The sequence below is a fragment of the Equus caballus genome, chromosome 1, assembly GCF_041296265.1.
Source record: "Equus caballus isolate H_3958 breed thoroughbred chromosome 1, TB-T2T, whole genome shotgun sequence".
NCBI lineage: Eukaryota > Metazoa > Chordata > Mammalia > Perissodactyla > Equidae > Equus > Equus caballus.
This window is the reverse complement of record NC_091684.1, coordinates 42,359,453-42,503,631: the sequence shown is the minus strand read 5'-3', so window position 1 is coordinate 42,503,631 and position 144,179 is coordinate 42,359,453. Positions and strand designations below refer to the sequence as shown.

General features: G+C 38.3%; 1 protein-coding gene across 4 annotated transcripts; it reads left to right on the top strand.

The window, feature by feature from the left end:
- Window positions 1-42,289: 42,289 nt before the first annotated feature.
- A1CF (APOBEC1 complementation factor) lies at window positions 42,290-123,868 on the top strand. Of its 4 annotated transcripts, none has more exons than XM_070225045.1 (12): window positions 42,293-42,391; window positions 68,382-68,525; window positions 82,999-83,133; window positions 85,175-85,305; window positions 89,996-90,234; window positions 96,002-96,166; window positions 102,088-102,185; window positions 106,649-106,922; window positions 108,913-109,094; window positions 112,771-112,907; window positions 113,619-113,776; window positions 116,711-123,868. In XM_070225045.1, exons 2-12 carry the CDS (start codon window positions 68,427-68,429, stop codon window positions 116,860-116,862), a joined length of 1,770 nt encoding a protein of 589 aa, XP_070081146.1. In that variant the 5' UTR covers window positions 42,293-42,391; window positions 68,382-68,426; the 3' UTR covers window positions 116,863-123,868. The 4 variants fall into 4 exon arrangements, with proteins under 4 accessions (XP_070081159.1, XP_070081151.1, XP_070081146.1 ...); XM_014733382.3 differs by having other exon boundaries at window positions 108,889-109,094; XM_070225058.1 differs by lacking the exon at window positions 68,382-68,525 and having other exon boundaries at window positions 42,290-42,391.
- The last annotated feature ends 20,311 nt before the right edge of the window (window positions 123,869-144,179 follow it).

Below are 144,179 nucleotides of genomic sequence, written 5' to 3'. Positions count from 1 at the left end.
TGAGCTAACATCTGTGCCCATCTTCCTCTACTTTATATGTGGGACGCCTGCCACAGCATGGCTTGCCAAGCAGTGCCATGTCTACACCCAGGATCCCAACTCTCAAACCCGGGCCACCGAAGCGGAACGTTCACGATTAACCGCTGTGCCACTGGGCCGGCCCCCATTATATTATTTTATTTGTCAATTATACCTTAATAAAGCTGAAAATAACTAAAAGAAAAAAAGTTTAAATATTAAGCCTATTCAAATTCTCTGTGGAGAGCCATTTTAAATTTCAGTTTTAAAACCTTATTTAACCTTAAAATGTATATTGCTAATTAATTCATAATGATTTGTTTTGGAAGAAATAACAGTACATTTTTAAAAGTTTCTAGCAGAAGTTGTGATTTTTTGTAATATCTACTGGAGGTAGGTTAAGAAATCACAGAGAAAAAAAATGACTAAAAGCACATTTTTGGTGGAGTTTCTTGAGAAAACATCCAGAAACATTTTATTTTATTTTTATTTATTTATTTTTATTTTTTAAAGATTGGCACCTGGGCTAACAACTGTTGCCAATCTTTTTTTTTTTTTTCTGCTTTATCTCCCCAAACCCCCCCTGTACACAGTTGTATATCTTAGTTGCAGGTCCTTCTAGTTGTGGGATGTGGGACGCCGCCTCAACGTGGCCTGATGAGCAGTGCCATGTCCGCACCCAGGATCTGAACCCTGGGCCGCTGCAGAGGAGCGCGCGAACTTAACCACTGGGCCACGGAGCCGGCCCCCAGAAACATTTTAAAAGTTTCATTATAAGTCATATCTCAGTAAAAAATACTTTCCCCAGATCACTAATAATCTTTTATGGAAGACTTGAAGTTATCCTTTAAGAGAATTCAAGTTACAGATAACGATCTCCGAAAACTTTCCAAAGAACTTGGCAACTTAAACATAAGTAGGTGGCTTCACTATTTACTATAATGATAATGGCAATGTTGTCATGCTTTGAAACACAATTTTACAAAAAACTGTGAAAGAACAGAGGTGCTGCCCCGCAACAGTTAATCATGGTGCTACCAATACGCTAGTTAAAAGGCGGCCCTTGGGCACGATGCTTCACATGCTCTATTATTGCTCACTATTAAGATTAAGTATTTACCTAGGTTCATGACTCAGCCTATCAAAATATCTTTTGATTTTTAACTTAAAAAATCACTTTTAGCAAACTTTAAAGAACTTAATGGAGGTTTCTAGGAAAGGAAAGGAATATGAAACATATGGTATTTTCCGTTGCTGTTGCTACCATTTAAAAATAGAGGGTTTTTTTTAAAGGATCTATCCCTTTGTGTTTTTTAGAAGGATTAATAAATTCAAAAATCATTAGCTATATCTATTAAAAAGATACAGTAAAATAGGAAAATAAAGAATGAAAAATATGTTCAACATCACTAATTATTAGGGAAATGCAAATCAAAACTACAATGAGATATCACCTTACACCAGTCAGAATGGCTATAATCACCAAGACAACAAACAACAAATGTTGGAGAGGATGTGGAGAAAAGGGAACCCTCATGCACTGCTGGTGGGAATGCAAACTGGTGCAGCCACTCTGGAAAACAGTATGGAGGTTTCTCAAAAAATTAAAAATAGAAATATCATATGATCCAGCTATCCCACTACTGGGTATTTATCCAAAGAACCTGAAATCAATGATCCAAAAAGATTTATGCACCCCTATGTTCATTGCAGCATTATTCACAATAGCCACGATGTGGAAGCAACCCAAGTGCCCTTCTACAAATGAATGGATACAGAAGATGTGGTGTATATATATACAATGGAATACTACTCAGCCGTAAAAAGACAAAATTGTCCCATTTGCAACAACATGGATGGACCTTGAGGGTATGATGTTGAGCGAAATAAGCCAGACAGAGGAAGACAAATACTGCATGGTTTCACTCATATATGGAAGATAAAGAAATACACAGATAAAGAGAACAGATTAGTGGTTACCAGAAGGGAAGGTGATTGGGGGGTGGATGAAAGAGATGAAGGGGCACATATGTATGGTAATGGATTGGGCAATTTTTTCCTGTAAAGGGCCAGATAAAAATTTCAGGTTTTGCAGACCATAAAATTTCTGTTGCAACTATTCAACACTACAGTTGTAGCATGAAAGCAGCCACAGACAAGACATAAATGAATGAATGTGGCTGTAATCTAACAAAACTTTATTTGTAAGGGCCAGCCCAGTGGCATAGTGGTTGGGTTATGTGCTCTGCTTCAGTGGCCCTGGGTTAGTGGGTTTGGAACCTAGGCATGGACCTACACACTGCTCATCAAGCAATGCTGTGGTGGCATCCCTCATACAAAATAGAGGAAGATTGGCACAGATGTTAGCCCAGGGCCAATCTTCCTCACCAAAAAAACAAAACAAAATACTTTATTTACAGACAGCATAGTGGCTGGATTTTGTTTGTGCACCACTATTTGCTGACCCTTGCTGTAGATCAATGTTTCCCAATCCTTCCATCAAAAAAAACAGAAACCACAAAAAGGTTAATATACAACATCACTATAACGTCCATAAAGGAATAATTTTCAGTATTCATTGATGGAGAAAATACATAACACGTAATTCATACATGTACCCTCACTATTCAAGAAACTTACACAGACATTTGAAAAATAGTAGGACTTAACATATGTATATGTATGAGACTTATCATTTATTCAGCCTAAAGATAATGACTGGAGTGTGAATTGAAGAGTTTTTGCAATGACGTGCAGCTTGCCATGGCTGTGATCTAACAGAAGAAGGCGTGGAAAGCTCAGTCTGTGCACTTAGGATATTCTGTGACTTCAGGAAATCATAAATCTAGGGAACTAGAGACCAAGAGCCATGTAGTCCTATCTTCCACTTTCAGAGAGGGTAGCAATCACCTTCCCCATTTGACAATAAGGTAACTGAGGCTGCTATTAGTTAGGTTAACTGGTCTAAGGTTACAACGGTAAAAAAAGGATGAGGAATTTCTAATCACAGTGCGGGGTTTACTCTTTCTTTTACATCTGAATAGAAGGACACTGAGGCAAAAGCAAATAGTGCTGGGGGTAGATTTGCCATTGCTAAAATGAAACAAAAACAAAAACAGCCATAACTGTTTAATTGTCTTGGTTCGAAATGAACTCTCTCTTGTTTGGTGAGTCGCTGTATCTGTTGCAGTGGAGGTGACGGTAATGGTGAAAATATATCCAGAGTAGCTGCTTCCTGGAAGGGGTAATTCATGTCTACATACGTCTAACATCCCTGGCTAAATTATCTTCTAAAATCTAAGAGATAGTTGAATGCAAACTAGACAAGCCTGAGAGACCAGCTGTGAAGTTTTTATATAGACTCAATTTGGGTCTTTCCCAACATCCATGTCCATCCTCCTTCCAAGTACATTACTGCAGCATGTACACACAGAGACCAACATTCCCAGTTACCTGGCACACAGGACTTTCAGTATTAAAACCAGCATAATCCCAGGCAAACCAGGACAGTTGTTCACACTAACTGTTTATTGCTCACGGAAGGAAAGGCTGGTAGTGGGGCCACAGACAAAGGTCGGCCCCCGGGAGGCCTCATCTACTTGGTTTGATCACCAGGAACTGAGAACTAGGCAGACATGCAGTGAAAAGCTTGGAAGAGAAAAGGAAAAAGAAAACTGCCTGGGTTCCTGATAGTTTTCTGATTTCTGGTTTCAGTGCTACACAAGGACCAGATGCAATTCTACCCTTTTAGTGACATAAAATATACTTGTACAACAAATTGCCTGGGTTTTATTTATTTAATTTTTTGGTTTAAATTAGTGCAGGTTGGTTTCTGTTACCTAGAACTAAAATAACTCTGATTAATATAATATCCATCACCAGCACTGTCCAAACAATTAAAAAAAATTTTTTTTAAATCTCATGCTCTACTGAAGGTGGGTCAGTAGTATCGTATTTAGGCACCAAAGGGAGAAATATTAATAGTTTCTGGAGCAGTAGCAAGGTCTATCCATTAATGCTTCAGAAAGCAAAGCACTAATGGGAAAGTGCCACCTAGTTTCCAATTTCTTTGTTAATGAGCACATTTCATTCTCAGGGCAACAATGACTGGTTCAGATCCCCTGGTGCCGAGAAAGTTCTCATCTAAGTGCCATCTTGGTCTGTTTTGAAATCACGGTGCAGATAACATCTCAGACGTCCAGGGTTGAAAACAGATTTCAAAACTAAAGCTGTATGAAAAACAAAATCTTTTCAAAAGTGTTATCCCCTAAAGTATCAAGTCAAGGGTGCAGTGATATCCAACGCAGGATAGAAAGATGACAATTTGTGAACACATCAGGCCTGAGCCCTGAGTTGCCTCATTCTCACAAGGGATGCGGAAAGTCCTCATCCTTGTCCCCATTTCTTGCCATGGACTGGTGGGTCACCTGCTTTGGTCTCTCCCATGAGGTCTGAGGACAGAGGAGCATGAGTCACCAAAAAACAAAGAGAAAACCCAAAATGTCTGAGAGAGCATTCCCCTTCCTGCAAGAGTGGAACAAGGAAAGCAGCACAGTTTTGAGGAAATAATCACTCATGAATCTCACCACTTTCCCAATACCAACCTAGTTCACACCACTATTATCTCCCAATTTTGTAGCAGTTACCTCCTAACTAGTTCCCTTTCTTCCTCTTTTGTCTCCCTAAAGTCAGCTCCTCACAAAACAGCCAGAAGATGATCTTTGAAACCAGAAACCAGACTGTCTCACCCTATGTCTAAAACACTCTTGATTTCCCATCATACTCCGAATGAAATCCAAATTCCTTATGGTAGTTTATAAAGCCCTGTGTACTCTGGCTCCTGCCTCTCTTTCCCCAACCTCAACTCCTAGCCCTTTCCCCCTCGCTCACTCTCTTTACCACTCTAGCTTTGACAGTACTGGAACACACTAAGCTCGTTACTCTTTTGGGGCCTTTGCACAAGTTGTTCTTTCTTCCTGGAATTCTCTCATCCCGAATCTTTGCATAGATCTTCAGAGAGGTCTCAACTCAACTGTCATTTCCTCAGAGAGAACTTTCCTGTCACTCTATCTAAAATAGCATCTCTGTCCCAACCCAGTTACTTTCTTTCCCCTTACCCTGCTTATATTTTATATATAGCATGTATTTCCTGACTACTTATACAAATATATGTGTGTATCATCTATGACACATACACACATGTTCCCCAGGTCTGACAAAAGAAGCCACTATTCTAGGTAGTGCAGAAAAAGCAGAATGTCAGAAAGATTTCAGTTTGAATTTAAGTTGTTGTTGACATTGTCTGATTTCCTCACTAGAATATAAAGCCTATGAGGGCAAAACCTCATCTTATTAAACACTGCTGTATCCCCAGTTCCTGGCACACAGTAAGTCAGTGAGTGAGTGAATGAATGAATGGATGGATGGATGAATGAACAAAAAAGCAAAACAGACCTAGGTTCAATTCCCAGCTCCTCCACTTCCAGGCTGTTGCCATTAGCAACTTATCTAACTTCCCTGGGCCCTAATTTTCTTCATCTCTAAAGTGAGTGCAATTATCACCTCCTCCAAGAGTTGTCATGGGGAATAATTCAGGTGGTTTATATAAATCCCCTAGATGGCCAGCTAGAACTTAGTGGGTATTCAACAAGGTTTCTTTCCCCTCAGTCATTCCTCCACCTTTCCAGGGATACCAAAAGCAGTGTAAAGTGAGGCTTCACAAGTCACGGGAGTAGCTACTGGGTTATGTGTCATTAATTCATGAACCCACCCAAGCATTGAAATCCTACTATTTATTCAGTTAGATTTCTCTCCATAGCCCTCAAAAATGCAAATATTCCTGGAAGAATATTTCATAAAGACGTCTTCATCTTAATAAAAATCATTTTTCAAATGATTTTTCTCTATGACTAAAATTCCTATGGAAGAAACAGAAAGCAGAAACCCAGGATGCCAAAGAGTAGCTTCATAGATGTCTAGAGTTTGTCTAAAATCTAAAATCACAGCCTGAAATCAGAGTCACAGCTAAATCATCAGAGATAAAACAACAAATCCTTGAAGAGGGATGACTAAGATTTGTCTAAGCATGGACATCACTCAAGCTTGGAATGTTTGTCAATACCTGACCAACGGGTACTCATGGTAGAAAATTCCCCAGTGGCTGAGGCAGAAACAAGCTGTGAATTGTTTTATTGGCTAGAGGAATGATTGTATTAAATCAAGCTAGTGATCGGATCATTCCAAAAGACCTTAAGATTTCCTCAAAGTCTAGCTAAGATAGCCCCAGTCCTGCTATGATTCAGCCTAATACCTATGCCTTCCATTCTTCTCTTACTCCTAAAGGTAGAAAGGAGAGGAATTGGCTACAGTCAGCTACTCTCTTTTTCTTTCCACCATCCTTTGACAAAGAATGCATGGAAGGAAGCTCATCCAAGCTGCTCACAACACCACACAGCCTTTTGAAGTAGTCTGAGCCTCTGATGTTAAGACCCTCTCATCTCATATCTTTTTATTGGCCTTGAAATATCTCATCAACACTGTCTCTTTTGGCCCCATAGAGTCTGTAGCCTAAAAATGTCTGCTCTCCCTGGATCACAGAGAATTTAGTATCAGGAAAAAGTCCCCAGCAGCCTATTAGCTTGTGGGTCTGTAATATTGGAGGATCTCAAAGACTTTCTTTTTATTCATTTAATTTTCTTTAATGACGTGTTTCCCTTCCCCACCTCCATCTGCCACCCCTAACCCAGATAAGCTTTTGAAGTTGAAAGCCCTTTTGAAAATAAATAAAATTCTATCATTTTATAAAGTATATCCTCTTTTGGTTGCCAAGATATATTTTTAATAGTCTATTACATCCAAGTGTGTGCAATCATGGGTAGACTGTTACTAATCAACCTGGTTTGGCTGAGATCTTGCAGCTTTCTTTTATTTCCTTACACATCCCATTGTGTAGTTTTGAGCCCACATTCCTAAACTGAATGGCTCTTGATTCAATAAACTGACATAAATAAGACTGATCTTTGGATAAACATAAACTGTATTTTTATAGAAAGTAGTGCTTGTTTTTTACGCACCCATACCTGAAGTCCAGCCAAAACTGTCTTCTCTCTTACAGAAATCTGTGCTGCTAATATTTCTTAGAGAAAGAGTTCTAAATCAGGGAGGGAAGAATGACCTAAAATCTCATCAGTGTCCTAAATTCTGTTCTAGTAATTTTAGAACCATAATTTTAGAACATGAGATTGCGCTGAGGAGCTAATAATACTGCTAAAACTTGTTGCTATCTTTTCTAAGCCTAGATCAAAGTTTTTATAAGCAAAGAACATCAAAGATCTAAAAAAAATCATTACTATGCCATTTGCAAGACAATCCAGATTAATCTTTTGTTTCAAAGGCCGCCTTTATACTAAAAGTAGAAGAAGTGAGAAGGAACAGCAAAGTCTTGTTTAATATCAGCTTACTTCAACAGTTAACGGAAGGTTTTTCAAGCAGAAAATCCCTGACCTGTGGTCTAACATTTTATAAAGATCTACCTTGCTATTTAAACATTGCTGATGATGAAGAGGAAGAGAAAACATGAGACATCTCCTGGGGGTCATCATTTGTTTAAGGGTCTTCCAGGGAACTCTTATGATGCATCGATGACAGTTATGCCCCATCCATTGCTTTCTCTATTTTCAATTAATTTTTTACTCTATTGAGTGTTTGCTAGAGGCCAATCACTTTGCTAGGATCTGAGGGTAAAAAGTTGACCCCACCCTTACTTTCAAGACAATAGCTCAGTCTTAGAGCTCACTTGTCTTGATCAGTCCCACTACTTAGAATGATGAAATCATCATTTGCTTCTGGAACCCCTTGACCTTCCTTTCAGTGCTTTGTTCTCTCCAAAAGCTCTGCTTTAAAATGTCATCTGAAAAACAATTCACATTTATATGAGTCAATCCATGACTAACCCCTCCTTTCCCTCTTTACCTTTACCCATAATTCACCTTCCCCAATAGATTAAGAATCCACCATTATAGAAGATATACAATTATATATGATATTGCCTTTCAAGGGGTAACACTTTTTAAAGAAGACCCCTGGAGAGGATAGAGTTAGCTCAAGATATGAAGCGTCTAGCAATGAACTTTCTAGTTATGGGGCATCCAGATACCTAGTGTCTTTCATTTCTTTTGGTTACAAGAAGCAGAAACATACTAACATAAATACAAAGTAGAATTGAGACACAAAGCAGAATTGAAATACAAAATAGAATCTACTTTCTATTAATTAAAGGCATTTCATAGACCAAGGAGACAAAGTGAAGAATCGATGTGTATTCGGTGGCATTTGAACTGGAAACTAGAATGATCAAAGGCAGTTATTGTTCTCTATCCTTCTCTTTCTCTCTCAGGGACTATGTAATTTCTAATGTCTGTTCCTGAGTTTGGTCCATTTTCCTTTCCCCACCAGCGTCTTCTCCTAATTCACCTTGCACATAGCTCAATGTGACCAGCAGTCTCAATTCTGTATCATAAAGTTTCAGCCCTACTACCCATCACCAGTTAGTATCAGTCTTAGTTCCTCGATTCAAATATGAAGGAGGGAAACAGGGAGAGAATATGTGAATCAGATTGTTCCAGTTCATCTCTTCAAGACAAGCTATAAAACTTACCAACTAACCAGTGCAAGTGAAGACACTGCATAAGCCATTCACTCCTGACCCAATGATCTTGGCCCAGAAACTATCAAGGTATCAGAGTATGCAAGCCTGTCGATGTGGGATCTGGATAGGGCAGAACATTCAAAAAGTCTGTGGATAGGGACAGGCAAGGAAACATTTTTAGTGGACTCAACCTCTTTACTTCTATCATGAAATATCTGTAGATTGTTATATAATATAATCAGCTCTTCCTCTCTTCCCCCTCTCCAATTATTACAGATTTTCCTTGTTCAAATCCATTTCACATTTGTTTGCTTGCCTCCCACATCTCTTCTGTTCTCCTTCACTTTAGGCCCTCAACCTTCAGCATTTACTTAGTATTGAAACAAAGCAAAATCCACATGGATCATCTAGTAACCATGATTGCCCACTTCTATAGTAATCATGATGAGGGTGCTCAGCTAATCTCCATCTACCATGGCACACTGTGACTGTAACATCGAGTACCATAGAGACAAGTGGGCAAAGAGAATGGGATGTTCATAAACACCCTTCACAATGGATCCAGAGAGGAGCCAAGAGCCCTCCACATTGCCCTCTTTTCAACTCACAAGATTGGACTGGCCCTGCCTCGTAACAATATAATTTGGTTTCTTTTTATACCAACCTGGTCTCTTTAAATCTCTATCTCCCTTTGTCTTTTTCTCCCTCTCTCTCTTCCCAGTGTGTTAGCCCTGATCTCAGCTATTGAGGGAAAACAAAAAATTTGCTACAGATGGCAAATTGTTCACTTGCACACAATATACACTGGTTCAAGAAACTATGCCACGGAAGATAGAAAATAAAATCTTCCCTCATATAAAACTCCCTTATGAAATGCCCCACTTTTCCACAAATTCAACTACCCTATGGTTACATCACAAACTTCATATAAAAGTGATGTATTTGATGCCATGGAAAACTTGGAAAGTAAATATTATTTTCATCTTTCAGATATAACTTTTTTTTTTTTAAGAGCTAACTGCTGCCAATCCTCCTCTTTTTTCCTGAGGAAGACTGGCCCTGAGCTAACATCCATGCTATCTTCCTCTACTTTATATGTGGAACACCTACCACAGCATGGCTTGCCAAGCGGTGCCATGGCCACACCTGGGATCCGAACTGGCGAACCCTGGGCCGATGAAGTGGAACATGTCAACTTAACTGATGCACCACCGGGCCGGGCCCCCAGATATAACTTTTTGATGAATAGGATTTTATTGAATATTAGAGGAATAGTGCACAGAGTAGGAGTACTCTACCAAGTTCCCTGGCTCTGTTATCAGATCTGTCATTGACCAATCTTGTGGCTTTGGACAAATTGTCTAACTTCCGCTGGGGCTCAGATTCTTCAAAAGTCAAGTGCTGAGTTAGATGCTAAAGCAAACACCGTTAGCTGCCAGGAGTCATTCCTTGCTGGTTGAGCTCATCTCCTGCTATAGAAACTAAAAATTACCATCTTACTGCTCCAGCCTCCTATGCACGTAAGACATGGGCACATAAGCAGTCTTGGCCAATGGAAGCTCATCATTCTGCCTGGAGTCTTCCAGGAGAGGTTTACCTCACTACTGAAAATAAATGTTCCCCCTACCTGCCTTTGGAAAGTTTCATATCGGGAGCTGTGGTAGCCATCTGACCCACAGGCCTGCTACTTTTGAGCTGCTGAATTACCAACCCTAGAAGTCCTTAAACAATTTCTCATTCTATAAGCCATTTTTATTTGAGTATTCCATTACTTGTAGCCAAAAACATCCTTATTGGATAGATGCCATTATCTCTAGGACCCCTTCCAGCTTTAAGAATATATGATCTGATAATAAAAAAAAGAGAGAAAGTGCCTCTTTGATAAATAAATTAATTGCAAATCTTGGTATTAAGCACCAATGGTGAAGAGACTTCAAAAAGGGGATACTCTAACAGGCTTGACTTGTAAATTGTGAGAACAGAGAGTGGCTGATACAGTGTGCTTTGAAAAGCACAGACACAAACTTACCCGAAACATCTCCCACTGCCCTTGTGCCTTGGTTGGGGGAAGGAGCATCTGTAGTGCACATCTGTAATATTTTGACTGCCTATCATTTGAACACCTTTCCTATTTTAGGAAACTGCCTCCCACTGTGGAAATCAAGGGGAGATTTGCCCTCTTTCTATCCCTGGTGGCTGGCGTAAGAGAAGATGGCTAAGGCTTGGTTAGTTGAATGCTCCTATACAGGATTTTAAATCTTGGGGAGTGGAGAGAAGGAGTGTCAAGGCAGTATTAACGCTACTGAAGACAGCATCCTTGGCTTTAACAGGGCAGTGAAGGTATCACCAATGGCGACTCCCCAACCAGATTGTCTCTCTGGTGTCAACTTGTATACTGATTTATTTTTTTAACTCTTCCTTCTTCTCCCCAAAGCGCCTGAGTACATAGTTGTATGTTTTAGTTGTGGGTCCTTCTAGTTGTGGCGTGTGGGACCCCCCCTCAGCATGGCTTAACGAGCAGTGCTAGGTCTGCTCCCAGGATCCAAACTGGTGAAACTCTGGGCTGCTGGAGCAGAGCACACGAACATAACCACTCGGCCACAGGGCCTGTCCCTGTGGTGTCAACTTGGATAAGAATTCCCAAAGCCCAGTCTTCCTTGGGCCTGCCTGTGTTTTGAACCTTGTTCTCCAAACTTCCAAAACCTTCTGGGACCTATTCTCATATATTTCACGTGAATTGTTTTCTGGTTTTGGTTAACCAAACCCTGTTTTTGTTTATCACAACCAAGACACCTGACTGATAACAGGATCAAAATCTTGAATGTGAAGAAATGTGTCTTCAAAAGTCTAGATTTCATACAAACTTGTGAAAATAAAATTTAGAAGAGCTGGAGCTTTGAAGAACATCTGGAACTTTACAGTACCTTCTGGCCCTACCAAGAGATGAATATCAGCCTTGAGAGGCACCAAGGAAAGTGAGTCAGACCTCCCTGAAGCAGCCCTGAGCATCTCTGTTGCTCCCCTCCCTGCGAACTCCTCCAAAGACTCTTTTAGAAAAAGTGGTCATTTGTGAGATCAGCAGACACTCTCATTTCTCATCGCCATCTTTCAAGGAGAGCCATGATTGTCCTTCAAAAATGTTTCTGAGATACACTTAGTGAGGTGTGTGTTTGGGAACCAACATTGAGTAGAATATGACTTTTATTAACAGTAACACCTGCAGAATTGGCTGGAAAGAAAGAGGCCTACAAATTTTCCATTTATGGTGGAGTTTTTCTGCCATCCCCCAAAGACCAGACTTCCTGCTACAATTATAAAAACAAGTTACAAAATTAAAACAAATAAAATTAAAGGAAAACATAAATGAGAGTTATATCAAAACAAAGATAGTAAGTTCATTGTAGGCTAATGGGAAAAAAACACGAGGAATAAAATAAGAGGAAAAAATATTATCATTAAAAATAAACAGGAATCAGGTCAGTTAAATTATAACATAGTGAAAGAAAAACAAAAGATTCAAACAGAAAAAGATAAAGATAAATCAAAAGTTCAGATGAAAACGAAGAGTGAAAAGGAAAATACAGTCATAAATAGACATCAAAAAGATAATATAAATCCAAAAGGAAGCACTATTTTTAAAAACTCAAATTCAAAATAAGAAAGTACCAAACTGATGCAAAGCTCTAAACGTTGTGTGTATATTTTAAACAAAATTAACTCCATCCTCAGTAAAAATAAGGAAAACATAAATAAGTGAAGCAGACAGCAAAAATCAAACCGCTTCCTTTATAGGAAGGTTAGTCTGTTGAGTGTCTTCATAAACAGAGGACAAGGGAACAGAGAGCAAAGCAAGGACCATCTATAACCTCCTGAGACAATTATCTTTTTCAATCTTACCCAATTAAGATGACATTGTCTCAGAAACCACAGCCCAGCAATTAGGCAAGCATATAGCCCTCTTAAAGTTTGCTTTTGTTGTCTTTGGTAACCAAAATACCCGTTAGTGAGCCCCTACTGTGTTTATGTCAAAATGGAGCCAGTCACTCTAGTATTGGCTATCTCATTTAATTCCCTCAACAACTCTGGGGAGGTTCAGTGATTCTCGAACACTATCCATATATTGTGTATTACTTTCCTGTTGCTGCTTTAATAAATTACCACAAACTCAGTGGCACAAAATGATAAAATCTCTTTTTTTTTAATTTTTATTTTTTTCGGATGTACATCATATTTCAAATTCTGGATACATTACATCATGTTCACCCCCAGAACACTAATTATAGTGCATCCTCTCACATGTGACCCTAATCATCCCTTTTGCCCTCCCCCCTCCCCCCTTCCCCAATGGTAACCACCAGTCCAATCTCCAAAGCTATGTGTTTGTGTTTTTTTGTCATTTTTATCTTCTACTTATGAGTGAGATCATATGGTATTTGACTTTCTCCCTCTGACTTATTTCACTCAGCATAATACCCTCAAGGTCCATCTATGTTGTCACAAATGGCTGGATTTCGTCATTTCTTATGGCTGAGTAGTAGTCCATCGTGTATAAATACCACATCTTCTTTATCCATTCGTCACTTGATGGGCACCTAGGTTGCTTCCAAGTCTTGGCTATTGTGTATAATGCTGCAATGAACATAGGGGTGCAAGTATCTTTATGCCTTTGTGTTTTCAAGTTCTTTGGATAAACATCCAGCAGTGGAATAGCTGGATCATATGGTAGATCTATCCTTAATTTTCTGAGGATACTCCAAACTGCTTTCCATAGTGGCTGCACCAGTTTGCACTGCCACCAGCAGTGAACAAGGGGTCCCTTCTCTCCACACCCTCTCCAACATTTGCTGTTTCCTGTCTTGTTAATTATAGCCATTCTGACCAGAGTGAGGTGATACCTCATTGTAGTTTTGATTTGCATTTCCCTGATAGCTAATCATGTTGAGCATCTTTTCATATGCCTGTTGGCCATCCGTATTTCTTCTTTGGAGAAATCTCTGTTCAGATCTTTTGCCCATTTTCTAATTGGATTGTTGGTTTTTTTGTTGTTGAGCTGTATTAGTTCTTTGCATATTTTGGATATTAACCCCTTATCTGATATGTGGTTTGCAAATATCTTCTCCCAATTGTTAGGTTGTCTTTTCGTTTTGTTGATGGTTCCCTTTGCTGTGCAGAAACTTTTTAGTTTGATGTAGTCCCATTTGCTCATTTTTTCTTTTGTTTCCCTTGCCCGGTCAGACATGGGACTTGAAAATATGCTGCTCAGACCAATGTCATAGAGCGTACTGCCTATGTTTTCTTCTAGAAGTCTCATGGTTTCGGGTCTTACATTCAAGCCTTTAATCCATTTTGAGGTGATTTTTGTGCGTGGTGTAAGGGAATGGTCTACTTTCATTCTCTTGCATGTGGCTGTCCAGTTTTCCCAACACCGTTTATTGAAGAGACTCTCCTTTCTTCATCGTATGCTCTTGGCTCCCTTGTCAAATATTAGCTGTCCATAAACATGTGGGTTTACTTCTGGGCTCTCAATTTTGTTCCATTGATCTGTGTGTCTGTTTTTGTGCCAGTACCATGCTGTTTTGGTTACTATGGCTTTGTAGTATAATTTGAAATCGGAGAGTGTGATACCTCCAGCTTTGTTCTTTTTTCTCAGGAATCCTTTGGCTATTCGGGGTCTTTTATTGTTCCATATAAATTTTAGGATTCTTTGTTCTATTTCTGTAAAAAATGTTGGAACTTTGATAGGGATTGCGTTGAATCTATAGATTGCTTTAGGAAGTATGGACATTTTAACAATGTTAATTCTTCCAATCCAAGAGCACAGAATATCTTTCCATTTCTTTGTGTCTTCTTAGATTTCTTTCAACAATGTTTTATAGTTTTCAGTGTACAGATCTTTCACCTCTTTCGTTAAGTTTATTCCTAGGTATTTTATTCTTTTTGTTGCAATTGTAAATGGGATTGTATTCTTAATTTCTCTTTCTGCTACTTCGTTGTTAGTGTATAGAAATGCAACGGATTGCTGTACATTGATTTTGTATCCCACAACTTGACTGTATTCCTTTATTATTTCTAAAAGTTTTTTAGCGGACTCTTTACGGTTTTCTAGATATAAAATCATGTCGTCTGCAAAGAGTGACAGTTTCACTTCTTCTTTTCCAGTGTGGATCCCTTTTATTTCTTTTTCTTGCCTGATTGCTCCGGCTAGGACTTCCAATACTATGTTAAATAAGAGTGGTGACAGTGGGCATCCTTGTCTGGTTCCTGTTCTTAGAGGGATAGCTTTCAGTTTTTCTCCATTGAGAATGATATTTGCTGTGGGTTTGTCATATATAGCCTTTATTATGTTGAGGTATTTTCCTTCTATACCCAATTTATTTAGAGCTTTTATCATAAATGGATACTGTATCTTGTCAAATGCTTTCTCTGCATCTATTGAGATGATCATGTGATTTTGATTCTTCATTTTGTTAATGTGGTGTATCATGTTGATAGATTTGCGGATGTTGAACCATCCCTGCATCCCTGGAATGAAACCCATTTGATCATGATGTATGATATTTTTAATGTATTGTTGTATTTGATTTGCTAGTATTTTGTTGAGGATTTTTGCATCGATGTTCATCAGTGACATTGGCCTGTAATTTTCTTTTTTTGTGTTGTCCTTGTCTGGTTTGGTATCGGGATAATGTTTGCTTCATAGAAGGAGTTAGGAAGCCTCCCCTCCTCTTCAATTTTTTGGAAGAGTTTGAGAAGGACAGGTATTAAGTCTTCTTTGAATGTTTGGTAGAATTCACCAGGGAAGCCATCTGGTCCTGGACTTTTATTTTTTAGGAGGTTTTTAATTGCTATTTTGATCTCCTTACTGGTGATCGGTCTATTCAAATTTTCTACATCTTCTTGGTCCAGTTTTGGAAGGTTGTATGTTTCTAAGAATTTATCCATTTCTTCTAGATTATCCAATTTGTTGGCATATAGCTTTTCATAGTAGTATCTTATTATCTTTTGTATTTCTGAGGTGTCCGTTGTAATCTCTCCTCTTTCGTTTCTGATTTTATTTATTTGAGCCTTCTCTCTTTTTTTCTTGGTGAGTCTAGCTAAGGGTTTGTCAATTTTGTTTATCTTTTCGAAGAACCAGCTCTTGGTTTCATTAATTTTTTCTATTTTTTTTTAGTCTCTATTTCTTTTATTTCTGCTCTGATTTTTATTATTTCCTTCCTTCTGCTGATTTTGGGCTTTGTTTGTTGTTCTTTTTCCAGTACCTTTAAGTGCACTTTTAGATTGTCTATTTGGGATTTTTCTTCTTTGCTGAGGTAGGCCTGAATTGCTATAGACTTCCCTCGTAGAACCGCTTTTGCTGTATCCCACAGATTTTGGCATGTCGTGTTTTCATTTTCATTTGTCTCCAGGAATTTAAAATCTTTTTCTTATAGTTCTGGAGGTCAGAAACCCAAAACGTATCTTATATGACTAAAATCAAGGTGTTGGGGCAGGCTGGTTCCTTCTGGAGGCTTTAGGGTACAATCCATGGTCTTCCCCTTTCCAGCTTCTAGAGCTGTCCTCATTCCTCAGATCACAGTCCTGCACCAAAATGCCTTTTCTCCCTCTGCTTCCATCAATGCATTGCCTTCTTCTCTCATTCTGATTTTTTCCCTATATCGCTTCTGATTATAAGGACCCTTGTGATTATATCAGGCCCATCCAGATAATCCAGGACAATCTCCACCTGGTGATCCCTAAGTCAGTACATCTAAAAAGTCCATTTTTCCATATAAGATTAGATTCACAGGGTCTGGGGATTAGCATGTGGACATCTTTGGGGGCCATTATTCAGTCTACCACAGACTGGTCGGGTCAGACTTTTCTGAGTCGTGGGTAGTTTAGTTAATAGTATTGTACCAGTGTTAACTTTTCAGTTAACAGTTCAGTGTTAACTTTTCGATAGCTGTGTTAAGATTATGTTAACTGTTAATGTCAGGAGAAGCTGGATGGGGGTATACGTGAACTCTATGTTTTTGGTAACATTTCTGTAAATCTAAAATTAGTGAAAAAAACCCAATATCATTGAGGATATAATAACAACAGCAAAGAATTTCCTGGAGGCTTTATTAAAAGCAGAGATTCCCAGGATTGTAGAGTCACATTCTCCAAAGGTAGAGGTGAAGAATCTATATTTTAGACAAGTGCATGATCCTCTTTCACAGGCAGCTTTGAAAATCACTAAGCTGAGGTTATGCCAATGCTATTCAAAATGTGGTCCACTATCAACAACATCACCAAGGTCTTTCAGAAACGTCAATTCTCAGGCCTACCCCAGACCTGCCAATGAGAACGTCTCCTAGCCATAGGGCCCAGGAATCTTTTGCATTTTAACAAATTCTACCGGCAATTTTTTTGCACAATATACTGTAATAAGCACTGGATTGCACAGTTTTAAACAATGGGATGTAGTTATTATTATTTCCAGTTACTTCCAGCCTGAAATAACTGAAGACCAGTTAAATGAGATACTCAAAGTAAGATAGCTACTAAGTGCCAAAACTGGGACAAAACTCCAGGTTCAACTGAAATCTTCATCAAATTGTCATTTAATTCTAATATTTCACCTTTAAGTTTATAGCATTAGAGTTTTTCCCCAAATGAAAATATATTACTCTGCATGGATAAATCATTAAGGTGAGCAAATTATGGTCATTCATGAAACATGAAGTAGCCTGTTCCCATGGGGATCTGAAGGAATGAGACTCGGAATAGTCAGTTTGACAGTCAAAGGAAAATCTGATATCAGAGCCCTTGGATATATCGACCCATCCATATATTTCAAAACTTTCAATCCAAATTGTGTTTCCTTCACTTATTTTACCCTATTATCTCTATAAGCATACTCACACTTCTCAGATATAACTTCTCAATAACGAGACCCAGAAAATATGATTATCTTACTCATGGAGGAATAGCTAAGGAGGCAGGTTCATATGTGTGCAGGGAGGAAAAGCCTATTCCCACTCCCAACCCACTGCCTGCTTCTTGGGGCCAAGCACATTCAAAGACCTAGAGAACCAAAAGGGGCCTTTGGTAATGCAGCTCAAAGCAAAGAAAGCATATGCTACAAAAATGTACTCCAAGAGGTTGCCCATCACAGCAGAGGGCAAGGGCTGATCATCACGCCAATGTTACACCTGCAGGTCTGAGCATCTTCTTCCCTACCACCCTCCACTGTGGTCTACCCTAGGTGGAAGAGGTGGAACTGCATGATTGACAGCCAATGCCAGAAAAGAGTCAGGGCCCCAAAAGAGGGAACAGAGGAGGGAGAAATTTAAAAGCACCCAGAGGAAGAAAGAACTTTCCCCCTGGGACCTTGAGAAGAGTAGTTACCTGTCGAGCGGGAGTTGCGAGTCACACTCACTGAGGGTTGGAGGACTAGCGGATGAGAGCAGCAGAGCCACTCACACACTCCACTCTACCTGTGGATTCCATGTGAGTGAAAAGATACAAATCGAACCTGAGTTATGTTTTCCTGGACTCAAGAGTACTTGTCCAGCTGATTGTAAGGATGTTTAATAATGACTTGAACCCCCGTCCTATCCATGGACAAAGATAGACCCTGAGTGAGCAGCCGGGCAGGCACAGGAGCGGGGTTGGAGCTTTGAGGGGGTTTGGCGGGAGAACAAAATCGACTTCACCCAAGCCTATGGCAACTCAGTGGGTGAGCCCAAACTGGCCACAGTACCAGGCCAGCCTCTTTGTCCAGGCTCCAGATCTCAGTGCCTTCTGTGAGATTGTGGCCTACCTCCTGTTCCCAGCACTTCCAAATGTTAGGGACCCTCCAAACGCTTGCTTATTTCAGCTCCTCATTTTTCCAGGCCATGAACCTCTGGCTATGGAGAAAACCAATTGATTTTTGAAGGCACAAAGGTGAGAGAAATAAATCTTAGCAATGATTTGGGACCCTGTTTGACAACAGTTCAACAACTTCCATCATAACCACCTACAGCCTGATTTGAATTAATTTTAAAGTGCTTTGTAAAGCACTCAAGTACTTAGCAGCTCTTGCTGAAGAATGCAGGCTAAAAGCCCAGGAGCAGACTGCTAGGAAGGGAGAAACACGCTCTGTCCGTTATCTGAGCTGTCCTGACATGCTGGCTGCCTTCCAGACTACCTGATTAGATCAGGACCTAAATTTGTCACTGACCTGTTTTCACATCTCTGGAACAGGCAGTTAGTGTAAGCCCAGAGCTCTGGAATTATCTTTGTGTGAAACTTGGGTTCAGGCTATTCTGTTTTTCACATCTGAATTTTGTAAACAGTAGCCTGTGCTTCCAGCTATTGACAGAAGTGGCTAACGACCTAATAGTGTGGGGGCGAAAGAAGCCCGGGAGTGATCCAAGCAAAGAAAACAAGAGGCACCTCCACGAATGAGCTCACACACGAGCCACTACCAGATTCCTGCCGAGGACACAGAAGGCTGAGGGGAAATCAGAAAAGCACTGAACTGACCTGATTCCATTCAACACTTCTGAAAGCTGCAGCTCTGTACTGATTGAGAAAAAATCTCACCCCAGCACCATCCCATCCCCCTGTGATTGAGAAACTCTTTGGTGAAGCGTTCAATGCCTAGAATTCTAGAACAGGGCATACAAAAGTAAAATACACAGTTCCTGGTCCCAAAGAATGCAGTCTAGTGGCAGAAACACAAGTAAACAAATTTACAGGCAAGTATGATAATTGCTATGATGGAGGTAAGCCCCTGTGTTGTAGGAGCTGAAGATGGGCAGCCAACCTAGGACGACATGGTCCAAGAGCTGAGAGGAAGGTCAGGGATGGAAAGGTACTTGGAAGGTGAGATGAGGAGAGGAGAGGCAAGGAGAGAAATCCTAAACCACTCGGGCAGTGATTCCCAAAATTTTGTGAGCAAAAGAATCACCAGGGAGCTTTTGTTAAAACGCAGATTCTCAGGCCACACTTCCTTACCACTCCCCCTCCTGAATTTATTATTAACTGGGGCCTGGGTGGATCCCAAGAGTCTGATTTTTCATGGCATTTCCAGATGACTCTATTTCAAGTGGTCTTAGACCTCATTTTGAGAAACACTTTACCAAAGTCAAGCCAAGATCACCCCTACTCTCTCAAGTGTGCTATTCCTGACCTGAGGTGGGCAAGCATTGCAAAATCAGAAAAGTGGTCATTACCGACTTCATCTATCGTCTCTGCAGCCTCTCAGCTGCAGTCCATTCAAATCACGCTCCTCTTCTCCCAGTCAGTCATGTGCCCTCCTCTGTGGAAACATTCTCTGGCAATGGCACCCTTCACAGCCCAATGTGAAAAGAGGATCTTAAGTTACCATGACCAGGATGAATTTGCTTTTTATCCTGACCTTTGAAGAATGAAAATCTCTGTCTTCAATTAAAGGAATGTGAAACATACTCAGGGAGGCAAGATTATTCCCAGAAGTGCCAGGGAACCTTTCCAAATGACCAGAAAAATTGTACCCTGAAGGTGGTCATTATTCAGCTTACGGGAAAAGGTACCCCAGAACTCCGGGACAGGCTTACTCTTGGGACTGCTCACTCCATCCACGATTTCTGCCTCCTACACAAGATGCACAATGAATGAGTCTTCATATTTTTTTGTAGTCCAGTAAGTTTTGTGCGTCACTTCATATTTTCAGAAGATAAGGTCTGAGAATAAGCTCTGAAAATGCCCCTTGGTTTCTCAGCAAAGCCAGAGTCCTTGGGAAGACCCATCCTTCTCTGAGGCATCAAGGAGAAGGGGAAGGAAGGCGCTTTAAAGGGCTGATGGCAACAGGAGCCTTCCCAAATGAGTAGAGTTTTGTAACAGTTTACACATATCATCAATCACCAAAGGAAAAACGACTTAGAACATACAACTGGGCATTACTTTTCTTTTTCTTTCTTTCTTTCTTTCTTTCTTTCTTTCTTTCTTCCTTCCTCCCTCCCTCCCTTCCTTCAATCCATCCATCCTTCCTTCCTTCCTTCCTTCCTTTCTTTCACTGAAGAAGATTCAGTCTGAGCTAACATCTTTTGCCAATCTTCTTTTTTTTTTTTTTTTTTTTTTGCTTGAGGAAGATTAGTCCTGAGCTAAGATCTGTGCCAATCCTCCTCTATTTTGTATGTAGGTCACCACCACAGCATGGCTGACAAATGGTGCAGGTCGGTGCCTGGGATCCAAACCTATGAACTCTGGCCACTGAAGTAGAGCATGCCAAACTTAACCACTACACCACAGGGCCAGCCCCATGGATACTACTTGTCCTAACTAAATTAATCTTATTTCTTCAGAGTCTCCCTTTTTTCAGAGTGGCCTGTTTCTATATCAATTCCCTCCATAATTAACACACTCCCTGACTCTGATGTGTCCATCTTCCCAATCTCTCTCCCACTCCCATCTTTTTGCCTCTACTGTTGCTTGCAAAACACCACCAGATCCTCATTCTATTTCTCCTGGTTGTCCATAGTAATAGGCTCAGAACCAGACTACTAACTACAATCCATCCCACCAGTGCCACCAGATGAGTATTTACAAAACAGGGCTACTGTCAGGTGAGTCCTCTGCTCAGTGGCTCCCCAACACCTCCAAGAAAGAGCTGCTTCAACATTGGGACCCAACTTTACATTAGGCAACAGCCAAATAGATCTCTATGCTGTTTTCTTTCAAGGCTTATCTCAAAAGTACTTTGTTTTGGTTGTTGTTGCTGCTGTTTAACTTTATTTTATTATAGAAAATGTTTTAAGAGCACATACCAAATATTCAAACAGTACAAAAGGGTATGAGGCAAAAAAGTACGTCTCCTTCTTTCACTGTTGACTCCCCATCTCAAACCCTTTTCCAAAGGCAACGATGCCACTGGTTTCAGAGCTATTCACTGCACCTATAAGCATATCTCTGAGTATACATATCCCCCTTTTAACATAAGTTGTAGCACACAATACTATTCTGTACTTGGCTTTTGTCACCTAATAATATCTTAGAGATTGTTCTATATCAGTACATCCTTTTTATCAGCTGCATAATATTCCATTATAAAATACATCATAATTTATTTAACCAGTACTCTACTAATGAACAATTTGATTAGTCCAGGCTTTTACTACTAAAAATGATCCTAGATTATACATTCTAGCTCTCACCAGAGGCAGATTTAAAATGATGCTAATGAAGCTCAAACTTCAGTGTCCCTCATTTGCATGAGTCCTTTGGTATATTTTTCCCACAAAGAGAGAACCAAAAAATTATATATGCTTCAAGAGCCACAGAACCTGGATCAGCACCTGGATGTACTATAAATTGTCTATGACAGCAGAGTCAAAGTGCATGCATAGTTCACATTTTGAATAATGTTGCTGAATCCCAAAATCAACGCTGTAATCCATGCTGATGAGAACTCTCCCCACCTCCTTATAATTCCTCTGGCTTTCTGTTGACACTTCTGATTCAACAAATCCCGTTCTATCTTGCTTTCCTTGTTCAGGTACTTGTCTAATTTCTTCCTGGGGCTACAAGCACCTTGAAGTCAGCACAAAAGCCTTCTGTCTCTACCTTGCCCAGCACCCAGCATAAGGCCTTCAGACAGCAAACACTATTGAAATAGTTGTTCAATCTGCTTGAAGTCCTTTTTGGATGTGATGGATATCACAGTCTGTCAATAAAATACTTATTGAACAAATAATAGAGCACTTCTGCATCACCTTAAATACAATTTGATTTTAGATTCCATCCATGTGATATTGGCTCTGCCAACTTGGCAGATTTAATGACTGTGCTCTCCTGTCCATCAATAAGTCATGTAAAAAGAGCATACAGTGGTCAGTGACCTAAGACCAAAGACCTAAAAAATATTACCTAATATGTTCTCTGCCCTCTGTAATATTAATATGAAGCAACTGATATGGCAGTCTAAATACAACCTTGCAAACAAATCTAACTTGCAAATATGTAAAAGAATCAAAAGCTTATTGAAGCTGAAACACAAGCTGGCTACCGCTTTATTCCTTTAATAAGGAGTCTATTACTTGCCATAGAAGCAAATTTCATTTGTTAGACATAGTTGGTTCTTTACAAAACAGCACTAGGTACTAGAAAAGTCTTCAATTTCCTTGCAGTGTTTGCCAATCAGTTCAGAAGAACTCAGATTAAAGTGAGCAGAACATGTAGGCATTAAATTAGATGAGATACATAATTTCTCATTTTAAACAATAGGAAGTTTAGCAATGTTAGAATCAGTGCCGAAGGCATTATTTTTCCTTGATCTAATAAAGACTATAACTGAGGATCCTACAACTCCACGTAATGATTATCATCATTAATCTTAGCCTCTTTGACTGTCAATAGTACCTACTTGATACCAATTCAGTTAGTCCCTCCATGCTTCCTAAAATCTCTATTTTTCCTCTTTCATTAACCCAAGTAGTTCTTAATATGCATCGTAATCACCTGGGAAGTTTATTTAAAACACAGTTTCCTAATCTCATCCCTATAGTGTCTCATTCAATAATTTCTCTAGATCTTGCTACTCAAAGAATGGTCCCTGCAACACAGACTTGACATCACCTGGGAGCTTTTTAGTTCAGAATCTCAGGCCCCACCCCAGCCCTACAAATTAGAATCTGCACTTTAACCAAGAGCTCTAGGTGATTCGTACGCACACTGAAGTTGGAGAAGCGCTGAGTTATACTCCTCTTCCTTCCAGTCTCTTTTCAGTTTGTCTCCTTGACTCGATCCCCTCTTGTCTACTCAAAGACATTATTCCTAAAATCACCTCCTAATTTGCTTCTATAGCCACTGCGTGAGGTACTTGAAATAGAACAGTGAATGAGTCAAACAAATTTCTTATCACCACAGAGTTTATATTATCTTCAGGAGGAGAGACATTAAATAAAACCAACAAGTGAAATAAAATGAGTAGTGACTTGGATAAGTTAAGAAAGTAATAAACACAGTAGAATGAGAATGAGATAGGTACTATTATCATCTTTACTTTATAGATGAGGAAAATGAGGTTGGAGCTTACACAATTAAGTGAAGGTCTTGTAGCTAGCAAAAGGCAGGGCTGAAATTTAAACCCAAGTGTCTCTAACACCAGAGCCTAATGCCTTAAGCACTCTGGGTACATGCCTTTATTGAAAGCCCAGATGGGATTCATTCACACTCTGTTTTTCATCACCTATGTAAACTTTACTCTTATTTTCCCAGGATTTCTGATCCCTCCACTCCCACTTCTAGACTTTCTTGCCTTGATAAAACATTTCTCAAGCTCTGATCCTGGTACCAACTCTAATGTATGTACTCATCCTCTGGCTTCCCATGCCAGAGTGGAGAGAAAAATAATCCAACCTTTTAACCCAACCGTAGACGGTCCAATGCCCCCTCCCCTGCATAAGGAAACTGGTGAATTTGTCCACAATTTAAGAACTTCAAACAACAAACTAGCAAAAAGAGAAATCAAGAAAATAATCCCACTTACAATCGCAGCAAAAAGAATAAAATACCGAGGAATAAATTTAACCAAGGAGGTAAAGAACCTGTATTCTGAAAACTATAAGACATTATTTGAAAGAAATCTAAGGAGACACAAAGAAATGGAAAGATATTCTGTGCTCGTGGATTGGAAGAATCAACATAGTTAAAATGTCCACATTAGCTAAAGCAATCTACAGATTCAATGCAATCCCTATCAAATTCCCAGTGACCTTTTTTTCATGGAAACAGAACAAAGAATCCTAAAATTTAAATGGACCAACAAAAGACCCTGAATAGCCAAAGAAATCCTGAGAAAAAAGAACAAAACTGTTTTGCATAGTGGTTGCACCAATTTACCTTTCCACCAGCAGTGTATAGGAAGTATACTCCCTGACTTCAAAGTATACTCCCTGACTTCACTCCCTGACTTCAAAGTATACTCAAACCTATAGCAATCAAAACAGCATGGTATTGGCAGAAAAATAGGCAAGCAGATCAATGGAACAGAATTAAGAGCCCAGAAATAAACCCACACCTATAAGGACAGATAATTTTCAACAAAGGAGCCAAGAACATACAAAAGAGAAAGGAAGGCCTCTTCAATAAATGGTGTTGGGAAAACTGGACAGCCACATGCGAAAGAACGAAGTAGACCGTTATCTTAATCATACACAAAAATTAACTCAAAATGGATTAGACTTGCATGTAAGAGCTGAAACCATAAAACTCCTAGAAGAAAACATAGGCAGGATGCTCTTTGACATTGGTCTCAGCAGTATCTTTTTGAATATGTATCCTCAGGCAAGGGAAACAAAAGAAAAAACAAATAAATGAGACTACATCAAACTAAAAAGCTTCTGCATGACAAAGGAAGCCATCAACAAAACAAAAAGACATCCTACTGATTGAGAGAAGATATTTGCAAATCATACAGCCAATAAGGGCTTCCAAAAAATATAAAGAACTCATACAACTCAACAGCAAGAAAATGAACAACCTAATTAAAAAATGGGTGAAGGATCTGAACAGAAACTTTTCCAAAGAAGATATACAGATGTCTAATAGGCACATGAAAAGAGGTTAAATATCACTAATTATAAGGGAAATGCAAATCAAAACCACAATGAGATACCACCTCACACTCATCAGAACGGCCATTATTAAAAAGATAAGAAATAACAAATGTTAGAGAGGATGTGGAGAAAAGGAAACTTCCTATACACTGCTGGTGGAAAAGTAAATTGGTGCAACCACTATGCAAAACAGTTAGGGATTCCTCAAAAAATTAAGGATAGAACTAGCATATGATCCAGCTATTCTACTTCCAGGTATTTATCCAAAGAACGTGAAAACACTAATTCAAAAAGATATATGCACCCCTATGTTCATTGCAGCATTATTTACAATACCAAGACGTAGAAACAACCTAAGTGACCATTGACAGATGAATGGATAAGAAGATGTGGTATATATACACAATGGAATACTACTCAGCCGTAAAAAAATGAAATCTTAGCATTTGTGGCAACATGGATGGACCTTGAAGGTATTATGATAAGTAAAATGAGTCAGATGGAAAAAACACATAGCGTATGATTTCACTCATATGCAGAAGATATAAACAAACAAACAAACAAACAAACATGTAGATACAGAGAACAGATTGGTGGTTACCAGAGGGGAAGGAGGTTGGGGTAGGGCAAAAGGGGGAAGAAGGGCACATTTGTATGGTGACAAATGGAAACTAGACTTTTGGTTGTGGACATAATGTAATGTATACGGAAGTCTAATTACAAGGATGTACTCCTGAAATCTATATAGTGCTGTAAACCAATGTTATCTACATAAAAAATAAAAATTTAAAAAAGAATTCCATCATCTTATCTCTAAACAGAAGAAGACCTTGTTTCTCTGCATCTACAAATCACCAATAGTGTCTCCTTGAATCTTTTCCCAAAAGTAAAATACATAGTAAATAAAAATACAAACCTAGGTGGGGCTGGCCCAGTGGCGTAGTGGCTAAGTTAGCACACTCCACTTCTGTGGTCTGGGGTTCACAGGCCCGAATCCTGGGAAAGGATCTAGCACTGCTCATCAAGCCATGCTGTGGTGGCACCTCACATCAAAAAGAGGAAGATTGGCAGACATGTTAGCTCAGCAACAAGCTTCCTCAAGCAAAAAGAGGAAGACTGGCAACAGATGTTAGGTCAGGGCCAATCTTCCACATACACACACACACACAAACCACAAAGCTAGGGTATAGAAAAGCTCTCATCTCTTCTCTCAAATCCAGATAATGGCAACCATTCTCTATCCCAGGCCCTACATTACAAACATACTCAGCTGATACCAGTCAACTTTAGGCAAATACCTTCCCAAATACCAGTGTTTAATTTTCACATGACTATGCTAAAACATCCTCATCCAGCTTTGATTCTCTGAACTGTTGATACCATTTATGATACAATAGAAATATTCAAGTACTAGAATACTTGAGCAAATAAGTCTGAAATACTGTACATATTTGTTCCAAAAAACTATTTTACAACTTTGCCCGTATTTAAATGTGATAACTGTGAATATATTATATTTTGTGCAAATACTACCACAAAATTTGATGCTTATTGAATCAGGTAATGAGAAAATATTTTGGTTTCAGCAATAGTATTAAGCTTTAAAAATATGCCTTGAAAAAAAAGTGCCTTGACCCTACTAGTGTAAAACAAAGAGAAAGAAAAGCATTGTAGTAGACACTGTGTGGTTGCCCTTCAACGTTCTTTCCACCTTTTCCCCTTTGCAGGCCAGCCTGTGTGGTTTTCACATTTGACGCTGATTAATCTTAATCATGAAATTCAATTACCTTTTGCCAATAAATGGCTTAGAAAACCAGATTTAAATCAAACAGGGCATGGCATTCCGCTGCAGACGGAGGTTAACTGAAGAGTGGGCTAATGAAGATCTTTCTCTTCCTTTGGATTTTCCTGTGTGAGGATGTAAGGCCTGAACCAACCTAAGCACGAGGCCGACACATGAACACAAGAGTGTTGGCTGGAAATGGAGCTAGACACTCTAGAACAAATCTAAAGCCTGTGCTACCTGAGGACATCCAGCTGCCATATTCTATCAAGTCTAATTTGCCATCCATTGGAAGACACTCCATTATTTCATGGACCACTAGGAAAAGAAAAACACTGTTCCTGTGACACAATGCTTTCTTATCACTTAATTTTGTTTTAGATTTTCTTATTGAAATAGCTCTTTAAGACTTATCTGGGTATAAATTTTATTATATCTGCTTTTTATACATAATAAGGAATGCATAGTAAACAAATTTAACGTCTCAAAACTTCACACTCATCCTGGCTCTCCTTAGGTCTAAGTTTTCCCCTATACTATGCTTCTCTGTGCCATCAAGACCACTGACAATGCAGTTTTTAAAAGAATGGTCCACTATTATATTCAGAACTTCTTTCCAACCCAGTGACACCCATTCTTCAAATATTGATATGCATGTGAGGCAATGACAATGTCACACCTACTGCCTGGCCAATGGGTATTGCAAGACACATTTTGAGATATTGAAATATGGAAAATGTGTATCTTAGAATCACTGAAATACATTATACGTGCCAATAAACGTCCTTATTGCTCCAGTGGACCCAAACCATTGACGTGAAAACATGCTCTCTGAGAGGCCACCCCACTGCCTGCTAGCACTGACTGCCAGCTGTATCTTTAAAATCAGGTCAAACAGCTGGGGAGGTGGGGCCAAGAAGAGGGTCTGAGTTGAAGGATTCTCTAAGGCAACAGCGATTTATTGCTTGAATAATGAATCATTGGTGAAACTTTACACAGTATTAGAAAGCAATTCTTAAAGGGCATGGAAACTGGCTGGCAATAGGAATTAGAGCCACATTATAATTCATTGCCCAACACACCCAACCTGACTGAGTGGCATTTGACATTATTTGTCGTAATAGAAAGGAGAATTTAGTATCACTGACTTAGAAGAAGATAATGTTCTAAGTAAGCGCAGGCAGTGATGGTCTGTGCTCAGGGTCATTAAAAAGGGGGTGGGCATGGTTTTCACAGAGTATGAAGCGTGGCAGTTGAACAGATCCTCGGAGCTATCTTTATAAATTAGAATACAATTTAAGAGTAAATATATTCAAGTTAATAATGTTTTTGTAATAAAAAGAGAGTCTCATCTTGAAACTAAACACTCTCTCAAATTAATCGTGTGCAGTTATTGCGTTCTCAGCTTGAGTCTCCCTATATTCCACATCAGTCTTCCATTAAAATAAAACGCTTTAAAAAAAAAAACCTCAAATAGGGGCCAGCTCTGTGGCACAGGGGTTCAGTTCACGTGCTCCCCTTCAATGGCCCGGGGTTTGCCAGTTTGGATCCTGGGTACAGACCTGTGTACCGCTAATCAAGCCATCCTGTGGCATGTGTCCACATACAAAATAGAGGAAGATGGGCACAGATGTTAGCTCAGGGCCAATCTTCCTCAGCAAAAAGAGGAGGACTGGTGGCAGATGCTACCTCAGGACTAATCTTCCTTAAAAAAAAAAAAATCCTCAAATATATTTTGATCTCCAGAGAAGAAAGAGAACAGTAACAACAATAATGAAAATAAAACAATAGCTATCATGTATTGAATTCTTTGTATCTGGCGGGCACTATATTATGCACTTCATACACAGTGTCCCACTTAATTTTCATGTCTAAAGTGGACATTTTTAAGATCACCATTTTACAGAGGAGAAAACTGAGGCTTGGAAATGCCAGGGAACTTGACTGAGGTCTCCAGCTGGGAAATGCCACAGCCATGAGTCAAACCTCTCCTTCCATCCCCTAAGCCTATAGCTGTTCCATTGTACCACACTGTCCTCGCTAATTTCTAATGTGATAGAATAAAGCCAGGGGTGCCTTCTGAGCCTCTCCATGCAGATCAGAAGGGTGCTTTATTCAACTCTCATAAGTATAGTGGACTAACCTACATTGATTTAAATATATAGCTTACTCAAATTTTGGAATTCCTCCTGCAAACTGGGATAAGTGATACATGGTTGGAAGATTAATAATTCGCACAATGAGTGAAAGATTGGCAACACTTAAATATTTTCTTGAAAGTGATACTGACTTTTTTGGTTCCATTTTCAATAATAGAAGATATCCGGTTGTACATAAGTATGGATAAAGAGAAAGAGACAAAGAAAAAGAAAGTGATAATGGTGATTACAGACATATGGATATACCCTTATAATTAGATTTCTGAAGACATTAACATATTTCTAAATAGCAATTTTCAGGGCAGACTATGTCCATAAAGTTAGGCAATCTTGGGTTCAAAGTTCTTGCTTACGGCTGTGTGACTTTGCACAAGTTACTTAATTTCTTAAGTTTGATTGCTCCATCTATAAAATAGGAAATAACAATGCCTTCCTTTCAGGATTGTTTTGAAGTTAAGAATGGTATATGTGATGTGCCTTACACAGTGTCTGACACATGCTTTTATTCATTCATATATTTACCTACTTGATATTCATTGAGCATCTACTATATTCCACGCACATTTCTAAGTATTAAGAATACAGTGGTAAACAATCAAACAAAATAAGACACATACTCTGCCCTCAAAAAGTTTATATATTATAATTATATTATAATTATATTTTGTGAGGAAAACTACATTAATCAAAGAATCATACAAATATGCATAAAATTACAAGTATGAAAAGTGCACCTGAACGCAGCAGCTAACTAAAAGAGCTCCCAACAGCCAAAGCTGGAACAATTTGAGAAATAAAAGGAAGTTGTATTGGATTATAATGCAATGTATAAGATAAATATCCATGAATCCTCACTGACTTAAATAAATGATTAAATAAATAATATAATAGGGGAGAAGAGACAAATCTCCCATGCGGAAGAATTCCAAATAAATTGTGTAGATATCACACCCTAAAGGAGGGGAACGTAACTCCACTCCTTCAGTGTGGGCTGTGCCTAGTGATTTCCTTTCAGAGGGCAGCGTGGAAAGGGGAAAATAAAGAGTAAATTTACACAGGAGAGACCTGATAAACAATACTTCAGCAGGGGATCAAGCTTAACATCCATAGTCATAAATCACATTGATGGTATATACCCTTGATATGATGTGATTAAAACAGCACCTTAACCCTATGATCTTCCTAAAAATCCACAATCTCAGTCTAATCATGAGGAAAACATCAAATAAATCCAAATTAAGAGGCATTCTACAAAATACTTGATCAATACTTCTCAAGATTGTCAAGGTCATCAAAAACAAGGAAAGTCTGAGAAACTGTCACAGCCAAAAAGAACTTAAGGAGACATGATGATTAAATGTAGTATGGTATCCTGGATGAGATCCTGTGACAGAGAGAGAATGTTAGGTAAAATTTAAAGAAATCTGAATGAAGTATGGATTTTAGTTAGAAATAATATATCAATATTGGCTCATTAATTGTAACAAGTGTACCATACTAATATATTAATAATAAGAGAAACTGGGTGCTAGGTAAATGGGAACTCTCTGTACTGTCTTTACAGCTTTTCTGCAAGCTTAAGACTGTTCAAAAAATAAAGTTTATTTTAAATAAACATTTGTAAAACATCTACAATGCATTTGTTCTAAGCTTGAATAAACACTCTTTCATAAGCTTAAAAAAAAAAGTGCTCCTAAAGACAGGCATATGGAACTAATAGAATAGGCCATTGCTGGATTTGACTCTCACTTCTGTAGTTGTATGTATAAAAGGTTTTCCTGAGGCAGTACTGGAAGAGCTAAGTTTGGACATATTAAAGAGTAGCCAATGTTTTTATTCTGATAAGCTTTGTTGTTTAAAAAAACAAACAAACAGGGGCTGTCCCATGGTGGAGTGGTTAATGTTCCATGTGGGTTCAGATCCTGGGTGCTGACAGATATCACTCGTGAAGCCATGCTGTCGCAGGGACCCACATATAAAGTAGAGGAAGATTGGCGCAGATGGTAGGCCAGGGCTAATCTTCCGCAAGCAAAAAAGATGAGGAAGATTGGCAACAGATGTTAGCTCGGGGCTAATCTTCCTCAGGAATAAACAAAAAACCAAAACAAACAAACAAACAAAATCTCCCTCTTTAGCAAGAAATCTACACTGCTAGAGTCACTCACTGAGTTAGGCTACCAACGGCCATTGCCTCGGAGAAGGAATAAGATCCCTAAGTGTCCCTGTTTCGTCCAAGATGCTACCATTAGCATCAGCCTGTGAAGGAAGCTGCCATGTATTAACTGTGTGCTTAGCATGGTTGCAGGCTCGTTAAACAGCAACTCCATCTCACTTAACCTTTGTAGCACTTCTGAAGGTAAGTATGAAAATTCTCATGTTATAGATGAGGAGACTAGGATTCAGAAATTATGTTGGAGACCCGCCGGAGCTCTAAAATCTTCCTGGCTCCCTGACTTTTCTATATGACCTGGAATAATTGCTTATTTTGCATGACATGGAGAACACAGCCCTAATGAGATGAGATCGTTTTTAAAGACCTGTCTTGGCCACAGTTACACGAGAATGTAAAAACGTACGAAGTTCACAGAATGATGAAAATGTCAAGCTACTTTCCTGCAAAGATTTTTTTAAAAAAAGAAAGAGGAAAAAAAAAAAAACCCTGGCATGAAGTCAGCAGTCAGATGTTTGAACTCAAAGGAATTCAGCAAAGTAGGTCTCACTGAATTAAATGTGCCTCTAATTGGAGTTTTGGTTGAATGTCCCTTTTGGAGCAAACGAATCCACGATAACTGCCATTAACGTGGAGCTCGTTTTCCAACTGAGTGAACAGTATTGTGTGATGTTGTAAAATTTGGATATTTTCAGTGGTACTTTGTTGTGCGAAGTTAAGGGGTTAGAAGTAATTTGTGTGGAAAGGCCAAAATATTTCCAGCAACAAAATCCAGAAATATTTTAGTCTGCCAAAGCAAACACAACCTGGGATGCACTTGAGACGGGGAGCTGCCTTCCTCCCCAGTCCTCCTGCCCCAGGAGCCAGGTGTGATGGCGCTGCCCTGAACACCCAGCACGCACTTCAATCTATGTTTGGACACAAACTGAACATGCTGCAAGTCCTTACATTCTCTCTTTTATATTTCTGTCCAATAACAATATAAAGGAACTCTTTCCTTCCCCTTTTATTGGTAAATCTTTCTGGATGGTGAACTAATCCTATCACTGGAACGCATGTTTTAACTGAGTAATCTATAGCTGGCATTCATCGAATACTGAGAGTATGCCAGACAATGGGTTAAGGGCTTTATCTAATTATATTAATCCTCAAAATACTCCATTTTAGAGAGGAGGAAATTAAGCAACAAGAACTCAGATCATTTCACAGCTAGTGAGTGGGGGAGCTAGAATTTAAATAAGCAGGAAATCTAGCTTGAGACCCAAATGCTTAGCCACTGCACCATCCTACAAGGCATTCCTACTCAGCCATATCATCCCAGTAAATCCCAGTACCGACCTGCCAATGCCAACCCAGAACCCGCCGAGTTTTAAAGTTGGAATTCAAACTTGGAATTGCTTCTCCCAGGTCTTAATGTTCTTCTCTAAATGAACCTTTTGTCAGTCTTTTACAGGTCACTTCTTTCTGGGACTCAATTATGAAAGGAGAGGGTCAGATTAAAGGCTTTTACAAATCTGATATTCTTTCCTATTTTGTTTTCTTCCTGTGGATTAGAGCTTCTGATTCAGTGGTCCACATGAAAGTCCACTCCGAGCTTCAGAGAGAGGTATGCACAGCTTTTTCATTCCACCTCTTTAAGTGATTTTCCACATCCGTAAAGGAGGAGCCAAACAAGTGCTTTCTAGACCTCCTTTTAAATTGAATAGTCTATGATCTGGAAAGCTATAGTAGCCAGGGTTCTCCAGAGAAACAGAACCAACAGGATGTGTGTGTGTGTATAAACATAACTAGAATTATATATTTATACATAAATATGTATGTATATATAGACACACACATATACATATACACACGTATATATATAGAGAGAGAGATTTTAAGAAATCGGCTCATGTGATTTTGGAGGCCTGGCAGGTGCGAAATCTGCAAGGTAGGCTGGCAGGCTGGAGACCAGGGAAGAGTCGTAGCTGGAGCCCAAATGCAGTTTGCTGGCAGAATTACCTGGACCTTGGAGGAAGTCAGTCTTTTTCTCTTAAGGCCTCCAACTGATTGGATGAGGCCCACCCATATTACGGAGGGCAATCTGCTTTATTTGAAGTCTACAAGTATAAATGTTAATCTCATCTAAAAAACACCCTTAGCAACATCTAGAATAACGTTTGACCAAATATCTGGGTACCACAGCCTAGCCAAGTTGACATATAAAATTAACCATCACAAAAGTGCCTAGTTGGATGCCAGTTTCCAGATGAGAAAACTGAGATTCAGAGACATGAAATTTTCTCCCTAATAATTAAGTTATTATGCATATGACAATGTATCCCTCTAGATAAAAGCCCCATGAGAGCAGACACCATGCCTGCTGGCTTCCATAACCCCAGTATCAAGTATGACCTATGTGCTCAATGAAAATTGTCCCTTTAGCTACAATCCTGTAGGTTAGATATCTTGAAAAACTTCCCATGATGAAAAAGGCTGTTTGCCAACCCCACCTCTGCTCTCATAGTAAAGAATCTTGATCTTATTTGGGGCAGCCTTGAAAGAATAATTCCCCCAACTAGGATCTGGGCAAGGCCATATGACCAAATTTTAGGCAATGAGATATAAGCAGAAGTATTGAGTGAAACTTTGGGGAGAGTTTCCATAAAGAGAGAGGTACAATTTCTAAACCCCTTTCTCTGTTCTACAGTCTGGATTTCAGATGTGATGATGAGCCCCAGTGGGACCCAGGGTATGCAGATGAGGGTCACATCCTAGCTGAGGGCAGGAAGAAGCCCAGGTCCTTGATAAAAAGTTGTAGTCACCCTACTAGCTCTCACTGTCTCCTTTGAACTTATTTTACATAAAAAAGGAACAAACTTTTATCTTGTTTAAATCACTGCTATTTTAAGTTTCCTATTATATGAATCCAAACCTAATTCAAATTAATATAGTTTCCACGAAAAACCCAGAAATATGGATAGAACACAGCACATTCATATAAACGCACAGCTGATCTCACAAGAAGGAATGGAAATCAAATGAGAATAAAAACAATGAGGAAACCAAAAATTGGCAGGAGTCGATATTAGTAATCAAGTAGAGAGAATCTTAGTAACCACGTGGGGACCTTAGACCTGAAAGAAGTACGATATTGGTATTAATATTGAACCCCTCCCAAAGCCAGGACTCTTGAATGGAACTTCACCACACAAAATGAAATGTAGACTGGAAAATATTTGCCCACCTGCAAAGGAAATGAAAGTGGAATTTGTATGTCAATCCTAGATGTAGGGGAGATAAAATTTTGATATTTATAACCACTGACATTTCCTTATGCAAGTTTTACACTCACACATACATTTACACACACATATATGTATACATATACACATATATACATACATATATAATGTGTGTGTATGTATATCCTGCATGGTCTCATAAGTCCCAAGCTAAAAAATTACTATAGAAAAATGTCCCAGAGAAATCAAATACAAACCCTCTCTGGAGAGACACTCCTGCAGCCCAGTTAGCAAACTCAGGTGGCATAAATTCCCACATGTAAAAGCACCTTTTGAATATCACCTCACAATCTAAAATCACAAAACCATGAGGACACAAAACATCTTGAAAGAGAGTTGACGAAACAACAAAGAAAAAAATGTGAATACTAATTACTTCATATACTGTAACTATCAATACAGACTATAAAATAAACGTTCATCATGATTCATGAAATAAAAGATGGAACTGAAAACAAAAATAAACAAGAATGGGTAGATCTGTAAAAAAGCCAAACAGAACTCCTATGATACATGCATACATATATATACATATATATATACATATACATATACCCATGTATATTTGGTGAAGTTTAAAAACTCAATGGATGGGTTAAGATGGGTTAAATAGAAGATTATACAGTGTTGAGAAGGGAATTAGTGAACTGGCAGTTGTATCTGAAGAAATTACCAAAATGTATCTAATCAGAGTTGAAAGGGAGACTAGAGAGGATGGGTTCAGGGGCTAAATTTGAAGAAATGATGCTTGAGAATTGTATAGAATTGATAAAAGACATCATCCTTCGATTCAGGAAGCAGAAGTCTTCTCAAGTAGTCTAAGTAAAAATGCAGATTTGTTATCGGAAGAACCAAGATAAGAACCCAGGTCTGCCTACTCTGGATGGATCACGGTGTAGTAGAAAGAGATCTGGAGTTGAAACGGGAACATGTGTGCCAGGCGTGGTACAAACGCATAGCTCATTCAATCCTAACAAAATATTCTTAGTTAGAGATTATCAGTCCCATTTTACAGGGGAGAAAATTGGTGTTCAAAAACGTTACAAAACCTTCCTTGGCCACTCAGTGAGTAAATGGCAAAATTCTAGACTCTTTGCTCCACGCGTGTGCTGTTTCCTGGCATAAGACCACTTTGCATAAAACATTTAACCTCTTATTGTCTCATCTTCTCTTCTTCAAAAGAAAGGAAATCACCTCCTGCCCCAATGCCTTTTCAGAGTTGCTGTAAGGATAAAATACAAATATGTATAACGTCTTAATTTCTACAGCGATCTATGATTCTCAAAGCACATTCACATTGTTCACCCCACCATGTAAGTGCATGGTGTTGTTAATCAACAATGCAAACGATGGTGAGTTTCGGACAGGAAACATTAGTTTTCAGCATAGTATATTTTGAGAGCACATAGAATTGCAGTTTTCTGTTTGCTGGGATAATGGAAGAAGGACCTTCAAAACTCCTTTTAAAACTCATTAATATAAAATTAATATAGGTAAATATTTACTATGAATCTGTCACTGGGCTAAGTACTTTCCATGCCTTCTCTCCTTTGAGTCTTCCAGGAACTCTATGAGGTAGATATTGCTATTAATCTTGTTTCCAGATGTGAAAATAGAGGCTTAGAGAGATTGGAAGACTTGCCCAAGGTTAAGTAGCTAGTTAGTGGTTAGTTGAGATTTCAACCCAAGCAATTGGACTGCAAAACACATCCTTTTAAACATTATACTCCACCAACCCCTAATACTGATATAGTTGTTGTGAAGACCCAATAAATGTTTTGGAAACTAAAAAGCACATTTGAAAGGTAAGTTTGCATTTTGTATAAAACACAATAAACACAAACTAGGAGTTAGACCCATTAAGCAACAGCCTCAGTTTTGTCTGAAAAGTTAACGTTCTCTTCATAACAATCTTGCCGTTAATTTCTGCTCTCTTTTTTCATTTGAAAATGTATTAGTGCATACAATGATCATTTTATTAGTCTATTTCTGTTATTCTTAGCCTCAAGTTATTTTAGTATTTGTTAAGAGAATTAGAAAACTTGCCCTTCTAGTTCATTGATGAATGGTTTCTTACTGGGATATAGAAAGTCTGGATTTATATTAGTCCTGATTGATTTCAGGCTATTATATCAGCCAGATCTAGTTTTACTGGGAAAAAAATTCAAGATATTGCCTAAATTGCTAGAAATTGCTAACATTTCAGATTCTTCATTAACCTGAAAAATTCAAAATATGAATTGGTCATGAAGAGTGGTACAATTGTGTGAAAGGGGAAAAAAAGATTATGGTTATGCCATAGTCTTGTCTGGGATGTGTCTCTGTGTGTGTGTGTGTTTGTGGTGTGCACACGTACGCAAGTGTATGCATGTAACTCTGATTCCTCCACAATGTCTCTTACCTTTTGAAAAGAAGATACCTCCTTTTGTCAAAACTTTGTAAAATTAACTCAAAGAAATAGGTAATGCATGATCATTAAAAGAGGAATTATGTAGTAACTCCCTCTCAAGAAGTTACCTAAAAGCTAGTAGAGATTTTTCCGTGAGAATTATTTTCTTTACACAACACAGCACAGCACAGATGAAAGACCTAATGATCAATATTTTGTAATATTAATAAGAAAAAAACAGATTTTATAACTAGATTTTTTAATAAAATTTTTTTTTCAAAAACCAATATTTGCTTTTGAGTTGGTTGAGCTAAATAACATTGCTTTTAAAAAAACAAGATGACAAGGCCAGCCCCGTGGCCGAGTGGTTAAAGGTCCATGTGCTCTGTTTCGGCAGCCTGGATTCACAGGTTTGGATCCCAGGTGCAGACCTACTCCACTCATCAAGCCATGCTGTGCCAGTGACCCACACACAAAATAGAGGAAGATTGGCACAGATGGTAGCTCAGGGTGAACCTTTCTCGCCAGAAACAAAACAAAACAAAACAAGATGACATCTTAAACTCTAATTTCAAGAATATGCTTGAAATACAGTCCTGACTATGAGAAAGCTCAGGGACTGAGAAGTGGAAGATACTCAACTCACATTTAAAGGACTGGGCTGGGTAGCATCCCACTTGCTGCCATGGCTTTTAGATTTAGCCTCAACTTTAGATAAATTCCCAAGTACTCATTTAATTTTAAAATTATGTGATATTGCAAATTCATTCAGGAGAACCAAATGTCATTTCCTAAAGCACAAAGCAAAGGTAGGTGTGCGTGCATGCATGCGTGCGTGCATGAGTGTGTATGTGTGTGTGTCTTAAGTAGTTCAACACTAGATGGCTCTAGTTACAAAACCAATACCTTTTCAAAAGTCTAAAATCCTGGGATATGACATGAGAACAGATGGATTCCAACCCACCAAATCCAATTCTGCTGGCTTCCAAAGTCTTGTAGGCAGTAAAAATAATAGCAAGCTTTTAGGTTTGAAATGCTATGAGTCTCTAAAAGAGCAGGCATAAATCCTAGAAGTCCTTATTTCATAGATGAAAACAAGAAGTTGCACTGACATAGGCTCAAGGATGTAGATTTAATTTGCTCTGTAATTATTCCATTCTGTACTCTTATGGTACTCTTATTTATTATTTTCAAATCATTTTCACATATGCCAATTCATTTCAGCCTCTCGATAATCACTGACGTAGAGAAGGGAGGTAGATGTTTTTCTCATTAAAGGTGAGGAACCAAGACTCACACAAGGGGCAGTAGCTTCTTAAGGTTATATAGCTCATAAGCGACAGCATTAGGGCTAGATTCCTCAGGTGCCAACTCCAGGCTCAAAATTCCTTCTACACAACAGGCAAGGAAAGAGATTTAGGCTCTTGACCTATGTAGTGTATGTGACACTGCCCTTTCATTCTTAGAATGCTCCCTTCTCATTAATCAAATACCCTCACCCACCCACCAAACATCCAAAATGAATTTTGAATTCCTAAGAACTTGAAAACAGTGGAGAAATCTTTTATTGAGGAAGGAGAGGGAGGATGATGGCTGGGAGGGAAACTTCTTACACTGATAATCTTTGACTTTGAATTATATTTTAAGTTTTTTAAAGCTTTATCTTTACCTAAGCCAGTAATAATCAATGAGTTTTGCCTAAATATGCCAGCTCTGCTGGGTGGCAAAGTCAGTCTTGTATTAAAGGCAAGATTAGTTAATATCCACAAGCCAAATAATTCCTGTGCAAATGACTGATGATAGCTTTCGTTTAATGAGCACTTCCTACCGACCTGATTATAGCCCACTTTACAAACTCTTCCTTCATCCATTCGTTCTTGCTTCCAATGCACCACCATCATCTTCGCCACCATACCTGCTCTCTCCTCTCTAACTAGTCTCTCTGTTAGATGCCTTGTGTCCCTCAAATCCAAACCACTAATTCATATATGAATAAAATAATTCTAAGGTAAGCACATTTTGATTTTAAGAAAGGAGAAAGTAATATATTATTATTATTATTTTGTGTGTGTGAGGAAGATTCACCGTGAGCCAATGTCCATTGCTAATCCACCTCTTTTTTTTTTTTTTCCTGCTTGAGGACAATTAGCCCTGAGCTAACATCTGTGCCAGTCCTCCTCTACTTTGTATGTGGGATGCCTTCACAGTGTGGCTGATGAGTGGAGTAGGTCTGCACCTGGGATCCAAACCTGTCAACCCGGGCCACCGAAAGGAAGCGTGCAGAACTTTAATCACTCGGCCATGGGGCTGGCCCCCTAATATAATGCTATATGTCAATTATAACTCAATAAAGACGGGGAGGGGCACGGAAGTTACTTGATGACAATTTATTCTCAACTGTACACCCAGAATATACACAAATAGATCATGTGGCTCACCTTGTTAAAATCCTTCAGTGACTTCCCAGTACCTCAAGAGAACATAGAAATCTGTTGCACCACTGTGTGCACGGCCCTTTATGAGCTTGCCTCCAGCTTCTTTCTCCCTCTTGCCCCTCACAACTGACCAGTTACTTGAATGTGCCAAACTCATTCAAACTCAGGGCATCCACATGTGCTATTTCCACCTACTAGAATGTCCACCCTCCCCTCTGCACATCCCTCAGGTCTCAGTTTAAATACCTGGTGTTCTGGAAGGCTTTCCTCATCTCCCTCCCAGTCCCACACGAGGTCAGGTCCCTACGTTTTATACTCTGCTTAGCATCCTACTTCTCCTTCATAATACATATTATGACTATACTTAGTTAATCACTGGGGGGAGTATGTGCTTAATGTGTGTACCCTGTATCTGGTTTGTTAACCACTGAATCCCTAAAGACTGACAGAGAATTTTGCAAGGTTTTCAAATTGTGCTCCATAGTAAACAATAAATTTTACATCATAACTAGTACACACACACATACACGAACCTGAAACAAAGTTTCACGGACACCACCTATCCTTCATAGATACAATTCCCTTGATATTTTCTATTCTATTCTGGTTTTAATGTGTTGGATACAACCCAGTTTATTGCTTTTACAGCCTAAAAATAGACTCAAGTCTCATTTTAAATAATCACCCATCTAACACAATGCTTAGCAGATAGTAGGTCCTGGGTAAATGTAGAATAAATGATAAAAAATATTTACCAGCCACTACTTAAACCGGATTTGTTTGTTTGTTTACATTGTATAACAGTTTATTTGACTATTGCTTTGTCCCTTCTAGGAGAATGAGGCCCCCGGAGGGCTAATCCAGGTTTATTTTTACAAAGCAAAAGGAAGGTTTGCCATTCTAGGCACTGTTATTTCTCTTGATTCAACTGATGAGATCAAGGTCATGAACTTGATCTCATTCTGATCAATTGGTTTCTCTTCGTTCCGGGGCCACAGACTGCCCCCTGAGCAACACTCAGAAAGAGGGAGGCTGATCCAGTACTTTTCTTTTTATTCCTGATCAACATTTCCCTGCCATTGCAACTAAATAAGGTTCAGAAAATAAAAAAGAAACTTCTTCTGGTAATATCCTAATAATGCCACCAAATTCATTACTGCCATTGGCTCTTATAAGTAATAAATGAATTGTCCTGAATCGTCAGATTTTAGGGCTCTTTTAACTTATTTCCAAACACTTTGGTTCAACATGATTATAGCCCTGCTCTGTTGAATGCCAGGACCCATCAAATAAGAAATCAATGTCTTTTTTTGATAACTAGTTCATAGAATTCATTCTTTTACCTGCCGTATTTTGCTGTTTCCACCAAATATCTAAGAACTCTGCCTTTCCTTTCTTCATCTCCACTTCTCATCATCCAGGCACCTACTGCACAAGACAGCAAAGAAAACCCTCCCAGGACTGACAGCCCTAGAATAGCAACAATTCTTTGTAGGATCAGGTAAAGTGAAGGTAAGAATCCCCCGCACATTTGAGAACTCTACAAGGCCAGACTGAGCTTTCACTGGGAAAACCAATCACACTGCCTGAGGTGGGGGATCCACTCCCAAGGAGGTTGTAGGGGGATGTGACCCTCATACAGCTGTCTAACTGGGTGGGACATGAACGCCTCCCCTAGTTCTTACTCCAGGGGCAAAATTCCAGGGCAAAACTACCATTCCTGGTGTGTTTTTGTTAAACCTTGTCATGCATTTCTAGGAGAAGTTGAGGTAAATCAAGGCTTCCACCCGTTTGACAGCTGCAAACGGCAGGCAGAACTAGCATTCCAACGGTATGTTTTATCTCCCCTGTTTTATATTCCCAGGTGTGTTTAACTGATTCATCTTCCTCTATGTCTATATTATGGGAGGATTGCTCATTCTGTGCTTTTCTATAGACAAACTGCCTTTGCTAATAATTGGTTCCTAGAAAATTAGACTCCTCTCACTAGGACTGAAGCCAAGTAACAGTGTCCTCTAATTCTAGTTTGGGAGCCTATGGTTTATAAACCCTTAAACCAAAATTTACTCAAAATTAGGAAAGTTTTAGTTCTTTTTTTTTTTAAAGTGGTCTTTATTACCTTTAGGAATTTCCTCTATAGACTGGAGCTATTACCAGAGAATTTAGAGTGTAGAGTTTACATCTTTGAAAATACCATTTCTCTATTCTTCAAGAAACACAGTTACTACCAAGATTTCATGCAATGAACAAAAGCCTCGGCTCTCATACAAACCCAGTACAGAGCTGATTATTATGCTCTCACAGTGACGGCTCCCTCTTAAAATCTGAATGAGCAGCTTGTACAAAAACAAGCGTGCTTTCCCCAACCTGATCTGACCCTATTCACTTGATTATATAAATGCTTTGCACATTTATTTTCATAAGCCAGCATTTATCTATCTACTTGACCTAAAACTCCACACTGTATTCTGTGTAATATAGTGATATAAAAAGTGTAAAAAAAAAAAAAAAAGAAAAAAACAAATATTCTCCCAAATTACCTTAGGCTTAATCTTACTTTGTTATAGCAGAAAACAAAGGAGCTAACATAAATAAGTGTAGTTAGTTACCCAAATTGCAGTGAGTTCTCCTTTTTAAATATAGGTCACCAAAAAAGCTCCAAAATAATATCCACATCAATGGGTTTTAATGCAAAATATGTTTTAATTTTGTAAACAAACGACCACAGTAGTTTTGTAGATTCTGTCAGGCTGTAGTGACCCAATTATCTGGTCAAAGGGCTGCATGGATGCAAGAGACAGGGTGAGTTAAAGTTTAACTCCCAGGAATTGTAAACCAAACCTAAAGCCACTGAACCTTTGGAGTTTGATATGATGATTAGAGCATAACCAGAGTAACACGTTGAATTCGCCATAATCAAGGAAACCTTTTCCGGGTGGGGATCTCTGAAATCGCTCAGGTACGGTCCATGTGTTTTGCTTTTTCTATTTCAACTCTGGGAAACTGTGCAGTGTGGATCAGTGGGAATGCAGTGAAAACAGCTTTTACCCTCTTCTATTACAGAGCCGAATTCAGGGAATTTTCTAGTTATTTTTATACTAACGAAGCAACCTGAAAACGAAAGAATATATTGGAAAGATCATATCATCTAAAGATGAGATGGCAGCCAGCTGCTGCTCCTTGATTTAATCAATTTCTGAGGCTCAAAAAATGTAGATTTACCACTTCGGGTTCAAGAGTAGGGCTAATGTTTCTGTGAATCTTAGTTAACAATAACCAGACAGCAAGGAGAGTTGTGGTTGACTGCTTGTCCTGGTCCTAGAAATCTGGGAAACATAAAAAATGTAATGAACAAGAGAAATAGAACATCACTGGCAGATTCTGAATTCACTGTATGGGTCATAATTCCTCTTATACTTTAGACTTCACATATTCAATTATCACCTTCCCTCTCCTTTATCCTGCAAACCACCACAAACAAAACAAAACAAAACCCACAAAAAGCAAAAAATCACCTTGGTGAATTCTTGCTATTTCTTTTGCCATTATCCTACTAACCAAATGCATGCCCTAAGCTATTTGCTTTTCATTCTAGCAAAAACAAAAACAAAGTCAGTCATTGGAAAATGACTGGCTTTCAGCATGTTAAATGTCAACCTTGGGGTAGCTAATTATTAGATCTTTTCCTTTCATGATGGTTTGGGCAAACTGTAGTAGACATATTTTCACATGATCATTTTGTTCACTCTAAAAAGATGATTTACAACCAGAATATGATGGTATTTTATCTATAGAAAGAAATCAATCAGGGCACTCACCAGGAATATCCCATTCCTACCCCAAATCTCTTAAACTTTCATTGAAATATTTTTGTTCCATGATTACCAAAGTAAGTTCCAAGTAGAATGGGTTCCAAATTAAACAGGTTTGTTTACTATAGGACTTTTCAGATGTGTATTGTGCATCTCCAAGAAGATGAAGAACACAGCATTATCTGTGCATTGTGCAGGATTAGTGTTTTGCAAAACATACATTGGCAAACTCAACTCTAGTTATAATTGAGACGTGTTAGTCTGGTCTGAAACATCCTTTATAATACGTGCTGAGGTACACGTAGTAGGAGCATAGGTCTGGAAGTAAAAGTGAAACCACTTATTCGTCAAAGTATGTAGGGCTTCCCCTGCTAAATACAGAGTCACAGACTTACAGGTTCATTTTTAAGGGCCGTATTTTCTAGAATAATATTGGTTCTGCCCACTTCAGACGATTCTCACATTTTACTCTTCCAGCTTACTATTTATCAAGTGTGAGGGAAGGGGAGAGAGAGTTGGCAAGAAAAAAGAAATTAGTTGTAATGGGCAAACATAAAATGACATAGATATAAAAACACTGAATATTTAGTTATTATTTCCAACTGGGCTAATACCAAGTTGGTTTTGTGTCATTTCAAATACGACACTTCCTACACTGTGTTCAGTGGACACTAATAAATGTGGCTCACAAAAAGTGACTCTATTGTCAAATAAGTTGAGGAAATGGCAGTTGGTTAGACCAGTTAAAGCAGGTCTTGTCACTACATGAGTGTTCTGAGTACTAATAACAGACATTTACTAAGCACTATACTGCCAAGTGTACTTGCAAGCACTTTCCATGCATTTATCTCATATTATTCTCAGAACAGCTACATAAGGTAGATACTATTACAGCATTTCACCAATGAGAAAATTGAGACACAGATAAGTCACCTAACAGACTCAATGTCACTCAGTTAGAAAGTAGCAGAGCCAGTCCCTGGCCAGGTGGTCTGACTCCAGAGCCTAGGTGTGTAACCATTACACTGTAGTCACAGGACTGGAGATTCACTCTGTGTGTAAATACATTCATTTATTGTGAATATCTAGAATAACAGGGGGTATTTTGTTTCCTAAGCTTAATATACAATAGAACATCTTCTTTCAGGAACATTTATTAATGTCTCTCAGAAATGGTATTCTTCAGAACACAGATTAAGAAAGAACAAATCTCTCTCTCTCTCTTTTTTTTTTTTTTGGTAAGGAAGATTGGCCCAGAGCTAACATCTCTTGCCAATCTTCCCCTTTTTTTTCTCCCCAAAGCTCCAGTACATAGTTGTATATCCTAGTTGCAAGTTGTTCTAATTCTGCTATATGGGATGCTGCCACAGCATGGCCTGACACATGGTGTGTAGGTCCACGCCCAGGATCTGAACTGGTGAATCCTGGGCTGCCAAAAGCAGAGCACTTGAACTTAACCAGTTGGCCACGGGGCCAGCCCCAGAACAAATCATGTTTACAGCCCATGTCCAGTATTCATAACGACCAGCACCAACTGAAATCATCACTATTGAAATCATCAGAATTGAAAACATCTTAAAGTCCAGCTATCTTCCATTAAACAGGACCACGCCTATCTTTGAGACTTTCTAAACTAACTATAGGGAGAACATTGAACCCTCCTCCTGACTGAGCTGGGTTGGAACACCTGTTCCAAAACTCCCTAGGTTTGTGACCTTGAGCGCACTACTTAACCTCTCTGAATCTCCAATTCCTCAAACATGAAATGGGGGTAAAATCTGTCCGGCAGACTTCAGTGAAGAATAGATGAGAAGATATAGCAAAACAGTTAAGGACAGCCCCCTGGTACACAGTAGGAATTCAGCAAAACTCTCTTCCCTTTCCATCTCCTTATTTCTAAGAAACTCCACAAAAATTTCCTAAAACTTTCCAAACTTACCCATTAGCTCCCGATTGTCAAAACAACGCCAACATAGTTTAAATCAAAAACAGTACATAAATAACGACGTTTTGATTAGTCACAAATAGAAACCCTATTCCACTTATTTGGAGAAAGAGACAACCACCTATCATTTTCTTTTATTTAGAAACAGCACAATATACTTTTATTTTAGAGAATGTTGCTCAAGAAAACTCAGTTAAAAGCCCAGTGCCCTTTTCACTGAAACCCACAGGACGCAGCCTGTCACGGTGTATGTTCATTTCATCACACAGCCAGTTGATGTTAAAAATCCGTTTCAATAACTGTCTTTTAAAATATTGTCATCCCTCTGAAAGCTGGGTAGGACATTGGGTACCATTGCACAATAGTTTCATTGCCTATGTGTCTCTAAATGACTCAATAAGTTCAAACAAGACAGTATTGATCGACGGAGGATAAACACCATTTTATCTTATTCACGGAAACAGTAACCAGGCTCCTCTGAAGTGTGGTTCTAACAGTCCAAACGCCCCCGGGGAAGCATCTGGAAAAGGGGCAGCAGTAGGGCACTGACACTCTATATTAGAAATCTAAATTCCATGTGCTCCTTGCCCTGATACTGTAAAATCTGGGCAGGAATTATTAACAAATGTTTACTGATCATTGGATCAGGAAGGCTAGTTTATCATTTTATCCCATCAAACCTAACCCAACTAGGTTATCAGCTTTAAAAACTATTTACAATTTTAAATTTAATAAATTGAAGTTTTGTGTTATCTACTTTTGATTGATCTAAACCAAAATTAAAATATTGCCTTTTAGAAAAATGGTTGTCTTGACTAAAATATGTTGGTATCTTGAGCTCTCTAATTTGATTTTTTTTTTAAGATATATAAACTAAGATTTTTTTTTCTTATACAGATAGTTATGTGGGATTTTATATACATAGGTGTTAATGATCATATGGAAAACATTCTCCAGGTTTGCTTACTCTAATAGGGCTCGGTCCTTGGTAATGTTAAGAGGGAAGTAATAATAAAGATTAAGGTAACTCTCTGTAGTTTGCAAGGCTACATACAGTGTCCTGCCCCAGTCAATAATATGGCGAAAGAGAATTAGCACATGACTATTTGGCCAGATAGAATGACTAAGTGAGCCAATTGGTTTGCAATTCTATAAAATGCCACCTCCAATGACATAGTAATGTCGTCTCTTCCTCCAGGAGCCAAAAAATGTTCATTGTTTTGGGATGCCCAATTGATTTAAAGAACACCAAATTTACACAGCAGAATTAACTACTATAATACCTTATTTCTATAGTATATTCTAGTTTACAAAGCATTTTATACAGAAGAACTTATTTAGGTCGTTTTAATCCCAAATTTCTTCATAGTGAATTTAGTAAGCCTAGTTTCTTCAAGGCAATTGAGTGACTATTTATCATTCCAATTGTACAAAACTTGTTAGTTGAAAGCCAGCCCTGGTGGTCTAGTGGTTAATATTTGGTGTGCTCATCGCCTTGGCCCGGATTTGTTCCCAGCCATGGACCCACAGCACCCATCTGTTGGTTGTCATCCTGTGGCAGCTGCCAGTTGCTGTGATGCTGAAAGCTATGCCATCGGTATTTCAAATACCAGCAGGGTCACCATGGTGGACAGGTTTCAGCAGAGCTTCCAGACTAAAACAGACTAGGAAGAAGGACCTGGACACCTACTTCCGAAAAAATTGTCCATGAAAACTCAGTGAATAGCAGCAGAGCATTGTCTGATATAGCACTGGAAGGTAGGAGGACGGCCCAAAAAGACCAGGCAGGATTCCACTCTGCTGTATGCAGAGTTGCTAGGAGTTGGAATCGACGGCACTAACAACAAAGTTAATTGAAAGATGCTCTCACCTGGAGTTTGTAAGCCTAACTCTCTTTATGTAGCATCGTGCTGATTATGTAGAGAGACTTCAACTACTGTACTGGACGTTGATTTGTTGTGAATTAATTAAGAGGTTAGATGAAACTATGATGAGAGGCCTTGAGGATCCACATGGAAGGTGAGAGGAAAACCAGTCCCATGCAGGTCCCAGAGAAAACAACTCTAAAAAGATTTAAACCAGTGCAGACTAACTAACACAGTGAAAGAAGGAAGGGGGGGTTCTATAATATCTCCTGAAAGACTGGCAGGGCACTGGCAGAGTATTGCGTATAAATGCAATTGTTTTCCATTTCTGTTAACTCATCTTTCGTATTCTTCTATCCAGCTCTTCTATTAGGACTATGTTCAGTGCTCATCTTTTCAGCTGGGGCCTTCTGCATGAAGTAAATTGGCTTATTAGATGTATTTAAACCCTAATACCTCTGATTACTCTCAGCAGAAGTCAGAAATCAGAACCTGATACCATGGAGAGGAAAACTGTTTGCACCTATAAATGCCCATCTCAGGAATCCTCTTTTCAATCCTCTTTCCTGAAGATCCCTAACAGTGCCTCACAGTTTGGACATTTACTACCAACCAGTTAGAACTGGCACCCTGTGATGATGATGACAATGATATTAGCAATAGCTCTTACATCCTTATATAGCTCCTGCCACGTGCCAGGCACACAGATTAACTCATTTAATCCTCTGGAATCCTATGCAATAGATACTATTGCTATGCCATTTTTCCAATAAAGGGGTTAAGTGCTAGGGACAGGAAGGAACTTGCCCAAGGTCGCACAGCTAATGAGTGGCAGAAACAGGAGTGAACTTCAGCAGTCTAGCACATACCACCCTGTGAACAGGGCATAAATGGAACACTGAGAACCACTGAATTTTGGAACTGGAAGGAAACTTTGAGGTTCTTTATTTAACAAAGAAAAGCTGAATGAGTTTCCCCAGGATAGAAGACACTTTTCATTAGGGAAAGAACCCAAGTGCAGCACCCCAACCCTCAGGCAGGCCCTTTCCATTATACACGTCCCACTGCACAGCATTTCTCATCCAGCCTGATTCTCTACACAGATTCTGGAAGAGGGATGAAGAGGACCTCCACAGTTCAGAGGAATGCTCCCTTCGCTCTAAGTCCCGCCCTCCTTGCTATTCCCACACTCACAGACTGACAGAGCCAGAGACTCAGTTAAAAGAGACCCATTTTGTGACTTTGAGAGACTGTCAGACCCAGATCACAGAGGAAATATGTGCAGGCACAGTCACCATGAACACAGTGGTGGCCTCTCCTAAAACACAAAGCAATTGTCCTGAATGACTTGGCTGCCTTACACCCAAATTCTGCTAGTGTCTGAAGAGGACATAGCATCTCCTACCTGGAAGACACAGCCTTCTCCCCAGGGAAAGAATAATTGGGCTGCTAGGTCTATGAATGCTAAGGGAGTCCCATATTTAAACTGACCTAATTTGGAGCTTTAAATTGAGACCCAAATGCTCCCAAATAGCAGCTCCATCAGCCTCGATAGAGTTATTTATTTAGGATAATAAGAGCTTGCTTCCAGAAGTTCTTTGTTAAAATACAAATTAGCTGGGATACGGAGAGCGAGTGATAGGGACACTTTGAGATGTTAACATTCAGGAACACTTTTGCCTAAAATCACTTAGCAAATTAACCAGCCTGGTAAAGCCTTGTGAGAATGGTACTTAGGAAAAGTAAGTTTTGATGGTGGGGAAGAGAAGATGTAGAGGAGAGATGGCCAAGGGTGGAAGTGCCATGGGCAACCAGAGGATAATATAAGGTATTTGAACAGCAAGTACTTGTACAATCTTTGAGGAAGAATTAATTTCTTGAATAATTTTGAGTTTAATAAGTCTTTGAGCATCATCCTTACCAGAGACTAATTCCTTCATGTCTCTCTCTCACTATATAACAGATACTTAAGACAGATGCACTGACCAGAATTGGAATCATTCAGGGAAAGCCATTATATGGTCCCTTAGGATATTTTAAGATAAGAGAAAAAGCTACAATGTCTAGAAACTCTTATTTTTTACTTGCCTTTCAAAACAAGCCATAAAGTCAAATATTTCCTATAATAACAATTCACTATCTTAAGATTCTCTAAAGTCCAAAGATACAAAGCTCTGATTCATTGTGTTGGCATAGCAGAGAGGGAAACAATTATAATGTTACAGCAGAAGGCTCTAGAGCCAGAATGCCTGGGATCAAATTCTAGTTCCAGCACTTACTAGCTATGTGGCCTTCAGCAAATTATTTGACTTCTCTGTGCCTGTTCCTCTTCTGTAAAATCAAGGTTATTTTGTGGGCTAGATCAGAACTTACACATGAAATGTTTAGAATAATACCAAGCAAGTGTGCATAAACCCTAGCTATGGCAGCTATAATAATTGTCTCATTTCTGTGTTGATTACACAATCCTTTCCTAGAATAAAATGGTTAGAAAGACAAAGGCTATGATGTCAACATCTAATAAGTGTTTTTCAGACTGCAGGTCAGGTAGCGTAGAAATTAACTATCCCCACCGCTGGCTTGTGGCGCAAAGTTGGAACAATTTCTCTGACTCTGTTGCAGTTTTTCCAAAGCAGAAATGTTCTCTATCATGGGCAAGACCTCCTAATTAAGTTGGTATGTAATGATTTGAGGGAACCTGAGTGATTAGCAAGGGAAGTAGAATAGAACTCTGGATCCTCGCACAGGAGTGCAAACCCCTCAGGCGCTATTATTTTTACAGTTACAACAAGAAAATCCATCAGTACTCAAAGCCTCCTACAAAGAAGCATATTGTTGAAGAATAGGATGGTTACTACCACAACAAAAATGCAAGCATGGAATAATATGACCTGTCCCAAATCAGTCCCCTGCATCGGCATGACAGTAGACCCCTGAAGAGAAAATGATGTGGGAGGAACTAAATGAGACATCAGGGCTCCCGTGGAAGGGATTAAGGATTAGTGTCTATTTTAAGGGAAGCGGCAAGAGGAAGGGGCACCAAGGAGATCCTGTGAGATTATGATGTTAATTTACCCAGTGGGATTTGATTTATTGACCCCCGTTTGAGTTTAGCAATATTCTAGATGCCATCTTGGATACAAAGATGTATTGTACTTTTGTCCCTAAATTCAAGGAACCCAAGAAGGGTTCTTCAGAGCTCCCATCACAGTCCCAGGATAACTAACCACTCCCTTCTCCATGGTCTCTTCCTTTGTTGAAAAATGAGTATTACTCACTATGCTAAATTAGGAGTTCCTGAGAGGCAAACAAGTTATCCTATTTATTTTTCAATTCTCAGACTTGCAGTGTTATGCACCTAACAAGATGCACAACATTGTTTGTTGAATAAAAAAGCCATCTAGTTGGGGAAAGAAGGGGAAGAGGTAGAAAAGGTAAAGAAAAACATTACTGAGTGTCGTGTAGCAAACTCTATGCTATCTACTCATCCTATCTCTTTGGATCATAATAACAACTCTCTGAGGCAGACATCCCTATCCCCAGTTGTGAACTGAAGAAACTGTGACCTAGTTAAATGATTGGAACCAAGTTTGCAAAGTTCTTACAGGGTAGAACTCTACCATTCAAACCTAAGTCAGTCTGAATCTATGATCCCATGGTTTTCCTACCATGACACCCTCCTACTTGGGAATCAATGACAACCAACACAGGGCAAAATACTGTGTATCCTAATATCATGTAGTGAAACTAGGAAATTAGGACAAAGAAAACAAAGTCTGAAGGAAGTTAGAGAGGCTATACGAAATTTCCATTCAGTCCAGCAAATACATATGAAGTGTCTACTAAGCACCAGGCTTGGTGCTAAGAGCTGGAGCTAAAAAGATAAGCATATATCCTTGTGGAGGTTACGGCCCTCCCTCTCTTCATTCTCATTGCTACATAGTTCTGTCCTTCCTTTTTCCCCACTTATTCCTAATCTAGCTTTTCTGCCTCTAAGAAATTTTCAACAAAACTCACAGAGTCATTTTTCTAAAGTACACAGGGTCCTGTTAGAATTCTTCCATGCTGATCCCAGGGACTTCATAATAAAACAAAAACACTCTATCATGCGAATATTCATTTAATTCTTGCCTACCTTACCAGCTTATCTGTTGTTGTTCCCAATACCTGCCTCTCAACTTGCATTCAACATTCCAGCCATACTCAACATCTTGACTATCCATGCTATTTCGCTTACACTTCCGTCGCCTTGAGTCCCTTTATTCTCCCTTCTTCTCGTAACTCCTAGCCACCCTTCAAACTGGTCTGCGTAGAGATAAGGTATAAACTGGAAATTAGTGTGGAGTACAAAGTTGGATAAGTTTGATAGGTGATGAAAAGAAAAGTTGACATTAATTGATAGAGTTATGGAATACGGAGCTATTGAAAGTCTTTTTTTTTTTAAAGATTGGCACCTGAGCTAACAACTGTTGCCAATCTTTTTTTTTTTCTCTACTTGTTCTCCCCAAATCCCCCCAGTACATAGTTGTATATTTTAGTTGTGGGTCCTTCTAGTTGTGGCATGTGGGATGCTGCCTCAGCATGGCTTGATGAACAGTGCCACAGCCACGCCCAGGATCCGAGCCTGGGCCACTGAAGCAGAGTGTGCAGACTTAAGCACTCGGCCACAGGGCCGGCCCCTGAAAGTCTTTTAATAGGAAAATAACATAACAAAATTAATGTTTAAAAAAATAAGCCTGTGTTATGCTGATGGTGTTACAGTTGGAAAAGACTAGAGATCATATTAAGACAATAATCTAGGTATATGAAATGATGGTTGCATAGATGATAATTAACGGCAGTGGGAATTCAAAAAAAGGGCAAAGTATCAGAAGTCAGTGGCTAACTAGAAACAAGGAGGAGGAACTTAGTAAGGACAGATTAAACTATGCATGTAAATTAGCATAAAATCAGAATTTATTTAATCTGCTCTTTTCTAAAGGAAACATAAGGCTGTCTCTCATTACAAGTGTCAGATTGCCTACGGGCCACTGTAATACAGAGCTTTAGACATTTGGATTTTATAAGCTTCACTCAGGGATCAAATGTATTCCAATAACCAGTGATTGGCAGTCTTGGTGAGAAGCAAGTTTTCAACTTAATTTTTCCATATTGGTCGGAGGAAACCAGATGCAACAACTAAGTTCAAAAGGACAATCTCAACGAGAAAAAAAAGAGACGTAATAACATGAGACGAAGAATGAATGAAACATAGCACTCATAGCTCATCAAATCTCTGTAATCTGCCACAAAAATAATTGGTCCCAGGACTATTGAATAAACATCTTCTTTTAAGCTGAAGGATATCTACATTGCACGCTGATTACCACTTTACCAACTTGTCACTCAATTTAGAAATTAAACACATATGCAAAGAAATTCCATTCTTGTTAGGCTGTGTCATCCTGGAATTTCTAAACTCTGCCAATTCTCTTTCCCAGGGATCTTTCAGAAAGTCAGGCATGGTGGGAAGAGTTGGGTATCATTACTGAGTGAAGATGACACAACAGCCCTCTGTAGCCTGATCTTACAGGTAACAGAACAATGACAACACCGAAAACACTTATGTAAATGTATTAGCCAGAGTTCTCCAGAGAAGCACAACCAATATTCCAATACATACACAAAAATGGTTTTTGTGTTGTCACTGTTCTAGTACACGTAAGATAGTGGTACTAGCTACCAGCACCTCTAAGTTATACAGATAGAGATATATATAAATCTCGCTCACTCGCTCTCTCTCACTATCTATCTATCTAGAGAGATTTATTATAAAGAGTTGGTTCACATGATTATGGAGGCTGAGAATTCCCAAGATATGCAGTCAGCAAGCTGGAGACCCAGGAGAGTCCATGTGTTGTTCTAGTCTGAAAGCCCCAGGCTTGAGATCCAAGAACCACCAGTGTTTCAGTTCAAGTCTGAACTGAAGAGACTGATGTCCCAGGCAGGTGGAGTTCCCTTTTGTTCAGCCTTTTTGCTCTATTCAGGTCTTCAGTTAATTGGAGGAACCCACCCACATTAGAGAGGGCAATCTGCTCTACTCAGTCTATGGATTCAAATGTTAATTTCATCCAGAAACACCCTCACAGACACACCCAGAATAATGTTTGGCCAAATGTCTGGGCATTCTGTGGCCCAGTCAAGCTAACACATAAAATTAACTATCACAGGGGCCGGCCCAGTGGCATAGTGGTTAAGTTTGTGCTCTCCACTTGGGTGGCCTGGGGTTCACGGATTAGAATTGTAGATGCAGCCCTACACACCACTCATCAAGCCATGCTGTGGAGACATCCCACATACAAAATAGAGGACGACCAGCACAGATGTTAGCTCAGTGACAATCTTCTTCAAGCAAAAAGAGGAAGATTGGCAACAGATGTTAGCTCCGGGCCAGTCTTCCTCACCAAAAAATGAAAAAATAACGTAAAAAAATTAACCATCACAATATAACCTTAAGGGAATAGAAAGCTTCTCATGTTGTCTGATTTTAAGACCCTCCATTTTTTCCCCATCACCCACTCCCTCCTCCAACACATGCAGTTTCCATCTGCTATTAAAATTTTCTAAAATCTTTCTTGGATAAAAAGCTATTTGTTATTTATCTCTCAATCTTCAATGTCACCGAGAACAGATTACTTATGAGGATCTCTGTTTCAGAGTTTCTGATATTCTTATCCAAGTTGAGCAGAGGCTAGAGGATTTGTAAAGGAGTGGTGGTGTCAGAGCTAGTTACAAAAGGAAAGGGGTGTATAGAGAGGTCTCTTGTGTGATGTTGTGCTCCCAACACCTGCCACCAGAAGTTTATTGTCCTCTGTGTATATGTGTGTGTGCATATATATATATATACACATTCCTCTCCACACGTATTCTTGTGCATTCAAACATACATACCCACATAACCACACACAACCTGACGGAGCAGGCGTGAATTCATCTCAGCTAAGGAGATTGTGGAAAGGAGGATGGGAACTCTAGGCACATGGTGGATAGGAAACAAGAATAAAGGAACCTGAGAAGTAACTGGTGTGTCTGGGAGACCTGATGGGCTCGAGCACAGAACAGCTCCAGACTCGCACTGGGAGGTAACCAAGAGAGCACTGTCAGGACCAGATATGGCAGGCACTGAACGTCAGGCTAAGGGAATGGACTGTTTCTTTACAGTTAGTGATGAGGCCAGTGAAGATTTTTGGGCAGGAGAATATTAGAAGGGACATTTTAGGGAGACTGATCTAGCCATGGTGCAGAACAAAGAGGCAGGGCCTAGAGCAGTGGTGAGGTTTCCTTCCAGACTTTGAGCTCAGGTTAAGCCCAAAAATGAAAGAGGGGGTGGCAGATGGGGTAGGAGTGTAAGAGGAGCAACAAGTAAGGATATAAATGTACAGAAATCAGGAAAAAAGATCCAGACTTCAGGAGGAGCCCATGTTGGAGATTGTTCTGGGTAAAGAGGCTGAAAGGACTTCAGCAGTGAGAATTCATAGGTCTGTTCAGGTGTTTCATTGTTAACTTGACTCAACTGCTTCCTACATCTGTTCTCTCTCTTCTAAAAGCCATCCTCACTGTTTCCTCTCCATCCTTTCTCTATCTCACAGCTTTTGCTTCCTTTCCATATGTAGAGCCATGATAAATCATGGTTTTATGCATACGGTGATAATAGAAATTCCTTGTTGGTTGGTCCTCATAGAAACTGAGTTGAAAACAAAGCTCTTGGGCCAGAATCTGGTAAGAATGGGATTTTTTTTTCATTTTTTGATATTTCAAGGTTATTATTTCTAAATACTAGCAATTAGGAAAACATCTATTCATTAGAAAGATGGCAACGTAGACAAGACAATTGGAGAAAATTTTGAATTATTGCCCCTTTCAGTCTCTACTTTTCTTTTATAGTTTTCTTCTTCTTTTTAATAGAGTTTTATGTGATAGCCAGCCTATTTGGCAGGTGGGATAAATTCAATTATTCTCCATTGTTTTATTTTGTTTCACATTTAACATGTATAGACTAGAGCTTAACTCAGCAGTTCTAAGCTCAGCTGCAAATTATTATCACCTGGGAGTTTTTAAACGCATCATTTCCTGGGCCCCACTCCAGACCAGTTGAATCTGCATCCCTCTGGGGCTGGGGAGGGTGATGCCCATGTACAGGTGATTATCATGTGAAGCCAGACAGGGAGTCTGTTCTTTCTCCACAGCTCCTTCATCTCATACCTGTTGTCAGCTGGCGTTAACTAGGATTATTCATAAGTGATAACCGTTAGTGCCGGTTTGGAGTATGTTTTAACAGGGGTACAATATTTTGAGGATAAGGCCCTGCTTAGCAAGTTATTGCAAGTTACCGTTAAGGAAGGCACTCAAACTGAACACATCCTCTGAGCAGAAGATTACGGTGAAGTTGCTTTTCAGAGCATGATAAAAATAGAGGAAGGAGAGATTTAAGGGAGTAAATATTACTTGCTAAAATTCAGGAACGCTTGCAGTTAAATCTCACAGTTGTATTTTGATAAGACGTGCATAGGTTAATGTTTCTCTCCTGTCTTTCATTGTGTAATTTACAGTTTCAAGCTATATCCCAGGGATTTAAAGGCCCCTTGTTGATATTTAAAGGGCATTTTAAGCAAATAAATGATAAAATGTCTTTCGAAGCAGCTAAAATGTACCTGCATTGTATCCACTTAATGAGAATATGCTAAAAAGCAAGAGGTGTTTCTACTGGACCCTACATTGTGCAATTTTAAGCAAGTTTTAAATGAAAATAAATTCCTCTATTTGACATTGCTTTTTCTTCAGACAAAACAAAAAGGATTTCTAGATGTCAGGATTCTTTTATAGGAATGGTGATCTGTGGACCAGATGAATGCACTTAACATTTCCAAGAGTCTGGGTAACTTTTTCTTTTCAAATGAGACTGTGTGTGATTCCCAATTTTTAATTAGTAAAAAAAAAAGTCGGGAAGACATGCTTTCTCAGCCCCTGCATCTTTAGAATGCCCTGATTCAGTCCAGGCATGTGTGTATGTACGTATGTATATTTATATGTATACATACATACACGAATACATATACACACATATATATACACATATGTATATACACAAGGACATATACAAAAATTGAAATACTATCATTGTCTATTATACATCTGCTTGTTCTTTTTCTCTGATAAATTCTAAATCAGTAGTTCCAGTGGCATTTTTTCTCTGGTATAGTTCTATTTTTCTCTATAGATATTTTTGCTATAGTGCAATTTCCCCAGCATCTTGGGTTTTGCTATTTTAAGTTGCTCTATTTAGGACTTGGAATGGCTCCAAATAGGTTGGTATATAAATTTAAACATCAACAAACAGTAATCAAAGTATCAGCTGGCCCTATACATCTTTGCAAAAATAACCATTTCTTTAGAAAGTTGTATCTGTCAGCATTTATTCTCTGCAACAATTAATATCTTGCCTTAAAAGTACAATATACCTTCTAGATGGAATCAACAACTTCTTTAGCAAGAAGTGTCACCAAGGGAGCAGGAGAGAGAAAAAAGTACAGCATTAAAGAACGGAAGAGAGAGAGAGACAGGAGGAGAAAACAAGAAATTATATGGACATTTGAAGGTGGCTGCATAGGGAGAAAGAGAAGACCCTGCTCCCAAAATAGATGTGTTTGGTGCCTGTGAGAAATGCTTGTGGCTTTGGTTACCCGTCATTGCACTACTCCATCAGATATTTGGCCCATAGTTGACTTTCTCCTCTCAGGCTAGCTACAATCCAGAAGAGCTAAAGATCAATGAGAAGAAGAAACCAACATCTTAATTTAAATATAAGAATAGAAATTAACATGAAATTAACATGAAATCCAAGTCAGATCCTGCCAAGTAATACGTCACTTGGTCACCTATGAAGACTCTACACCCTGCCAAGGAGTGTATTTCAGCGAGGTATGACGAAGTGCGTAACAGAGGGCTGGCAATGACCATGTGTCCATTTTGGACCATGTCCAAAAGAGGTCAGATCCTGAACGTGTCCAAGTGAACCATCAAACAGTCCACTCAAAAGAATTATTACAATAGCTCATTGTTTTATTCCAGCAAAGAGGCTAAATTACCACAGTGCTTTAAATGACCTTGATCACCTGTCCCTATGGAAGGGAAGACAGACTCACAGTACACCCTCATAAGTTTCATCATGGTATCACGTGTTCCTCACTGCGACACCTTAAGGGGAGCTGGGTAGATAATATAATCTCCCTCCTGCTGCCACCACTTGCCTATTTTTTTAAGGTGAAGAAAATGAGAAGTCAAATTTAGGAATTAAGAGCACAGACTGGCCCCAGGCTACCTAGATTCAAATCATAGGTCTGCTACTTGTTACTTGAATAACCTTGGGCACATTAACTAACCTCTCTAACCTGGTTTATTACCTGTATCATAGGAATGATAATACCTATCCCGTTGAGTTTTTATGAGGATTAAATGAATTATGTTTAAGGTTTTCAGAACATAGCATATAGTAAGTATTCAGTAAATGTTAGCTATGTTTATTATTATTTGAAATCTTTTCAAATTTTGCCTCATAATAGGCAAAATCAAAGTATCTTGGTTTTTTGTTTTGTCTTTTCTGATCACTAAAGATGACAACCATATTTAAATAAGTTTACAAACTGTCTTTATTTCTTTTTTCTGTGAATTGCTCATGTCCTTTGCTCATTTGTCCACTGATTTGTGTCTCTTTATTACTGATTTTAAAGTGTTCTTTGTATGCTAAAGTACTCTTTGTATACTTTCTGTATATTATACAAATAGTAATCATTTTCTCCTAGTCTGTGACTTCTTTTTAACTTTATTTTGCCATTACAGATGTTTGTAATTTTTAAGCAGTCAAATTTGTTAGTCTTTTCATTTACAGCTCTTATTTACTTGGTTAGGAAGACGTTCTGCATCACAAGATTATAAAAACGTTATCCCATATTTTCTTCTAGTACTTATACAATGTTTTTAAAAGTTATTCTCTAATCCACTTAGAATTTTGGTGTATGTTGCGAGATGATATGCCAACTTTATCTTTTTCCCAAATTGTCTGATCTCCCTATGATTTGATATAGAACCTATTGGCAAATTCCAACATAAACAAAACAATGGGTCTAAACTTTTTCCCATTCCATCAATCTATTTATCTATTTCTGTGCCTATTTTAACTTTTGATTAGGTCAGTTCCAAATAATTCTATACTTCCAATACATGTTGTGACATTTCTTGCACATTTTTCCTGCCAGATGAAATTTAGAGTCAATTTCTCAAATTTCAAAATAATTTTATTAGAATTTAAATTGGTGTTGCATTAAATTAATAATTTGGGAAGAACTGATATCTTTACAATAATAGGACTTCCATTTATCCAGCCCTTTAGATCCTTCAGTAGAAATTTATTATTTTCCTCATAAAGATTTTGGTTATTTTACGTTAGGTTTATTCTTAAGTGTTTTGTATACATTGTTCAGATTTTCTCATCACATTCCATTTATTTCTGCTTAAATAGGGAATATTTCTTTTATAACTGTCCTTATAGTATTCTTTAATCTAATAGTTTTATATAGTTGATTTATTTGTTTTTAATGAGAATGAATGATTGTAGTGTTTCACTATTAAGTACGATGTTTGCAGGGTATTTCTGATAGATGCTGTTTATCAGTTTAGGAATGTTTTATTCTATTGCTAACTTACCAAGAGTTTGGGTTTATCAAAAAAATGATAGTGGGCATTGAATTTTATTAATTGCCACTTTTATATTTACTGGAATGATCATATGATTTTTTCCTCCATTGATGAAGTGAATTAAACTAATAGAATTCCTAATGTTGAATTATCTTTATATTCTTGTAATAAACCCATCATGTTTATTATATATTAGTATTTTGACACTTCACTGCATGCAGTTCATATCTATATTTGTAAGTGATATTGGTCTATAGTTTTCTGTTTTGTAATATGTTTATCTGGCTTTGTATCACAGATATGCTAAATCTACTGAGAATTTCATGGTTCCCATTATTTTTTATGCTTTGAAAGGCTTTATATAACAAAAGAATTATTTGTTTTCTAAATTATCATAAAACTTGCCTAGTAAAACCATCTGCACCTTGTGTTATTTGGAAGAAAACATTGATTTTTTTTCAATATAGCTATGGTTATTAGTTTATTCAAATTTTTAACTTATGCTTGAGGCAATTTTCAAAACCCACAGTTTCCTAGGTAATTGGTCACTGTATCTACATTTTTCAGTGTGTTGATAAAAACATTCTATTCTTTGAAAGTCTCTTGATCTGTGGTTATATCCACCTTTTCCTCTTGTTTTTAAAATAGTTTTCTTCCTTTTACCTTGTCAAGATTGTTAAAGGTGTTCTAATTCACAGGTCTTTTCAATCAGCACTTATATTTATTTATCAAGTCTACAGATTTTTCTGTTTTATTAATTTACTTTTATCTTTGTTTCTTTCTGATTTTTTTTAATCTATTTTGTTCTTTTCCTAGCCTCTTTAGTTGAATGCTTATATTATTTTCAGAATTTTTTCCTAATAAATGAAAAACAGTTTTCTCAGAATAGAATCTCAACATCTCATAGTTTTTGATATGACTTGTTTTCATTGACATTCACTCAGTAACGTAATTTAACTTATTTTTTTAAATTATTAGAGTAAGAGCTGTATGTTATAGAAAGCCAAAAATAGTCAAATAATAATGATAAAATAATTTCTTAATCCACCGCCCAGATATAACCAGTTAGCCTTTTATAATCAGTCTTATGAATATAAAAATTAACACAAATGAAATCAGACTACACATTCTGTTTTGTAACCTGCCTTTTTTACTTATTATATTTCACAAATATCTGCCTAAATCATACATATTCTACTAGAACATCAGTTTTATTAGTTGTGCTGTACCACCCTTTATTCAAATACTTTTTATCACTGGATATTTAGGTTGTGTCTAATTTTCATTACAACACTAACACGCTCTGTGAGACACCACATACACACACCGACTGAGGACCTTAAGGATTTTTCCTACGGAGAAATGAAATAACTAGATCAATTATTAAAGCAGTACGAAAGAATTCAACATAATGCATTCAAACTGCATTTCTCTTCACCTCAAACAAATTCTAGAAAGGAGAATATCCATGAGAGAACCACAGACGATGGCTGAGTCAACCAAAGCAGCAGATAAGGAACAAAAAAGGAGCATTTATTGAGCATCTTCTGTATGCCAAGTACTTTGTTAGGTGCTCTCATATCTGTTGTCTGATTTATTTGAGCCTCTGTTTGAAAAAAACAAAAAACAAAAATCTTTATGTTAGGTATCAGTTTTCCTATTCTTAGAATAGGAAACAGGATCTTAGAAAAGTTAAAATCACGGTGGCAGAACTGAAATTTAAATGCAAACTTGTCCTCTAAAAATGTGGAACTTACTAGAGAAGGAGGATTTTGTCAATAATTATGAGTAAAATTAATATATCTGCTATGAACTACGTTAATTTTTCTTTATTTTAAGCCTTGTCTAGGCCCAAATTGATCAGGCCCAAATTAATGCATGATTCATTACTAATGCCTTAATAACATAGAAGGGATTCTGGTTAATTAAATTTTTTGCTTATATATATTGCTTTTGAAAAATAAGTTGCCACATATTGGTACTTCTTGTGATGTTTTTATGTCTACATTTTGGAGTTTTATATATGCATATTCTCTATTAATTTTGTTATGGTTCATGATGCCTGGCCAAATAAAAAGCTATCACATTAATTCACTTCCAAAATAAACTTAAGACCGATTGTAAACATTTTTCCAAGGAAAATATTAGAGCTAATTTGTATTTCTTTATCAAGTCATGCAAAGTAATATTTACTTAGTATCATTAGGCAAACGTGTAAACTTTGGTCACAAATCTTTCATAAGCCATTTCAATACAATCTGGAACTCCTTCTGTGTAAAATTCCCAGGAGATTCTAGAAGGCTGAAATTCATGATGAAACCATTTGTACAACTTGCGTGCTGCATAAGAATTATGCCCAGCCTACATCACGTGACATCAGTGCAGAACAAAGCATTGGTGAAAGACTGGATTTGGTTTGGAGAGGGCCCAATGGCAAGTGAAACACTCATCAATTTGAAATATACATGGGGCACATTGCTAGGACGGGCCCCCAATGTCCCCTCGCTCAATTATGAAAGAACACCTCTCTGCTCACCAAGTCAGAAATAGTCTTTCTTCCCATTCAGTTACCTTATCCATCCTCTTCAGAAAAATCAAATGAAGTAGAATAAGATAGAAACTCTAACATTAACAAAACGACTCCATTTCCTAACTCTAATTTGTTTAGCACAGTGCCTGGTAGATAGCAAATAATAAATTAATATTTGTTGACCTTTCTGTTAAAGTTGAGGATAATTACTCCATTTAGTTTTTAAGCAAGAAATCTTCTAACTTTAATTGTCTTTACCTCCTCTCCTTTTTGTTCTCCTGTGCCCATCATTCACAACCAACATTTCTGTCTTTGCTTTTCCAAGTTCTTCTTTCTTCACCCTTTTAAGTATGCTTTTCGGTGATGTACTTCTCTTAACTTTGTCTTATGTCTTGCCCAATTTACTATTTTGAGAGGTTTTATAAAAACCTTATTTCCCACTCTCTCTGTTTCCCCAGTTTCCAATTTATGTCCCACGAGGGCATTAGATCTTCCAACATTGCCATAACTTCAGGCAAATCTCGGTAAAATATCATTTAAAATCCTCTCATATTTTTCCTTCCACAATTTGGTTCTCTATGTGGGATCAGTTTTTATGTATAAAATAAATGCTTTTCCTCCTTACAGAATAGAGTGATAATTAAAGAACAGCAAATAGTATTCCCCTGCCACACCTAGATTTGGAAAAGTCAGAATTTACCCCCTACCTGCTTCTCTCTTGCACCTTCTTTCCTATCTCTGTTTCTCTGCCACCTTCCCTGAGCCAGGACCCACTGGTATCCAAGGCCATCAGGGTCAATGGCCAGGAACAGCAGCTCTGACCTTGCCCCACAGTGAACTCTGGAAATTTCTATTGAGCAGTCTCTACCAAGTGATGAGGTGAGCTGTTTATTCCAATCTACTGTGACTTTCAGAAAAGCAGAAGTCTGGAACCTCCAAAAACATCTCGGTCCTTTTGTTCTTGATCAAATAAGGCACTAAAGTCACAAATATAAAACCAGAAAGGCACTAAGAAGAAAAGTGAATCCAAATGTCAACTCCATTTTTCAATCATGTAGCACTCTAAAAATTTAACTCTTCTCGTCTCTTCACCCAAATGTGTTGATATGTTCATAAACTTGGAGAAGCCATTCAAATCAACTTCTCACATAAAGAAAGTTCATTAGAGAATAGAGCTTTTAGGAAGTGACTAGAACAAGAAGAATAATAAGTATTAAGAGATTAGATACAGATTAATTTTACCTCTGATCAACAGCAAGTCAACGTAATTTATAAAACACTGCTCCATAGTTTTTCATTTGTTCCATTTATTAAGTGCTTAGCATAGTGCCAGGCTAAGCCTTCCAGGCAATCAAAAATGAACACAACATAGTCCCTACACTCAGGAAGTTCACAGTATAGTGAGAAAGATAGTTGTGTAAGCAAATAATTACAGTACCTGTGCAACAATACAGGGATGTACAGGCTTTCTGGAAAGCGTTGAGGAGGTGGCACTCCATGTTAACACAGAGGCCATCAAAACACAGACAATATTTCAATCAGGCCTGGAAGGATCAATAGGGTCAATGTAGTGAGGTGGGGAGATGAGAAAAGGGGAAAGAAGGGAAGGACATTTCAAGCAGAGAGCCCAGAAGTATAAGAAGACAGTAATTCCCAGCGGCAGGATATGTGAATGGCATTGGAAGGGAAATCTAGAATCTAGTCCCAAAGAAACAATGTATCTTACTAAGGACTTGGGACTTTATCCTGCCTGCAATTGGTTTTGAAATTCTACCCTTTGCTCTTAGAGATTAAGTATAACAATAATGAAAATAACATAACTTATTGGGCAGTTATTAAATGCCAGAAACCACCTTAAGTATTTGAACTGTTTTCAAATTTAATCCTCAAAACAAACCTATGAAGTAGGAACGATTATTATCCTAATTGTATATGAAGGAAACTGAGGCTTAGAGAATTTCCACTGAGATGGAGGCAGAGGAAGAAAAGAGGGGAAAATTTTTCATTTTCTGTAACAAATTTGGTGGTGAATATACATTTGAACAAAGTATTTCTTTGCCAAGAAAAAAACACTGTCTAAGAGGATGGGGAGACATTGATTGCACTTTAATGAAAGTTGGCAGAGCTAGAGGAGATCCCTAGTTTTTCTTATTATTAGCCCCTCCTTCACCCCATTTTCAGAATGAATACAAAGAAGAAGGTAGGGAAAGAAAATTATACAAGGAGGTGCTGTCATCTCCAGCAGGGCCCCTCTGGAATCACTGCTATTCCTCCACTCTGCTTCTTTCCTCCAACATGAGTTGTTAGCAGTAACAGTAAGCCATCTTGTAGTGCTTGCTGTATGCTAGACCTAAACTAAACACTTCACGGGTGTTTGCTCATTTTGTCTTCAAAACAGCATCATTCACAGCCTGCTTGCTACCTCAATTCACAATTGAGGAAACTGATGCTTGGTGGGGAGGGGGTCCATGATTCTTCGCTGTAATACTGCCTGTAACCTTTCTCCATCCACTTCCATTTCTCTGTCCCTTTCTTCTCTCAGCCATTGTCATCTAGGTAACAGTGCTGTTCCATGAACCTGTGGAATTTCTTACTGCAGAATCACAGAATTGATAAGTTGAGGTTCTTGGTTATATACTGCCTTTTTCTTTCTCCTTTCTATATTTTATATATCTGTGCCTAGCATTAATCTAGCACTTAATATATGGCAGGAACTCTTCCAAAGCTCCCTCAATGTATTTACTCATGTAATACAATGACCTTGAGAGAAATACTATCACTTTCTCAGCTGAAGATTCTGAGACACCAAGAGGTTAAGGAACTTCCCCAGGGAATACAGTAAGAGACAGTATGAGGATCTGAACCCAGGAAGTCTAGCTCCAGTGTCTGCGTTCCTATTCAGGCTTCATCTTACTCGACTTAGCAGGACTTGGCACCCCCACTCACTCACTTGTTCTCAAAATTTTTTCTTTACTTGGCTTCCAATCCACCTCACTTACCTGGTTCTCCTCCTACCTTTCTGGCTTCTCCATCTCATTCTCCTTTGCTAGTTCCTTCTTGTCTCCCTGACTTCCAAAAGCTGGAGTGCCCCAGAGATCAGTCCTTGGACCTGTTTTTTATACTCAGTCCCTGGATGTTCTCAGCCAATCTCACAGTTTAAACTATCATCTCTATGCAGATACCTTCAAAATTGATATCTCCTGCCTTGAACTCTCCTATAAACTTCAGACTCATATATCTAACTGTCCACTCAGCCTCTCTACATGGCTATCTAATGGGTATCTCAAAATCAACAAGCCGACAACCGACCTCCTGCTTATCCTCCACAAACTTGCTGCTCCCCATCTCAGTTAGTGGCAATTCTACTCTTAGTTGCCCAGGCCAAAAAATGGATGTCATCCTTGACTCCTCATTTTTTCTCACAACACATCCAATTCATCTGTAAAATATACCCAAGATTCAACCACTTTTCACCATCCCCACTATCACTACTCTAGTCTGAGCCACTAGTGTCTCTTGCCTAGATGTTGCAATGGTTTCTAACTACTCTCCCTGCTTCTCCCCTTGACCCCCCCTACCAACACAGTGAGGCATTTGCCTTGAATGCAAAATGTAAGGGCATCAAAAAACTCAGTAATCCAGACAAATGATATTTTAATGCAATATTTAAAAAAAAATCAAAATCAATGCAAAAAAAATCCGTAATTTAAGATAGCAAAATTTTAAGTAAAAACAGGACCAGACCCTGTGTTTGCATTACTTACCTCCTTTGCTTCACCTCGGGCCAAGCCCTGCCCTACTCCCTTCAATGTATTCTCAACAGTTGGAGTGATCCTGTTAAAACATAAGTAAAATCTTGTCTATCTCTGGCTTCACATCTCAGTGCAAAAGCTAAAGTCCTTACTGTGACCTACGAGATCCTACATGATCTGGTCTGCCATTATCTCTCTGACCCCAACTCCCAACTTCTCTCCTCATTTACTCAGCTCCCTCCTCTCCACAAAGGCCTCCTCGTTGTTCCATCAACAAGCTCCCACCTCAGCTTGCCAGGCCCTCTGCTTGGAATGCTCTCCTCCAAATGCGTTGCCAAGATCTCTCCCCAGACTCACTCCATCAGGACCACACTATCTAAAATTTCATCCCCCCCATACACACACTTCATATTCCTCTTCCATTCTTTATTTTTTTCTCCTCAGAAATTATCATATGCACACTGTATATTTTACTTATTTGTCTTGTTTATTGTCTCTCTCACTCACTATAAAACTCCATGAGATTTTTTGGGGAGAGGGGTTTGTTTCATTCTCTGCTATAGCCTCAAAACAGTGTCTCAAAAACAAAAAACATTCTTGGATGATAGTAGGTACTCAGTAAATAATTTTTGAATGAATAAGTGGTAAACATTCCCAAGTACTTTCCTCTGTCTCCAAAGGCATTAATGCCTGCTATATACAGGTTTTGAATTCTATTGCCTCAATAAATTACATTGGGAGCTACTCTTTCAAAATGCGGTAGTCTCACAGCTGAAGAATTTACAAGGTGCTAAATTAGAAAATGTATTGCAAAACCTCTCTTTCAAATTGACCAGCTTTTTTTTTTAACAAAAGTTTGACTTGCCTAAAAAAATATTTATCTGGGATTCAAGTTCACCTCTTAGATTAGGTCAACATTGGAAGAGGGGGTTGTTTTTGAGAAATAAACCTAGAAGATGAAGTGTCTCTTGTGGCAAATTCTCAAGTTTATTTCCATGTCCTGATTTCCAATGACTTGACACTATATCGACACGTTATATAGATTTTCTCAATAATTTCAGAGTGAACCTCTAAGTGACCAAAAGACCTTTCTAATGTCAAAATATCTTTCATCACCTTTACTAATTATTAACCAAAACTAAAGGTAGATTTTGTAAATAAACTTTTGATGGAAAAGATGAAGTTCCGCAAAGAGCAAATCTACAACTTGGCAAGGACAATAGACTTTGCTTTTAAACATCTGTAAGACACACATGACTAACCTCATTGGACCTCAGTCCCTCTGTGGCCTCCCTGCTCGTGCAGGTTAAACTCAGCACTATGGGAGAACTGAGAGTGTCCCCACAAAAAGACAAGTTTAATAAAATTGGGGAAAAATTCAAGAGTTAGACTTTGTCTTAAAGGCTCATTTTCTTTGTAAATCTTCAAAATGCCTATATTGTTTTATTTTTTTATGAGGATTTATATTGCTTCATAGAGATTCCTATGACTGTATTCACCATCAGACTAGGATTATAAACTGAAAGCAGGTCTCATTTCACTCCTATGTTGTAGTATCCATAAGAAGAGGATTTACACGATAAGTGTGTCAGTAAAGCTACATGTCCCAGCCTGGATTACTGCACCTATATCAAATCACCACTATCAAAAAGACACTTTCTAATTTGTCTTAGCCAAAATACAAAGTTAGGATTTTTTTTAAATCACTGCCTTTTGCAAAGTACACACACACACACACACACTGGCATCTTAACGGAGTTAGCCTACTGCCCATAGAATACAATGCCCAAATGGCGGCAGGAGGTAGAGCCGGCATACGGACAACGCTAGCTAAATACTTCTTGAGAGAATGAATGAGTGATACTGAATTGGCCTGGGTCAGAAGTAAGCAAGAATTATTAGAAAAGTCAGGGGTAAAATGACCATGCTTATGCAGAGCATGAAATTGGTCTGTCCCTGTAACAGCTAATGGACATTCTCTGGAATCTCATACTCTTTTCCTTTGGCTTTCTAAAATATTTTGAAAATATTACTTTCTAAATGATCCTCATCTATTAGCCTGGGGACTTTTTTTATTCTATTACTTTAATAATACTTGGAAGCTGCCTTTTACTGAAACGATCACCTCAGTCTCACTTTTTTTTGGTCACCCAATTTTTTGGCCCAGTTTCCTTTATTATTAATGGTCCATTCATTCTGAATCTTTAAATTACAACCAAAATCAGGATAGAAAATCTCAATGCACAGCACAGAAAATTTTTAAAAGGACCTATAGTCAAATACGTTAGATTCGCTCATGGTTCAAATCATCATGAAACACATTTCCTCCGTCTTGGTTGGCAGAGCACAGTGAGCAGCAGAGAATCAGCAAAGAACCTCCATTGAGCCACTCACACTCTCACCCAGCAGGTCAGTGTAGGACCCCTACGTACAGGAGCAACTCCAGGGCCTCACACCACTGTTCCTGGAAACTTCAGCATGGCCATATCCTTGTGGGGGAACTTGTGGATGGGAGCAACCATCACGTTTAGAATGGGGTTCAAATCACGTTCCCAAATACAAAGTATAGATAATAAAATGTTGAAATTGCATATTCATATTTACATACATAAACACGGACATATGTAACCCTTTCATAATTTCTTAGATTTTTACAAAGGGCTTCATGTCCTGTGGTGAGTGGTCCGTGGGGTATATGACCCAGGTGGTAGTAGGCCCTTCCAACACCACTCAAAAGGATGCATTGTTCTTGTTTCGTTAAAACCCATGTGACATTTTTATTACACAGAGTAGTTTGCATGATGACTTCTGTGTATCCAACACCAGCGCGCTCTGTTTTAGAAACTGATCTTTGGAGAATAAGTAGGTAAACGCCTCAGGTAACACATAGAATAGCTAAATGAAATCTCTCAGGATTTTGATACTTTATCCTAGCTGATTTGATTTAGTAACAGGGCCCCCTTCCCACATCTGCAAGGACCATTTTGAATATTCTTTTAATTGACAAGAGCCAATTTGTTTTTGAGCATTTGGTGACATTCTGTGATAATTGAATTGAGAATTACTGATCTGCGTTCTAATTGGAGAAGGGGTATTATTCGTTTTTGATGTCTAGACTTTACCTAAAATTGTACATTTTTTACAAACTCTTTTGCAATGAGGATATTAACTGGCCTTTTTTGTGTGTGGCTGTTAGTTGCTCTAACCTGAACGACTCATTTATAGAGAATGTTTCCTAAAGATGTCCTTCATGAAAAGCACAAGTTTGGACCTGGCAGCAGTAATTTACTTAATTTATCTTAAATTTGGTTTCAGTGAGCAACCCTAATTAACCTGATTTTTTGCTGATAATCACTCTCAATGGAATCAAATCACAAATCCGGGGATGGATTGAGCGGCACCCAGAAGGAAGCAGCCCTCCGCGCACTGGTCCAGCGCACAGGATATAGCTTGGTCCAGGTAGGAACTTCTTCTGACATCTGCTGAGCCCCACCACTGGCTTCACAGAATGGTGGGAATATTAATGGCCGTAAGATGCAAAATGTGAGCAGGCAGTCATATAACTCCAGATGGATGTTACTTTCCAGGGAGAAAGGAAGTTGCATCATTTTAGTTTTGTAGGTGACCCTGCAGGTAACGTTCTTTCTACTCTGGGTTGTCAACTCAACCTTAACTCATCATTTGAAAGCAGAATCAGTGTCCACAGTCATAGAGACTATTGCAGTTTTGAAAGGCCATTTAAGTATACAAAAGGGCAACTGGAATTTACTACCCAAAGCTGTCTGTGAAGTAGACCCAGGCTAGTCTTTCAAGAATCAGCAGAGAACAAACTATCCAGGAACTAGCCTTAGTTTCCAGATAGACACTACAGATGTAGGAAGACTTCTAGATACAGGATCAGCCATTTGGTCAGCCTAGCTATTTCAGGATGTTTCTCAAAATACCTACCCAACAGTTTAGGATTTATAATTTCTCTCCATGTTCAGTATTTTTGAAAAGGAAGAAAGAAAAAAATCCTAAAACTGTCTATTTATAGATGCTGCTTGTTAAGAATTACTTGTATATTATTATTATCTTTATGATAACCTCCTTTAGAAAGCTTATGATACATTAAAAAGCAAATTTGTATTAGACATATAAATTATCTTATTTGAAGAAATAATGTCGCTCTTTTTACAGTAAGGCAAAGTATTTTAATTCTCAGCTATTGTCTTTCACCCACGTACTCTTCCAACTTACCCAAATCTGTGTGCTATTATGAATACAAATGTCATATGTGGATAAAAATAAAATATGCAACAGTGTTCTTTTATTACCTGTTTCTTTGTCAGATTGTTTCAAAATGTACTACATTTAGTTTTCGACTAATCTTATAAGTCATGGCATGCTTTGTTAGAGATAACATAATGCTCAAAGTTATTTCTAATTTTTCAATCTAGTGAAGAGTATTTATTTAGGCTTTTTTAAGATTTCAGAAACTATTATTTCATGGTAGATTTTTTTAAAGTTTAATTTAAGTCAAGGGACACACTAAAATATTGTTAGTTTTTTAATACTTAAAAGTCAAACTATTCTACGATCATTAATAAACTTTTAAATTTTTTCACCTCCAAATTTAATATGCTTCAAAATAAATGACTGACTGAAAAATTTTTATGCAGCTCTTTACCCCATGAAGGGCAATTTTATAATCCATAGAGAAAATTCTATGCAGTGTGTGAACAGAGTCACTTAGAATAATAACATTTTTTGACATCTGCTCAGGTACAGTTAGCTGAAAAGAGGTTTTCCTTTCCTTTTGTAATCAACACTTTCATAAATGTTATAAAAAATCAAAAGCGTCTTTCAATCAGTTTTTTTTTCTTTTTAACTTCTTAGTATCTGAAACATTCACACAAAGACAGTGGGAGTGGAAGGCACTTAAACTCTTTTGAAAAGCAATTTGTCAATATTTATATATATAAAGTTGTCCGCCTTCTGGAAAAAAATCTCTAATAGTCCAAAATATAATGATAGAAATATATTAATATATATAAACATGTCTAGTTTGACATTATTTATAATATCTCAATATCACAAACCTAAATGTATAAAAGTAAGGAAATTATTAAGTAAACTATGAATAGGTAATCATTACTTTCAACAAGCAGAACTTTATGAGAAATAATCCTACAACAATATAAATTTTTCATTTAATTTTCGTCTGGACACTGGTTCTTCGTTTTCCCCCAGATGAAATTCACGGCAAGTCTCATGATGTTTCTGGTAACTTTCAGAAAATAAAAGATCCTCCACTAAATAATTAATATGTCTAGTCCCGTATAATAAAAACTCAAATTCTTTCAAAGTTTTAGCTATTTTCCTTCCCCAAGGATGTCAGGGTGGAGGGTGATTCTTCAGAAGCATAGTTTCATATGCCAGTTTGCCAACTATAATTACTGTCTCAGAGTGGAACCAGAAGGGAGGAATAAAGGCACAGGGAAGTTTTTACTTGACTGATACTGGCATTGGGCTCTCTGGGCCAGGCAGGTATATAAAGCTCATGGGATACTTTGTAGGATCGTCAGAGACATCCTTAATTCTATTGCTGGGTATCTCTCACCTGGCTACACTCTCCTCTGGCTGGCCGCTTCTCTGGGCCTCAGTCTCCTCATGCGGAACTCTTTTTGACACTCCAAGTAGCCCTCTTGGAGAAGATGGACAATAACCCCTGATTCCTACACATGGTCAGACTCTAGTTCCCTGAGACACCAATTCTCCGACTCACCTTTCCTTCTGACCAACATCAAAGCAGCATGCCAAACCATCGCTCACCATTAGATATTTCAGGAGTGCTGTGGACCCACCAGCCTAGTGGCTTCCCAAACACAGGGAATGCACATCAAACTCTCTGAATGCTTTCCTTACTACTCCTCTCCCCCGCTTTATATAAACTGAGAGGCACCTCCCAAATCCTTCCACTTAGGAGGAACTAGGATTCACAACACCCCAGTAATGGTCTCCAAATATCCTGCATGAACTCCAAAAAATCCTCTGAAACTCTCCAATCTCTTTTCTAAACTCAGGGATGGGAAGTGAGAAGGGGTGTTCAAGTCAAGAACATAAAACAATTAATTTCCTGCTACCTCCTTGTCCTGCTTGGTGGTCCAGTGACTTGGTTTCATATCCAAACCGGTGGCTAAAATAATCTCATCCATCTTAAAATCCTGGTGCAAATGAAATAGTGTTCAGTAATTACGTAATCATTTAAAAAATTCTTCAGGACAAAAAATTATAGCATGTTATTATTAAAGCTATGTAAAAAGTTTGCAAATAATATTTTTTAAAAAGACTCAAATGGCAGTGGAGATAATTTTACAAACTTAATGCTATGATTTAAAAATATTTGCATTATAGAGAAAAAAAAGCCCAAAAGGGCTATTTTACCTCTACAATTTAAAATGTTTTCAAATAAAATATCCCTAAAAAGATATGGTCAATCTGCATATTACTTTGAACTTACATATTCACTTATATTCAGAAAATGTTAATAATGATGATTTAGATCATAAGTTCATAACAATGACAATAATAACAAAACAATAGTAAACATTTATTGGGCACTTAGATCTTAATGCATTGTATATATTAATTCATTTAATCCTCACAATAACACTATGAGGTAGCTACAATGATCATCCCCAATTTCCAGATAAAGAAAACAAGGCACAAGGAGGTTAAATATCCTGCCCAAGATTTATAAACTATAATTCCACTGCTATTAGGCAAAATTTATAGCATGATTTCCAGAACTAAGCGTGGTTATGACGTTATCTCTAAGATGCCAATTTTAGAGATTAGCATGCCAGGGCATAAAAAACTATTTTATTGAGCCTGAACATTGTAACATGATTTACTTTAAATAATATTTATTTGTTAACAAAATGACTATTGGATCAGAAATTCTCCAATAATGTAGAAACCTATTCTAAAACCTAGTTATCTAGATCTAAAGCCACTAATCGAGATGTAAATACATACAAGACTTGATTCAATCATTTTGAATGAACTGGAAAATCCTTCCCCATTTTGGCTGCAAAGTACAGAAAAGCACCCAAGACTTCAAATCAGTGACGTGCAACTTAACCCAACGTCTACCAATTCAAGTTGTATGATCTTGAACAAATCCCTTAACTGCTCTCAGTCTTTATATCCAGAAAATTGACTAGATCTTATCCCCACTCTATTAGTCATGATTTTAGGATTCTAGAATTTGCTCAATCTAGTCATTGGTCAGCATTAGTCCGAAAAGACAAATATGTATTGAGACACAGCTTCCAACTCTTTGCAACAACTTAGGGAAAATTCTTTAACATTCTCAATACCTCAGTCTTCTATTCTAGATTAGAGAAAATATTATTATCAAAAAAAGAGGACAACATCAGGTTTAGTTTTTTAAAAAAATCTCTCTATAAAAAGGAAGCTAAAGAAACATCTTAATACAATTCAAGGAGCATCCCCATAACATGATAATTTAAAATTTTAAGGTGATTGCTAAGTTAGGGTTTGATGGTTTTACTTTTGTTATATCTCTGCAGTCTTTGATATTAAATGTTAAACACTTGTAAAACAAGAATTCAAAAAGCAGAGGGCCACTAATTTGTGCTCTCTTATCAGCAGCAGGACAAATAAAGTTATCAAAAGTAGAATTTTGCAGGTTACTTAATAACGTGAGCCAGTCGTTTATATCGCAACTGATGCAAGAATACATGCTTGTGAGGGTTTCAAAATCTACTCTATGATATCATTTTTCTATAATTGGATATCTTTGATATTGATAGCTGAAAATTTTATTAAAGTAATTCAGAGAATAAAAGAAACAATGCAGTACCCTGCATATGATAGACATTCAATAAATATTATTGATAAAAATCATGTAATGTTAAACTTTCAACTATATTTCCACATAGATATTTTGAAAGTAAGTATGTTACAATGTTGACTTGTGAACAGTCTTTGTCTCCCGGCAATGGAATTATATGTGGTGCTTTTTTCCCCTACTTTTTCACTCTTAACTGTAATTCCCAGATTTTCTAAAACTAGCATATATTTCTTTGAGAGTCAAAGAAAAATATCACATGATGATGATCTTTTCCTCAAGAATGCATTAATGATGTTGGTCATAAACTCTGTGACGTGATGCATCTGGAATTTTCTCCTTAAAACCAGGAAAATACATTTTCATAGATGAGCATTTTCAGAAAACTTTCCAACCAACGTGGGGTAGTTTGCATCAATTTTACTTCTACTACCACTAAAGCTAAAAATATATTTAATAAAGATCGCCCTCAAGTAGTCTGAATATTTTTTAAAAGTACATTCAAGATACTTATCACACATTATTTTTAAATGACTTAAAATATGGTGTGTACTAGTACTGTTTGCCCAATTACTCTATGTTCTAAAAATCTCTACAACACAATAAATATTAATGAGGTATAATAGTCCCATTGCTTTCTTAATCCAATAGTTGCCCTTCGTAAACATAAAGAAGTTTTTTTAGTTTTTCTGTTTGTTTCCTTAGTCCTGTTCTTGAACACAATGCGCTAGTGTTAGACCTTGGCATTATAGAGGCAGAAGACATAGCAGCTGACCTAAAACACGTATAAAGTAGTTGCGATGGACATTAATTTATCCAAAACTAAAAATGACAACGTAAGACTGCATTAAACGAGAGGTATAGTTGTGCTTGCTACCTTTCTGTAGAGAGACTTAAAACTGGCCATACTCTTTGACCTAAAGAATGAGGACAAGTATTTACACGTAAGGACATTCATCACAGTGGAATTTATAATGTTTAAAAATTAAACATATCCTAAATGCCCAATAAAATATTACTGGCCACATAAAATATGATCACTCGTATTTCCAAACTATGTAGTAGTGTAAAACTATAATTTCAAAGAAACGCATGGAGAAATGTCCAAATTTTAATATTTAGTTGAAAATCAGAATGCAAAACTGTATATCTTGCATGTGAATAATAAGAAATTATTCACACACAATAAAAAATATTGGAAAATAATAAAATGCAATCTCTGATTAGGGTCATTTTTTTCTTGCTTGATGCTCTTCTTTAGCTTCCAAATTTCCTATAATGAACATGGATTATTTTTATATAAGGAAAAATCTCATAAAGTGGAAAAAATTATAAGAAGCATTCAGTTAGAAGAGAAAAATTGAGAAAATTTCATGGAGAAGACTTCATTATTAAAGCTGAATGATAGGTGCCAGGGTTCATTAGGCTTCTTTCTAATTCTTTATATGCTTAAATTTAATACCAATATAGTCCAACGCTTTCATTTTGCAGTTAGAAAACAAGCCCCAGAGTTACACAGTTCAGGAGAGTCATCAGCCAGAGGTCAGCAAACCAAGACCCATGACTCAAATGTGCCTACAGCCTGTTTTTTGTCATGATTGCAGGCTATGAATGATTTTCACATTTTTAAAGGGCTGTTTTTTAAAAAGCCTAAAATATCAACTACCTGACCTTTTACAGAAAAAGTTTGCTGACTTGAACTCTAATCCTTTATCTAGTACTGTATGTTAGAAACTAATCCACAGGTTTAAAAGAAAATTCCCTATCGCTACTTAACCAAAATACTTGTACAATGCACAACGCATTTGAGCAATGAATACATAAGTGTATCTTAATTTCAAAGATCCAGCAAAATTACAGCAGATAAGAGAAATAATCCTTCTCTTCCTCTTTTAATCAGCCATCAGCCTGGTTTCCTGGGAACAATTCCCTCAAACTAGGAACAAAACAGTCTTTAATTCCCACCCCTCAAACTTTGCCTTCTATGCATGTTCTCTTACATAGAGTTTCAATGCAACCACATATTTTAATTCTAATTTGTTCAATTCCTCAACAAATATGTACAAGCTATAAGGTACAGAGGATGTTGCTAGATCAACATAAATCTGATTAGGACAATTCCCTCTTCTAAGGGTGCCCCAAATTAAGTTAACTCCCCTCTCTCTCTCATTTGGGATAATGTACTTTAGTAATTTTACTTGGCTACTTCTCAAATTGCAAATTTTTTTCTACAAATAATGCAATAAAAATAAGTAACTGAGGCTCTCAGTGTTTACAATTGGCTTCATCTTGACAAGCTCAGCGAGAAGTAGATGGAAGAATACTGTGACATTGACATTCTTTTCCAATCACCACACAAAAACCCTAGAGACAGAAATAGGAATTTGACTTCATGGTAAAATATAGCTCCTGGGTCCTACTTTTTCTTCCATTGCCTATTCTCACCACCTGCTCACGTTCCTGCTATCCCAGGACTTATGTCCATCACGAAGTGCACGAATACTAACTCTTTAAATAGGTAGCACGAACCGTGAGAACAGGATGGGACCAGCAGATCGTCATAGGCATGCGTTTCCCTAAGCTTATCACCCCAGCCACCCACAGGCCAACTTTATTTGAAAGCTAATAAGAAGCTTTGCTTCTATTAGCCAGAAATGCCATAGCATGGTGTGGAAGACTCCAAATGAAGGAACAGTTCTGTGGCTCCTTATGTGGAAAAAGTGTGTGCCTGACATATGATGGGAACTTCAGCATCCCAGGAAATAGAAATGCAAACCAGAAGTTATTTTCAAACAGCAATGAATTTCTCCTCAAATAGCCTAATGGAGAGTTGGTTATTTATGAGATCTCCAATATAAGGTTCAAAATCTTTGCAAATTATGTTTTAGAGTGCTTTCCCTTAAACTAGAAACACATGAAGTTTTCCATTTTCTCAGCTTAAAAATTGATGTGAACTTCGTGATTCAAATACACAGAAGAATGAGCAGCTCCTTTGGACTTTGGACTTTACTTGTAGGCAACTTCAGCATTTTTTAGATCGTTGCCTGTTTGTTTAATCCTGATCAGCAACCAAAAATAAATGACTCCTTATCTTCAGAATCTAAAAGCTTATCATTATGAGGTGCATCTATGCACGCTGGGAACATTTTTCCACATTTAAATACGGTGTCAAAGTCAGCCTCTCTTTCACAAGCATCCTAACACCCTCACAAGATCTTTGCAATCACCTAGTCATATTCTTTATACATGAAGAATTTAGTCAAGATAGATTTAGTGCCTTCCCAAGTCTCTCAGTTTGTCAGAAATTAAAATTCATAGGAGTCTGGCAAGGAGAATAATGACTATATAAAATTTCTCACTGTATAAAATTTATGTTTCTCACTTAAAAACAAATGCATTTGATGGAATTCACCTTGGCATGTGTTGAACTAGGGAAGAACAGGAGAGCAATTACTCAAACTAAATGTTCTTTACCTACACATGGACAAATGTCTTTGATCACGCTTGGACAGCTTTATATAATTTAATCGGATCGTCAACTGCAATAATATTAGTCAATTCACAAAGGCAAATTGTATCTATAAGTAAATAAAAAGTTGATGGGTCTATTGAATAAATTACATTCCAAAAGGATAAAAGCCCAAAATGGGTAAAAGAGTCACCAAAGCTTTCACCTAGTTATTTCGTGGATGGAATTTAGAGGTTCTTGTAGACTGGAGCACTTTGTCACGACACACGCCTAGAGCCAGAGTGAGCATGAACACAGCAAATCCTTGTCTCATAAAAAGTAAATCTCTGCTTTGCTGTCCATTATCCTGTGTCACTTTGTTGCAAAATGTGAACAGAGCGTCTTAGAAATGACTTGGCGTTTTACTTGTTCTTTTATGCAGAAACAAACATACATACTCAAAGAAAAATATTTTTTGATTTCTAATTTTGCGTAAGGGTATTCTTTAATTTAATATTCCCATGAATTCACCAAAAACATTTTTCAAAAGGGTTACAAAATACAAGTTATTCTAAAAGCTTGTTTGCTTTTAAATACTCTAAATATTGAGATGCTGAATTCTTAAACAGTGGTTTGCCACATATAATCCTTAAAAGTAAAAGGAAAATCTTAAAAGGTGACATTATTAAAATATCATTTGATAACAGAAATTAGTTCTGCCTCCATAAAAAGCCAACTAATAACTTGAAATTAAATTAGGAATATTTTCCTAGGCAATAGCCTTCCAAAGTAAAACAGAAACATGATTCATAACTTGCTAAAAGTCAGTTTCATGGAAGAACTATACTATACATTTTTTTAAGATCAAGTGTGAGGGCTTTGTGGAGAGTGAAACAAATTTTCAAGAGCCAAAAGCTATCTTTCTTCATGATTTTTGCCATAAATGCATGCCACCAATAATATTATTTATTTAGAATTCATTAAATCAACTCACTATTTCTATGCAAGTTAATTTTAAAAGTAAATTCTTTCTCACTTAGGTAAGTGGAAAATCCACAGGTTTTGCATTTGTAAAAGTTATATTTTTTCTAATGTACAATAAAATGCATAAACTTAAAATAAAACATTGGCCTATAAAGTACCTAATATCATCTCGCACAGCACATTGTCAGAAACCCCGGACTGTATGGTGATAAAGCTGTATTTATATCTGCATATTATGGTCGTGCTCTAGCTTTTTCTCTCTTCGTTTCTAACTGCAGTTCCACAGTTCTACAAATTTCAACATCCCATTTATTCAGTCTTTATATCACAATTGCTATTGCTCTCTTTTTAGAAAATACTTGGCATTCATATGGCATATGCCTCGTAAGGATTGTAAAAAAAATATAGCTAATAAGGGTAATGCCAACTTCCACAGTATATAAATCAAATTCTACTTTCTAAAAATTATCAGCCTAAAATAGACTTTACTGACATGAAGTCACTGATCTTAAAGAGACGTGAAGGTGAACAAACTATATAGAACACAGATTATTATCTTTTATATAGAATTAACAAAATGAATTCTTCCTAAAGCACTGTCTGTTGTCCTCAGGCAACACAAATGTCATAAACAAACCAAAGATACAATCACATCTAAGAGGATCCTTTTCGTGCATCTTATTTAAAGCCCTTTAGATTTGAGATATGTATCCCTCTCCTTATGCGATATATAAGTGGTACATAGGTGGACAGTAATAAAAATAATGTCTAATAAATACTTTTATTCAATCTCACAAATCAATAACTGGGCAAATATGGTATTAACTCCTGAACTGTAATAGACACAGTCCAGAGAGATGTTCTTGATGTATCAGCATCAACTGTGAGAGAAATCCACAGGGGTTTGGGCATAAAACCACTGTTCTGGGTATGGCCCTGGTGACTGGTGTGCTTGTGAAGGCTAGAAATGCCACCAAGCAAGGGTAAATTTGTCCAGCACCTAGAGAACAGGAGCAGAAATAAATACAAACCTAGTCAATTGGAAATGAGTAGGAGGCCATCTGAAAGAAGTTTAGTAAGGGAATGTACACAATTTCTTCCCGCCTGGCGAGAAAAAACAAAGGACCAAAGAGAGCCACAAAGATGATTACAGATTTAGAATAGAAAATTTCCAAAGAACCATTAAAGGAATTGAAATTACTACTCAGGAAGAAAAAAAATAGACTGAATGAGGGTTCACTAATTAATGTCCTTCTGGTTTAAGAATGGGCTCACTTAGAGAGAAAACAAACCATCTGGTCTCCATGTTTGGTGAAGATGAACAAGAAAGTAGGTATAACACACAACATGCAGAATTATGAGGCTGGTAAGCCTGAGAAGAAAAGTCACCATGACTGTTGAACGGTATACATGCCAAGAAGTTCAACAGACTGAGAATCATAGGACCTTTAGTTTAGTGTTTTCTGCAATAAGTTAAACCAGTGTGACTTTAGGTAAGTCACTTAATATCTTTGGACTCAGTTTACTCATCTGTAAAATGAGCATATTGGGTTAACATATAAAAACCAGCGGAAAATAATGTCATGACTACAAGCACGGACTCAGGACTCAAATTTTGTCTTTGTCACTTACTGCTTGCATGACTTCAGACACATTCTGCACCGTGGGTTTCTCATCTATAAAATGAAAGTAATAGTCTCATCCTCATAGCTTTGTTGAGAAGATTAAATGAGTGCATGCATGTAAAGCACTTAGCAGAGTGCCTGACTCAGTTAGGGTTAGCTGTTGTAGCTGTTGTTTTTGCTGCTGTTACTATCATGCGCAAGTAAGAGTGTCAACTCTGGCTGATTAAGCAGAAAAGAAGTTTATTAAAAAGGTAGTGGTTTACAGAAACTTTGGATTTGAGAAGATTTTAAGATTAAGCTTTTAGGAATGAAACCCAAAACCACATCACAAATCTGGAAAGATAAGAAAATGCATCCAGCATCATGGAGTGCTCAGCACTAAAGTTTGCACCATCACAATTTCTGTGCCAGAATTCAATTTTACTTTATTGTAACTATGACTGTCTCAGCTGCAAGGGAAGCTGGAAAAGCAAGTATCTGGCATTTTTAACTCCTGTAGGAAAAGGCAGTTTTGCTCAGATTCCCCAGATGTATAAAAAGATCAGATGTCAGGTGGCCGAAATAAGCTCAGTCCATTTGACCTTTAAGCTAGGATTTATTGCTTAGAATCTTTTATTAAAGGTTGAGTGGTTTTGTCCAAGATCAAGAAGATGGTATACATAATTTCCTAAAGACTCTATGGTTCCATCATGAAAGGCTTAAAATATCTGGACAGAAGGAACTCCCAAATACTCTTGAGGCATAAACTGATTTACTGGTAGGTTCAGTCCAATATTTAAATTAAAGCCACTGAGTTTATAGTTAGAATTAGGTCCTCAATTTTTAATTTACATAGTTGAAGGTTTGCACCTATTCATGTTGACTACAGAGAGTAAACGGTTTCCAAGTATTCGCTTAGAAAAATGAAAGTTCCCAGAGTTTAATGAACATTCTCTCATGGACAACAAAAACGAGTATTCTTTCTCTCTAAACTATTAATACATTTGTGCTGCTGGGGGGAATGCATCCCATGAGAAGGACATCAGCCAGGACGGGAAAGAGCAGTTACAGCTGGGCTTTAACTATTTTAAACTCCTCAACTCTAAAAATAGTGTTTAAAATACCAGCAATCCAGCTCCTAACTGTCCTTTCTGAGCAGTGAACAGCTATTCTAACCCCATGACTAACGCCCAGTGCCTGTCTTAAAATTGGCCTGGACTTCTACCACTGGTGCATTCCAAGCCCAGTGGGCGGTTCAGAGAGCAAATCTCCCCTAGCCCATGAATATCGTGGCATCTCTGAACTAGTCAGACTCTTTGTGATCCCAGAAAACATCCTTGGGGAATTTATGTCAAGTGTTTATAGAAACCCACAGAAAGGCAATTAACAGGCTTTCCTGCCCAATCATTTTGGTTCATAAGCAGATGAATCCTCCTATACACATGACATGCACAAAATATCTTGGTGACATTTTTAGCCTTTATAGAAAGAAAGTTGAAGGGAAAATAAAAAAGGTCAGCCTGCTGGTTGCCTATTTATTTTCAAACTGTCAGACAAAGCTTGTCAAATTAGAAATTCTAGAACAGCCACTTTGCTATTAGGGGATAAAAGTTTAGTTTCCTCAACCTAAAGAGTGAAAATACTGTCAAATTTATACTGAATTTATCCCAATAATCCATTGAATAGTATAGCTCTGGACATTTAAGATATTGAGAAATGGCCTCAGAGAGATCATCATCAACAAATGGTGAGAGTTGGCCCAAGGAGGTAGATTGTAGTTTGGCAATAGAATATGCCTCTCTGTAAGCAACAGATTTATGTTCTCCCAAAAAATGTGTGTAATAAAATGATTGGAAATTGGAAAGGATTTTAAATGTAGCAGAGAGTTTGCAATTTAATGTCATGATAGATTTTTTCATAAGAAAGTATTTAAATGTATGGACCTGTTATAAGCAATTAGGCGTCCATATAAGAAGGTGAAATGTTGGGATCAAGCTGATGGACTCTGACACCGGACTGCCTGTGTTCACATCTTGACTTCTCCACTTCCCAACCACTTAACCTCAGCAAATCACTTAATTTCTCTGGGTTTCAGTATCTTCTGTAAAATGGGAATAGTAATAGTCCTTAACCCATGACATTGTTTGAGGATTAGAGCAGTATCTGACACATAGTAAGTACTTTAGGTATCTCTTAAAAAATAAGGAAATAAGTAAAACTTTTAATATGTCTCTGAAAATAAAAAATTCATATTTTTTTAGGAAATTCTTGGTTGAGATATATAGCTCACTGAATTCTTGTTTTTTTCTATAAGTGAAAAACATTTCATTTCTCAGATTTCTCAGCAATACCAAAGTTTTGCTGCTGGATATCCTCAAGAATATAAAAGAGGGAAAAAATATACAGGAACTCTTGAGGCAAATATTTAGTAAAATAAAAAGCACCCAGTTGTTTGAAGCAAAAAGTAATCAAGGGAAGGTAGAACACCCATTTGACATCTTTTTTTTTAATTTAAAGCAACATGATGTAAATTATTAGGAATAAAAAAGTGATCACAATCACAGATATCATTTAAGTTCTGTGATCCATAAAGTCTTTGTGCTAACACCTATAAAATAAATGGAAATTAGACATACCAATCAAGTTGGTATAAGTAAAGATTTAACAGTGAAACTAGAGGCTGCTTTACTTTGATTTTAAACAATAAACAACTATCATACAAAACAATGTCTTTAAACAACTAACATACGTCTTTTAAAAATATATAGAAAAAAATATTTGGAAAGGCAGGCCAAATTAACAGTAACTACTTCTACAGATGGGTAGGGTGACATATTGGGGAATTTTTCTTTTCGCCTTATGTATTACTATGTTTTTTTCAACAATATGTATCATTTTATAGCATAAAGCTTTTTAAAGAATTAGTTGTAGAAGCTAGTAATGAATACTGATATTTGGTGCCTTATGTTTTCCTTTCTCCAAAAGTCATAATAATGTAAAATGACAAAGAGCTCTGGCTAGGTGTAAACGGAGAGTAAATTTACCCTTCTGCAGCAAATGAGCTGTTTCAGATCAGCAGTGGTGGATTAGGCCTGTACTTCACTTTGGGGCCCCTAAAGTTACTTTTAGGTCTTTAACCTCTAGAAAAATAAAGATAGCACTGCAGAAAAACACCAGTGTTACTCCTCCCCAAAAGGACATTGAATTTACCAAGGGTTTGTTAGGACATGGAAAAAAAAATAGAAGCTAATTTTATTTGGACTGAGAACAGCATTGTTCTCCACAAAGAGATCCAACATTAACAAACACCTCTCACCATCTTGTCCGCTTTGAAAATAGATTTAAGTCCCTTATGAGCTACCTTCAAAATCATCCAGTCCACTCCTTCCAATGTTAATCTTCATACTGTTTCAATTTAGGGGCTCACATTGCCTTGTTTGGCACTTGAAATAGCCTAAATCCAGGGAGGCAAGAAGAGAATTAATAACTATTGAGTATGTATCACATGCCAAGACCTCTGCCATTCATATTTGATGCATTATCTCCTTTAATCAAAAGTTGATATTATCCCCACTTTGTATATGGGAAAACCGAGGTTCTGAGAAGTTGTCATTTGCCCAAGCCCCGCAGCTAGCGAGTAAAGGAGCCAAGCAGTCCAGCTCCAGAACCCTTACCACCACACCACCTAGACTCCAATGTCAAATCAGAGCCCAGGATTCAATTATGGAGAGATACTTTGATGATTAGGCATTGGTGAATTTGAACAGCAACAAAAAATAATATTAGCCCCTTGTATTTTTCTAGCACTTTACAAGTTTTCACAGTTCTTATCTCGAGCACGTCACTGAAGCACAGAGCATGGTATTAAAATTCACATAGAAGAGACTGATTTTTATCCTCTGACCAGTTCACTACTATTACTTGTCAATGATAAATATGTTCCTTATTACGAAATGATTTTGAAAATAATCGAAGAACTCAAACTGAAGATTGTATTGTTCTCTTCTCTCCTCCATACAATCCACACTGGATTTACAGGAAAATGGACAGAGAAAATATGGTGGCCCTCCACCTGGTTGGGACGCTGCACCTCCAGAAAGGGGCTGTGAAATTTTTATCGGAAAACTTCCTCGAGACCTTTTTGAGGATGAACTTATACCATTATGTGAAAAAGTGAGTCCAAATTTAATATAAATTTTCTCATCTTTCAAGGGAAAAGTACTGCTTTCTTCACTTTGCTTTCACTCTCCATTCTTCTTCGTCCATGATGGTTTCTTTTCCAATTGTCATTCCCCAGTCATGGACAAAGTTAAAACCTCCGTAGCTGTTAACGACTGCCCCCTTATTATCACTGCTTTGACTCAGTTCCTTCTCCTGTTAGTGACAGCTTAAACTACTATTGCTGATGACTTCCAAATTTATATTTTGATCCCAAATTTCCAGTGGCATAGCCATCTCACTGGCAACTTAATGTGTTTATCAATCTAAAATATCGCTACAACAACCTGTCTAAAATAAGATATTGTTGGGGCTGGCCCCGTGGCCAAGTGGTTAAGTTCACGCGCTCTGCTGCAGGCGGCCCAGTGTTTCGTTAGTTCAAATCCTGGGCGCGGACATGGCACTGCTCATCTAGACCACGCTGAGGCAGCGTCCCACATGCCACAACTAGAAGGACCCACAACGAAGAATACACAACTATGTACCGGGGGGGCTTTGGGGAGAAAAAGGAAAAAACAAAAAAAAAAATCTTTAAAATAAGATATTGTTCCAACTTGACATTTTAATATGGTTTTATAAAGCACAACATTTTCACATAAAAAGAAAGTGTGTCATGGAAAAAATGCATGCCTATACATATTGATCCAGAACGAAATTTCCTTCTACAAGTTGAATTTCTTGCTTGCCCTAACGCATTGAAAGATTAAGAACATGGTTTCTAAAAGTTGTTATATAATTAAGGAATAAATTTCCTCAGTGTTAATTCCCAATGATATTGTTAACAAACCCAAAGTTAAAGGAGAAGACAAAATTAAAATTTACTTTCAATAGTTTACCAAGCGGTGTTTAAATAACCACATTCCTAGAAAGTTTAGCAAAAATGAGAATTCAGCTATTTCTTTCCCTAAATGCCAAAATCAGTCGTGTGTGTGTGTGTATAATTCAGCCTCAGATTCAGAACTGCTCCTAATTTTATACAAACAGTCTCACTTGGCATATGTGCAAATTATGAGGACTTAATCCTGTAAGAAACTTATACACTGAACCTGAGAATGAACACCAAGAAACACCTGAAACACCAGGACAAAACACGCTTGAACTCTCTCCTAAAGAGCCCAGAAGAAATAGGTGTCCATCACTGAATACTTTGAGGTGGAATGGGCTGGGGTGAGGCTATTACCACTGAGATAATAGCATATGCTTAATGACCCCTCTTTTCCCACACATGCCTCTCCTATCTATATGAGCCACCCTCCCTACAGCAGCCAGCAATAATAAATTGCTGAGTCTAGATTGCTAGAGAACATTTAGGGCAGCAGGAGGGAGCAGTGTGTAGGCAAAGCAGAGGAGCTGTAGCCAGAAGGAGAGTGTGAGTGCCCCCCTACTGTGGAGGTCCTGGCCCTGGGTTAGCTGTGTAAGACTAGTGTTTACCTTCAGCCACAGATTGAGAAAATGACAGGGCTCCCCAGGTCTGCCTCTGAAACACATCTTCTGTGTTCATCTTGATATCATGGTGGGGGAAAAGACAGCTAAGAAGCCAGTTTAGCAAGGTTCCAAATGATTGTTCTTGGATTTTAACCATCAGTGAGAGAGTATGACTAAGCAAAGATAAAACTCTGGAGATTTCAGAGGCCAATATAGAGGGCAAGGACAAATCTGTCAAGAAATTGTACTTCTGATGACAAATGCATTTTCAGGTCTCTAAGACATATAAATCCACAGATAATTGTGTGATGAAAGGTCACTTGCTCTGTCCAAAACATATTCTGTTAACTCACGCTGAAAAGCTGCTTGTACACGTCTTCTTTATTTAACTTGACTTTGCCCATGAGTCAGATAACAGATCTGAACCCAGCATGAAAACATGCAAACCATTCCACACGGGATGCAAATGCCAAAACAGCAAAGACAGACTTCAGAAAACATTGCGTGTGCATGTTTCACTTGGAAGTATAAATGTATAAATAAGACTTTTCTCTTTTTCTATTACTTGTAGATTGGTAAAATTTATGAAATGAGGATGATGATGGATTTTAATGGCAACAATAGAGGATATGCGTTTGTAACATTCTCAAATAAACAGGAAGCCAAGAATGCGATCAAGCAACTTAATAATTATGAAATTAGGTAAGATCTACCTCTTTCAGATTAAAAGTGAATCACACTTTGCACCTGTATCTGTTCTTCTATCAAGTGTATCTAATACAGCATATGCAAAAGACCTCCAAACCAGAAATAGAAAAGGTTAGTGCTTTTCCTTGGTGAAAATCAATTTAATGAAATATTCATTTAATATCAATAGTATATAAGGTGTCAAACTAAGTTCTGTGAAATGTTCAAAGAAACAAAATTCATTAATTTATCCACTTCAAAAATATGTGCTGGTCACTGTTTAAAATCTTGGAAGCATCAAGGTACACTTTCCTAGCTTCACAGTAAGCAAGTGGATATATAAGATATATATACTCTTTTAAATAGAGTATGAGAAAATAAAACCAGGAAATGGAAAGCTGTGTGTCGAGGTGGCTAGTCTAGCTTGGCATATTTAAGGAAATACGCCACGAGGAAAGTAAAATTTGATCTGAGACTTGAAGGAAAGGAGTCAGCCATGATAGTCAGACCTGGAGGAAGATTATTCCAGAGAAAGAAAGAAGAGTAAGTGCAAAGATCCCAAAAGGAGAACAGCTTGATATGTAAGAGGAACAGAAGCAAAGCCAGTAATGCAGCTAGAACAGACTAGAGAGGAGAGTTGAAGGCAATACAGTTGGAGAGCCTTATACTCCATGATTAAGAATTTAGATTGTATTCTAACAAAAAGAGGAAATAATAGGGGGCCGGCCCGGTGGCGCAGCGGTTAAGTTTGCATGTTCCGCTTCTAGGTGGCCCGGAGTTCGCTGGTTCGGATCCCGGGTGCGGACATGGCACTGCTTGGCAGCCATGCTGTGGTAGGCGTCCCACGTATAAACTAGAGGAAGATGGGCACGGATGTTAGCTCAGAGCCAGGCTTCCTCAGCAAAAAGAGGAGGACTGGCAGTAGTTAGCTGAGGGCTAATCTTCCCCCCCCCCCAAAAAAAAAAAAAAGAGGAAATAATAGGAGGCTTTTAATTAGACTCATGGTTTTTAAAACACTACTTTGGCTGTTGGGTGAAGAACGGACCACAGCAGGGTAAGGATTGACAGAGAAAAGCCAATGAGAAAGCTCCTGCAGCAGTCTGGATCTAGACAAGAGATGACGGTGGCTGCACAAGGGGGTTAGCGGTGGAAGCAGTGAAAAGGGGTCAGATTTGGGATCTATTTTGGAGGTTGAATAGACAAGACTGGCTACCTATTGGATTTAGAGTGTGAGTGAATTTAGAGTTCAGCGAGGAAACCCAGGATTTGGGTCCAAGTATCTGTGGATGGGATAGTGTCATTGAGATGGAAAAGACTGGAAGAAGAGCAGGAAACATGAAGAGCTCTGCTTGGGGCAATTTACTTTTGAGATGCACATTAGACATCCCAGGAGAGGTGTTGAAGAGGTGAGTGTATGATATTGTAGTCAGGAGAGAGGTCGCAATTGGAATATGAATTTGGGGGCCAGCCAAATATAGGCAATACTTAAAACAATGGGACTAGTGGAGGATTCTAGAGCATAACTGACCCTGTGCAATCAATAACTGATTTTTATAAACTGGAAATGGGGCTAACTTCATGAAATTGAGTTCTAAAACCTTCACTTGGAGAAGGAACTGTCATAAATTCTTTCTTAAAGGAAGCCTTGGGCCACCTAGAAGAAAGATTTAAAAACTACTTTAAACTGTGCAGCAATTACAAAGCAATAGCTTTGGGGTCAGAAAGGCTTCACTTAAGTGCCAGCAAGTAACTTAACCTCTCCGAGCCTCAATTCCTCATCTATAAAGTGGGGATAATAATACTCATTTCACAGGTCTTTTGTGGGAATACTATAAAGATTTTTAAAATGTTTAGCCCTGTGTTTAAAACACAGTAATAGGTCAATAAATGATAGAATTCTTACATATTAGCACAGTCATCAATCCTAAGATGCAGTTTTTCACATATATTTCCTTTCAGTAACAGAAATGCACCTTAGAATTGATGAAATCTTAAATTTGATGAATATAGGAAGAGTAGATTTCCTACCATTATTTTTCTCTCACTTCCTATGGGCCTAAATAAGTCATGTATTCTCCTTAAATTCTGTAAGTCAATCAACTACTGGGTCATTTTTCTTCAATCGCTTAGCAACAAAAAGATCCATTGGATTTGGCAACTACTCGTATCCTAGCCATTCGGTCCCAAGGTTGGATTCTGGAATAGAGTCTTGGGGAAAATCAAAAGGAGGCTCTCCTACTGTTGCCTCCATGGATCCAAAAGAGCTCTGTCTGGTCTGTGGAAGATTATTTGGCATGGGAATCAGGATATAAAAGCATGGGTTCCTTTGGACAAATCCTCTGACCTCTTTCAGCATCAGTTTTATCAATAGCATCTGATCACTCAGAGATGTCCTGAGCATCCATCATATTAAATAACATATACTAAAGTGTTTTGAACATATTTGGAATAATATTACAGTTATATGGTTTCAGGGATTTGAAGATTCCCCATTCCTTGGTCGTTCATGGAACCTAGACATCTTATCAGTAAGGGTTAACCCCAAAATGGCATCTAAGTTGAGATGGATATAGAATTGACTATGTGAGGAATCAACAGATTTTGCTGTATCTACTTAACATATTGTTACACATTTTTACACACCCACTCTCAATACTTTTTGAAAATAGATAGTGTACAAATAATGAATACAATCAACCTACTACGGTCACTAATAAATAACAGCATCCTCTGTGAATCTCAGTGTCTTCATCTACAAAGTGAGATAAAAATATACCTACTTCATCAGGTGTTATGAAAAATAAATCAGATAATGCATGTAAAACTCAGTGCCTGACACATATCAATGCTCTATACACGTTTGCCAGTGGTGATGGCAGAGGAGGAGAAGGGAAAGAAGGAAGAAGAGAAATATGACAGAGCATTTGAAAAAATTAAGTTTGTGGCCAACATCCCAGTCAAAGTTCAGGATGGATGTCAGATGCAAGGTAAAGGCACAGAGTGACTTTAAAATTTAAGGAGTAGGGTAAATGGAATGTGAAATAGCAGAATAAATACTCCAGAACCAACCTCACCTACTTCCATGCTGCCTGGGATCAATCCTGCCAGAGAGAGATCTTTTCTTGTAGAGAAGTGAATAACCTTCGATTTGCTTTTAGCCACTATGTCTCAGGGGAGAGATAAGGTTCTTATCCGGAAAAGACCCACAATTGTCATATCAGTCTCATCATCATCATCAAATATTCACTGAGCATCATCTAAATGCCTGGCTTCTGAAGACATTAAAGTTGTGCCCTCAGCTTTTCAGAGATGGCTTTTTGTCTCCAAGCAATTCTGGGAAACGTGCCCGACAAACCACACTCGTTTAAAAATAGGATATGGAGACTCTAGACTCCCCCTGCTGGTAACTGATACCTGACTGGCCCTCTATCAAAAATAATATAATTTCTAAATAAATGATATTTTGGAATAGAGGGGTTTTTTAAGCTTTTTTTTTTTAACCCAGCAGCATACTGTGAACTGTTTTTTTTAACCAACGTATATTCTTCCACATTACTGTGTTTAATGACTGGAGAGCATTCTGTTGTGTGAACGCCTATCTTTTGTTTATCAGTGATCCTCAGCCAGGAGCAGTACTGTCCACCCTGTGAGACATTCAGAAGGATGAAGAGGTGTTTTTGGAGGACCTAATGTGTGGCCGTTGGCATTGAGTGGGGAAGAACCAGGACAACAAACGTGCTACAGGAACAATAACATCTCAGTTGAGATACATTAAACCAGTCCTATCTGGTGGGATATTTAGCTCATTTCCAATTTGGGGGCTATTTTAAATAACAACAATGAATATCCTCATATAAATCTTGGTGCTCACCTCTGTTTCCCAAGGTCACTTTGGGAAGGAGCATTATTTGATCAAAGGTTATGCACACTTAAGACATTTGACACATTTTGCCAAGTGTCAACCAGAAAACTTAATCAATCTGTATTCTGCCAGTGAAGGAATATGTCAACTTGCTAATAAGCAACACTGTACAGCAGAAGAAACAGGGACTGAACCGAGAATCTGGAGGCCAGTTTCATCTATGAAAATTTAAAATATTAAAAATATTAAAATCTATAAAATCTTAAGCAAGTTACTTAATTTCTTGGAGTCTCCAGTTCTTCAGCTGTAAAATGGAAATAACACCTACTCTGCCCATCTTACAGGTTCCTTGTGGAGGCCAAATAAAATAATATGGGAAAATCTGTTCCAGTATATGGGGCTATTTTTAATAGCAATCATGTCAGAATAGCGTCTCTATTTGGCTGGGAAAGAAAAGAGCACCGGGGCTGAAACTCAAATGCCTCCAGGCCCAGGCGGGTGACATGAGTAACGCGGGCCAGGAGTAAAGGCCTCAGTATTGGGGATGCATTAGGGAGTGGCGAGGACTGATGACAACTGGTGAATCCACACCCATTCTAAAGAGAGCAGATGCTACTCAGCTTCAATTTTTTTTTTCCTTTAAAAATGTACAGCTAATATTAACAGATCTTCCGATTTCTCAAAAGCAGTCACAACTCTCCAAAAACAGTTTCAACACTATGAAGACCAGACATCCCACATCTGCAGGTCATATCTGTTCCAGCACCATACATTTTCAACCTCTATCTTAAACCTTAATCACACAAGGATTGTCACCAATCAAAATGCCTGCCCTTTTTGCAGAAATGGGCGTCTCTTAGGGGTTTGTGCCAGCGTGGACAACTGCCGATTATTTGTGGGAGGAATCCCAAAAACCAAAAAGAGAGAAGAAATCTTATTAGAGATGAAGAAGGTCACCGAAGGAGTTGTCGACGTCATTGTCTACCCAAGTGCTGCTGACAAAACCAAGAACCGGGGCTTTGCCTTCGTGGAGTATGAGAGTCACCGGGCAGCGGCTATGGCCAGGAGGAAACTTCTACCAGGTTAGCACTCCTTCCTCAAAGACGAGACTTTTCCACTCTGTCCTTCCTGCCTCACACTGCTGTGCTCCTTAGCAAAGAAACAGACGCTTGCTGTTCTTTTCTTGCTCTACGTCTTTGGTTATGTTATATTTTAAATTCTTCACCCTTCTTATCTACCTCACAGTAGATTCAGTTCCCTGAGGTTTTCTCAGACTGGGTTCTGAAACATATTCATTTCATGCATTGTCTAATATGCACACACTGGAGAAATGCAGAACTTGAAGCTAGAGTAACCTATAATGAATCCTTAGAGTGAAGAATCTTCTTAAAAGTAAACATATCAATCAACAGTTATCCTTATATGTAGGTTTTTTAAATTAGAAATAGGGTATATTATCCATTGCAATGTAGAAATAATAAACCTACAAGTGATACATTATCCTAATGGCAATTAAGTGATATACTTTTATTATGACTCCCTAGTGTCTAAAAATTTCTGCCTAATTTGGGGGAATAAAAATAATAGCTCTCCAAAGAGAAGCACCTTTGTTAGGGGCTACAACCAAAGGCAGGTCTCATTTGGGCAGTAACCATCAATCCCTGAGTTTAAAAACCTCCACCAAACCACTGCCTCAGTGAGATCAACTGAGGGAAAAGTTGTTGAAAGTCCTCTGCTCACTCTAAAGTATTCACTAAAACTTACACAAAGTAAGATATCAAAGTGATAAGAGGATTTTAAGAATGACAGACTGGACACACTGGAATCAACTCTTCTCATGAACATAATGGGAGATCCACCAGAATCAAAACCCAAACAATATAAACACCTAGATTTATGTTGCCCTTATACACATTCTCAAAAACAAAACAAACCAACAGTAGGATTAGCCCTCTAGAAATTTTCAAAATTGGAAGATGGCTTCTGAGCTTGGGGAAGATTTTTTAATAATATTTTCATGAAGGTGGTGTAAAGTGAAAAAAAAATATGCGATAGCTCCAAAACTTGCTGAATTTACCAGAGAGGTGGATATTTTTAATGTTGAAGCTTCCATTCACTACTTCCTCAGTACCCAATGGTCAAGTCATCTGACTCACAGGTGCATAGCCTCACTAACACCCCTCCTAGGGCATACCTAGCCCCTCAGTGACCTGAACTTAATATTTTGCTATCCTCTTCAACTCCTCTCTTCTTCAACACCAACAAGTCTGCCACTGAAAAGTCCCTCATACCCATGCTGTTCTCAGGCCATCATTATAGTCTAAACACATATATTCCCAACCTTAGATTATTTTTTTAAGATCTCCTAATTATTCTCCCAGCTCTTCTCTCCCTTTGGTCTACCCCACCCTCTGCCTACTCCATCCTGAACATTAGCACCAGATTAGTATTCCCAAAATATGACGTCATCCTTGCAACAAGTTCTTGCAAATAGTAGGAATTCAATTTCTATCTGTTGATAGGCTGAATGGTGTCATTCAGTTCAAAAATATTCACCAACTCCTTGCTGCATATGAGATAAAGAGTAAATCTCTGAGTCTGTCTCTGAAGGCCTTTCATTCATGGCCCCAGTTCCTTAAAACCATATTTGCTACCTTCTATTTCCCAATAAAAACTCTCCTTTCTATCAGGACAAACTCCTCAATGTCCTAGATGATGCCGTGATCATTTTTGACTCCCTTATTCCTAACGCTGCTGTATCTCCTACTAGAATGACCTGCCCCTCCCCCTCTCTGCTGACTCATGGCATTCAAAGCCCCAGCTCAGGCCACCACTTTCTTGAGAAACCGGAGGCAACTACTCCATTCCACATTTGTCACTTTCCTCCTTCATTATTCGTAAAAATAAATATGTACAATCATTTTGGGAGTGGGGGAGGATGACAGTAAAAGAGGGTCCAGAATGGGAGAAAGTTTTCAGGGACCAGACAATCAGTTGTTCTTGGAGAATCCAAACTTCCAATCAGCTTCCCCTTTCTTAAAAGAAAAGAGCATATTTACCCACAGAGAGAGTTTCTGTCTACTTGAGTTGAGCTGACTAGGACGGGCAGGGTTGAGCAGCTGGGCTTCAGGAATTCTCAAGCATTTTGTTATGCTTCTACCCAAGGTCCTGACTTTTCCTTACAAATTCCCCGTCCAGGATCCCACAATATAGAGGCTATTTTGCTCTCCTCCCTCACTACCTATCTTCATCATGATCTGAGGCAGCCCCTTGCCTATGGCCCTTTGAATTGGTCTCAGCTGAGTTTCATTCAACTGGATGTTAGTCAGACTGCCTCATCAGCAGACCAACAAGACGAGGCACAGTGATGAAAAGCCAGCCAAAGCAAACTGCTTCATTTCTACTGAGGCCTGAGAGTAAAATCCATTACCCATTTGGACACTCTTCCTATTACCTCACCATAGATTCAACAACAGCAAAGGATTTCAGTAATTGGCAATCCTCTGGAGAGCCTAGTTTGAAAGAATGAGGAGATCTTTAAGAAACATGATAAGCAAGGACCACAAGAAGCTTTTCCTTCTTAATTGATCCAGACTTGGAGACAGAAAATTGTTGTCTAAAATGATGTATTGGCTCCCCAGCCACCTACCTCCTCTGTTAACAGTGGCAGCTCCCTCTTGACAAAATGTATCTTTGCTGAGGTGTGTATGGAACAAAGTTGTTGCATCCAACTCAGAGGCTATCAAAGTGTTCTAAGGATGCTCTGAAAAAAGTTCTAACAGTGGTTAGCTTGCATCAGAATCACTGGGAGGGCTTGTTAAAGCACAGATTGCTGGGCCCCACCACCAGAGTTCCTGATTCCGTAGATCTGGTGTGGGGCCTGATAATTTGCATTTATAACCAGTTCCCAGGATGCTACTCCTCCTGGGCCCACAAGTTTAAGAACCAGGAATCTCAATCAATGATTATCCATCGTGGGCTGCAAATCTGAATCACCTGAGGAGGTTTTTAAACACTATCACTTCCCAAATCAACCTCTACTCAATTGAATCTTCTCTGGGGTGCAAAGTTGGGGCGCTGGTGTTTTTAGGTTTTCCAGATGATTCTTTTGTGCAGCCAAATTTTGTGATCCACCGCTAAGTCTACCAACTAATGATACTGGGCATTCACCAGCGTGGGAGGTGAACAGGAACACGTGGGGAACTACCCAGCAGGGAAATACGTATTAAGCATCTACAACATACACTGCTGTCTTCTGAGTGGCATGGGAGATTCTGAAAGAAAAAAATCATACCTAAACATTGCACTCAACAAGTGCATTTTCTGAGGAAATATACAAGAAAATAGATCAAAAAAATGTTGAGGAGAGTGCATTATTGAATCATCATTTAAAAGTGGTAAACTAAGTCCCTTATATGCATCACCTTCTTTTGTCTTCACAACAACCCTAATAAGTAGGTACTTTTATTATCCCAACTTTACCGATGAGGAAATTGATGCTTAGAAAGATGATGTTTTCTAGCCAGGATCATTGATCTGATATTTGAATTTGTCTCTTTTCAAAGCCCGTGTTCCCAATCACTCTGCAACACTGACTTCCACGGGGATGTTTGTAGAAATCACTGCTTCCCATACCTCCTCTCACATCTCTCCATTTTAGCCTTTTGTAGATCTTCAGACCTGTGGATGGCTTACCATGGTCCCAGGCTGGGAAGGCAAAAGCCAATGTACTAGAACAGTGGTTCTCAACCTTGGCTGCATGTTAGAAGGAACTGAGGTGCTTTTAAGATTCCTGAGGATGAGACCACTTACCTCAGAATTAGGAAGGAGAGTCTAGGGCTCAGTGATGAGCTAGTAAATCTTTAACAGCCAACTCCCAGGGGAAAATCAAAAGCCCTGATTTGTAGCATTTGTGTGTTTCCATGGTATTAGCACTTCCACTGCGGCTAATTTCAAGCTACCAGGGTGATGTCAGCCGGCTCACAAAATTCTGAAAATTTAAGTCTATTCTTGCAAGTGGATAGGAATTGGGTCCAGCACACTATTGAGTGGAACCCAGGTTGCAGTATTTTTTTTTTAAAGATTGGCCCTGAGCTAATATCTGTTGCCACTTTTTTTTTCTTCTTCTCCCCAAAGCCCCACAGTACACAGTTGTATATTCTAGTTGTAGATCCTTCTAGTTCTACTATGTGGGATGGTGCCTCAGCATGGCTTGAGGAGCAGTGCTAGGTCAGCGCCCAGGATCCGAACCAGAGAAACCCTGGGCTGCTAAAGCAGAGCACACGAACTTAACCACTCGGCCACAAGGCCAGCCCCCTGGTGTCAGTATTTTAAAAGCTCTTTCAGCATGGGGCCAAAGTTGAGAACCACTGGGCTACAGACACCAGAGTCAGCTGGGAGCCATAGGGATCTTGGGGTAAGACAACAGCAAAGTCTATGTAAAGCATAGAAAAGGAAGGAAAGGGAAGCAAAAGGAATAGAACGGAACAGAAAAGAAGGGGTAAAAGAGGAGAGGAGGGGAGGGGAAGGGAGAGAGTAATGAAGAAAATTATCCTCTGGGATTCAGTGCAGAACAAGGTATCCAGACGGCTGGGGTAGCAAGAGTCAGCCTCTCTAGGATCAGCTAACTCATTAGGATGAGTCTATTCTTTGGGTTTTAGAATGTCAGTGCCACAGATGTTTCACTGACTTTTCAAAGAATAAAAAGATGCATTTTTGTTGAAAATAATTGCCTCCCATGTGTAATAACTAAACAACTAAACCCTTATCAATATTGGGAATTTCTGATTTTGTTCTCCCATGCTTTTTATTGCTTCCAGGGTATAGCTCACTCTGAAACAACTAACAAAAAGCAAAGATGATTTCAAATCAAATTTAGACATTGAGTTGACCCTCACCCTCTTCTCATCATTTCAGCAAGGATCTGCACTATGTAGGGGTACAGGGCTCAGTTACAAAAAACAAAAGGGAGTGATGGAGAAATGAAACAGAGCTGGCAGTTATCCTCTCTAAAGCTCATTTCCTCTTCTACACAATTGAGAAAATCACTTTCCTCCCTATAGAGTTACGTGAGAAGGAACTGAGACAGCACATGTGAAGTACATAGTATACTGAGAGACACAATAAATTGTAACAATAGGAGTACACAAATATGCACAGTCATGGATAACAACTACACTTTTAAGAAGAGTTCAATTTCTTATCATACACTTCCATTGCTCTTTGTCTTCTTCATTTGGATAAAAAACAAAATTTTCTCCAGATTCCCAAGTTGTTCATGTTCTGACAGAGAGAGAACCAGGAGAGAACACAGTCCACTGAACAAACTAGGGAGTCCTGAACCCTACCCACCCTTGCCCATGCACCATTTTTTGGACAGCTCAGTGGTGACACCTGGCCACACAGATTCCAACAGCAGCATCCATACTTCTTAGTGACTTTTCTAATGCACCATAAGTCAGACTCTATGTCTGAGCCCTAAATCCATTCTTTTCCTTTCTCCCCTTTTGCCATCTCACCTTCAACTACTACATTCACCCTGTGAAAGCTGTTCTAAGACCCAAACATGCCCACTGCTGCCTCATTTCTGTTCAATTTCTAACCACATCCTAGTTCCCTTTATACTCAGTCATTATAGTAAGTCACTTGTCATATAGAACTCCCTTCAAGCCAGCTCTCACATTTATTTGGAATGTCTCTTAAAATCAATAATCACCTCTTTTAATATTGGTCTTCTAGCTCAAGCAAGACCTCGCGGGTCAGTTCAGTTTAAAAAGCCGTCAGTATGAACTGAGATGATATAGTCCTGATTTCTATATTATTAATCATACTTGTGATCCTTTTCAACAGGAAGAATTCAGTTATGGGGACATCCTATTGCAGTAGACTGGGCAGAACCGGAAGTAGAAGTTGATGAAGACACAATGTCTTCAGTGAAAATCCTTTATGTAAGAAACCTAATGCTGTCTACCTCTGAAGAGATGATTGAGAAAGAATTCAATAATATCAAACCAGGTAGGACATACTATAGAAGACTACTTTTTCAAAATGTACTTTAAAAAGACTTAGGCTTGAGATGACTTCCCATAACTTTAAATAGGATAGCTTTCATCTATCATTGTCATAACTGCATGTAAACCACTATATTCCTACCTTTGGATTAGAAAATAGGGATATATGGTCCTACAACATTTATCAATACTATAATTTTACATTTATCTGTGTGATTACTTAATGTTTACATATTTCCTTCACTAAACTATAAATTCCATGAGTTCTTTTTGCTCCTATCGTCTCCTCAACCCCTGTCTCTGTGCCTGGGGCTTAACCTCAATAAATATTTACTTCATTAATGAATGCACGGCCATAACTATAGATTTAAAGGAGGTTTTCTCAACTTCAGTCCTCTTGACATTTAGAGTCAGATAATTCTTGGTTGTGGGGATCTGTCCTCTGCATTATAGGAGGTTTAGCAGCATCCCAGGCCTCTACCCACTAGATGCCAGTAGCAACCACAAGACATAATAACCAAAAACATCTCCAGACATTGCCGAATGTACTCTAGAGGGCAAAACTGCCCCCAGTTGAGAACCACTGGTCTAATGGAATATGATTGTGACTTCAATTACATAAGTAAAGAGGTGACAATTAATTTTGGAAACTCACTTGGGTGAAGAGGAAGAGAAAAGAATAGAGGGAAGTGGGAGAGGGATAATTATTTGCTGCTCATTTTGTCAATACTTTTCAGTATCAATTTTAAGCCGTGAGATCGACTCGCCATCTCTTTTTTCTCACATAGGAGCTACAACACTGAGACAGGTAAAGCATTTCAAGAGACAAGGTCCAAACAAGCATTTCCCAGAGCCAGTTCCACAGAACATTAATTCTACAAACTAGTAGTCAGCAGATGTTACTGATAAAAGGGGCCCGTGGTCAAATAAGTTTGTAAACACCAGGTTCAGCAAAATTAAACAGGTTTTTTTTGTTGTGGGACCCATCAGAGTCCTTAACCTTGTAATATGCTTTGAAAGTTTCCAAAAGAAGAGATGTAGACTGCCACATTTCCCAAATTTTTGGACCGTGGATCCTGCCTTTTGGCAGACCATCTTGAGGGATTAGTGTCTTGGAAAACACTCTGGCCTAAGTTTATCACTGTGGTAACATCTTTCCAAAAATGAGAATTTTTCTGTCTCCAGGCAATAATTCTCCAGGTTGTTGATAAGTATGAACCATGGTACCATCATGTTAAAACTACCTGAGAATATTCACTTCACATAGTCTTGTTAGCTGTTTCCAACTCTGGGTGCTGTTTCAAGTGTAACAGAATAAGCTGATGATTTGTTCTGAAGGTAATTAGTAAGGATATCACTTCTCCCTTTTAAAAGATTCACCAGAGATTTGTCTTTTTCTGGCCTTCAGGAACTCTGCCTTCCCTGCCATTTTAGTATAATGGCGTGGCTCCATACCCCTCGCTGTGAGTCCATGACTAATATAGAGATGGCAAATGATTAACTGCATCACTAAGTGCCAGACAGGCATCGCAGTGGGCACTTTCACATCACGTGTCACTTATCCATCACAACCACCCTACAATGTAGGTTACTTTATTACTTCCGTTATTTTCTAGATAAGAAAACCAGAACCCAGAGCGGTTAAGTAGCTTGTCGAGGGTCATATAGCTAGCAAGTGGCAAATTCTGAATTTGAACCCAGATCTGGTTAAGAGCATGTTCTTAACAATTATATGACCCCCAAGCCCCATCCTTATTCCATTCACTCACTCATACATTCAACTGTCATTTCTTCAGTAGCTCCTATGTGTCAGGCACCATGGGTGTAGATAACAGGTGTGATGTGTGTATGGAAGGAGTTTAAGATGTAATGACAGCCTACTCTTGGGTGCAGAAAAGACTCATGTTTAGAAGTGACGTGTAAGCTGAGACCTGAAAGTTGATTCACTTATGGGCATAGGAACTGATATGTGTGTGCATAAGTGTTGCTCCTCCCCACCCCCCAATTTGTGTTGACTTTCTACCTTCCCAGAGTGAATAATACTTCTGATTTTTACCTAATTAAAACATTACCATTTTTTTTGGAAAGAGCTAGAATGAGAAACTACTAAAAGGCTGCTTCCTCTCATACTTACTGGTTATCAGCTTTCAGAGTCTGCGTATTGAAGAGAAACACACACCCAGGCCCTATTAACTATAATAAAAATAATGAACGCCAGATCTGTTTCTCTCTGGCTCGCTTGCTTGCTCTCTCACTCTCTCTCTCCCATTTTCCTTTTGGGCCTAGTGCGTCCAGCTATTCCACAGCACATTGTGAGGCTGGTGGCACAACTCTCAGGGCGCAGTAATGATGTGTGGCTTCTTTTTGTCACTCTGCAAAACAATAAGAATTGCAGAGGGTGGACAACCTGCAGACATCTGCAGGATTAGAAGGAAAAAGTCAGAGCTAACTAGTTTCTTCTCCAGTGAAAAAGATGTTTATACTTACCTAGAAAAATTTGTGGAGAGAAACAGGAAAATAACTCTTTAAAAACTCTCTTCAAAGTTTGAATTCCTCAGAGGAACTTGAATATTCCTGGCAAGTATTTGATCAACTATTATTTTAACCCTCATTAACCCGAAAATATTATATTGCCACTCGAAGAAACAAATGATGATCAGAACACCAACTGGGGCCTGAAACGTCTGTTCCTCCACCACGTAGCCTAAGGGTATCTGCTGAAATTCCAATTATAGTCATTCTACAAAATCTGACTTTCCTGAAGCAATTTAGTGGCATCAGAATCACCTGGAGGGCTTGTTAGACCAGATTGCTGGCCTCGCCCCCAGAGTTTCTGATTCAGCGTGTTTGGGATGAAGCCCAACCCGTTGCATTTCTATTCAGCTCCCTAGTGAAGTTGATACTGCTGGGCTGCGGACCACACTTGGAGAACCACGGCCCTCTCATAATCTTCCCTTTGGGCTGCAGGTGTGTTTCTCTGCAGGTAACTGATGTGCCGCCGACAAGTTCATAATAAACAGAGTAATATTTTTCCAATTCCTCCATTATGGTTTCAGAACGTCTTTCTCATCATTGCTGATGGATGACCACTGATATTTTATGGCCTGACCCTCTGCCAAATGATGACCAATCAAAATACAAACTCTTATACAGTAAAGAATGAGCACATTAAAATAAGCCATGTGGTGAATACTGTTGTAGAGAAAACACTCTTTTATGATATAAACTCTCAATTTTTAATTTGTCTGTTTTATAAGGCTAAATTTTTATATATCAAGATTTCCAAAAGCAGGTGAAGCTGGATATTATTGCTCCAAAAAGCCCATTTCAATATCTGCAAGCAGAATTTGAGAACAGCTAAACCCACTATCATTTGAAATGCCACCTAACTAATGTGGGTGATAGAAGTTGGAATGTGAATTAACTGACAATATTCACTTATTCCACGTATATTTATTGAGCAGTCCCCATGAACAAGGCATTAGGTAGGAACTGGATGAAGACAATACCAAGATGCCTCTGAAGCAGATCTGTTCTCAGAGAGCTAACAGCTAGTGGAGTCTACACTGAAGATGGCACTGAAGAACAAATAGGGCAAAGGCTGGAAAAGTAGAAGTACTCATTGGCCCCCCCTTACTTCTCAGTTACCAAAACAAGCCATGGGGTCGAGTCACGATAATTACCCCACCTGACACTGAAGGAATAGAGACCATGTTGGAAGTTCAGTTAATTACACGTCCCACGCTTCATGGTCTCATATAGATACCTTTATTTATTTTCTCAGCCTGGCCAGACAGTTTTGCTCTGTACAGGCATTGTCATAAGAAGTCAAGGGTCAAATGCCGTGGAGAGACAGAAGAGAAGAACCACAATGTTTTAAAATTATCCTCACGTTACAGCCCTGCCATTATTCCAAAGGAAGACAGTTTATAGCCATTGAAGCATGTGGTAAAGTAGAGACTCTAATTGCTCTTGAATGCCCTTAAATGTCCTTGAATTTAAGAGGATAGATAACTGATAAAGAGAAGAAAAGAGGACTTCTCTCCTCTCCTGATCCTCCCTGGTATAAAGTCTCATCCTACGTTCTCTTGAAACTAAGGACAGGAGAAGGAAACCTGGTCTCTTAAGATATGCCCGAGAGAGCGTAACTAAAAGAGGATAATCTGCACGCTAAACTAACAAGTTAGTGTTAAACAAATTCCTATCTTACCTTTATTCTAGGCAAGAGTTCTGTTTTTTAAACCTGAGTAAGCAACAATATATTTTAACAACATTTTAATAATAAAATGTAAAATATAAAGCAACCATCTTGGTGGAACTTTTTTTATTTCTACGTGTTACTTCAACATATACCGCAGTTCCTCTACATAAAAGTAGGTTAGGCTGATGTTATTTATTTTGTTATTACACAGATAATATAAATAAACATTGCAAATATTTGTAAAATACCAAAGTACGTAATTTACAATATAGAAGTTCCCTTCATTCTCCCCAACTTTTCTCCCCATTCCTGAAATAATTCCTATTAACAATTTGGTCTCTACCTTCCCAGTTCTCTTCCTCTGTGGGTGTGTATCCATATTTATGTGCGCATATATATGGGCTGGGATTTCTAAAACATAAGTGATATAACATTATACTTACTATTTGGTAGGTTTAATTGACAATAGGTCTTGAATCTTTCCTTGTAAGTACATCTAGGCCTATTTTGTTCTCCTTAAAGATTCCTTGGTGTTATTTGATATGGATGTACCAGATTTAAGCACTCTCGTGAAAATGGACATTAAGTTTTTTAAATTTTTGCTATTTCAGCAGTGGTGTAATTGATATCCTTATGCACGATTCTTTCGCATATGTGTGAGTGCTTCTGTAAAAGACATTCCTCGAGGTAGAATTAGTGGGTATGTACACATTTCCAACCTTAGATATCGTGAGCAGCACGGTAAGGAACTATCTTGGTTCTCAAATGTTCTTTCAGAGACCACTGTTTTTTTTTTAATCATCAAAAGAGTATTGGATAGGCAGATAGGAGAGCTGGGTTCTAGTTCTAGCTTTGTGAACTCTTATAAATCTCACCTTGTCAGAACCATGGGTTCCTAATCTTTGAGTTAAAAATAAAGATAAAATGAACTGAAGAAAAATTAAAGTAAATCCCTGCTAATGTGTCTTCTAACTCTAAAATTTTATTATATAAATCAAAAGAGATTAGTTATTTTTCTTGAGAAAAAGCCATAAAATTTAAAAAGGCAATCACCCAAATACATGTTTATAAGGTGATCATTTACTGAGTTCGACTCAATTCAACAAATGTTTTACCATGTATAAGTTACTATCTTTTATGTTATATAATATACAAAGTAAGATTGCACTCCTACCTTTAAAGAGCTTATAATCTAGGAAGCGGAAAACACGAATTCATAACTAATCATAATAAGGCAGAATATAGTTGTTGTAAAAAGATTACAGGGGCCGGCCCAGTGGCGCAGCGGTTAAGTTCACATGTTCTATTTCAGCAGCCCGGTGTTCGCCAGTTCGGATCCCGGGTGTGGACATGGCACTGCTTGGCAAAAGCCATGCTGTGGCAGGTGTCCCACATATAAAGTAGAGGAAGACTGGTACAGATGCTAGCTCAGGGCCAGTCTTCCTCAGCAAAAGGAGGAGGATTGGCAGCAGTTAGCTCAGGGCTTATCTTCCTCAAAAAAAAAAAAGAAAAAAAGATTACAAACAAAATCTTCTGTTGAATGCATAGAATTTTAAACTTGGGCACATGACGTATTCTCAATGAGATCCTTACCTAAATATTGAGTCTCAGAAACAAAAACAAAAAAACCAAAATCAAATACTCTTGGAAGCCAAATGCTGAAATATATCGTTTTCAGTGTTATCTCAAGCTTGCTAATGGGGCTACTTTCACTCCATTTACAGGTGCTGTGGAGAGGGTGAAGAAAATCCGAGACTACGCTTTCGTGCACTTCAGCAACCGAGAAGACGCAGTTGAGGCTATGAAAGCCTTACATGGGAAGGTAATACAAGACAGAGAAAAAATATGTACAGATTCCATCAAAGTTTGGTGTGGAAATTCTATTCAAAAGAACAATTCTGCGAGTCTGTCGCACTCAGGCTTTCTCCATCTCAGACATGGCTGCCTCAGGCCATTTAAGATGAGCAATAGAGAAGTGATGGCATATGCAATGGAGATGTGGCTCATACATCTGACTCTAACTCTTCTTTTGACTGTTTTGGGCAAGTCACTGCCCTCAGTTTCCTTAGAAAGGGGGGATTGAAGTAGATTATTTCAAGGTATTTTTTCCAATTCAAATTTTTTCTCATTACTCCAAAGAGATTATAACCTTTATAGTGCAGTATTTTGGAGGCTAATGATCAGAAAAGATGTCAAAGTAGCTATCATTCTACCCTCAGAGTTTGATCTTCCAACTCTGGAAGGCTTAGAATCTCTTCACCTAGCCAAGAGTATGGTCTGGGCAAAAACCAATTTCTATATCTTTACTCTTGGTTTGTATGTAGAAACCAATATCATAATATTTACTCATCAATCCAATAAATGTTAAAAAAAAGCTATAGGAGCTTATCCTGCTTCACTTAGCATGACCACTTATCATCCTACATAATGTCTGGGACACACAAAGAATCATACCAAAGATGCTTGTTGAAGAGCTAAAAGTCTGCCGGAGGAATAAGACAAGTACACAGACACCTTTGCAAAGCACAACCAGGTAAATGTCATTTAAAAAAGATAAAAAGTGGTGAGAACATTCAAAGGAAGAAGGAGTGGGTCACAAAAAAATCAGAAAGTCTTCATGAATATGAGAAAATAATATCTGAGAAGCCACAAAACCTGGAAAGATTTCCAAAAGAAAAAAACAGAAAATGAGAGGCAGTCTTAGACAGAAGAACTGAATTTGGAAACAGCAAGATATGGTTGGAAAACAATAAAAGTAAATCAATTTGGTTAGAACATAATGCACATAGGGCTGTTTTACCTGTCAGGTCTGGCATCAGTCAGTCCGAGCAGCAGACAGATGGCAAAGAGACTGACTACAAAGGGGTGAGTTTGGGGTAGAGACATCAGAGGAGATAGTGCAGGAACCCAGGGCTTGTGGGCCTCCTGGAGTCAAAGGGACAATGGGTGGAGAAGCAGTGGGAAAGCTAAAGGAGAGAGAACTGTAGAGAGCAGGTTTCTCTGAGAGAAGTAGTGATCTATGGTCAAGGGACACAGTCAGGCCAAGGTGACCTCTCAGAGAGGTTGCCAGGAGAAGAAATGGCCTGAACTCACTGTTATCTCTCTCTCCAACCTCCTGCCAGGGCTCCCCATTGGCCAAATCCAAACATAATCCAGAAGGCCCAGGAGCCCTGAAGAGGACTCCATAGAGAACACGTTCCCAGTACAGAGAGGCTAGAGATGGTTGGGAGCGCATCTAGAAGGCAGGCAGAGGATCTCCCAGCTCAGGCCCTTCAGACACACTGGGGCTCGTGCATATGAACTCCCCCAGGGCCTACAGAAATGTTTGAGTCTCAGGGAAAAGAAACACTGACCCCAAAATGCAAAAAGAAAACTGTAAAACAAAAATTAATGCAGATTTAAGTACATGTCTATGAAGCAAAATATTATTTCATCTTCACTGATTATTACATTTAGTATCATAAAAATGTTATTTCTTTGAAAACAATTTGTAGGTTAGAGTTTCTCAATTTGAAAACATTCCTGAGGATACGTGATGATTGCTGAGAAGAGACAGTCAATCATAAATTAGATGCTAAATAATTACGTTAGAATAATTACAATGGAAAAGTATTCAAATTGTTCCTAATTTTTATAGCTTGATATTTTAATAGCAATGTTTACATGTATTATGTAATTAAATATATATTCAATATTATTATTAAATATATACTAAATATTATAACTATATTTAATTATAATATGGTATGAGAAAATCAAAAAGAAGTTTGTCCAGGAACCATGAAGGCTTTTGAGTATACATATGGATATTTATATTTAATTTACTAGATAAGATGAGACTGAAGTTTTTTGTGCAGTGGAGTAATGATCACATTTACAATTTAGGGAAATTAACTTTCTAAGAGTTGAAGTTTTATAGCGCAGGGAAAGAGATGTAATTGGAATGAATTAAAAGCTATTTTATTGTTAGTGCCATCAAGCTGATTCTGACTCCTAGTGACCCTGTGCACAGCAGAGCAGAACCCTGGCCAGTCTTTTTGCTCCATCCTCTCATCTTTTGGCTCCGCTGCTATTCATAGGGTTTTCATGGACAATGTTTTTCAGAAGTGGGTGGCTAGGTCTGTCTTCCTAATCTGTCTTAGTCTGCAAGTTCCACTATAACCTGTCTACTATGGGTGACCCTGATGATATTTGAAATACTGGTGGCATAGCTTTCAGCATCATAGCAACACACAGCCACCACATTATGACAACCCACAGAGGGGTGGTGTGTTTCCCTGAGTGGGAAACCAAACCAGGCCTTGGCAGTGAGAGTACCGAATTGTAACCCTTAAACCACAAGGGCTGGCAAAAAGCTACCATAGTCACTCAAATGGGAAGAAATAAGGGCTTGAACTAGGGTGGGAATGGACTGTAGGAGAGAGCTCCACAGAGGACCATGGGTGATGAAGTCAAAGGACCCAAGTACCGACTGGATATAACCGTGAGAAAGAAGGATGAGTCATTATAGGTTTTCAGTATAGGAGACTAGGATAATGTTGTTAGGGAAGTCAGGAAGGGAAGCTTTTTTGGAGAGAAAAGTGACGACTTGAGCTTTCGACATGATTATTCATTTATTCTATAAATACTTGTGGATGTCTAGGATATGCACGAAATTTTGCCGGACTTCAGGCTATACAGATTAATAAGATATTGTCCTAGCTCTTGAAATGTCTAAACCAAATAAGCAAAATACAATACTGAGTTTGAAACACTGTTGGAGGGGGCAGAGGAATGCAAAACAAAATTTATTACAATAAGAAATCTGACTTTGCAGTAAAGAATCATTTCATTGGAAACATCTCTTGACTTGGAAGTGCCTATAAACAAAGACCTATATGGGTCTCTCATCTTCCTCGAGACAGGACTGAAGATAAATAATCTTATATCCAAGGTCACTCCACTCCTTCAATACTCCAAGTCCATTTCTTCGACTTACATCAACATCAATATACGATAGTTGAATATTAGCTGGATTCTATGTCTCAGTGTATTCCATCTAACATATTTGATACTGGCTCCTGCTACTAAAAAGCAGGGTAGATACATGAAACTAGGGACAAGTTGCCCCAGAGGCTGATCAAAATAGTCAGGGTGACTATGAAGCACAAACTTTGTCCAGCAGACTTCGATGATCTAGGAACCACTGAATTGCTCAAAAAATCATGAGCTGCTATGAAAGACAATTTTTGCAAGAACACTTTACATCACTTCTTTTCTTTATGAAAAACAGAGGCCCATAATATTCTTATTTGAAAGAAGTCCCACAAATGCTTCCTCACAATACCTTGTCCCTTTGATAAGAAATACATCAATCTATCAGGTATTTGTTGAGAACTATCTTTGTCTCTTGTGTATGCAAGCAAATACATAAAAGTGAGTGACACATATAGATCTACACACAGCCATTGTCTTCAACATCTGGATCTGTTTGCAAAATGTCAAAAACTTGTGTCAGAAAAGAAGCACTCCAATAATTCTTGATGGCAAGTTTTAAGTAGTGCAATACTTGAGAAACTTCAACACTGCCCCCACCATCCCTGTTAGTTCCCAACTGTTCAGCAGATCGAAAGGTTGCTTCACAAGGCAGTACCTATGAGGGACAATGCAATAGCTTCATTGATTCCTCTTCCTTAAATAGGACCCCACTTCTGAGCCTCTCTTCTTTTCCAGCAAAAACTTACCTATTGTGAATCTGTTCTAAGGAGTGAGACATTTAGCTGGCTGGCACCTGGAAAGGCCTCACTGGGCCGTCCATGCCAAGATGTTAACAACTGATAGATCTCTTTATTGTTTTCCTTTCACCTTCACTGTACTGTTCCAGACAGTGGAAATTATATTCTACCCATACCTAACCTAAAATTTCTTAAATTATATAATTTTATAAAAATGCAATTTAAAAAATACATATCACATGAAAATATTACATAATTCTCTGTCTCAGTGACTGCATCAGATAAATTTATAACCAATATGTCAACGGACAGTGGCCAATTTGTCACTCTTAAACCTGTTGGCAGATTATATGCAATTTACCAACAAAACCACTCAGGGAAAACTCAACTGGCACAGAAACACGAACCCATGAAGAGAAAAGATACATACAAGTGAAACAGTAAATACAGCAGCAACTAGAAGTTATAGAAATAGAAATAGAACTTAGAAGGAGATGTGTTACTAGGGCCCAGCCACACTTGGTTGTCTTCATAGCTTCTCATGTTGTTTTTTTCTTGCTCTCTACAACAGGTGCTGGATGGCTCCCCCATTGAAGTGACCCTAGCCAAACCAGTGGACAAGGACAGTTATGTTAGGTACACCCGAGGCACAGGTGGAAGGGGCACCATGCTCCAAGGAGAGTACACCTACTCTTTGGGTCATGTTTATGATCCCACCACAACCTACCTTGGCGCTCCTGTATTCTACACCCCTCAAGCCTACACGGCGATTCCCAGCCTTCATTTCCCAGCCACCAAAGGACATCTTGGCAACAGGGCCATTATCCGAGCCCCTTCTGTTAGAGGTAACACTAGTAAGCTCTTGCCTTCCTTAGAATAACTCTTAAATTTCAAATGATCTGTATTGCAACAACCGTAGACAAATTAGATGGGTCCAGTGGGGGAAAAGAACTTTTAACCGTTTATTAAAAATCAAGTATTATACCAATAGTTTTCCTTCCATAGGAATCTTTTTTCACATTACAACTGGTTATTAAGAAAACTTGGCAGGAATATAGTGCAAATGAGTCTAATGCACACATTTTATCTTTGCATGGGCCCATAAAATTTGCACAAACTAACACTCAAGTCCACAATTGTTAGCTTCTCCCCTTTCATTGGACCACCATATTGCAGTCACATATGACTCATTACAAAATTCCAAGCAAGAGCAGTATGGTCCAGTGAAAACAAATTATCTTAAATAGCAAAAATATGCCAAGGCACCTGTGTATTTGATGATGACTCAGTGGCATCATCTTCATATATAAATCACAAATTATCATAAATATATTCTAACAGATACATGAGATGTTCTCATCTGACCTCCTCCGAGAAATAGGTGCTGTGACTTCTAAAAAGCCACACTATTAAGGAAATCAACTTATTTCTCCAGGATATGGGGAACTAAATAGTAAAGTCCAAATAGAAAGAAAAAACAATCTGACTGCCACGCAAAAAATCTTTCCTGTTGAGTCCTATAATAATTCCAAGTATTTGAGCAGTCTTCTGAGTTCAGTTGGTTCAAGCAACATAGAAGATAAAGAAAGCGTTTTTATTTCCAAGAAACTAGTTTGTCTCTGGAATCCTTCCTTTGTCTACAGGATCCTTCAGAGTGGTTCTGCTAGGATCTGGCTAACGCCAACAGAACCCCAGTTCTATCTTCCAAATATGACACCAGTCTGGGTGATTCACTGACCAAATGGTGTATTTAAATCTCTTCTGGGGTTTGACTTGGAAGCAAAGGGGTCTGTCCAGATTACTGTGGAAACAATTATCTTACTGTGTTTTACTATTTTTCAGGAGAACAGACTTGACCATCCTAGGAGTTCTAGTCTTCAACATCCTTAAAAGTTCCATGCCCATTATACAATCACTCTACCCAAAATTGTAATGCAAAATATATCATCAGGATTTCCTTCAGGATAATCTGTCTACACAATGACAAATTATGTCATGAAAACATTATGTATTTATAACCTAAAATCACATCATTAAACAATCCATATGTTAAATATAAGTTGTCAACCAGTTGTAATGTAAGAAAAAAACAAACTCCACTTCAAGGGAAAAAAATATTTGTCCTATAACAAGAAAGGAATCAATGAATGATATTCATGGATGAAGGGTAATCAATTTAATTTTTTTATCTTTTTATGCCACCAGTAGGAAATCAAAGTAGCAACGTGGCAAAACAAAAAAATCAAAAGGAATCTATTAATGAAACTCAATGGAAATTTAAGCCTCACATTGACAGAACATGAGAGAGAAAATGGTGAACTTGAAAATATACTTTCTAAATGTTGGTTTTCCAATAGGTCATTGGGGCTGGAATTATTGGGGGAGCTAGAATTTACTTCTGATTTGTTGATGGATGACAAAAATGCAAGACTGATTTTAATACATGTGATCATATCAAGCTGGGATATTTTACAAAACACCTTCCCAATATTTACTAGTCTACAGAAAAATGTCAATAAAAGGTTAACTGAAGACAGAAATTGCAAAATTTTTCTCTGTACCAAAGTGTTAAAGTTGCTCATGTACATTTTGATAGTATTGTTTCCTCCATAGATAGTTAAAAGAAAAAGAAGGCACCTGTGAGGAACCTTCCCTTATGTTGAGTTTCATTACATTAGAATCCTAGAGTTTTCTACCCATCTTCAAGGCAATAATCAATGTGACTTGGGCTAACTTTTCCATTACAGTAAGATTCAGGGTGGTTTGATTTCTGGTGGTTTGATTCAGTTTAATGCCTTCTTACATTCCTAGAAATTTACATGAATGTACCTGTAGGGGCTGCGGGAGTGAGAGGCCTGGGTGGCCGTGGCTATTTGGCATACACAGGCCTGGGTCGTGGATACCAGGTCAAAGGAGACAAGAGAGAAGACAAACTCTATGATCTTTTACCTGGGATGGAGCTCACCCCAATGAATCCTGTCACTTTAAAACCCCAAGGAATTAAACTTGCTCCCCAGGTAGGTAATGTTATTCCAGACATAGTTTCTTTAAGTTGGACCAAAACCCATCATTTACCTTTAATCAAATGATTCGACTTGATTCCTACTTGGGCTATTGTTTTGTTTTGTTTTTTTAAGTAGAAAAAGTGACCGGTGAACATAATGTAGTGCAAGAGAAGGCTGAGTGTTGAGTGCCATTGTTCTATTTTAGACTTTCTTTTTTTTTAATTATAAAGTTTGACGCCTTAAATAATCTTCCACTGAAAGGTGAAGATACTGAGAGCTCTTAAGAATTATCAACCAATACCTTAAGTAAAATAATATGAAGCAAAGAACTTAGCTCAAAAGAAATGCCAATCATATGTGAGCCAGGTTGGTTGGCAAATGAGGAGCACTCATGACAGGGAATGAAGAGACTATTTAGGAGACATTTTCTTGGAAACACTGTGTTTATGAGAAAACATCACGCTATCCATGGCAATATCATTACTCATACTATGACGTGCCATCAGTCGTATCAAATTAAGTCGTCTGCAATTATTATATTTGGGCAGTGGCATTATGGTGAGGTTTTATTGCTTTCATTTCACAGTTCTAAGTTTCCATGTTTCTGCCTGGAGCTGTGGTTTTTATTATTGGAAAATTAAAAGTTATAAAAGTTGTTCCATTATGGAAACTTAATAACAAACAGAGTTAAAATGAACACAAAACAGGGTCTATGTTAACCCTTAGACTGTTCCCTATGAATGTGGAGTACATGCTGGTCTCTCTGCAGCGACACTTTGGCTGAATAACCAACATCCAGTTGTTAACTGTTATAGTTTAGTTTGTAAACTAAACTGTGCATCGTAAAGGAAACTTCCTACTCCCCTCTTAAATGTATAAGCCCCAAATTTATGGAAGTAGCCTTAGGATCACAATCAAGTAGAAAACTTGGTTTTCTAAAAGCTCACCTTGAGTTATTTTTTTTAAAAGATTGACCCTGAGCTAACATCTGTTGCCAATCTTTATTATTGTTATTATTTTCTTCTTCTCCCCAAAGCTCCCTAGTACATAGTTGTATATTCTAGCTGTAGGTCCTTCTAGTTCTGCTATGTGGGATGCCGCCTCAGCATGGCTTGATGAGTGGTGCTAGGTCTGCGCCCAGGATTCGAACTGGCAAAACCCTGGGCCACCAAAGCAGAGCACACAAACTTGACCACCCAGCCCCAGGGCCCACCCCAAGTATTTATTTTTGTAAGATTAATGGCTTTCTTATACATACAAATTATTTCATTTAAGTTTTCTGTTAACCCTATCCAGGCAATTTAAAAAGACAACGTTTATCAGAGTGATTAACAGTAATCATTTTTTGTTCAAGAACTATTTATTGTCATCCATTACACACCAAGTATTGTGTTTGGTGTTGGAGATGGAAAAGTGAATATAATGCAAAAAATGGTCAAAAGACCTGAATAGACATTTTTCCAAAGAAGATATATGAATGGCCAACAGGTGAATGAAAAGATGTTCAACATCATTAGTCATTAGGGAAATACAAATTAAAATCACAGTGAGGTATTACCTCACGCCTATTAGAGTGGTCATCACCAAAAAGACAAGAGATAACAAGTGCTGGTGAGGACGCAGAGAAAAGGGAACCCTTGTGCACTGTTGGTAGGATGTTGGTGGGATTGTAAACTGGTACAGCCACTATGGAAAACAGTATGGAAGATCCTCAAAAAATTAAAAATAGAACTACCATATGATCTAGCAATTCCACTTCTGGGAGTATATCCAAAGGAAACAAAAACACTAACTTGAAAAGATATCTGCATCCCCAGGTTCATAGCAGCATTATTTACAGTAGCCAAGACATGGAAACAACCTAAGTGTCCATTGGTAGATGAATGGATAAAGAGGTTGTGGTATATGTATACAATGGAATATTATTCAGCCATAAAAAAGAGGAACTACTGCCACTTGTAACATCATGGATGGACCTTGAGGGCGTTATGCTAAGTGAAATAAGTCAGACAGAGAAAGACAAATACTGTATGATCTCACTTATATGTAAAATATTAAAAAAATACAAATTCATAGACAAGAAATCAGATTTGTGATTACAGTAGTCATTTCACAATATATGTAAGTCGAACTGTTATGCTATGCACCTTAAATTTACACAATGTTGTATGTCAATTATATCTCAATAAAACTGGAAAAATTATATGGAAATACAGTAAGAGGATACTGACACATAAACAGATAATTATAATAAAATCTAGTAAGTACCATGATGGAGCTTTGCTCAGAAAATACAAAAGCTAGTCATTCAATCTATCTTGATTTAAAACCCAAAATAAGGAACCTAATTAAAGTACTGGGATACCTAGAAATCTTTTAAGCAAATAAAAAATAATCATCACCATAAATTCTTTATAATAGTCCTAAGAGCTGCTATAGCATAACTAATGACCTCTGCTTTTTATATCAAACCCAGGTTAGAAACTGGTCATGCTTTATATTAATATGTAACCATCTCTATCAGTCAATGAAAGTTCTTTAATTAATTTGTCTCTGAATTTCTGCAACTAAGGCCTAGAAATTGAAGACCATGTCACCCCCAACTAACACTGATAGAGCCTTCACAACTCCATGGTAGAATTATTAACTTCCAGCAAGAAGAGCAGAAGGACAAGTACTGCCTTGCAGAATCAGTAGCTAGAGCTGGTACTCCTTTAGAATACCTGCCATCTAAAGCTAATTTATTATTGCCCATGAATGTTAGAGAATGCTTTGTAGATGACAAGAGATGCTACAAAACTGAGAGTATTAAAAAGAAAAAGTTATTAGATAAGATAGGAGCAATCTACAAATTTAGTAAACTGGAAAATGTGATGCTACTACAGCTTGGTTAGTGTTAGAACAAATGAGATAAGCCCCATAGATTCATCCTGGGGCATGGTTCTGCCCTAAAGAGTTATTTTTTCAGAAATGCTCTGTTTTGCACAGTTTACTGAATCTGCTGACTAGTGGAGCATCAAGGCTTGCGGGCCACCAAAAATGGCTTCAGGATGAAAGAATATCTGCCTTTAAAGAAGATTCAGTTTGGAGTAATGATAGAAGAAGAAAAAAACATGTAGGAATATGCTAAAAATCAGATTATACAGCCAGAAGTAGTGTTTTGCCAAAGACATTATGACTGTCAACACCCATCTATTAGTGCTCATCAATAAACACTAACCCATTAAACTCGCACACTCTATTTTTACGAAAATGCGAAGTGAATGATATGAAATAAGAAAACATTCTTAGATTATTTTCTCTAAACCATTATAAACAGAAGGATTGAGGATAATAATGAGTAAATCCAGCTACACAGTGCTGGAATTTCAATTTTTAAAAAATGGGATAAATACATCAAATGAATCATAAAATTAAACTATTGGTAAAAAGTTACAGCTAACAGACTAAACTAAAAACATATTAGAATAAATGGTGTGAAAATGATTTTTATGAATTAATAGACATAACATTTTAAATGGAGTTCAAATCAAGTTCATCTTAAATTTTATGAGTCATTAAACCATGTGGCATTTTATATCTTCTTATATTAGCTTAAACTCTGAAGATTAGAGTTTAAAAACCTGAAAGCTGGAGAACTAATGCAAATGTGACATTTGAAAGGGAAATCACTTTTTTACTCTTGTAGATATTAGAAGAAATTTGTCAGAAAAATAACTGGGGACAGCCAGTGTATCAGCTGCACTCTGCCATTGGACAAGATCAAAGACAACTATTCTTATACAAAATAAGCATTCCTGCTCTGGCCAGCCAGAATCCTGCAATGTGCGTAACTTCTCCAAATTCCTAATCCTTTAGATTTTAGAATAAGAGCTCTTGTAAATTAAGTGTATTTTATCACTATCTAAATAAGGTAAATATTCAAGTCTACCCACCTACTCATTTTTTATTAAAGACAAATGTCAGGATGTATGTGCCAGTTATGAGACTGCCATCCCCAAGCCCCCAAGTTCAACACTGACAATGAAGACTATACAGTAGAATCACCCAGTAGAAAACTGCAGACGTAAAATGTAATAGAACTGAAAACTCATAGCCCATTCTTTCATCTCTGTAGAATTTAGGTTGAACCATAAGAAATTGCCATTTTATACATAATAACATCATCCCCCATCATTTAAATTTTAGACCAAAGACATAACCTCTCCGTTAGTGGATATCACCTTCTGAATTTTACCATGAACCTACATTTCTACATATTTTAGGAACCATTGTGTTTCACGCGCACCTTGGAAAAGTCATGTAATGAGTGAGAAGTATGCTCCAGGAAGGTCATCAATCACTGACGTTCTAGGTCAATTCACAAATGGTCCTACATGCATGTAAATTTAGAAGCTTTAATAGCAAAGAGAATGAAAAATACCCACACAAAATTCTATTATCTGATCATCTTAAAAAGCTAACAGTGCCTTAGGTTTTCACCTGTCTCAGGAGCACAAGTTTAAAATTCCTACTCTGACTGACTATGCTTTCCAGCCACCCTTTCACACCTCCAAAACTAAGTGCCTATGTGGATGAAGCAAAGACCTACGCAGCCGAGTACACCCTGCAGACCCTGGGCATCCCCACTGATGGAGCTGACGCCCCGACTACAGCTGCTGCTGCTGCTGCCGCTTCTGCTGCTGCTTTTCCAGGTATGGAAAAATCACGTCAGAAATGGCACCATGTAAAGAGAGTAGGGAAACCCTACTTGGTACCATGCACTCATAGAGGTGTTTGTGAACACCACCTACAATAAATCTGACTTACATGATCTGTGACCAAAAAGAATTTGCCAGATAAGCGAACCATCAAAAGTATAAGGCAAGGAGAATTGAGCTGGGCAGCAGAAGTGGGGTCTGGTCTTGGCTCAGCTTTAAGCAGCTGTGTGATCTTGAATGAATCTATCTCTTTGCATCTGGTTTGGTTTGGTTTGGTTTTTACTTTTAGTAAGAGAGTTTTGGAGCTACATAGTAATAGCTGATGTTTATTTGAATTCTTACCATGTGCCAGGCGCTCACCTAAATGCCCAGCATGCCTTATATTATCTTAGTAATGCTCATGACACCATAAGAGGTAGGTTGTGTCATATACCCATTGGACAGATGAGGAAACCAAGTACTGGAAAGGTTAAGTAATTTGGCCAAGGTCAATCAACTCATAAGCAATCCTTGGGCTCCTTCTCTAATCTTTGATTCTACTTTTATTACTTTGCTTTCTGAAAGAAATGTATAGATCATATTTTTCTTAAACTATTTTAAGTCAAAAACTCTGTGTGTGTGTGTGAGACAGAGAGATCCTTTCATATGTGGATAAACAGGCCTCATTTTATCTGTTCTATAATTTTGGTCTGGGGCATATGCTATTGCTTAAAATAAAGCCTATCTGTAGATCAACATGACTTCAGGGTCACATTTAAAAGACTTTTCCCTATTTGTACGTACCCACAACAAACGTTAATAATTAAAAATGAATCCTCTAGAGATTAAAGGGGATCAGACAAGAAAATTCTTTTGAAAATTTTTCATCAGCAGTTAGACTCCATTCTGTTTTACTAATAAAAGTTTATCTCTTTTGAAGAAATTTGCTATTCTGACTTGTCACTGTGTCGGTCTACCCCCATAAACCTAAATCAGAGAGTTCTGACTAGACCTAGAAATAAAACATCCCTATGGATCGATTAATTCATGTGTAGGTGTGAGAATTGCTATATTCCTCACGTCCATAACACCTGGGGATCATTCTCGTTTTCTTTTATTCCTCAAAAATTGTGAATCTATCCTCTATTCTGGCAAGTGAAGCTGACAGTAATCATGCTTCACAGGCAAATGTGACCTCAATTCCAGCTTTGTTCTGTAGAACATGGAGAAGATGTGTGGCACGCCCCTGCAAGGTTACCAAGGCAACAGCTGCCACTGCAGAGGGCAAGGTCCCTGCTGGGCTGGGCTGGGGCCATCAGCCCCGTGCTTGCTTTCCATAAAACATGGTGTTGACGTGTCTGTCTGCTGAAGACTTGTGCCAGGGTTTCCCAGTTCTTGGAGAAAGTTGAACCCCTGTCTTTCAGAAAGCTGTACCCCAAAGGCACCTAATTAACGTACTATAAAAATAAACGAGCCACTGTCAGTTAAAGTTTGCTTTCACATTGGAAAGGATTTGCTTTTACCCAAGAATGTTGTATCTCATCCTCACTTCTCTTTGCTTCTGCAAGAAGTAAAAAATATTTAGGGCATGAGGGTTGTCTTGGGAATGCCTAAGAATTTGAGAGCCTCTCTTACAACGTTGCTGTGGAGTCAAGCAAAGAATAATAGGCTCCAAGGGAAGAATCTGTTTGAAACAAATACTTTTGCACTTAAGAAATTAGCCAAATTGAAAAAGAACATTCAAAATCCCTAAAGATAAAAATCTATGCTATACACACATACATAGTCCTTATTCGCTCACTTATTTACTTTGGAAACACTATTTCCAAAATTTTGAAAGTAATTGTTAACACATTTTTCATATCCTTGGGAAATGTACCAGACTTCGCTAGTACATTAGTCAGCATTATTGCCCAAAGTGCACGAGCCAAGGAGTGGATTCAATTTTTTGAAAAATAGTCCAGCCGGCTTCCTGCCACCACTTCCTGAGAAGCCACCAGAAAGAAATCAATGTGTCTGGGGTTGGCAGACTTCCACAGCATGTAAACCAAATGGACTGTATTTTTTAATCAAGTCCCCACTCGTTACTTAAGGATATTTTTCCCTGTTTCTTGTCATCTTTCACAATTTTTGGATGATCTCAGAAATACCCAGGTTTTGGTCTAAAATATTAACAGGGAAGTATTGACTTTAGATAATAACTGTTATACTCTCTTCAAAAGTGAACATTAATCACCTAGACACAACACTAATATGAAGCACGAGGTGATTTCCTTACCACTCAAACCCCTTGGTTCTCTGAGGGTGAGGACAAGCATCAAGGCCTCTGCACACACCAAAGACAGCGCGATGGTGGGTGGAGAAGATGTTTTTTGCCCTTCCCAGTTAGGTCTAAACGTGGACAGGCTATTTGCTATTATGGTGCTATATAGAAATATGCTAAAACTTTCAATATTTCTCCTACTGGTCTACCCAGTCTGTGTGCATCCTTCTTGGGTAAAAGCAATGGTTTCTAACATTTTATTTAGGTGGGAGTGGGCGTATAGCCAAACCAGACCCACATAGCACAGACCCCCACGCTCTGCCAACCTATCAATTGCTTCTGCTCCTTTATAAATTCTGGGACCCTCTGAGAAAGTTCTAAATTTCAAGCTTTAAGCAGGTCAGCATTCTGTTAAGTTTTCATTTTTTGGAACCTATGCCCAATGTTTCTAATTCTCTAAGTGTGAAGTGATTCTGACACAGGTGGCTGACATCATTTTGAGGAATACTGTCCCCTCATCAAGGGGTCCAGATATTACGATCCCTGAGAGCAATGTTTTAAATGTACACATTAACTGTTGGCTTTAAGCAATATGTTAAATTTTCGTATTCCAAAAAGAAAGCAATAAACCAAAAGGAAGGAAATCTGAATCCCTTTCATGAAGTTTTCTCTGCCTCCCCGTCCAGGATATGCCGTCCCTAATGCAACTGCACCTGTGTCTGCAGCCCAGCTCAAGCAAGCAGTGACCCTCGGACAAGACCTAGCAGCATATACAGCATACGAGGTCTACCCCACTTTTGCAGTGACTGCCCGAGGGGATGGATATGGAGCCTTCTGAAGATATCTTTCTCTTAATTTAACAATAAGACCCACAAAACTCTATATAGAAGTAATAAACCTCTAACCCAGTTCCCTAATAATCATATGTAATACTTTTCCTAAAATGATGCCTTTCCCGAGACTATATAGCTTATACCAATTGTACAATTGTGATAGGAGAATGTTATTCCTACTTAAATCAAATGTTAAGGAGCCCTTTGTCTAATAGAAAGCTAAAGAGATATTGCCCCCCAAAGTTGTCCTTCCAAGGTGCCTGAGTGTCTCGGGAGTATGTTTACAAACTCTGACAGAGCGGAGAGAGATCTTTTCGCTAACAAGCGTTCAGGGGCTGAGCAGACCTGGGCAGTCAGGAACAGTAACAACAGAGCTAAGTAAACTCCAGAGTCTCAGCCCTGTCTCACAGCTGCTTTTGTGATACACAAAATCACAAACAGGCAGAGGGAAGGTAGGAGAATACTTTTCAAAACATGTTCCCCACTGCCCGCTCTACAGGGCATGTTTACAGGCTGAAGTTTGTGAAACACTGTCCAAGGTTGGATGGAGTCAGCATCACTTCAGTCTGAAAATTCCATCCAGTCAAACTGTCATAGGTCAGGATCTCTCTGTCCCTTGCAGCCCCTTGGGACTTCCTGGAAATTGATGTGATGTGTTGCAGATATGTTTAAAACAAATCCCAGCCCATTGTTTTTTAAACTCATTAGCCCATTCCTCTTTTTCCCTAGAACACGTGCCCTTCTCAAGGATCCCCACAACACAATAATCGTTTCAACTGGAAATGATTTTTTTAATTTGTAAACGTTTTGACTTCTCCGTAATGATTTATCCTCATGTCAGTCTCATTTTGCTCATCTCTAATATCACAAAAAAGTAAATCAAATCTACAGAATATTACTTACGATGCTTTTTCCTATTCACCAAATTGGCTGAAAAGTCATTTCAAACAAAGAGAGAAGTGAGGATTTACTCTCATTTCTTTGGTCTTTTTGTAGCACCCAGACCACCGTCCAGCATTCAGAGACAGTTATATCAACCTGAGTTTAGCCTTGGATTATCTAGACCACTTATATTAAATCTATCAAGAAGCCCTCTACTTTCCTTTCCTTTCCTTTTCTTTTCAATAAGCATCAGACAGCTTTACCATATCTGAGTCCTTTGGTCCTGAAGCTGTCAGAGGAAAACCTTAAATCCATCACAGCTGATTCTTGAAACACTCAGCAAGGGGGTATATGCCAAAATCCCCAAGACTTTTGGGCTGCTTCTCCAGGAACATCTGATGGGGCTGAGGGCGCTACAAAAACTGAGATAGAAAGGAATAGAAGGCACTACTTTCTTGCCATCCTTGTAAATGATTACTTTTTGTTCACAATAGAAATAATTGAAGTCTGAACACCAAATACTTATTACTCCTACTCCAGTCTCATCGGTAGTTTAAGATATACAGTATTAGAATTTCCATTTTAAAAATCCCTTGGCCCTTTTAAAATTCTACAGGACTCAAGGAAAAATAGAAACACAACAGCGTAGAACAATTTGTCATTCAAGAATGGAATTCTGTGATCTGAAATCAGACCAGATTCCAATCAAAATCAAGTAAATTTCAATAACAATTAAAAGTCCTTGTAACCTTTCAGTTCTAATAACTCCAATCAGATATGAAACACGTCAACGCTACCACGAAACCCTGAAAGGGCTCGTGCTTTTAGCTTTAAATTTTGCTCCTCATATTCCCTGGAACAGTGGTTCCCAAACTTGACTGAACATTAAAAGTACCTGGAGAGCTTTTCAAACCGCCAATGCCAAGATCATGTCTCACACCAATTTCATCAGAATGTCTTGGGGTCAGAGCCTGGCATCAATATTTTTGAAAGATCCTAGGTAATTCCAGTGTGGAACTAAGTTTGGGAACTGCTATATTCTTGGTATTTTTACTATATCCCTTAATAGTTTTCTTTTTATTTTACTTTTGTTAAATATAAAAATGAAAGAAAAATTGTCTAACTTAAAAATAATAGCCAAATCATATTTTTACATATATTTATCTCAGAAAAAGTATAAATTTATATATAATTCACATTGGCTTCAAACTAATTCTTGGGTCAAACTAATCCTAAAAATGAGAAAGTGAAAAATTCTGCCTTAAGCAATTCTTAGGTTCAAATTCACACTCCCCCACAGACCTGCTTTTATACTCAAAGAGAGTGATTACACTAGGGGCAGGCAAATTCCTACTCAGTCCAAAACAGCGTTGCAAATTCCAAGAACAAAAGTTTTAATGTTCTTTAAAATCTTTGAAAACAAATGGAAAAGGGCGCTCTGCACGTCCAGTCAATGTGAAATAGATTTGATCCAGAGGAATTTTCAATTTAATCAAATGAACAGACATTAGCTAATACAGGAATCTCTTTATGAGAAAAGTCATTATTCCAGATTAAATCATAATCACTTTTTTAAAAGGTTAAGAGCAAAGACCTAAACATGAAATAATGTCAGCGTATCAAGAAAATTGCCACTGGAAGAGTGTGTCACTTGCTCAAGGAAACACACAAGTATTCATGACATTTACCTCCTGAGGCGTAATTTTATCCAACCGAGTAGATGTGGTTTTATTTTTTGCTGAAATTTTACCTCATTCTAGTAAAATCTAGAGACTACTTTGAATTCCACTAGAACATATTCATAGAAAGTGTCAATCTGTCTATGAGACTGAAACTTTAAAAAGTGGCATTTTAAAAAATCAAGTGTAGAACCAAAGGTTTATTTTGCATGATGTTTATATTTTTAGACTTCAGAAATTAGCCCTTATTTAATACCTATCATATGGATAGCGATACACAATATCCATATTTCTGCTATTTCTAACTTGATTGCTTCCTAGAAAAAATTCCTCATAGAAAAAATTAAAATTAGTCAACAAACAAAGTGATAATAACAAAACACCCAAACCAATAATGTAGATACATCTAGTAAATTAGAATTGGGTTTCTCAACTTTGGTAATTAATAGCTTAGTGAGAATTAAAATCAGCCAATGTTACTTAGGAGGAGCTGGAACAGCAGTGAGAGTAGATTCTCTCTGTAAAAACGCTGCCTTCTCTCGAATTGCTGCCCCTCTCTCCCACGCCATTAGAAGAACTAGAAGACCACCTTTAACCACAACAAAATGTAATTCTCCTAGATGAGTAGTTTGTCCCTCCCAACTCCCACCCAAACCTGTATCATCCCAACCACACTATGTTCGGGTACCAACACCCAAAATGCTGCTAGAAAGCTACCTCGTGTTAAGAAAACATTGACTTCAAAAAATATCTCACAAAAGAGAACATATTTCCAAACCACAGTTCCTTATCTTTTTAATAGTGGATGGAAATTAAATTATAGCTATGCATTGATAGTAGCTATGCAGGAAATTAGCTTTAGTTTTATTTAAAGGTTTTTTTTTTTTTAAAAAAAAAAAGCATTCTTCCAATGGCATAGATTAGCTTTTCATAAATATTGCTTCAATATAATTTTCAGTTTATGTTAATTTTCACTATATTTTTAAATGACTATTTTCTAGTTCTGTTGTGGACAGCTGGGTCACAATTTGAATCCATGGGGACAGGGATAGTTTCCAGGTGACTTTTGCAGAATAAGGGTCAGTAAAGACAGTTAGGATTTTGAGTAAATTGCCTTTGTATTCAAAGCTGTAAAATTTATTATTGTTGCAACTCTAGCCCTATCCAAGATTTCCCAAAAGTGAACAATGTGCCCCAATATTCACATAAAGCCATGATATTACCCCCTCCTGTACTCATATGGAGGTTCCCAAGGGGTGAAAACGCACCTACAATTTAACCTAGAGACTTGACATTTTTTATATTTTGTAGATACATTTTTACATATTGTAGATACACCTGTTAAAGACAAAACTAAGTTACAAATATGACACCATAAGTGAACTTTGTGATAAATACTTTCAAAAGAAAACACGAATAGCATAATTTAGCAATTTTCATATACTTATTGGAAGACAAAGATAAACTAGGCAACAAACGTTCCTACTGGACACGCAACCGTTAACTACAGGATTTTGTTAAACTGATGGTCAAATCTGATGTTGACATTTTACTTCATCCTAGTGACATCTTGAAAATGCTGAGTTTTACGAGACCATATTCATAGAAAAGTGTAATGTATCCAACAGACTATCTGTTTGTATTTGCCAATGTTAGAACAAAGCACCGCAAGTCCTGCTATAATGAATGAAACTACCAGGAAAACGAGATTTCTCTGACACTCATACCCTATTTCTTTACTTAGGGATTAAAATATTTTTTTATTCAGTAAAAAACGGCTGTAAAATATTCTATAGCCCCAAAAGTGTCCAACATTTTAAAAGCCAGCCTTTTCTTAGACTGTTTATACAGAATGTATAGGTTTAATCGGGGCAGCAGTGTACACCTTGAACACATGGACTCATTTATGGGGGACTGCAAACTCTATATGACTCCAGTTCTCCTCAGCTTAGTAGGAAAGATAAAAGAAAACCTTATACTTTAGCTAATAGTGAAGGGAAGTTCATAACCAAGCTAGAAGTGAAAAATAATTCGGAAACCAAAAGCTTTCATTCATTCAAAAGTGCCTGGAAGAAAATACAGAACATTTCTGCATCTACCTCCCCCTTGTAGACTTTTCTCCTGTTTTTAGGGGGAAATAAAGAAAAAGAATATGCTTTGTTCTGTCTTAACTTATGTTACTTTGTCTAAGGGGAAGGGAGATACCAAGAAACAGTACTTTAAAGAAAGTAAGCTGCCTGCCGGAACTTCTCTGAGATTGAAGAATATCAACCTCACTCAAAGTGTGGCAACATCTCTCTGGGGTGACAGTACATCTTGTTGTGCCCAGACAGTCCTGGCTTAGGACTGTGATCCCACGTTATAAATATTAATAGGCCCTCTCACTCCCAAATGTGTCCCAGTTTAGACAACAAATTATGCAGTGGCCCCATCTTTATGGCTCTTTTTTTTTTAATGTTGTAGAATTGACTTTATCCTCTCCAGAGCAGATACAGCTTAAACTAATGGACCCAGCTATTCTTTCTGACTGGGGTAGGAGCACAGTAAACAGAGAAGAATGCATCATCTTCTCCTCCATAATTACCCTCAGTCCACTCCCCAACCTAGCTGTCCCTCTACCCAGCCTCTTTCTGGTCCTAATTCTCCTCCCACTGCTCCTGGGCTCTGGGTCCTAAGTTCTGCCTTCAGTTGACAGGGCTAGCAGCCACTAGGCCAGACTGGGCAGGGGACAAGATGAAAGACAGCTCTTGGGGACACGTTTGGCCTATCAAGATCCACAGGCATTAGTAAGGTCCTAAGGTCCTAGAGCATTTGCTGGTTCCTTTCTTCCTTAAACCAAACTACTTACAACCCAAACCGGAAAGGACTTCTTGTGGAAACTTTCACTTTAAAAAGCACATTGCCTTCTTCCCTTCTGTGTTTTACAAATTTGCTCAAACACTAATTCCCTCACATTTAACTTCACCGTTATGGTTGCTCATGAACTATTCTTCACCAATAATCATCATATAATCCTATATAAAGGTTTGATTATTTTTTAATGGAAAATAATATTGACAGGTATTTTCCTTTTTTATAGAATTTCCTTTTTACTGTTCCTTTATTTTCTTTAGTAATATTGAGAATTAAACAAATTACACAGTTTCTATTGAAATTAACCCATGAAGCTATCCTTCATAGAATGCGTGACCAGTCTTTACTATGCACCTACTCTTATGCCAGAAACTATGAATACAAATATATATAAAAATATATGTTTTATTTCTTGCCTTAATGGGGTACACAGTCTAGTGATCCAGTCTACATTTTTAATAACTGAATATAATTACACTTATTTAAGTGCATCAGCTGGCAGGTTTTGTCACTTAGTCAGAATCCCAAAAATAAATCAACTCTGTTCTAAACTTTGTTTCCATGATAACTATCCAACACTAAGTCGGTACAGTAAGCCTTTTTAAAGATGAATTTGACTCTTGGTCTATTATTATTGCTGTTAAGCAAAATGAGTTTTCAAATATTTTCCCCGTGATATTTATATAATCCTGGGGAAGTATAGAAAAATAAGAAAGAAGAAAAAATTTTAGTTAGAGATCCAGAAGCTTTAAAACATGGAATGACAAATTCCCACACTGATTCATGATGTTCATGAGCAGGTATCCATGCTTTTTATTTACTTGAAAACATTTTGGTTATTAACTGTTTCTGTTTTCTACATATACTTGCATTTATAAAATTCAAAAATCTATTTAACAAGGTTACTCATACCTATAGTTTTTGCAATAAATGATTTGCAATGAAGTATACATACTATTTTCGAATTTAAATTTTATTTTGAAACTTGGCATTTCTTAGTGTAATTCTTAAGAGGTCTTTGGGCTCACAGGCTACAGATAAGTCTATTTAAATCAATCCATCATTGTCACTGGTTGAAATACTTAATGTAATTAGTGGTATTTTTATTCCTATTCCTTCATGAGTTCTTTCCTTTTTTTCTGACTGCAATATAACCAGATGTTGTTATCCTCTATCTCTTAATGAAAAGCATGCTGTCAGCAAAATGTATGTCTAGTTTCCAGATGTTAAACCACCTCTTGCTTCTTTTCTTTTTTGTTATTATTGACTTTATTTATGTGAAGTTAGTTAGTTGAGGTACCAAAAGAAAGAGACAAAAACAGTATTAAAGAGTGTGCATAAAGCACTTATTTTTGTACTTTGAGTACAATATTTTATAGAACTCTGTGATCTAGCTAAATATACTATGTAACGTTGCAACATTCATTCATTGGGATAGTAATCATTGGTTTGGAGGATATAAACATATCGGGCACCGGAGAATCATAAATCACATGAAATGAGAAATAATGCAACATTGTAATGACTACTGTAATTCCAGGATGGTGAAATTATTGTAATTGAATTTTCAAGTACTATTATAAAGTTTTAAAAAGTATCAACGTGAATTGCTGATTTCTTTCTTTCCTGAAAACTAAAGTTTTACTCTTTATAAATACCTGAATATTAATGACCCATAATTACAATATCCTTTGGGTGATTTCTTCACATTTGCATCTTTTACAAAAGTTCCCTCTGGTGCATCTTCTGAGAGTAAATGTAACTTTTAATAATTAGGTACATTATTTTCCAATCAATAAAGAAAACAAGAGAAATACTCAAAAAGTAAAAACAATGAGAAAACACATGACTCCAAAAAGGTAAGTGGGCTCTGAAGTCAACATTTACCCTGGAAGCCTCTGGTGATCCCTAAAGGATGAGAGCAGAGGTCAGCAAACTAACCCTTGAGGATAGCCAGCCACCTACGTTTTGTGGGCCCTTGAGCTGAGAATGATTGTTACATATTCAAAGGACTAAGCTAGGATGTCTTTTACATTTTAAAAAGCTATTTTAAAAAAAAATTGTGACCAGGACCATAGATAGCTCACAAAGCCTAAAATATTTACTATCTGGCCCTTTACAAAAAGTTTGCCAACTCTGCACTAAGCCAATACCACATATTTTGACTTCTGTTACAGGTAGCACCTCACTTCTAAGTACCAAATTCTGAATTAGATAGGATTAAGTTTGGCTGCAGGTGACTGTACCCAAAATAGCAGTGGTTGAAATAAGATAGCAGTTTATTGTCCCTCACTCAAAAGTCCCAAAAGGCAGTACAATGCTGGCATTGTGCTTCACAATGTAATGAACAGAAGGTCTTCCTTATTGCTTTACTTGCATGGGCTCAGTCTCATAGTCTAAAATGATGGCATTTATATTCCAAATAGAAGGACAGAGGAAGGACAAAGAAAAAGAGGAAAGGACACCTGCTAGCTTTCCCTTAAGGAGATTTACTGGAAGCTGCCACACAGCACTATGGCGTACAGCCCATTGGCCAGAACTTAGGCACATGGCCACACCTAGGTACAAGAGAGAATGAGAAATGTAGTCTTTACCTGAGCAACCATAAAAAAAAAATTGTTTTACTATGAAAGAATGGAAGAATGAATATTGAGGAAAACTAACAGAGTCTGCCACAAATACCTACGTCATGGGAAAGATGTGAGGACAAAATGAAGTAAGGCATGTGAGATCACTTGGCACTGGGCTTGGCACATGTTAGATGCCTATGAATCTTGGCTCCCCTTCACCAACTAAGAGGAAACTGTTGATTTACCTCAGAATTTCTTGAAGTATTGTCACCCATTGAACATACTGTCCTGGTAGGGACAGTTTCACTGATCCTACCTCTAAATATTCACTCCATTCACACCAATCCCCACCCCTTGAGTACAGGCTGGACCTAGTGGCTCACTTGTAATGAATAGAATATGGGATAGCACTTCTGAGATTAAGTAATAAAAGGTTGTGATTTCCATCTTGCTGGCATCTTGCTGGGTCTTCTTGCTTGCTCACTCTCATGAAGCCACCTGCCATGTTGTGAGCTGTGCTTTGGGAAGAGCTATATGGCAAGGAACTGAAGGCAGCCTCCAGCCAACAGCCTGTGAGGGACTTAGTCTCGCCAACAGCCACGTGATTGGCTTTAGAAGCAGATCTCACCTCCCTAGAGCTCGCCAGAACTGCAGCCTGGGCTGACACATTTACTGAAGATTACGAGAGATTCTGAAGCAGAAGACCACGCTAAATTGCACCTAGTCCTACCCCATGGAAACTGTAAGATAATAAGTGTTGTTATTTTAAGTTGCTAAGTTTCAAGATAATTTGTTGTAAAGCATAGATAACCAATACAACAGTGAAAAGTTGTAAAGTTACAGTGAATGCAAATGTGTTTATCATCTGAGAGTCACTGAAGCTGTTATGCAAAATCAGAGGAACAAATTCAATTTTTAAGTTTATGAATAACTTGCTGTTGTCAGTATGCAGGAGCATGTGCCCAATACTAGGGAGGATGAAAGCTAAGGAAGTTGGATATATCTCATAAGAGGTGCCCAAAAAGGCTGATTGAGTAAAAAGAAGAAAGGAGTCAAGGGACAGATAAAGGGCAGGAGTGAAGGATGGAGGCAAGCAAAAAGGGAAGGAGGAAGGGGTAGAGAAAGAGAAAGGAACATATTAACTTACTTCTATGCTCACTGTATTTTCCCCCTTTCTCAGCTGGTCCATCTGTCTATCGTTGCTTCAATAAAGGTATCTGGTGAAACATCAAACAGAGACTCCATGTAAGCCTTTCTGGCTGTGGTTCCCCAAAGCTTCAGCAATTCAAAGAATTTATAGGGTTTTTGGAGGAAGTGAAAGAGTAGGAGAAAGTGATTTGTGGTAGAGACAGAGTATCACAGAGAAGCAAGGGGAAGAATGCGTGCCCTCATCCCCAACTAGAATGAGGACAGGGAGAGAGAGCTGAAAGAGATCTAAAAAACCAAGAACATAGGGAATCTGGATGCTGCTTCCATGTAGCATCAACCAGAGGTAACAAGATCTCAGAGCAGATTGGCTGCAGAGCAGGTTCAGGCAACCTCAAATACAAGTCCATGCCCGAAACATGGCAGGGAATTCTCAAAGGAAATGAAAGGGGCTATAGGGACAGAGACATTGACCTTCTCGGAAGTTATCTCTGTGACTCAATAATGAGGACCAGATCCTCCATTCCCACTGCTATGCAGGATACCAAATATTATAGCACAATCTCAGGAATGGGAGGATGAACCTTGGCAAGATTTTGTTTTTACCTCTTTCACAAGATGGGAGTTTAGTCAAAAATCAAGGTGGGTTACAGAAAAATAATGTGATGTTTTTCTTTCATGCTTGTGTTTGTAGACTCAGACCTGCTACTCGAGCATTCGAGGTCAATCTCAGTGTGGCTCCCATTGTTCTTTTTAATCCCATTAATGCCTTGCAGAGTGGCTAAGAGCACAGACTTTGGAGGCAGACAGAAATGAGTTTGCTTGCCAACTACTAACGGTTGGGAACTTGGGAAAATTACTTAATCTATCTGATTCTGTTTCCTCATCCATTAAACAGAAATTATAACATCTCTCTCCTAGTGTTACTATGAGAATTGACTGAGATTATGTACATTAGTGTACCCGTCACAGTGTCTGACATGATAAGAATCAAATAAATAGAAGTCATTATTATTACAAAAGTCTACAAATGGGACTTATGGTTCTGATGGAAATTTCCCATTTGTCTTCTCTAAGGGACAATTAAAAATCAGGCTCACAGACTTCTGGCACTGTCCAAACTGAAGTAAACCAACACAGTCTATTTCTCCTACTGATTACAACAGAAAATTCTAGCAGGCAGCTGGAGGTGGGAAGTCAAAACTTAAAGATTGATCCATAATGGTAGTGAGTTTTAGGGGGGGAGGGAGGGGGTTTTCCCTTATCTCCTCAGGATTTAATCTTAGGGTGACCTGAGTCACAGAATTATGCAACAAGTATAAATACTGAAACCTCCAAGAGAAAGCCCCCTGTCTAACAATAAGCCCAGGAAAGGAAGCTCTTGAGTGATGAGGATTTTAGGCTGGTTACTTTTAAAACTGCAGATGAGAAGCAGGCTCCGAGGAATGGAATTTGCTTGCTCTTTGAGAGATACTTGCATTTGTGAAGGAAGGGGGGGATGAGCTTGTAGGGACCTGAAATTGGCCACCGCAGGATATGTCTCTTTGGCATCAGGATTGTTTGGGGCTGATTGCTTTTGATAAACTGGGACAGGGAAGGAGGCTCTGGGGAATGGAACTTGCCCTTGTTGGGACACATTTACATTTGTAAGGTAAACCTCTATCTGTAAAAGGTGCCTCCCTCTCTGTACCAGGAAGAAGAAGAGAGATGACCTTGTCCCTAGAAACTCTTAATGGGGAAGGCAAGAACTTAAGTTGGTTACTGTCTGGCAATCTCCTGTAACTGATTTAGGGTGGTGGCTTCTGACCTTTACTTAATCCGATTTGATTTTTGTCTAAAAGTCATGGGATCACCCAATGACCAGACCCCACCTACACTGATACCATTTTAACTTTTTTTCATGTTCTTTCCTTTGTCTTATAAAGAGATGACTCACATACCCATGCCTTATAAAATTAGCCCTAACCTTCAACTCAAGGCAGCAGCAGTGGCTCCTCCTGCCCGTGGGCCCTGTCCCCATGCAGCAGCCTGACTGCCCATGGGTCCTGTCCCCATGCTATTCCACACTATTCTCTAAATAAAAGAGCACTACCGCCAGATCTTGAGAGTCCAAGAAATCTTTCTTTCGACTCCTCGGCTCACCAACCCCGCATCATTGAGGACCAGACAATGCGAAAGAGAAGGAATCCTTGAGGTTAGGGTTGTCTTTATTCTTTCCTTTTTATTCTCTTTTTTCTCTGCCAGTCCTCCCCCACACCCCACAACCTCATTGCAAGGCTGCACTGCTGCAATGGCAGTGGTGGCAGCAGCAGTACAGGCATGTAAAACCCTAGAGAAAACTCATCTCTCCAGGCAAAGCTACCACAAAAGAGGACCCCGTGCTCTGAAGAGAACGAGTATGGGGGAACCCTCATTTTAACTACTTTCTCCTGCTCCCTTTACCCAGAGAGCAGACCCAGTAGCGTAGAACTGCATGAGGACACAGGAAGCTAAAACTCTGAGAGAAACACATCTTTTTAGCCAGAGGAACTAGGAAAAGGAGTCCCTGAAGACAGAACATAAGAGAACTCCCAGAAAGGAGAGGGGAAATTCCTAAACCTGTCTATTAATGGACATAAATTCCAGGTTCACCCCAGGCTACACATACTTGATGAGGATTTTAGGCTGTTACTTTTAAAACTACAGATGAGAAGCAGGCTCCGAGGAGTGGAATTTGCTTGCTCTTTGAGAGATACTTGCGTTTGTGAAGGAAGGGGGGGATGAGCTTGTAGGGACCTGAAATTGGCCACCGCAGGATATGTCTCTTTGGCATCAGGATTGTTTGGGGCTGATTGCTTTTGATAAACTGGGACAGGGAAGGAGGCTCTGGGGAATGGAACTTGCCCTTGTTGGGACACATTTACATTTGTAAGGTAAACCTCTATCTGTAAAAGGTGCCTCCCTCTCTGTACCAGGAAGAAGAAGCGAGATGACCTTATCCCTAGAAACTCTTAATGGGGAAGGCAAGAACTTAAGTTGGTTACTGTCTGGCAATCTCCTGTAACTGATTTAGGGTGGTGGCTTCTGACCTTTACTTAATCCGATTTGATTTTTGTCTAAAAGTCATGGGATCACCCAATGACCAGACCCCACCTACACTGATACCATTTTAACTTTTTTTCATGTTCTTTCCCTTGTCTTCATAAAGAGATGACTCACATACCCATGCCTTATAAAATTAGCCCTAACCCTCAACTCGGGGCAGCAGCAGGAGCTCTGACTGCCCTTGGGTCCTGTCCCCACGCACCAGCTCTGCCTGCCCATGGGTCCTGTCCCTATGCCAGCGGGGGCAGCAGCAGCAGCTCTGCCTGCCCATGGGTCCTGTCCCCATGCCAGCAGGGGCAGCAGAAGCGGCGGCAGCAGAAGCTCTGACTGCCCATGGGTCCTGTCCCCATGCTATTCTACACTATTGTCTAAATAAAAGAGCACTACTGCCAGATCTTGAGAGTCCAAGAAATCTTTCTTTCGACTTCTCGGCTCACCGACCCCGCATCAATACTCAGAGAAAAGCTAAAAAAGGCACAACAAAAATTATTGCCAGGGATAAAGAAGTCTATTTTAAAGTGCTAAAGGAATTAGTTTGAGGAAGACACAACAATCCTAAATGTTTATGCACCTAGTAATACAACTTCAAAATATATAAAGCAAAAACTGATGGAATTGAAAGGAGAAATAAACAAATGCATAATTATCATTGTAGATTGAAATATATTTCTCAATAATGTATAGAACAAATTGACGGAAAATATGGGAAACTTGAAAAACGCTCTCAACTAACTTGACTTAATATTTATAGTCTACTCCACTCAACAACAGCAGAACATATGTTCTTTTCAAGTGCACACAGAATATTTACCAAGACAGATTGTATTTCTGGCCATAAAATAAATCTCAATAAATTTAAAAGAATTTGAGTCATACAGCATACATTCTCTGACCACAGTAGAATCAAATTGAAAATCAATAACAGAAAGATATCTAGGAAATGCCCAAATATTTGGACACCAAATAATGTACTTCCCCAAAAAAATGAGTCAAAGAAAAAAACAGAAAATTAGAACATATTTTGAAGGTAAACTCAACATATCAAAATATCTAGGATACCACAAAAAAGTGCTTAAGGAGAAATTTATAGCACTAAATACATAATTAGAAATAAGATCTCAAATCATTTTTTAAAAGCATAGAGAAAGAGGGAAAACTAAAGCATGTAGAAGAAAGGAAATAATAAAGATGAAAATGGAAATCAATGAAATAAAAACTAAGAAAATCAATGAAACTGAAAGCTAGTGCTTTAATAAGATAAATAATATTAGTGAGCTTCTAGCCAAACTGACCGGGAAAAAAGGAGAAAAGACAAAAAATACTAATACACCACAGTTTCTACAGATATTAAAAAGCTAATAGGAGAATATTATGAACAAAATTTATGAAAATAAATTCAGCAATTTAGATGAAATGGACAAATTCCTTGAAAGACGTAAACTACCAAAGCTTAGACAAAATAGATAATCTGAATAGTCCAACAGCTATTAAAGAAATTGAGTTTGTAGATAAAAACTTTCCCACAAAGAAAACTCCATGTCGGGGCTGGCCCCGTGGCCGAGTGGTTAAGTTCGCGCGCTCCGCTGCAGGCGGCCCAGTGTTTCGTTGGTTCGAATCCTGGGCGCGGACATGGCACTGCTCATCAAACCACGCTGAGGCGGCGTCCCACATGCCACAACTAGAAGGACCCACAACGAAGAATATACAACTATGTACTGGGAGGCTTTGGAGAGAAAAAGGAAAAAAAAATTAAAAAAAAAAAAAAAAGAAAGAAAACTCCATGTCTAGCTGGCTTCACTGATGAATTCTACCAGACATTTAAAGAAGAAATAATACCAATTCTATATAAACTCTTCCAGAAAATTGAAAACGAGGAATATTTCCCTGCGTATTCCATGAGGCCAGGTTTGCCTCAATACCAAAATGTGACAAAGAAACTTAAAAAGATAATGTTATGATCACAACAATGTACAGCCCACTAGGAATTACCAGGAACTTCCTCAAAATGATAAATGGCATCTACAAAAAATCTACAGCCAATATTACGCTAATGGTCAAAAACTCTAGACTGGCCACCTGAGATCAAGAACAAGACTTGGATGTCCAATTCTACCACTTCTATTTAGCAGGTGCTGGAGGTTCTTGCCAGTGAAACAAACCAAGAAAAAGAAAAAGAATCCAATTAAAAGGGAAGAAGTAACACTGTCTTTATTCACAAACAACACGGTAATCTATATAGAAAATCTGATGGACTCTACAAAAAACCTACTAGAACTAATAAGTAAGTTTAGCAGGGTTTCAGGCTATAAGATCAATATACAAAAATCAATTCTATTTCTATATACTAGCAACAACGAATACAAAGTTGACATTTTGCAATACTATCAAAAAATATGGAATACTTACTGATAAACCTCACAAAAGATATAAGAGACTTGTACAATAAAAATTAAAAAACATTTCTGAGAGTAGTTAAAGAAAATAATTAAAGAAAACCTAAATAAATGGAGAGACATACCATGTTCATGGGTCAGAAGACTCAATGCTGTTAAAATGTCAATTCTCCCCCAATTGATTTACAGTTTCAATGTAATCCCAACCAAAATCCCAGGAGTCTCATGCAGACATTGATCATTTCTAAAATTTATACAGAAATGCATATAGAATATGCTAACACAACTTTGAAAAGAAGGACAAAGTTTAGGGTCTTACCTGACCTGACTTCTAGACTTAATATAAAGCTAAAGTAACATGAGATTGTGGTATTGGTGTCAGGATAGTGAAATAGATCAACTGAACAAAATAGAGTCCAAAAATAAACCCACACATATACAAGAAACTGAGTTTCAACAGCAGCTCAAAGTCAATTTAGTGGAGAAAGAATAGCCTTTTCAACAAATGGTACTGGAACAATTGGATATTTATATGTAAAACAATAATCTTCAATCCATACCTCACACCCTATACAACAACTAACTCAAAATGGATAATAGAATAAAATTTAAAACCTAAAGCAACTAAACTTCTAGAAGAAAAAATAGGGGAAAAATTTTGTGACCCGAGGATAGACAAAGATTTTTTAAATACAACCCAAAAAGCATAATCTATAAAAGAACAATTTGATAAATTGAACTTCATCAAAATTAAAAACTTCTAGTCTTCAAAAGAGAATTAAACAAGCCACAGACTGGGAGAAAATCTTTGCAAAGTATATATCTTATAAAAGATGTGTCCAGAATATATAAAGAACTCTCAAAACTTAACCTAAGAAACCAAACAACCCAATTTAAAAAATGGGCAAAAGATTTGAATGAACACTTCACCAAAGTTGATACATAGATGGCAAATAAGCATAAAAAGACACTCAACATATTAGTCATCAGGGAAATGCAAACTAAGGCCGCAATGAGATACCTCTATACATGTATTAGAATAACTAAAATTAAATAGACAGACCATACCAAGTGTTGACAAGGATGTGGAGGAACTGGAACTCTTGCACATAGCTATTGGTAATGTAAGATGATAAAATTACTCTGGAAAACAATTTGGTAGTGTCTTAGAAAGTTAAATGTACACTCATTATATGATTCCAGCCATTCCATTTCTATACATTTACCCAAGATAAATGAAAGTATATATCCATACCAAAACTTGTACATGAGTGTTCCTCTGCTTTATCTGCAATAACCAAAAACCTATCCATATAATGAAATACTACTAATCAAGAAAAAGGAATGCACCATTGATACACTATAACGTGGATGAATTTAAAAATGATTATGCTAAGTGAAAGAAGCCAAACATAAAATAGCACATACTGTATTATTCCATTTTATAAAATTCTGCAAAACACAAAATAATCTATAATGACAGAAAACAGATCAGTTGTTGCCAGAGTTTGGGGTTGAGAAGGGCAGGGGCATTATAATGGAACACCAGGAAACATTTCTGAGTGATGGATGTGTTCACTATCTTGAATGTGGTGATGTTTTCACAGGTGAATAAATATGTCAAAACTGATCAAATTGTGTAATTTAAATACGCACAGTTTATTATATATCAAATATACCTCAACAAAACTGTTTTTAAAAAAGTTAAACATATGCCTCTCATATGAGCTAGCCATTCTATTCCCAGGTATTGACTCAAGAGAAACAAAAGCATAGATTTATACAAAGAGCTGCACTTGAATGTTCATAGCAGCTTTATTTGTAACAGCCAATAATTGGAAAAAGCCCAAACATTTATCAACAGATGCATGAATGGATAAATAAATTGTGGTGCATTCATAAAAGGAACGTTGCTCAGCAATAAATAGAATGAACTGTTGATACATGCTACAACATGGATAAATCTAAAAATAAGTATGCTAAGTGAAATAAGCCAGATTAAAAAAAAGAGAGTACATACTATATGATTCTATTTGTATAAAATTCTAGAATGTGAAAACTCATCTAGAGTGAGAGAAAGAAGCAGTGGTTGCCCGGGGGGAGGAGGAGGAGGAATGCATTACCAAGCAGCAGGAAATCTTGGATGGTGATGGATATGTTCATCATCTTGATTGCAATGATGATTTTGTGAGTATATACATGTCAAAAATTATCAAATTGTACAATTTTATTATATGTAGTTTATTATATGTCAATAAGACTTCAATATAAAAACAAAAAAACATACAAAATAGGTATAAAAAAGTAAAACCAGGGTTATTAGAGAAATCACGAGATGAGGAATCCGGTGATCTGGGTACAAGAAAGTATTGACAGGAAAAAAAAGAAAGAAAAACAGTATTGGTTCATCAAAATTGCTCTGTAACCATCGCTAAGTCCTCTATCACTGCTAGGCTGCCATTTCTGGTTCTGTGACGCGCAAATGATTGGACTTGATGCTCTTTAATATTTGTTCCACTTCTAACAAGCTATGCTACTATTTTTAATCGTTGACATCAGAGTTCTTCAAAATAGACTTTAAAGAGACTGACAGCTTTCTTAAAAACCTTCAAAATTCATATCAACTAAACAGAGAGTCATGGTTCACCCTACACATTTCCTGTCCCCAGGGAAAGGACCACATCCTCCCCAAACTGTGCAGGATCTCTGAACAAGTACCCTAGGCAGTAAAATGTTTTCAAAGGAACTGATTTACTCTTATCTTGGTAGCTCCTACAGGCCTGCAATTCTGCTGACATAATCCCAGAAATAACCTTCTGCTGTTCTAACAAGAACACAACCAGGGAAATCTAAATTTGCGAGATAATTACCCTCTCTGACCTGTTCTTTTCAAAGGTAGCGGGTAGAGTGTGAGCAAATTAGCCTATATCCTCCATCTGGTAGTTATGAAAATTTAAACTCCTGTGTGTGTATACGGTTACATTATAACTTATTAGTACTCAGAGTGAGCTCTCTTGGCTTGCTTTTTCTGATAAGAGCTGGGATAAATCATGACCCTTGGCTTGTCTTACTGATTTCCTGTTAGAGGTTGTGGACTTTATTGTTAGCTTAATGTATCTCTGCTAAGTGCCTTGGGAAACATGTTCCAATGTCCAACCACAGTCCCATCCCCCTAACCGAATTCATGAAATAAAACATTGATGAGATTAAATACCCCATCTAGTGCCGAGCAGATATGAAAGTCAAAATATTCTGAAGTTTGTGATTGAACAGAGCTTAGGGAAGAGCCAGAGGCAGATAATGATCCTTCCCATCTGCTTTGCATAGTAGAAATTTCCTAAAGGTGCATAATCTTGATGTATCTCTGAAGCGCCTGGCTCAAACCCAGGGACCAACCAGGGAATCAAGTGACCTGAGTTCTAGTCCCAGATTTACCACCAAATTAACCTGTTTCCTTGGTCAAACCATGTAAGCTGTCTGGGTGGTCAGTCTCCTCCTCTACAAAATGAGATAAAGTGCTCATGCTCGGTTGCCTTGAGGAACCAGGTGGGTCACCCAAAGGAGGGAGGGGCCCAAGCAGGACTCTACAGAGTAGGATCCAGTGAAGCCTCTGCCTAAATGTATTCAAGCTGCATTAAAACTCAAAAAAATAAAACGTGTATGAAACAAAACTTGCCTGTGACCTGCAGTTTTCAAACTCTGACCTCAAAGATAGCTAGTCCACTCCTGCTCTAAAAGCCTAAGACCGTCCAAGCCAAAGAGCACAGGACCGTGTGTGTGGCAGCTTAGATCAAGTGTGACATCCAGTGGCCTAGTTGGCTAATGACACTTAGAGACTTTCAAATAGCCTGGGGAATTCCGACCTTTTAGGCACTTAATCTTCCTGAAAAGATTTTAGTTGAAGAAAGGGAACTGGAACTAACAAATATCCTCCACTGGATTGCAGACACTGTGAAAAGAACTTCTCCCATTTATCCTACCCACACTCCACAGTAACTGTGAGACTAATGTTTTTATCCATGAAAATGGATAAGAAGACAGAAAGAGGCATGGAGCTTGACTAACTTGCTGAACTAACTTGCCAAGTTTGCAAGTAAGAAATGGTAAACACAGTCTGACTCCTGAATCCATGCTTCATCCTTCATTCTGGGACTTCAGAGAGCATGTTTGCAAATTTCTACGGGAGAAATGTAGAAATCAGTCTGAGGACAGTTAAATAATGCCAAAAATTAATTAGCTACTTAGGGACAGGGCTGAGGCTGGAACTCAAGTCTTGCTGAAGATCCACCATTAACTACTCCACAATTAATTGTCCATAATAGAAATCCTTCACCTCTCCCAAGGCCTCTGAAATACCATCTGTGATCACAAAGACCCTGCTCGACCTCAAAGCAAAGCCCTCCCTCCGACAATTGGGAGATTAGATATGAGCTTACTAACTGCTTCATATCAAGAGTTGACAGCAGAAAGGAGACAAAAGAAAAACTAATAATAATAATTTTTAAAATCTTGATTAGGTAGATATTACTATTAGCACAGGAGCAAAAAGTCTGTTGCACTTTAAGCTGTAAAGTTTTCACTCTATACAACCAAGCATGTAATTATGTCCATAAAGATGACCCTGAGTCATGAAGAGCAATTAAATTATTCTTAAGGTCCTATGTTTAATCAGGTAAGGAAATATGTAATCTAATTTAGAAAGATTTAGTATCCAGAACAACCAGAGTCAACATTTTCTGTGCGGTTAAGTAGCTTATCTTGAAGACTGGCTTTGGTTTGCCATGTCCTGAACCCTTGAGCACATCCCTAGGTGTAGTCAGATGACACTCATATCCGGCAGAAATTCTCCCACCATTTGGCTTTGGTTTATGCTACGTACATGGGGGCACTCTCCCCGGACAAGAATATTTCCAATACCCATTGCCTGTTCGCCCTGATAAAACCTAGTCTCCTTCGATTTCACAGCAGGGTCACGTTCAAGAAACAATTCATAAGGCATTCCATTTTTTATTTATATTTCCCAAATGACTTTGAAGGGGATTCAAACATAAAGTCCATAGTAACCTTGGTAAAAGGTACCACCTACCCTCTCTATCTACTTTCCTCACACGCTGCATCTTCCGTGCGACCTCCCTCTTCAAAACTGACAGGAAAAGCTTTCTCTGCTTCTCTACCAACCACGCCTTATCTTCTGCCTGAAATTTCTCTCCCACGTCCCCCTCCCTTCTTGTCTCCTTTACCTTCTTAGCCATTCTCACTTGTCAAAATTTAACTCCCACTTTAGAATTTAACTGAAATACAATAAAATCTCCCCTTCGAAAAACTCCCTGATCCTCTCAGTGAGAACAAATTCTTTCTTTTATTGCATTATAATCTCATTTTTGGTTCACACCTCATTCATTCTCTCGCACTGCTTTCTCTCAGTTATGCCTTATTCTTCCCACAGTTTTACTCCCTGTTAAAATCTGAGTTCCTTGAGGGAAGGGACTATATATCTTGTTCTGTTTTGCACATAGTAGTTGAACAAGAAATACTGATGAATTGTTAAATACTGACAAATTGTTGAATTAAATTACACGTTTCAGAGAAATGAAGAGAAATCTCCAGTAATTGTCTTACTTGCAACATTTTTCCTTGAAGACCTCTGTAATAGGAGTTTGTGTGCTTTGCTGACTTACAGCATCATTGAACTCCTAACAGATAACACTCTAAGGATTTCTGTGTTCTTAGTCTTGCAACAAATATTTACTGACCACCTACTATGTAACAGATGGTTCTAAGTACTGGAGCTTCCATGGTAAACAAAAACAACTTAATTTTTTTTTGTAATTATGTAAGTTTAGAGTGCATAAAATTGGGCTTTGGGTTTATGAACTAACATTTACACCTCTTACTGGCTTTCCTTCTATGAAATGCAGAGGGGAGGATGTGATTAACTGAGATTTCTGGGAAGCTAGATTCCAATTAACCAAGATTCTGCCATGTTTGTTTTCAAATGGAACAGAACTAGCATTTCTGGACCATCTACTTTACTTGGATTATTTGCTAAATGGTTTTACTTAGATTATTTTATTTATATCTTACCACCACCCTGTGAGGTACTTGCTATTTCTTGTTTGTAGGTAATTAAATTGATCTTCATTGAAGTTAAGAAAACGACTCAAAGTCACACACATGGTTGTTCCACGGGAGATCTGGACCACAGCTAATGTAAAAGTCATTCTTTCCTGAAGACAGTGCTGCCTCTCAAAACTCAAAACCACCAACAGGAAAACCTTTGGAAGTAAAATATTCCTCTATTAAATTAAACATGGAGGCCGTTAGACTGAGGAGGCTCTAACGCCACGGAGGCTTGCACAAGCAAATGGAAACCTAAGCCTGAAAATGCCTCAGGGTTACAAAATGGAAACCCGAGGACAACCAATCACAGTCAACTAGGCTTTAAGCTTTAGCCAATCAAATCTTTTCCTTTCTTTGCTTCTGCATTTTCTGTATATGAGTCCTTCCCTCGGGTTCCTGCCAGCAGAGTTCTAACCACTTCCTGTTTGGTGGGACCCAATTCTAATTGATTTTTGCTCAACGTCTTAAAATTTTTAATATGCCTCGTTGATCTTTTAGTGTCTCTAACATAAGTCAAGAAAAACCTAGTTATCTAGAAGAATGAAAATAATCCCATGTGAATCTGATAATTTTGTTCAGGGTCCTCCTTTTTTGCTCCTTTGTCCTAAGAAATGAATATCTGTCTGGAATTTCCTCTGATGGGAAGAAATGCCCCACCTAGGCCCCTTTACCTTGTCGTTTAATTGGGAGACTACATTGTATTGGGCCAGTTAGGAAAAGTAGAGTCTGTTTATTTCTAGCACAAAACTCAGCACTTTCCAGGGATTTTACTATTAATCCATTGTAGTGTCAATTTCACAAGTGCTACTCCGTGCTGGCGTTGAATGTAAGACTGCTCTTATTCCTTTCTTGTTAATTCTAACAAGGGATTCTCTTCTCCGCCTCTGCATAAGTGATAGAGGTCATCTGGCTAATGAGAGCCAAAACGGTGCTCAAGGAACCACTGTAGAAATAACCAACAAACAGGAAAGCACTTACTACTTGTATCATTAAATCGTATTAGGTACATGTATTCATATGACCCTAAGCTCTTATCAAGGTCAGTTTGCATACTTTTTGTAAGCCACAGCATCCCCAGCTCTGTTTCCAAGATCTCATTTGCAAAGGGGCTTTGCAGAAAATATACAAAGAGAAATTTACTATTGCTGCAAAGTCTTCTGCGATGCCTCCACTGCAGTCAGGCATAATCACTTGACATTTCCTAAATGTGTTTTCAGATTTGTCCCTGCCAGCACCATCTCCTTGAATTCTCTTGTGAAACTTCTCAGTACCTCTTCTTGGCTTTGTTGATGGCTGTTCAGGGGGCATCCAAGGGATCTCGACCCACACCAAGTTGTGGGAATGGGTAAGAGAATATTCTATATATTCAATATTCTATCTGAATATTCTATAGTGTCTCTACAAGGAAAATAGGCAGCCAATGAGGGTGCTGCTTAACAAGTACAACAGGGGAGAAAAAGCAATAATAGAGGAGCAGGAGGCTGAAAGTGGTTGCCCCAATAAGAAATCAAGATCCTTTGCTAGATTCCCAGATCTGAATAAATTTTCAGATCCAAGACCCATTGACTGAGGAGGTGGCCAGATCTCCAAGACAAAGGACTCTGAAATACTGTGGCAAGAATATAGTATAAAGATTCTCTTCCCAAAAGAAAGAAAACCTACAGTTGTTTACTGTATATTGTGATTGTACATGGTTATTGTACATTGTGATTGTACGTTGTGATTGTACATTGGAGAGAGTAGAAACCAGAGACTTTGAAGACTGTTGGACAGAGGATCTGAGTTGACACTGATACCCAGAGACCCAACTGGCTCTCTGGAGCAAGAAAGAAAAAAAGAAAAGCATAATGACTGGAAAGTCCCTTTGGGTTCTGGAGAGAGTACATCCCCCACTTAGAAATACTGCTCCAGCCCTTATGCTGGGTGTCAGGAGGTTGCCAGCATGAGTGGGACCTGGAGTAAGGAAAGGCTCTGCAGTAAGTCCAGGCTGCCATATGGCAGCCCTGCAACTCTGGCCACTTGAACCAGCAGACCCTACAGCATTGGAGGATGCAGTGGCGGTAAAAAGATGCAACGTGCAGTGTATGGCAAGCCTTAATGAGGCATTCACAATGCAGGTCCATGGGGAGCTAGAGTCAGGTCATGTCACCTGCAGTGAAGAAATAGCTTCTGGCTTGTTAGTGGGCCCCTGTAAAAATGAAATGCCTGGCATTTGCTTCTCATATGATCCAAACTATTGCAACTACTCTGTTAAATTGAATCACGTGTTATAGCTCCCTTCCTCCTGGGACTCAGAGATGGTCCTGAGGAGGCTAGGGTGGAAGCCAAGCTGAGGCCCTCCACACCCTGAGGCACTCCTCAGCACCCCTCCTTGTAGCTGCACTATCGTGGCCCCACCAAGACGGTGAAGCACTCCTTATCAGAGTGAGCTCCTTCTCCATCAAGGACAGGGTTTGGTGTTTAAATGATTCTACTAAAACTGAGAGTGGTTTTCATGGAGGAGATAAACTCCAAGAGTCAATTCTCCCTTCCTCCAAGCTCCTGGATTCCTCGGGCAAGTAGACCTCTGGCAGGCTTGACGTAGAGTCTCTGGAACTTTGACCTTTGTTCTGGGGATCCTGGTGTGGTTGTTCACTACTCTTCCATTCTGTGCCAGTTTCTCAAAATCCTTTCCCCTAGTTCACCACACTAGCAAGGCCACAGTAGCTTAAAGGCAGATTCTGTACGTGAAATTTGCAAGATCACCTTGAAGGCGGACATCAAACCCAGTTCACTTCTAGTCACATAAATCTATCACTTCCCCCTGGAGCTGTGGGAGCAGAGAAGATCTTCTAACTTGGGTACTCTGAAAGGAACGGAGCAACCAGCAAACCTACACAAGCACCTAGATTCAAACCGAGGACACAATTTGGGGGGAATATAATACACACGCATCATTGATGTAATACGAATTTATTTTCATGATGTTCCATAATCATATTTCTAATTCACGTAAAAATTCTGAATTTCCTATTGTCTCTTCAAACTGTTTAAATTCACCTTCTTTTTAATCCACCATTTGAAGAAGAGAGAAAAATCCAAAATATTTTCTTACAACATGGGCCAAACACACAGGTTTCCTCTACCACTTTTATAAGTCTTCTCAGCTGTTTTCCTATATGGTGGTCTTTGTTGGTTTTTATTGACTCCTAGCAATTTGGAATGAGAGAATGAAGATATTTGGGACCTCATTTGATACTCAATTCAGCCTGAAGAATTAGGTATACTCAAATTCCTTTTGACACGTGAGGAAACAGACTCTGAGAAACAGAAAGTGAGGGATAGAGCCAGATTCAAAAAGCCCGTCTTGCCTTATCCCCTATTCTAAAGGCCTGCTGTCACCCAACTTTCATATATAAAGTGCCCAAAATAGTCTGCCTAAAAATAGCTTCTGGGCAAGTGACCTTCTGGAGTTATCTGTTCTTTAGTAGCTGTTGTGTATTGGTAAAGAACAAAATCTATGACCCCTTCAGGAGAGAAAATTGAAATCTCAGAGAACTGACTATAAATTCTGCTTTTCTGGCTGAAAAAACCCAGAAGCTCATAAAAACCTGGGAAGGGACTAGAGCTGATGCATGTTATGCAAATTAAAAATTCCCTACAGATGTCCTTTCTCTGTAGACACATCTGTAGATGTTTCTCCAAAACAAGGCTAGCTTTGGAAGTAGACGGTTGAATTTTCGAGGAGTGACAGTCCACGTCCGTCTATCACAAGCAGGCCACAATTTCTAACCTCCAGGAGGAGCAAAGCATTTGCTTCTCCAAGAGGAACCTTTAAAGTTTCTCTCTCCCAGGGAAAGGCCAACTGAACATGGGGGCTCTTGTGACCTCTCCCTTGCCAAGCAGAAGATCTTGTCCTCAGCCATGTGAAAACTAAAGTGCTCTGTTGAGAGTCCATGTGGTCTGATCGGGAACAGCATGTGCTTAGAAATCAGGCAGGCATGGGTTTTAAGTCAATTCAACTCTCTCAACTCCTTCCTCTGTAAAATCACAAGGCTGTCATGAGATGTAAATCAGTTAACATATGTGAAGTGCCTAGCACTGTGTCTGGCATGTGAGACCAATATTTGAAAGGCGATAAAATAAATAAACTATGTAAGATCAATATTTGAAAGGCCCTAAAATAAATAAACTATGTTCAACTAAGTTTAGGAAACATTGAATTAGACAAAGTTAAACAGATTTCTTGCCTTCAGAGAGTCTAAAAGCCTCTATTATCCTACGTAATTGTGAATCCGTGAGAAAGTGCTTGAGTATATAGTAGTTCCCAAACTTACTAGGTCACGGAACTTCTTTCGTGACAGCATTATAAACACTACTGGGAATACCACTTTGGAGCAAAATCTAATAGACCTTTAACAAACCCTTGCCTCCCTTCTTCTCCCATCCAGACTTCTTTACCTCCTAAAACTAACATCCAAAAAGGACACTTTAGTCCTTGTGGCTACAAGGGCATCAGAAGTGTACTTTTGGGTTTTAAGTTTTTAATCTTCAACTCTATCATTTAAAATAATAATCTTACAAAAGGAAACAAATGATTCAACATGTAACACAGTAACAACATACTCATAATTATTGTTTATATTGAATTAAAAATGGTGTGAGAGCATCTCAAAAGGGTTCACCTGTTAAAATATTATAATGTAAGTGCAGTTAAATTATGAGATTAAAATGTGTGGTCTTAAGTAAAAAGCAAAAGATTTCTTCTCATTGTCATCTGGCATGCTATTACAGTCTTTGTATTATTTCCTGTCTGATTCAGTAGATGGCACTGCAGATTTAACAGAGAGTAAATGGAGATCCATCCTCAGATGAATATCTTGCTTTTTTTTATCCTCTCTAGTGTCTGAAGTTCTCTGTCAGCCTAGAGGCGAACTTGCATATTTCCTTGGAGGCGACAAAGGGTGAAGCAGTGTAAGAAAAGGCTTTCTGCCCCTCCTGGAAACTCTGTCTCCATAGATCAGGAAGGCCATCATTAAGCCACTGACCTAGACCCCACCCATGTCAGACAGTACTAATCAATCAGAGCACACTTACTCACTGGACCCAAACACCATCTTTCAATCCTTTTCAATACACTTCTTCAGATAGCTACTATGAATCAGTCAACAAAGACACCAAAGATGAAGCCCAGTTATAATGCTTGCCATAGAGTTCAGAGGCTTTCAAGATCAAATCCTTGCTAAGACTCAAAGTTGTTAGGAAACTTATCCAAAACTCACCGGATGCTTTATGACAGAACAAGGATAGGGATCCAGGCCTCTTGACTTTCACTGAAGAGTCTTATTCCACCCTGTCTTAATCGTCTACTGCTAAGAGTCAGACTATTTAAGTACAAGATCTGAGAACATGGTCCAGGTAATTCAGCCCTGCCGGGTCTGTTTGGTCTCAAGTGGCCCCATTCCTCATTTGGAGAGGGGGAGGGGCAGAGCAAGCAGAAGTTAAATACAAAAGCTGTCTGTGGGGGCTGTATTATCTATGCAACTAGCCTAGCAGATCAACTTTACCTTGGCCCAAGAACGTCCTGCTGTGCTAGCCCAGAATGGCACAGTCCTCCACTTGCTCCTGCCCCAGAGCTTACCACCTCCATATGCCAAGGCTTTTTACAAACCCTTTGCTTTTTTTTTTTTAAGATTGGCACCTGAACTAACAACTGCTGCCAATCTTCCTTTTTTTTTTTCAAAGATTGGCACCTGGGCTAACAACTGTTGCCAATCTTTTTTTTTTTCTTTCTGCTTTATCTCCCCAAACCCCGTCTTCCCTTGCCCCATAGACAGCTGTATATCTTAGTTGCAGGTCCTTCTAGTTGTGGGATGTGGGACGCCGCCTCAACGTGGCCTGACGAGCGATGCCTTGTCCGTGCCCAGGATCCGAACCCTGGGCTGCCGCAGCGGAGCATGGGAATTTAATGACTCGGCCACGGAGCAGGCCCCCTTTTTTCTTTTCTTTTTTTTTTTTTTCCTAAACCCTTTGCTTTTAAGGAAATCAGGTATCGACTTTGAGTTAAATGGCCGGTCCCTTCAATAATATGATTTTTTTCAGGAATTTTCTCTGATTTCTTCTATAGGTTTTTTTCCTATGTTTTTCCAGCTTGAATTTATTTCTCTGTAAGTGCTTCAGGAAAAGCTGAGGGTGAAGCCCTTAAACTACATCCTGCTACGTTTCTTCTTAAAACTATTGGATGAAGTCAGAATGAGCATTTCCCCTGGGCTTTGGGGCATTTATAGATAAAATCCAGCCAGAATTTGAAATATCATGCATCCGAAGTGATGTTGTCACCCTCCATCTTATTCCTGATTTTCATCTAACAGTTGTAACTCTTAAAGGCAGTGCTATTCTCCAATCACCTAGATTTGAAATCTCAGTCAATTTCAACACCCCTCTTTCTCTCACCCCATTCTCACTAGTCATACTAATTCCCATCTGTTCTGCAAACACTCCTCTTAAAAATGTCAGTGCAACATTTCAAACATATAGAAAAGATTGAAAGAATAGTATGTTGGACACCCATGGATCTACCATTAACCTCTATCAAATATTTGCGTTTTGCCATAAT

Bases quoted from the DNA above. Each gene is read 5' to 3' on its own strand.
- A1CF (XM_014733382.3), top strand. From the start codon at position 68,427: ATGGAATCAAATCACAAATCCGGGGATGGATTGAGCGGCACCCAGAAG. The intron at 83,134-85,174 runs GTGAGTCCAAAT...TATTACTTGTAG, and splicing joins TTATACCATTATGTGAAAAA to ATTGGTAAAATTTATGAAAT. The intron at 102,186-106,648 runs GTAATACAAGAC...TCTCTACAACAG, and splicing joins TGAAAGCCTTACATGGGAAG to GTGCTGGATGGCTCCCCCAT.